This window comes from Petromyzon marinus, chromosome 13 (assembly GCF_048934315.1).
Source record: "Petromyzon marinus isolate PM22_M1 ecotype Great Lakes invasive population chromosome 13, UKy_Petmar_22M1.pri1.0, whole genome shotgun sequence".
NCBI lineage: Eukaryota > Metazoa > Chordata > Hyperoartia > Petromyzontiformes > Petromyzontidae > Petromyzon > Petromyzon marinus.
In genome coordinates this window covers 14,134,786-14,278,964 of record NC_133679.1, presented here as the reverse complement: position 1 = coordinate 14,278,964, position 144,179 = coordinate 14,134,786, and the positions used below count along the sequence as shown (strand labels likewise).

At 52.1% G+C, this 144,179-nt stretch overlaps 1 protein-coding gene across 1 annotated transcript; it reads right to left on the bottom strand.

Moving 5' to 3' along the window:
- Positions 1-65,908: 65,908 nt before the first annotated feature.
- Positions 65,909-129,684, bottom strand: LOC116942076 (uncharacterized). Its single transcript, XM_076066890.1, has 8 exons — positions 129,417-129,684; positions 123,860-123,961; positions 90,031-90,113; positions 89,088-89,228; positions 77,355-87,786; positions 76,528-76,604; positions 75,478-75,618; positions 65,909-74,959 (listed from the first exon to the last, which is right to left on the bottom strand). Exons 1-8 carry the CDS (start codon positions 129,613-129,615, stop codon positions 74,804-74,806), a joined length of 11,331 nt encoding a protein of 3,776 aa, XP_075923005.1. The 5' UTR covers positions 129,616-129,684; the 3' UTR covers positions 65,909-74,803.
- Positions 129,685-144,179: the final 14,495 nt, after the last annotated feature.

Here is a 144,179-nt window from a genome sequence, read left to right as displayed (position 1 = left end):
GCGGGTTGGTACAGGCGGTTCATCAGCAGCAGGTGTAGTACAGGCAGCAGGTGTAGTACAGCAGGTGTAGTACAGCAGGTGTAGTACAGGCAGCAGGTGTAGTACAGCAGGTGTAGTACAGCAGGTGTAGTACAGGCAGCAGGTGTAGTACAGCAGGTGTAGTACAGCAGGTGTAGTACAGCAGGTGTAGTACAGGCAGCAGGTGTAGTACAGGCAGCAGGTGTAGTACAGCAGGTGTAGTACAGGCAGCAGGTGTAGTACAGGCAGCAGGTGTAGTACAGGCAGCAGGTGTAGTACAGCAGGTGTAGTACAGACAGGTGTAGTACAGGCAGCAGGTGTAGTACAGGCAGCAGGTGTAGTACAGCAGGTGTAGTACAGACAACAGGTGTAGTACAGACAGCAGGTGTAGTACAGGCAGCAGGTGTAGTATAGGCAGCAGGTGTAGTACAGGCAGCAGGTATAGTACAGCAGGTGTAGTACAGACAACAGGTGTAGTACAGCAGGTGTAGTACAGGCAGCAGGTGTAGTACAGCAGGTGTAGCACAGGCAGCAGGTGTAGTACAGACAGCAGGTGTAGTACAGGCAGCAGGTGTAGTACAGCAGGTGTAGTACAGACAGCAGGTGTAGTACAGCAGGTGTAGTACAGACAGCAGGTGTAGTACAGGCAGCAGGTGTAGTACAGGCAGCAGGTGTAGTACAGGCAGCAGGTGTAGTACAGACAACAGGTGTAGTACAGACAACAGGTGTAGTACAGCAGGTGTAGTACAGGCAGCAGGTGTAGTACAGCAGGTGTAGTACAGGCAGCAGGTGTAGTACAGGCAGCAGGTGTAGTACAGGCAGCAGGTGTAGTACAGCAGGTGTAGTACAGACAACAGGTGTAGTACAGCAGGTGTAGTACAGGCAGCAGGTGTAGTACAGCAGGTGTAGTACAGGCAGCAGGTGTAGTACAGCAGGTGTAGTACAGCAGGTGTAGTACAGACAGCAGGTGTAGTGCAGAGAGCAGGTGTAGTACAGGCAGCAGGTGTAGTAGAGACAGGTGTAGTATAGGCAGCAGGTGTAGTACAGACAGAAGCTGTAGTACAGCAGGTGTAGTACAGGCAGCAGGTGTAGTACAGACAGCAGGTGTAGTACAGGAGGTGTAGTACAGGCAGCATGTGTAGTACAGGCAGCAGGTGTAGTACAGCAGGTGTAGGACAGGCAGGAGTTGTAGTACAGGCAGCAGGTGTACTACAGATAGCAGGTGTAGTACAGGCAGAAGGTGTGGTACAGGCAGCAGGTGTCGTACAGCAGGTGTAGTACATACAGCAGGTGTAGTACAGGCAGCAGGTGTAGTACAGACAGCAGGTGTAGTACAGCAGGTGTAGTACAGACAGGTGTAGTACAGACAGGTGTAGTACAGACAGCAGGTGTAGTACAGGCAGCAGGTGTAGTACAGCAGGTGTAGTACAGCAGGTGTAGTACAGGCAGCAGGTGTAGTACAGCAGGTGTAGTACAGCAGGTGTAGTACAGGCAGCAGGTGTAGTACAGCAGGTGTAGTACAGCAGGTGTAGTACAGCAGGTGTAGTACAGGCAGCAGGTGTAGTACAGGCAGCAGGTGTAGTACAGGAAGCAGATGTAGTACAGCAGGTGTAGTACAGGCAGCAGGTGTAGTACAGGCAGCAGGTGTAGTACAGCAGGTGTAGTACAGACAGGTGTAGTACAGGCAGCAGGTGTAGTACAGGCAGCAGGTGTAGTACAGCAGGTGTAGTACAGACAACAGGTGTAGTATAGACAGCAGGTGTAGTACAGGCAGCAGGTGTAGTATAGGCAGCAGGTGTAGTACAGGCAGCAGGTATAGTACAGCAGGTGTAGTACAGACAACAGGTGTAGTACAGCAGGTGTAGTACAGGCAGCAGGTGTAGTACAGCAGGTGTAGCACAGGCAGCAGGTGTAGTACAGACAGCAGGTGTAGTACAGGCAGCAGGTGTAGTACAGCAGGTGTAGTACAGACAGCAGGTGTAGTACAGCAGGTGTAGTACAGACAGCAGGTGTAGTACAGGCAGCAGGTGTAGTACAGGCAGCAGGTGTAGTACAGGCAGCAGGTGTAGTACAGACAACAGGTGTAGAACAGACAACAGGTGTAGTACAGCAGGTGTAGTACAGGCAGCAGGTGTAGTACAGCAGGTGTAGTACAGGCAGCAGGTGTAGTACAGGCAGCAGGTGTAGTACAGGCAGCAGGTGTAGTACAGCAGGTGTAGTACAGACAACAGGTGTAGTACAGCAGGTGTAGTACAGGCAGCAGGTGTAGTACAGCAGGTGTAGTACAGGCAGCAGGTGTAGTACAGCAGGTGTAGTACAGCAGGTGTAGTACAGACAGCAGGTGTAGTGCAGAGAGCAGGTGTAGTACAGGCAGCAGGTGTAGTAGAGACAGGTGTAGTATAGGCAGCAGGTGTAGTACAGACAGAAGCTGTAGTACAGCAGGTGTAGTACAGGCAGCAGGTGTAGTACAGACAGCAGGTGTAGTACAGGAGGTGTAGTACAGGCAGCATGTGTAGTACAGGCAGCAGGTGTAGTACAGCAGGTGTAGGACAGGCAGGAGTTGTAGTACAGGCAGCAGGTGTACTACAGATAGCAGGTGTAGTACAGGCAGAAGGTGTGGTACAGGCAGCAGGTGTCGTACAGCAGGTGTAGTACATACAGCAGGTGTAGTACAGGCAGCAGGTGTAGTACAGACAGCAGGTGTAGTACAGCAGGTGTAGTACAGACAGGTGTAGTACAGACAGGTGTAGTACAGACAGCAGGTGTAGTACAGGCAGCAGGTGTAGTACAGACAGCAGGTGTAGTACAGCAGGCATAGTGCAGCAGGTTTAGTACAGACAGCAGGTGTAGTACAGGCAGCAGGTGTAGTACAGGCAGCAGGTGTAGTACAGCAGGTGTAGTACAGCAGATGTAGTACAGACAGCAGGTGTAGTACATGCAGCAGGTGAAGTACAGCAGGTGTAGTCCAGACAGCAGGTGTAGTACAGACAGCAGGTGTAGTACAGCAGGTGTAGTACAGATAGCAGTTGTAGTGCAGGCAGCAGGTGTAGTACGGTAGGTGTAGTACAGCAGGTGTAGTACAGGTAGTAGGTGTAGTACAGCAGGTGTAGTACAGGCAGCAGGTGTAGTACAGGCAGCAGGTGTAGTACAGACAGCAGGTGTAGTACAGGCAGCAGGTGTAGTACAACAGGTGTAGTACAGACAGCAGGTGTAGTACAGGGAGCAGGTGTAGTACAGACAGCAGGTGTAGTACAGGCAGCAGGTGTAGTACAGGCAGCAGGTGGAGTACAGGCAGCAGGTGTAGTACAGGCAGCAGGTGTTGTAGAGGCAGCAGATGTAGTCCAGACAGCAGGTGTAGTACAGCAGGTGTAGTACAGGCAGCAGGTGTAGTACAGGCAGCAGGTGTAGTACAGCAGGTGTAGTACAGACAGCAGGTGTAGTATAGGCAGCAGGTGGAGTATAGCAGGTGTAGTACAGGCAGCAGGTGTAGTACAGACAGCAGGTCTAGTACAGGCAGCAGGTGTAGTACGGAAGGTGTAGTACAGACAGCAGGTGTAGTACAGGCAGCAGGTGTACAGACAGCAGGTGTAGTACAGGCAGCAGGTGTAGTATAGAAGGTACAGTACAGGCAGCAGGTGTAGTACAGACAGTAGGTGCAGTACAGGCAGCAGGTGTAGTACAGCAGGTGTAGTACAGGCAGCAGGTGTAGTACAGCAGGTGTAGTACAGACAGCAGGTGTAGTACAGGCAGCAGGTGTTGTGCAGCAGGTGTAGTACAGGCAGCAGGTGTAGTAGAGGCAGCAGGTGTAGTACAGGCAGCAGGTGTAGTACAGCAGGGATAGTACAGACAGCAGGTGTAGTACAGCAGGTGCAGTACAGGCAGCAGGTGTAGTGCAGACAGCAGGTGTAGTACAGCAGGTGTAGTACAGACAGGTGTAGTACAGACAGCAGGTGTAGTACAGGCAGTAGGTGTAGTACAGCAGGTGTAGTACAGGCAGCAGGTGTAGTACAGGCAGCAGGTGTAGTACAGCAGGTGTATTACAGCAGGTGTAGTACAGACAGCGGGTGTAGTAAAGACAGCAGGTGTATAGACAGCAGGTGTAGTACAGCAGGTTTAGTACAGGCAGCAGGTGTAGTACAGGCAGCAGGTGTAGTACCGGCAGCAGGTGCAGTACAGATAGCAGGTGTAGTACAGACAGCAGGTGTAGTACAGCAGGTGTAGTACAGGCAGCAGGTGTAGTACAGACAGCAGGTGTAGTGCAGACAGCAGGTGTAGTACAGGCAGCAGGTGTAGTAGAGACAGGTGTAGTATAGGCAGCAGGTGTAGTACAGACAGCAGCTGTAGTACAGCAGGTGTAGTACAGGCAGCAGGTGTAGTACAGACAGCAGCTGTAGTACAGCAGGTGTAGTACAGACAGCAGGTGTAGTATAGGCAGCAGGTGGAGTATAGCAGGTGTAGTACAGGCAGCAGGTGTAGTACAGACAGCAGGTGTAGTACAGGCAGCAGGTGTAGTACGGAAGGTGTAGTACAGACAGCAGGTGTAGTACAGGCAGCAGGTGTACAGATAGCAGGTGTAGTACAGGCAGCAGGTGTAGTACAGAAGGTACAGTACAGGCAGCAGGTGTAGTACAGACAGTAGGTGCAGTACAGGCAGCAGGTGTAGTACAGCAGGTGTAGTACAGGCAGCAGGTGTAGTACAGCAGGTGTAGTACAGACAGCAGGTGTAGTACAGGCAGCAGGTGTTGTGCAGCAGGTGTAGTACAGGCAGCAGGTGTAGTAGAGGCAGCAGGTGTAGTACAGGCAGCAGGTGTAGTACAGCAGGGATAGTACAGACAGCAGGTGTAGTACAGCAGGTGCAGTACAGGCAGCAGGTGTAGTGCAGACAGCAGGTGTAGTACAGCAGGTGTAGTACAGACAGGTGTAGTACAGACAGCAGGTGTAGTACAGGCAGCAGGTGTAGTACAGCAGGTGTAGTACAGGCAGCAGGTGTAGTACAGGCAGCAGGTGTAGTACAGCAGGTGTATTACAGCAGGTGTAGTACAGACAGCAGGTGTAGTAAAGACAGCAGGTGTATAGACAGCAGGTGTAGTACAGCAGGTTTAGTACAGGCAGCAGGTGTAGTACAGGCAGCAGGTGTAGTACAACAGGTGTAGTACAGACAGCAGGTGTAGTACAGGGAGCAGGTGTAGTACAGACAGCAGGTGTAGTACAGGCAGCAGGTGTAGTACAGGCAGCAGGTGGAGTACAGGCAGCAGGTGTAGTACAGGCAGCAGGTGTTGTAGAGGCAGCAGATGTAGTCCAGACAGCAGGTGTAGTACAGCAGGTGTAGTACAGGCAGCAGGTGTAGTACAGGCAGCAGGTGTAGTACAGCAGGTGTAGTACAGACAGCAGGTGTAGTATAGGCAGCAGGTGGAGTATAGCAGGTGTAGTACAGGCAGCAGGTGTAGTACAGACAGCAGGTCTAGTACAGGCAGCAGGTGTAGTACGGAAGGTGTAGTACAGACAGCAGGTGTAGTACAGGCAGCAGGTGTACAGACAGCAGGTGTAGTACAGGCAGCAGGTGTAGTATAGAAGGTACAGTACAGGAAGCAGGTGTAGTACAGACAGTAGGTGCAGTACAGGCAGCAGGTGTAGTACAGCAGGTGTAGTACAGGCAGCAGGTGTAGTACAGCAGGTGTAGTACAGACAGCAGGTGTAGTACAGGCAGCAGGTGTTGTGCAGCAGGTGTAGTACAGGCAGCAGGTGTAGTAGAGGCAGCAGGTGTAGTACAGGCAGCAGGTGTAGTACAGCAGGGATAGTACAGACAGCAGGTGTAGTACAGCAGGTGCAGTACAGGCAGCAGGTGTAGTGCAGACAGCAGGTGTAGTACAGCAGGTGTAGTACAGACAGGTGTAGTACAGACAGCAGGTGTAGTACAGGCAGTAGGTGTAGTACAGCAGGTGTAGTACAGGCAGCAGGTGTAGTACAGGCAGCAGGTGTAGTACAGCAGGTGTATTACAGCAGGTGTAGTACAGACAGCAGGTGTAGTAAAGACAGCAGGTGTATAGACAGCAGGTGTAGTACAGCAGGTTTAGTACAGGCAGCAGGTGTAGTACAGGCAGCAGGTGTAGTACCGGCAGCAGGTGCAGTACAGATAGCAGGTGTAGTACAGACAGCAGGTGTAGTACAGCAGGTGTAGTACAGGCAGCAGGTGTAGTACAGACAGCAGGTGTAGTGCAGACAGCAGGTGTAGTACAGGCAGCAGGTGTAGTAGAGACAGGTGTAGTATAGGCAGCAGGTGTAGTACAGACAGCAGCTGTAGTACAGCAGGTGTAGTACAGGCAGCAGGTGTAGTACAGACAGCAGCTGTAGTACAGCAGGTGTAGTACAGACAGCAGGTGTAGTATAGGCAGCAGGTGGAGTATAGCAGGTGTAGTACAGGCAGCAGGTGTAGTACAGACAGCAGGTGTAGTACAGGCAGCAGGTGTAGTACGGAAGGTGTAGTACAGACAGCAGGTGTAGTACAGGCAGCAGGTGTACAGATAGCAGGTGTAGTACAGGCAGCAGGTGTAGTACAGAAGGTACAGTACAGGCAGCAGGTGTAGTACAGACAGTAGGTGCAGTACAGGCAGCAGGTGTAGTACAGCAGGTGTAGTACAGGCAGCAGGTGTAGTACAGCAGGTGTAGTACAGACAGCAGGTGTAGTACAGGCAGCAGGTGTTGTGCAGCAGGTGTAGTACAGGCAGCAGGTGTAGTAGAGGCAGCAGGTTTAGTACAGGCAGCAGGTGTAGTACAGCAGGGATAGTACAGACAGCAGGTGTAGTACAGCAGGTGCAGTACAGGCAGCAGGTGTAGTGCAGACAGCAGGTGTAGTACAGCAGGTGTAGTACAGACAGGTGTAGTACAGACAGCAGGTGTAGTACAGGCAGCAGGTGTAGTACAGCAGGTGTAGTACAGGCAGCAGGTGTAGTACAGGCAGCAGGTGTAGTACAGCAGGTGTATTACAGCAGGTGTAGTACAGACAGCAGGTGTAGTAAAGACAGCAGGTGTATAGACAGCAGGTGTAGTACAGCAGGTTTAGTACAGGCAGCAGGTGTAGTACAGGCAGCAGGTGTAGTACCGGCAGCAGGTGCAGTACAGATAGCAGGTGTAGTACAGACAGCAGGTGTAGTACAGCAGGTGTAGTACAGGCAGCAGGTATAGTACAGACAGCAGGTGTAGTGCAGACAGCAGGTGTAGTACAGGCAGCAGGTGTAGTAGAGACAGGTGTAGTATAGGCAGCAGGTGTAGTACAGACAGCAGCTGTAGTACAGCAGGTGTAGTACAGGCAGCAGGTGTAGTACAGACAGCAGCTGTAGTACAGGAGGTGTAGTACAGGCAGCATGTGTAGTACAGGCAGCAGGTGTAGTACAGCAGGTGTAGGACAGGCAGGAGGTGTAGTACAGGCAGCAGGTGTAGTACAGACAGCAGGTGTAGTACAGGCAGAAGGTGTGGTACAGGCAGCAGGTGTAGTACAGCAGGTGTAGTACAGACAGCAGGTGTAGTATAGGCAGCAGGTGGAGTATAGCAGGTGTAGTACAGGCAGCAGGTGTATAGACAGCAGGTGTAGTACAGCAGGTGTAGTACAGTCAGCAGGTGTAGTACAGGCAGAAGGTGTGGTACAGGTAGCAGGTGTCGTACAGCAGGTGTAGTACATACAGCAGGTGTCGTACAGGCAGCAGGTGTAGTACAGACAGCAGGTGTAGTACAGCAGGTGTAGTACATACAGGTGTAGTACAGACAGGTGTAGTACAGACAGCAGGTGTAGTACAGGCAGCAGGTGTAGTACAGACAGCAGGTGTAGTACAGCAGGCATAGTGCAGCAGGTGTAGTACAGACAGCAGGTGTAGTACAGGCAGCAGGTGTAGTACAGGCAGCAGGTGTAGTACAGCAGGTGTAGTGCAGCAGATGTAGTACAGACAGCAGGTGTAGTACATGCAGCAGGTGAAGTACAACAGGTGTAGTCCAGACAGCAGGTGTAGTACAGACAACAGGTGTAGTACAGCAGGTGTAGTACAGACAGCAGTTGTAGTGCAGGCAGCAGGTGTAGTACGGTAGGTGTAGTACAGCAGGTGTAGTACAGGTAGTAGGTGTAGTACAGCAGGTGTAGTACAGGCAGCAGGTGTAGTATCGGCAGCAGATGCAGTACAGATAGCAGGTGCAGTACAGACAGCAGGTGTAGTACAGCAGGTGTAGTACAGGCAGCAGGTGTAGTACAGACAGCAGGTGTAGTGCAGACAGCAGGTGTAGTACAGGCAGCAGGTGTAGTAGAGACAGGTGTAGTACAGGCAGCAGGTGTAGTACAGCAGGTGTAGTACAGCAGGTGTAGTACAGGCAGCATGTGTAGTACAGGCAGCAGGTGTAGTACAGCAGGTGTAGGACAGGCAGGAGGTGTAGCACAGGCAGCAGTTGTAGTACAGACAGCAGGTGTAGTACAGGCAGCAGGTGTAGTACAGGCAGCAGGTGTAGAACAGCAGGTGTAGTACAGACAGGTGTAGTACAGACAGGTGTAGTACAGACAGCAGGTGTAGTACAGGCAGCAGGTGTAGTACAAACAGCAGGTGTAGTACAGCAGGCATAGTGCAGCAGTAGTACAGACAGCATGTGTAGTACAGGCAGCAGGTGTAGTACAGGCAGAAGGTGTAGTACAGCAGGTGTAGTACAGGCAGCAGGTGTAGTACCGGCAGCAGGTGCAGTACAGATAGCAGGTGTAGTACAGACAGCAGGTGTAGTACAGCAGGTGCAGTACAGGCAGCAGGTGTAGTACAGACAGCACGTGTAGTGCAGACAGCAGGTGTAGTACAGGCAGCAGGTGAAGTACAGCAGGTGTAGTACAGACAGCAGGTGTAGTACAGCAGGTGTAGTACAGACAGCAGGTGTAGTGCAGGCAGCAGGTGTAGTACAGTAGGTGTAGTACAGCAGGTGTAGTACAGGCAGTAGGTGTAGCACAGCAGGTGTAGTACAGGCAGCAGGTGTAGTACAGCAGGTGTAGTACAGCAGGTGTAGTAAAGACAGCAGGTGTAGTACAGCAGGTGCAGTACAGCAGGTGTAGTACAGACAGCAGGTGTAGTACAGACAGCAGGTGTAGTACAGGCTGCACGTGTAGTACAGGCAGCACGTGTAGTACAGGCAGCACGTGTAGTACAGGCAGCACGTGTAGTACAGACAGCAGGTGTAGTACAGCAGGTGTAGTAAAGACAGCAGGTGTAGTACAGGCAGCAGGTGTAATACAGCAGGTGTAGTACAGGCAGCAGGCGTAGTGCAGGCAGCAGTTGTAGTACAGGCAGCAGGTGTAGTACAGACAGCAGGTGTAGAACAGGCAGCAGGTGTAGTGCAGCAGGTGTAGTACAGGCAGCAGGTGTAGTACAGACAGCAGGTGTAGAACAGGCAGCAGGTGTAGTGCAGCAGGTGTAGTACAGGCAGCAGGTGTAGTACAGGCAGCAGGTGTAGTACCGGCAGCAGGTGTAGTACAGCAGGGATAGTACAGACAGCAGGTGTAGTACAGCAGGTGTAGTACAGGCAGCAGGTGTAGTACAGACAGCAGGTGTAGTACAGCAGGTGTAGTACAGACAGGTGTAGTACAGACAGCAGGTGTAGAACAGGCAGCAGGTGTTGTACAGCAGGTGTAGTACCGGCAGCAGGTGTAGTACAGGCAGCAGGTGTAGTACATCAGGTGTAGTACAGCAGGTGTAGTACAGACAGCAGGTGTAGTACAGCAGGTGTAGTACAGGCAGCAGGTGTAGTACAGACAGCAGGTGTAGTGCAGACAGCAGGTGTAGTACAGGCAGCAGGTGTAGTAGAGACAGGTGTAGTATAGGCAGCAGGTGTAGTACAGACAGCAGCTGTAGTACAGCAGGTGTAGTACAGGCAGCATGTGTAGTACAGGCAGCAGGTGTAGTACAGCAGGTGTAGGACAGGCAGGAGGTGTAGTACAGGCAGCAGGTGTAGTAAAGACAGCAGGTGTAGTACAGGCAGAAGGTGTGGTACAGGCAGCAGGTGTAGTACAGCAGGTGTAGTACATACAGCAGGTGTAGTACATACAGCAGGTGTAGTACAGGCAGCAGGTGTAGTACAGACAGCAGGTGTAGTACAGCAGGTGTAGTACAGACAGGTGTAGTACAGACAGGTGTAGTACAGACAGCAGGTGTAGTACAGGCAGCAGGTGTAGTACAGACAGCAGGTGTAGTACAGCAGGCATAGTGCAGCAGGTGTAGTACAGACAGCAGGTGTAGTACAGGCAGCAGGTGTAGTACAGGCAGCAGGTGTAGTACAGCAGGTGTAGTGCAGACAGCAGGTGTAGTACAGACAGCAGGTGTAGTACATGCAGCAGGTGAAGTACAGCAGGTGTAGTCCAGACAGCAGGTGTAGTACAGACAGCAGGTGTAGTACAGCAGGTGTAGTACAGACAGCAGGTGTAGTGCAGGCAGCAGGTGTAGTACGGTAGGTGTAGTACAGCAGGTGTAGCACAGGTAGTAGGTGTAGTACAGCAGGTGTAGTACAGGCAGCAGGTGTAGTACCGGCAGCAGGTGCAGTACAGATAGCAGGTGTAGTACAGACAGCAGGTGTAGTACAGCAGGTGTAGTACAGGCAGCAGGTGTAGTACAGACAGCAGGTGTAGTGCAGACAGCAGGTGTAGTACAGGCAGCAGGTGTAGTAGAGACAGGTGTAGTATAGGCAGCAGGTGTAGTACAGACAGCAGCTGTAGTACAGCAGGTGTAGTACAGGCAGCAGGTGTAGTACAGACAGCAGGTGTAGTACAGCAGGTGTAGTACAGGCAGCATGTGTAGTACAGGCAGCAGGTGTAGTACAGCAGGTGTAGGACAGGCAGGAGGTGTAGTACAGGCAGCAGGTGTAGTACAGACAGCAGGTGTAGTACAGGCAGCAGGTGTAGTACAGCAGGTGTAGTACATACAGCAGGTGTAGTACAGGCAGCAGGTGTAGTACAGACAGCAGGTGTAGAACAGCAGGTGTAGTACAGACAGGTGTAGTACAGACAGGTTTAGTACAGACAGCAGGTGTAGTACAGGCAGCAGGTGTAGTACAAACAGCAGGTGTAGTACAGCAGGCATAGTGCAGAAGGAGTAGTACAGACAGCAGGTGTAGTACAGGCCGGTGTAATACAGGCAGGTGTAGTACAGCAGGTGTAGTACAGACAGGTGTAGTACAGACAGCAGGTGTAGTACTGGCAGCAGGTGTAGTACAGCAGGTGTAGTACAGGCAGCAGGTGTAGTACAGGCAGCAGGTGTAGTACAGCAGGTGTAGTACAGGCAGCAGGTGTAGTACAGGCAGAAGGTGTAGTACAGCAGGTGTAGTACAGACAGGTGTAGTACAGACAGCAGGTGTAGTACAGGCAGCAGGTGTAGTACAGCAGGTGTAGTACAGGCAGCAGGTGTAGTACAGGCAGCAGGTGTAGTACAGCAGGTGTAGTACAGACAGCAGGTGTAGTAAAGACAGCAGGTGTATAGACAGCAGGAGTAGTACAGCAGGTTTAGTACAGGCAGCAGGTGTAGTACAGGCAGCAAGTGTAGTACCGGCAGGAGGTGCAGTACAGATAGCAGGTGTAGTACAGACAGCAGGTGTAGTACAGCAGGTGCAGTACAGGCAGCAAGTGTAGTACAGACAGCAGGTGTAGTGCAGACAGCATGTGTAGTACAGGCAGCAGGTGTAGTAGAGACAAGTGTAGTATAGGCAGCAGGTGTAGTACAGACAGCAGCTGTAGTACAGCAGGTGTAGTACAGGCAGCATGTGTAGTACAGGCAGCAGGTGTAGTACAGCAGGTGTAGGACAGGCAGGATGTGTAGTACAGGCAGCAGGTGTAGTACAGACAGCAGGTGTAGTACAGGCAGAAGGTGTGGTACAGGCAGCAGGTGTCGTACAGCAGGTGTAGTACATACAGCAGGTGTAGTACAGGCAGCAGGTGTAGTACAGACAGCAGGTGTAGTACAGCAGGTGTAGTACAGACAGCAGGTGTAGTACAGGCAGGAGGTGTAGTACAGACAGCAGGTGTAGTACAGCAGGCATAGTGCAGCAGGTGTAGTACAGACAGCAGGTGTAGTACAGTCAGCAGGTGTAGTACAGGCAGCAGGTGTAGTACAGCAGGTGTAGTGCAGCAGATGTAGTACAGACAGCAGGTGAAGTACAGCAGGTGTAGTCCAGACAGCAGGTGTAGTCCAGACAGCAGATGTAGTACAGCAGGTGTAGTACAGACAGCAGGTGTAGTGCAGGCAGCAGATGTAGTACGGACAGCAGGTGTAGTACAGGCAGCAGGTGTAGTACAGACAGCAGGTGTAGTACAGCAGGTGTAGAAAAGAGAGCAGGTGTAGTACAGGCAGCAGGTGTAGTACAGCAGATGTAGTGCAGACAGGAGATGTAGTACAGCAGGTGTATTACAGACAGCAGTTGAAGTACAGGCAGCAGGTGTAGGACAGGCAGCAGGTGTAGTACAGCAGGTGTAGTACAGGTGTAGTACAGGGAGCAGGTATAGTATAGGCAGCAGGTATAGTACAGCAGGTGTAGTACAGGCAGCAGGTGTAGTACAGGCAGCAGGTGTAGTACAGCAGGTGTAGTACAGGCAGCAGGTGTAGTACAGCAGGTATTGTACAGCAGGTGTAGTACAGACAGCAGGTGTAGTATAGGCAGCAGGTGTGGTATAGACAGCATGTGTAGTAAAAGCAGGTTTAGTACAGGCAGCAGGTGTAGTAGAGGCAGTAGGTGTAGTAGCGGCAGCAGGTGTAGTACAGACAGCAGGTGTAGTACAGCAGGTGTAGTATATACAGCAGGTGTAGTACAGGCAGCAGGTGTAGTACAGGCAGCAGGTGTAGTACAGCAGATGTAGTACATACAGCAGGTGTAGTACAGGAAGCAGGTGTAGTACAGCACGTGTAGTACAGGCAGCAGGTGTTGTAGAGGCAGCAGATGTAGTCCAGACAGCAGGTGTAGTACAGCAGGTGTAGTACAGGCAGCAGGTGTAGTACAGGCAGCAGGTGTAGTACAGCAGGTGTAGTACAGACAGCAGGTGTAGTATAGGCAGCAGGTGGAGTATAGCAGGTGTAGTACAGGCAGCAGGTGTAGTACAGACAGCAGGTCTAGTACAGGCAGCAGGTGTAGTACGGAAGGTGTAGTACAGACAGCAGGTGTAGTACAGGCAGCAGGTGTACAGACAGCAGGTGTAGTACAGGCAGCAGGTGTAGTATAGAAGGTACAGTACAGGCAGCAGGTGTAGTACAGACAGTAGGTGCAGTACAGGCAGCAGGTGTAGTACAGCAGGTGTAGTACAGGCAGCAGGTGTAGTACAGCATGTGTAGTACAGACAGCAGGTGTAGTACAGGCAGCAGGTGTTGTGCAGCAGGTGTAGTACAGGCAGCAGGTGTAGTAGAGGCAGCAGGTGTAGTACAGGCAGCAGGTGTAGTACAGCAGGGATAGTACAGACAGCAGGTGTAGTACAGCAGGTGCAGTACAGGCAGCAGGTGTAGTGCAGACAGCAGGTGTAGTACAGCAGGTGTAGTACAGACAGGTGTAGTACAGACAGCAGGTGTAGTACAGGCAGTAGGTGTAGTACAGCAGGTGTAGTACAGGCAGCAGGTGTAGTACAGGCAGCAGGTGTAGTACAGCAGGTGTATTACAGCAGGTGTAGTACAGACAGCAGGTGTAGTAAAGATAGCAGGTGTATAGACAGCAGGTGTAGTACAGCAGGTTTAGTACAGGCAGCAGGTGTAGTACAGGCAGCAGGTGTAGTACCGGCAGCAGGTGCAGTACAGATAGCAGGTGTAGTACAGACAGCAGGTGTAGTACAGCAGGTGTAGTACAGGCAGCAGGTGTAGTACAGACAGCAGGTGTAGTGCAGACAGCAGGTGTAGTACAGGCAGCAGGTGTAGTAGAGACAGGTGTAGTATAGGCAGCAGGTGTAGTACAGACAGCAGCTGTAGTACAGCAGGTGTAGTACAGGCAGCAGGTGTAGTACAGACAGCAGCTGTAGTACAGCAGGTGTAGTACAGACAGCAGGTGTAGTATAGGCAGCAGGTGGAGTATAGCAGGTGTAGTACAGGCAGCAGGTGTAGTACAGACAGTAGGTGTAGTACAGGCAGCAGGTGTAGTACGGAAGGTGTAGTACAGACAGCAGGTGTAGTACAGGCAGCAGGTGTACAGATAGCAGGTGTAGTACAGGCAGCAGGTGTAGTACAGAAGGTACAGTACAGGCAGCAGGTGTAGTACAGACAGTAGGTGCAGTACAGGCAGCAGGTGTAGTACAGCAGGTGTAGTACAGGCAGCAGGTGTAGTACAGCAGGTGTAGTACAGACAGCAGGTGTAGTACAGGCAGCAGGTGTTGTGCAGCAGGTGTAGTACAGGCAGCAGGTGTAGTAGAGGCAGCAGGTTTAGTACAGGCAGCAGGTGTAGTACAGCAGGGATAGTACAGACAGCAGGTGTAGTACAGCAGGTGCAGTACAGGCAGCAGGTGTAGTGCAGACAGCAGGTGTAGTACAGCAGGTGTAGTACAGCAGGTGTAGTACAGACAGGTGTAGTACAGACAGCAGGTGTAGTACAGGCAGCAGGTGTAGTACAGCAGGTGTAGTACAGGCAGCAGGTGTAGTACAGGCAGCAGGTGTAGTACAGCAGGTGTATTACAGCAGGTGTAGTACAGACAGCAGGTGTAGTAAAGACAGCAGGTGTATAGACAGCAGGTGTAGTACAGCAGGTTTAGTACAGGCAGCAGGTGTAGTACAGGCAGCAGGTGTAGTACCGGCAGCAGGTGCAGTACAGATAGCAGGTGTAGTACAGACAGCAGGTGTAGTACAGCAGGTGTAGTACAGGCAGCAGGTGTAGTACAGACAGCAGGTGTAGTGCAGACAGCAGGTGTAGTACAGGCAGCAGGTGTAGTAGAGACAGGTGTAGTATAGGCAGCAGGTGTAGTACAGACAGCAGCTGTAGTACAGCAGGTGTAGTACAGGCAGCAGGTGTAGTACAGACAGCAGCTGTAGTACAGGAGGTGTAGTACAGGCAGCATGTGTAGTACAGGCAGCAGGTGTAGTACAGCAGGTGTAGGACAGGCAGGAGGTGTAGTACAGGCAGCAGGTGTAGTACAGACAGCAGGTGTAGTACAGGCAGAAGGTGTGGTACAGGCAGCAGGTGTAGTACAGCAGGTGTAGTACAGACAGCAGGTGTAGTATAGGCAGCAGGTGGAGTATAGCAGGTGTAGTACAGGCAGCAGGTGTATAGACAGCAGGTGTAGTACAGCAGGTGTAGTACAGTCAGCAGGTGTAGTACAGGCAGAAGGTGTGGTACAGGTAGCAGGTGTCGTACAGCAGGTGTAGTACATACAGCAGGTGTCGTACAGGCAGCAGGTGTAGTACAGACAGCAGGTGTAGTACAGCAGGTGTAGTACAGACAGGTGTAGTACAGACAGGTGTAGTACAGACAGCAGGTGTAGTACAGGCAGCAGGTGTAGTACAGACAGCAGGTGTAGTACAGCAGGCATAGTGCAGCAGGTGTAGTACAGACAGCAGGTGTAGTACAGGCAGCAGGTGTAGTACAGGCAGCAGGTGTAGTACAGCAGGTGTAGTGCAGCAGATGTAGTACAGACAGCAGGTGTAGTACATGCAGCAGGTGAAGTACAACAGGTGTAGTCCAGACAGCAGGTGTAGTACAGACAACAGGTGTAGTACAGCAGGTGTAGTACAGACAGCAGTTGTAGTGCAGGCAGCAGGTGTAGTACGGTAGGTGTAGTACAGCAGGTGTAGTACAGGTAGTAGGTGTAGTACAGCAGGTGTAGTACAGGCAGCAGGTGTGGTATCGGCAGCAGGTGCAGTACAGATAGCAGGTGCAGTACAGACAGCAGGTGTAGTACAGCAGGTGTAGTACAGGCAGCAGGTGTAGTACAGACAGCAGGTGTAGTGCAGACAGCAGGTGTAGTACAGGCAGCAGGTGTAGTAGAGACAGGTGTAGTACAGGCAGCAGGTGTAGTACAGCAGGTGTAGTACAGCAGGTGTAGTACAGGCAGCATGTGTAGTACAGGCAGCAGGTGTAGTACAGCAGGTGTAGGACAGGCAGGAGGTGTAGCACAGGCAGCAGTTGTAGTACAGACAGCAGGTGTAGTACAGGCAGCAGGTGTACTACAGGCAGCAGGTGTAGAACAGCAGGTGTAGTACAGACAGGTGTAGTACAGACAGGTGTAGTACAGACAGCAGGTGTAGTACAGGCAGCAGGTGTAGTACAAACAGCAGGTGTAGTACAGCAGGCATAGTGCAGCAGTAGTACAGACAGCATGTGTAGTACAGGCAGCAGGTGTAGTACAGGCAGAAGGTGTAGTACAGCAGGTGTAGTACAGGCAGCAGGTGTAGTACCGGCAGCAGGTGCAGTACAGATAGCAGGTGTAGTACAGACAGCAGGTGTAGTACAGCAGGTGCAGTACAGGCAGCAGGTGTAGTACAGACAGCACGTGTAGTGCAGACAGCAGGTGTAGTACAGGCAGCAGGTGAAGTACAGCAGGTGTAGTACAGACAGCAGGTGTAGTACAGCAGGTGTAGTACAGACAGCAGGTGTAGTGCAGGCAGCAGGTGTAGTACAGTAGGTGTAGTACAGCAGGTGTAGTACAGGCAGTAGGTGTAGCACAGCAGGTGTAGTACAGGCAGCAGGTGTAGTACAGCAGGTGTAGTACAGCAGGTGTAGTAAAGACAGCACGTGTAGTACAGCAGGTGCAGTACAGCAGGTGTAGTACAGACAGCAGGTGTAGTACAGACAGCAGGTGTAGTACAGGCTGCACGTGTAGTACAGGCAGCACGTGTAGTACAGGCAGCACGTGTAGTACAGGCAGCACGTGTAGTACAGACAGCAGGTGTAGTACAGCAGGTGTAGTAAAGACAGCAGGTGTAGTACAGGCAGCAGGTGTAATACAGCAGGTGTAGTACAGGCAGCAGGCGTAGTGCAGGCAGCAGTTGTAGTACAGGCAGCAGGTGTAGTACTGCAGGGATAGTACAGGCAGCACGTGTCGTACAGGCAGCACGTGTAGTACAGACAGCAGGTGTAGTACAGCAGGTGTAGTAAAGACAGCAGGTGTAGTACAGGCAGCAGGTGTAATACAGCAGGTGTAGTACAGGCAGCAGGCGTAGTGCAGGCAGCAGTTGTAGTACAGGCAGCAGGTGTAGTACAGACAGCAGGTGTAGAACAGGCAGCAGGTGTAGTGCAGCAGGTGTAGTACAGGCAGCAGGTGTAGTACAGACAGCAGGTGTAGAACAGGCAGCAGGTGTAGTGCAGCAGGTGTAGTACAGGCAGCAGGTGTAGTACAGGCAGCAGGTGTAGTACCGGCAGCAGGTGTAGTACAGCAGGGATAGTACAGACAGCAGGTGTAGTACAGCAGGTGTAGTACAGGCAGCAGGTGTAGTACAGACAGCAGGTGTAGTACAGCAGGTGTAGTACAGACAGGTGTAGTACAGACAGCAGGTGTAGTACAGGCAGCAGGTGTTGTACAGCAGGTGTAGTACCGGCAGCAGGTGTAGTACAGGCAGCAGGTGTAGTACATCAGGTGTAGTACAGCAGGTGTAGTACAGACAGCAGGTGTAGTACAGCAGGTGTAGTACAGGCAGCAGGTGTAGTACAGACAGCAGGTGTAGTGCAGACAGCAGGTGTAGTACAGGCAGCAGGTGTAGTAGAGACAGGTGTAGTATAGGCAGCAGGTGTAGTACAGACAGCAGCTGTAGTACAGCAGGTGTAGTACAGGCAGCATGTGTAGTACAGGCAGCAGGTGTAGTACAGCAGGTGTAGGACAGGCAGGAGGTGTAGTACAGGCAGCAGGTGTAGTACAGACAGCAGGTGTAGTACAGGCAGAAGGTGTGGTACAGGCAGCAGGTGTAGTACAGCAGGTGTAGTACATACAGCAGGTGTAGTACATACAGCAGGTGTAGTACAGGCAGCAGGTGTAGTACAGACAGCAGGTGTAGTACAGCAGGTGTAGTACAGACAGGTGTAGTACAGACAGGTGTAGTACAGACAGCAGGTGTAGTACAGGCAGCAGGTGTAGTACAGACAGCAGGTGTAGTACAGCAGGCATAGTGCAGCAGGTGTAGTACAGACAGCAGGTGTAGTACAGGCAGCAGGTGTAGTACAGGCAGCAGGTGTAGTACAGCAGGTGTAGTGCAGACAGCAGGTGTAGTACAGACAGCAGGTGTAGTACATGCAGCAGGTGAAGTACAGCAGGTGTAGTCCAGACAGCAGGTGTAGTACAGACAGCAGGTGTAGTACAGCAGGTGTAGTACAGACAGCAGGTGTAGTGCAGGCAGCAGGTGTAGTACGGTAGGTGTAGTACAGCAGGTGTAGCACAGGTAGTAGGTGTAGTACAGCAGGTGTAGTACAGGCAGCAGGTGTAGTACCGGCAGCAGGTGCAGTACAGATAGCAGGTGTAGTACAGACAGCAGGTGTAGTACAGCAGGTGTAGTACAGGCAGCAGGTGTAGTACAGACAGCAGGTGTAGTGCAGACAGCAGGTGTAGTACAGGCAGCAGGTGTAGTAGAGACAGGTGTAGTATAGGCAGCAGGTGTAGTACAGACAGCAGCTGTAGTACAGCAGGTGTAGTACAGGCAGCAGGTGTAGTACAGACAGCAGGTGTAGTACAGCAGGTGTAGTACAGGCAGCATGTGTAGTACAGGCAGCAGGTGTAGTACAGCAGGTGTAGGACAGGCAGGAGGTGTAGTACAGGCAGCAGGTGTAGTACAGACAGCAGGTGTAGTACAGGCAGCAGGTGTAGTACAGCAGGTGTAGTACATACAGCAGGTGTAGTACAGGCAGCAGGTGTAGTACAGACAGCAGGTGTAGAACAGCAGGTGTAGTACAGACAGGTGTAGTACAGACAGGTTTAGTACAGACAGCAGGTGTAGTACAGGCAGCAGGTGTAGTACAAACAGCAGGTGTAGTACAGCAGGTGTAGTACAGACAGGTGTAGTACAGACAGCAGGTGTAGTACTGGCAGCAGGTGTAGTACAGCAGGTGTAGTACAGGCAGCAGGTGTAGTACAGGCAGCAGGTGTAGTACAGCAGGTGTAGTACAGGCAGCAGGTGTAGTACAGGCAGAAGGTGTAGTACAGCAGGTGTAGTACAGACAGGTGTAGTACAGACAGCAGGTGTAGTACAGGCAGCAGGTGTAGTACAGCAGGTGTAGTACAGGCAGCAGGTGTAGTACAGGCAGCAGGTGTAGTACAGCAGGTGTAGTACAGACAGCAGGTGTAGTAAAGACAGCAGGTGTATAGACAGCAGGAGTAGTACAGCAGGTTTAGTACAGGCAGCAGGTGTAGTACAGGCAGCAAGTGTAGTACCGGCAGGAGGTGCAGTACAGATAGCAGGTGTAGTACAGACAGCAGGTGTAGTACAGCAGGTGCAGTACAGGCAGCAAGTGTAGTACAGACAGCAGGTGTAGTGCAGACAGCATGTGTAGTACAGGCAGCAGGTGTAGTAGAGACAAGTGTAGTATAGGCAGCAGGTGTAGTACAGACAGCAGCTGTAGTACAGCAGGTGTAGTACAGGCAGCATGTGTAGTACAGGCAGCAGGTGTAGTACAGCAGGTGTAGGACAGGCAGGATGTGTAGTACAGGCAGCAGGTGTAGTACAGACAGCAGGTGTAGTACAGGCAGAAGGTGTGGTACAGGCAGCAGGTGTCGTACAGCAGGTGTAGTACATACAGCAGGTGTAGTACAGGCAGCAGGTGTAGTACAGACAGCAGGTGTAGTACAGCAGGTGTAGTACAGACAGCAGGTGTAGTACAGGCAGGAGGTGTAGTACAGACAGCAGGTGTAGTACAGCAGGCATAGTGCAGCAGGTGTAGTACAGACAGCAGGTGTAGTACAGTCAGCAGGTGTAGTACAGGCAGCAGGTGTAGTACAGCAGGTGTAGTGCAGCAGATGTAGTACAGACAGCAGGTGAAGTACAGCAGGTGTAGTCCAGACAGCAGGTGTAGTCCAGACAGCAGGTGTAGTACAGCAGGTGTAGTACAGACAGCAGGTGTAGTGCAGGCAGCAGATGTAGTACGGACAGCAGGTGTAGTACAGGCAGCAGGTGTAGTACAGACAGCAGGTGTAGTACAGCAGGTGTAGAACAGAGAGCAGGTGTAGTACAGGCAGCAGGTGTAGTACAGCAGATGTAGTGCAGACAGGAGATGTAGTACAGCAGGTGTATTACAGACAGCAGTTGAAGTACAGGCAGCAGGTGTAGGACAGGCAGCAGGTGTAGTACAGCAGGTGTAGTACAGGTGTAGTACAGGGAGCAGGTATAGTATAGGCAGCAGGTATAGTACAGCAGGTGTAGTACAGGCAGCAGGTGTAGTACAGGCAGCAGGTGTAGTACAGCAGGTGTAGTACAGGCAGCAGGTGTAGTACAGCAGGTATTGTACAGCAGGTGTAGTACAGACAGCAGGTGTAGTACAGGCAGCAGGTGTGGTATAGACAGCAGGTGTAGTAAAAGCAGGTTTAGTACAGGCAGCAGGTGTAGTAGAGGCAGTAGGTGTAGTAGCGGCAGCAGGTGTAGTACAGACAGCAGGTGTAGTACAGCAGGTGTAGTATATACAGCAGGTGTAGTACAGGCAGCAGGTGTAGTACAGGCAGCAGGTGTAGTACAGCAGATGTAGTACATACAGCAGGTGTAGTACAGGAAGCAGGTGTAGTACAGCACGTGTAGTACAGGCAGCAGGTGTAGTACAGGCAGCAGGTGTAGTACAGCAGGTGTAGTACATACAGCAGGTGTAGTTCAGGCAGCAGGTGTAGTACAGGCAGCAGGTGTAGTACAGACAGCAGGTGTAGTACAGGCAGCAGATGTCGTAGAGACAGGTGTAGTAAAGGCAGCAGGTGTAGTACAGGCAGCAGGTGTAGTAAAGCAGGTGTAGTACAGGCAGCAGGTGTAGTACAGCAGGTGTAGTACAGGCAGCAGGTGTAGTACAGGCAGCAGGTGTAGTACAGCAGGTGTAGTACAGCAGGTGTAGTACAGACAGGTGTACTACAGACAGCAGGTGTAGTACAGGCAGCAGGTGTAGTACAGACAGAAGGTGTAGTACAGCAAGTGTAGTACAGACAGCAGGTGTAGTACAGCAGGTGTAGTACAGCAGGTGTAGTACAGGCAGCAGGTGTACTAGAGCAGGAGTAGAACAGGCAGCAGGTGTAGTACAGCAGATGTAGTACAGGCAGCAGGTGTAGTACAGCAGGTGTAGTACAGACAGCAGGTGTAGTGCAGGCAGCAGTTGTAGTACAGGCAGCAGGTGTAGCACTGCAGGTGTAGTACAGGCAGCAGGTGTAGTACAGGCAGCAGGTGTAGTACAGGCAGCAGGTGTAGTACAGCAGGGATAGTACAGACAGCAGGTGTAGTACAGCAGGTGTAGTACAGGCAGCAGGTGTAGTACAGCAGGTGTAGTACAGGCAGCAGGTGTAGTACAGCAGGTGTAGTACAGACAGCAGGTGTAGTACAAGCAGCAGGTGTAATACAGCAGGTGTAGTACAGGCAGCAGGCGTAGTGCAGGCAGCAGTTGTAGTACAGGCAGCAGGTGTAGTACAGCAGGTGTAGTACAGGCAGCAGGTGTAGTACAGGCAGCAGGTGTAGTACAGACAGCAGGTGTAGTACAGCAGGTATAGTACAGACAGGTGTAGTACAGACAGCAGGTGTAGTACAGGCAGCAAGTGTAGTACAGCAGGTGTAGTACACGCAGCAGGTGTAGTATAGCCAGCAGGTGTAGTACAGCAGGTGTAGTACAGCAGGTGTAGCACAGACAGCAGGTGTAGTACAGACAGCAGGTGTATAGACAGCCGGTGTAGTCCAGCAGGTTTAGTACAGGCAGCAGGGGTAGTACAGGCAGCAGGTGTAGTACAGGCAGCAGGTGTAGTACAGGCAGCAGGTGTAGTACCGGCAGCAGGTGCAGAACAGATAGCAGGTGTAGTACATACAGCAGGTGTAGTACAGCAGGTGTAGTACAGGCAGCAGGTGTAGTACAGACAGCAGGTGTAGTAAAGCAGGTGTAGTACAGGCAGCAGGTGTAGTACAGCAGGTGTAGTACAGGCAGCAGGTGTATTACAGGCAGCAGGTGTAGTACAGCAGGTGTAGTACATTCAGCAGGTGTAGTACAGGCAGCAGGTGTAGTACAGACAGCAGGTGTAGTACAGCAGGTGTAGTACAGACAGATGTACTACAGACAGCAGGTTTAGTACAGGCAGCAGGTGTAGTACAGACAGCAGGTGTAGTACAGCAAGTGTAGTACAGACAGCAGGTGTAGTACAGCAGGTGTAGTACAGCAGATGTAGTACAGGCAGCAGGTGTAGTACAGCAGATGTAGTACAGGCAGCAGGTGTAGTACAGCAGGTGTAGTACAGATAGCAGGTGTATTACAGGCAGCAGGTGTAGTACTGCAGGTGTAGTAAAGGCAGCAGGTGTAGTACAGGCAGCAGGTGTAGTACAGGCAGCAGGTGTAGTACAGCAGGGATAGTACAGCCAGCAGTTGTAGTACAGCAGGTGTAGTACAGGCAGCAGGTGTAGTACAGCAGGTGTAGTACAGGCAGCAGGTGTAGTACAGCAGGTGTAGTACAGACAGCAGGTGTAGTACAGGCAGCAGGTGTAATACAGCAGGTGTAGTACAGACAGCCGGCGTAGTGCAGGCAGCAGTTGTAGTACAGGCAGCAGGTGTAGTACTGCAGGGATAGTACAGACAGCAGGTGTAGTACAGCAGGTGTAGTACAGGCAGCAGGTGTAGTGCAGGCAGCAGGTGTAGTACAGACAGCAGGTGTAGTACAGCAGATGTAGTACAGACAGGTGTAGTACAGACAGCAGGTGAAGTACAGGCAGCAAGTGTAGTACAGCAGGTGTAGTACATGCAGCAGGTGTAGTATAGGCAGCAGGTGTAGTACAGCAGGTGTAGTACAGCAGGTGCAGTACAGACAGCAGGTGTAGTACAGACAGCAGGTGTATAGACAGTCGGTGTAGTCCAGCAGGTTTAGTACAGGCAGCAGGTGTACTACAGGCAACAGGTGTAGTACAGACAGCAGGTGTAGTACAGCAGGTATAGTACAGACAGGTGTAGTACAGACAGCAGGTGTAGTACAGGCAGCAAGTGTAGTACAGCAGGTGTAGTACACGCAGCAGGTGTAGTATAGCCAGCAGGTGTAGTACAGCAGGTGTAGTACAGCAGGTGTAGCACAGACAGCAGGTGTAGTACAGACAGCAGGTGTATAGACAGCCGGTGTAGTCCAGCAGCTTTAGTACAGGCAGCAGGGGTAGTACAGGCAGCAGGTGTAGTACAGGCAGCAGGTGTAGTACAGGCAGCAGGTGTAGTACCGGCAGCAGGTGCAGAACAGATAGCAGGTGTAGTACATACAGCAGGTGTAGTACAGCAGGTGTAGTACAGGCAGCAGGTGTAGTACAGACAGCAGGTGTAGTAAAGCAGGTGTAGTACAGGCAGCAGGTGTAGTACAGCAGGTGTAGTACAGGCAGCAGGTGTATTACAGGCAGCAGGTGTAGTACAGCAGGTGTAGTACATTCAGCAGGTGTAGTACAGGCAGCAGGTGTAGTACAGACAGCAGGTGTAGTACAGCAGGTGTAGTACAGACAGATGTACTACAGACAGCAGGTTTAGTACAGGCAGCAGGTGTAGTACAGACAGCAGGTGTAGTACAGCAAGTGTAGTACAGACAGCAGGTGTAGTACAGCAGGTGTAGTACAGCAGATGTAGTACAGGCAGCAGGTGTAGTACAGCAGATGTAGTACAGGCAGCAGGTGTAGTACAGCAGGTGTAGTACAGATAGCAGGTGTATTACAGGCAGCAGGTGTAGTACTGCAGGTGTAGTACAGGCAGCAGGTGTAGTACAGGCAGCAGGTGTAGTACAGGCAGCAGGTGTAGTACAGCAGGGATAGTACAGCCAGCAGTTGTAGTACAGCAGGTGTAGTACAGGCAGCAGGTGTAGTACAGCAGGTGTAGTACAGGCAGCAGGTGTAGTACAGCAGGTGTAGTACAGACAGCAGGTGTAGTACAGGCAGCAGGTGTAATACAGCAGGTGTAGTACAGACAGCCGGCGTAGTGCAGGCAGCAGTTGTAGTACAGGCAGCAGGTGTAGTACTGCAGGGATAGTACAGACAGCAGGTGTAGTACAGCAGGTGTAGTACAGGCAGCAGGTGTAGTACAGGCAGCAGGTGTAGTACAGACAGCAGGTGTAGTACAGCAGATGTAGTACAGACAGGTGTAGTACAGACAGCAGGTGAAGTACAGGCAGCAAGTGTAGTACAGCAGGTGTTGTACATGCAGCAGGTGTAGTATAGGCAGCAGGTGTAGTACAGCAGGTGTAGTACAGCAGGTGCAGTACAGACAGCAGGTGTAGTACAGACAGCAGGTGTATAGACAGTCGGTGTAGTCCAGCAGGTTTAGTACAGGCAGCAGGTGTACTACAGGCAACAGGTGTAGTACAGGCAGCAGGTGTAGTACCGGCAGCAGGTGCACAAGAGATAGCAGGTGTAGTACATACAGCAGGTGTAGTACAGCAGGTGTAGTACTGGCAGCAGGTGTAGTACAGACAGCAGGTGTAGTACAGACAGCAGGTGTAGTACAGGCAGCAGGTGTAGCAGAGACAGGTGTAATATATGCAGCAGGTGTAGTACAGACAGCAGGTGTAGTACAGCAGGTGTAGTACAGGCAGCAGGTGTAGTCCAGACAGCAGGTGTAGTACAGCAGGTGTAGTACAGGCAGCAGGTGTAGTAAAGGCAGCAGGTTTAGTACTGCAGGTGTAGTACAGACAGCAGGTGTAGGACAGGCAGCAGGTGTAGTACAGGCAGCAGGTGTAGTACAGCAGGTGTAGAACAGACAGGAGGTGTAGTAAAGGCAGCAGGTGTAGTACAGACAGCAGGTCTAGTACAGGCATCAAGTGTAGTACAGGCAGCAGGTGTAGTACAGCAGGTGTAGTACATACAGCAGGTGTAGTACAGGCAGCAGGTGTAGTACAGACAGCAGGTGTAGTACAGCAGGTGTAGTACAGACAGGTGTAGTACCGACACGTGTAGTACAGACAGCAGGTGTAGTACAGGTAGCAGGTGTAGTACAAACAGCAGGTGTAGTACAGCAGGCATTTTACAGCAGGTGTAGTACAGATAGCCGCTGTAGTACAGGCAGCAGGTGTAGTACAGACAGCAGGTGTAGTACATCAGGTGTAGTACAGAGAGCAGGTGTAGTACAGGCAGCAGGTGTAGTACAGCAGATGTAGTGCAGACAGCAGATGTAGTACAGCAGGTGTATTACAGACAGCAGGTGAAGTACAGGCAGCAAGTATAGGACAGGCAGCAGGTGTAGTACAGCAGGTGTAGTACAGGTGTATTACAGGCAGCAGGTATAGTATAGGCAGCAGGTATAGTACAGCAGGTGTAGTACAGGCAGCAGGTGTAGTACAGGCAGCAGGTGTAGTACAGCAGGTGTAGTACAGGCAGCAGGTGTAGTACAGCAGGTATTGTACAGCAGGTGTAGTACAGACAGCAGATGTAGTACAGACAGCAGGTGTAGTATAGACAGCAGGTGTAGTAAAGCAGGTTTAGTACAGGCAGCAGGTGTAGTAGAGGCAGTAGGTGTAGTAGCGGCAGCAGGTGTAGTACAGACAGCAGGTGTAGTACAGACAGCAAGTGTAGTACAGCAGGTGTAGTACAGAAGATGTAGTACAGGCAGCAGGTGTAGTACAGGCAGCAGGTGTAGTACAGCAGGTGTAGTACAGGCAGCAGGTGTAGTACAGACAGCAGTTGTAGTACAGTGGGTGTAGTACAGGCAGCAGTTGTAGTACAGGCTGCAGGTGTAGTACAGCAGGTGTAGCACATACAGCAGGTGTAGTACAGGCAGCAGGTGTAGTACAAACAGCAGGTGTAGTACAGCAGGTGTAGTACAGACAGGTGTAGTACAGACAGGTGTAGTACAGACAGCAGGTGTAGTACAGGCAGCCGGTGTAGTACAGACAGCAGGTGTAGTACAGCAGGCATAGTACAGCAGGTGTACTACAAACAGCAGGTGTAGTACAGGCAGCAGGTGTAGTACAGGCAGAAGGTGTAGGACCGCAGTTGTAGTGCAGCAGGTGTAGTACAGACAGCAGGTGTAGTACATGCAGCATGTGAGGTACAGCAGGTGTAGTCCAGACAGCAGGTGTAGTACAGACAGCAGGTGTAGTACAGCAGGTGTAGTACAGACAGCAGGTGTAGTACAGAAGATGTAGTACAGGCAGCAGGTGTAGTACAGGCAGCAGGTGTAGTAGAGACAGGTGTAGTACAGGCAGCAGGTGTTGTACAGTCAGCAGGTGTAGTACAGCAGGTGAAGTACAGGCAGCAGGTGTAGTACAGACAGCAGGTGTAGTACAAACAGCAGGTGCAGTACAGCAGGTGTAGCACAGACAGCAGTTGTAGTACAGACAGCAGGTGTAGTACAGACAGCAGGTGTAGTACAGAGAGCAGGTGTAGTACAGCAGGTGTAGTACAGACAGCAGGTGTAGGACAGGCAGCAGGTGTAGTACAGGCAGCAGGTGTAGTACAGCAGGTGTAGAACAGGCAGGAGGTGTAGTAGAGGCAGCAGGTGTAGTACAGACAGCAGGTCTAGTACAGGCATCAAGTGTAGTACAGGCAGCAGGTGTATTACAGCAGGTGTAATACATACAGCAGGTGTAGTACAGGCAGCAGGTGTAGTACAGACAGCAGGTGTAGTACAGCAGGTGTAGTACAGACACGTGTAGTACCGACAGGTGTAGTACAGACAGCAGGTGTAGTACAGGCAGCAGGTGTAGTACAAACAGAAGGTGTAGTACAGCAGGCATTTTACAGCAGGTGTAGTACAGATAGCAGGTGTAGTACAGGCAGCAGGTGTAGTACAGACAGCAATTGTAGTACAGCAGGTGTAGTACAGAGAGCAGGTGTAGTACAGGCAGCAGGTGTAGTACAGCAGATGTAGTGCAGACAGCAGATGTAGTACAGCAGGTGTATTACAGACAGCAGGTGAAGTACAGGCAGCAGGTATAGGACAGGCAGCAGGTGTAGTACAGCAGGTGTAGTACAGGTGTAGTACAGGCAGCAGGTATAGTATAGGCAGCAGGTATAGTACAGCAGGTGTAGTACAGGCAGCAGGTGTAGTACAGGCAGCAGGTGTAGTACAGCAGGTGTAGTACAGGCAGCAGGTGTAGTACAGCAGGTATTGTACAGCAGGTGTAGTACAGACAGCAGGTGTAGTACAGACAGCAGGTGTAGTATAGACAGCAGGTGTAGTAAAGCAGGTTTAGTACAGGCAGCAGGTGTAGTAGAGGCAGTAGGTGTAGTAGCGGCAGCAGGTGTAGTACAGACAGCAGGTGTAGTACAGACAGCAGGTGTAGTACAGAAGATGTAGTACAGGCAGCAGGTGTAGTACAGGCAGCAGGTGTAGTAGAGACAGGTGTAGTATAGGCAGCAGGTGTTGTATAGTCAGCAGGTGTAGTACAGCAGGTGTAGTACAGGCAGCAGGTGTAGTACAGACAGCAGTTGTAGTACAGTGGGTGTAGTATAGGCAGCAGGTGTAGTACAGGCAGCAGGTGTAGTACAGCAGGTGTAGCACATACAGCAGGTGTAGTACAGGCAGCAGGTGTAGTACAAACAGCAGGTGTAGTACAGCAGGTGTAGTACAGACAGGTGTAGTACAGACAGGCGTAGTACAGACAGCAGGTGTAGTACAGGCAGCCGGTGTAGTACAGACAGCAGGTGTAGTACAGCAGGCATAGTTCAGCAGGTGTACTACAAACAGCAGATGTAGAAAAGGCAGCAGGTGTAGTACAGGCAGAAGGTTTAGGACAGCAGTTGTAGTGCAGCAGGTGTAGTACAGACAGCAGGTGTAGTACATGCAGCATGTGAGGTACAGCAGGTGTAGTCCAGACAGCAGGTGTAGTACAGACAGCAGGTGTAGTACAGCAGGTGTAGTACAGACAGCAGGTGTAGTACAGAAGATGTAGTACAGGCAGCAGGTGTAGTACAGGCAGCAGGTGTAGTAGAGACAGGTGTAGTACAGGCAGCAGGTGTTGTACAGTCAGCAGGTGTAGTACTGCAGGTGTAGTACAGCAGGTGTAGTAAAGACAGCAGGTGTAGTACAGACAGCAGGTGCAGTACAGCAGGTGTAGCACAGACAGCAGTTGTAGTACAGACAGCAGGTGTAGTACAGAGAACAGGTGTAGTACAGCAGGTGTAGTACAGACAGCAGGTGTAGTACAGAGAGCAGGTGTAGTACAGCAGGTGTAGTACAGACAGCAGGTGTAGTACAGCAGGTGTAGTACAGGCAGCAGGTGTACTACAGCAGGAGTAGTACAGGCAGCAGGTGTAGTACAGGCAGTAGGTGTAGTACAGCAGGTGTAGTACAGGCAGAAGGTGTAGTAAAAGACAGCAGGTGTAGTACAGACAGCAAGTGTAGTACAGCAGGTGTAGTACAGACAGCAGGTGTAGTACAGCAGATGTAGTACAGGCAGCAGGTGTAGTACAGGTAGCAGGTGTAGTACAGGCAGCAGGTGTAGTACAGGCAGCAGGTGTAGTACAGCAGGTGTACAGGCAGTAGGTGTAGTACAGCAGGTGTAGTTCAGACAGCAGGTGTAGTACATGCAGCATGTGTAGTACAGCAGGTGTAGTACAGACAGCAGGTGTAGTACAGCAGGTGTATTACAGACAGCAGGTGAAGACCAGGCAGCAGGTGTAGTACAGACAGCAGGTGTAGTACAGCAGGTGTAGTACAGACAGGTGTAGTACAGACAGGTGTAGTACAGACAGCAGGTGTAGTACAGGCAGCCGGTGTAGTACAGACAGCGGGTGTAGTACAGCAGGCATAGTACAGCAGGTGTACTACAAACAGCAGGTGTAGTACAGGCAGCAGGTGTAGTACAGGCAGAAGGTGTAGGACAGCAGTTGTAGTGCAGCAGGTGTAGTACAGACAGCAGGTGTAGTACATGCAGAATGTGAGGTACAGCAGGTGTAGTCCAGACAGTAGGTGTAGTACAGACAGCAGGTGTAGTACAGCAGGTGTAGTACAGACAGGAGGTGTAGTACAGAAGATGTAGTACAGGCAGCAGGTGTAGTACAGGCAGCAGGTGTAGTAGAGACAGGTGTAGTACAGGCAGCAGGTGTTGTACAGTCAGCAGGTGTAGTACAGCAGGTATAGTACAGCAGGTGTAGTAAAGACAGCAGGTGTAGTACAGACAGCAGGTGCAGTAAAGCAGGTGTAGCACAGACAGCAGTTGTAGTACAGACAGCAGGTGTAGTACAGACAGCAGGTGTAGTACAGAGAGCAGGTGTAGTACAGCAGGTGTAGTACAGACAGCAGGTGTAGTACAGCAGGTGTAGTAAAGGCAGCAGGTGTACTACAGCAGGAGTAGTACAGGCAGCAGGTGTAGTACAGGCAGCAGGTGTAGTACAGCAGGTGTAGTACAGGCAGAAGGTGTAGTAAAAGACAGCAGGTGTAGTACAGACAGCAAGTGTAGTACAGCAGGTGTAGTACAGACAGCAGGTGTAGTACAGCAGATGTAGTACAGGCAGCAAGTGTAGCACAGGTAGCAGGTGTAGTACAGGCAGCAGGTGTAGTACAGGCAGCAGGTGTAGTACAGCAGGTGTACAGGCAGTAGGTGTAGTACAGCAGGTGTAGTTCAGACAGCAGGTGTAGTACAGGCAGCATGTGTAGTACAGCAGGTGTAGTACAGACAGCAGATGTAGTACAGCAGGTGAATTACAGACAAAAGGTGAAGACCAGGCAGCAGGTGTAGTACAGGCAGCAGGTGTAGTACAGCAGATGTAGTACAGGTGTAGTACAGGTAGCAGGTGTAGTATAGGCAGCAGGTGTAGTACAGGCAGCAGGTGTAGTACAGCAGGTGTAGTACATACAGCAGGTGTAGTACAGGCAGCAGGTGTAGTACAGGCAGCAGGTGTAGTGCAGCAGGTGTAGTCCAGACAGCAGGTGTAGTACAGATAGCAGGTGTAGTACAGCAGGTGTAGGAGAGACAGCAGGTGTAGTACAGACAGCAGGTGCAGTACAGCAGGTTTAGCACAGACAGCAGGTGTAGTACAGACAGCAGGTGTAGTACAGACAGCAGGTGTAGTACAGTCAGCAGGTGTAGTACAGCATGTGTAGTACAGTCAGCAGGTGTAGCACAGCAGGTGTAGTACAGGCAGCAGGTGTACTACAGCAGGAGTAGTACAGGCAGCAGGTGTAGTACAGGCAGCAGGTGTAGTACAGCAGGTGTAGTACAGACAGCAGGTGTAGTACAGACATCAGGTATAGTACAGCAGATGTAGTACAGGCAGCAGGTGTGGTACAGGTAGCAGGTGTAGTACAGGCAGCAGGTGTCGTACAGGCAGCAGGTGTAGTGCAGCAGGAGTAGTACAGACAGGTGTAGTACCGACACGTGTAGTACAGACAGCAGGTGTAGTACAGGTAGCAGGTGTAGTACAAACAGCAGGTGTAGTACAGCAGGCATTTTACAGCAGGTGTAGTACAGATAGCCGCTGTAGTACAGGCAGCAGGTGTAGTACAGACAGCAGGTGTAGTACATCAGGTGTAGTACAGAGAGCAGGTGTAGTACAGGCAGCAGGTGTAGTACAGCAGATGTAGTGCAGACAGCAGATGTAGTACAGCAGGTGTATTACAGACAGCAGGTGAAGTACAGGCAGCAAGTATAGGACAGGCAGCAGGTGTAGTACAGCAGGTGTAGTACAGGTGTATTACAGGCAGCAGGTATAGTATAGGCAGCAGGTATAGTACAGCAGGTGTAGTACAGGCAGCAGGTGTAGTACAGGCAGCAGGTGTAGTACAGCAGGTGTAGTACAGGCAGCAGGTGTAGTACAGCAGGTATTGTACAGCAGGTGTAGTACAGACAGCAGATGTAGTACAGACAGCAGGTGTAGTATAGACAGCAGGTGTAGTAAAGCAGGTTTAGTACAGGCAGCAGGTGTAGTAGAGGCAGTAGGTGTAGTAGCGGCAGCAGGTGTAGTACAGACAGCAGGTGTAGTACAGACAGCAAGTGTAGTACAGCAGGTGTAGTACAGAAGATGTAGTACAGGCAGCAGGTGTAGTACAGGCAGCAGGTGTAGTACAGCAGGTGTAGTACAGGCAGCAGGTGTAGTACAGACAGCAGTTGTAGTACAGTGGGTGTAGTACAGGCAGCAGTTGTAGTACAGGCTGCAGGTGTAGTACAGCAGGTGTAGCACATACAGCAGGTGTAGTACAGGCAGCAGGTGTAGTACAAACAGCAGGTGTAGTACAGCAGGTGTAGTACAGACAGGTGTAGTACAGACAGGTGTAGTACAGACAGCAGGTGTAGTACAGGCAGCCGGTGTAGTACAGACAGCAGGTGTAGTACAGCAGGCATAGTACAGCAGGTGTACTACAAACAGCAGGTGTAGTACAGGCAGCAGGTGTAGTACAGGCAGAAGGTGTAGGACCGCAGTTGTAGTGCAGCAGGTGTAGTACAGACAGCAGGTGTAGTACATGCAGCATGTGAGGTACAGCAGGTGTAGTCCAGACAGCAGGTGTAGTACAGACAGCAGGTGTAGTACAGCAGGTGTAGTACAGACAGCAGGTGTAGTACAGAAGATGTAGTACAGGCAGCAGGTGTAGTACAGGCAGCAGGTGTAGTAGAGACAGGTGTAGTACAGGCAGCAGGTGTTGTACAGTCAGCAGGTGTAGTACAGCAGGTGAAGTACAGGCAGCAGGTGTAGTACAGACAGCAGGTGTAGTACAAACAGCAGGTGCAGTACAGCAGGTGTAGCACAGACAGCAGTTGTAGTACAGACAGCAGGTGTAGTACAGACAGCAGGTGTAGTACAGAGAGCAGGTGTAGTACAGCAGGTGTAGTACAGACAGCAGGTGTAGGACAGGCAGCAGGTGTAGTACAGGCAGCAGGTGTAGTACAGCAGGTGTAGAACAGGCAGGAGGTGTAGTAGAGGCAGCAGGTGTAGTACAGACAGCAGGTCTAGTACAGGCATCAAGTGTAGTACAGGCAGCAGGTGTATTACAGCAGGTGTAATACATACAGCAGGTGTAGTACAGGCAGCAGGTGTAGTACAGACAGCAGGTGTAGTACAGCAGGTGTAGTACAGACACGTGTAGTACCGACAGGTGTAGTACAGACAGCAGGTGTAGTACAGGCAGCAGGTGTAGTACAAACAGAAGGTGTAGTACAGCAGGCATTTTACAGCAGGTGTAGTACAGATAGCAGGTGTAGTACAGGCAGCAGGTGTAGTACAGACAGCAATTGTAGTACAGCAGGTGTAGTACAGAGAGCAGGTGTAGTACAGGCAGCAGGTGTAGTACAGCAGATGTAGTGCAGACAGCAGATGTAGTACAGCAGGTGTATTACAGACAGCAGGTGAAGTACAGGCAGCAGGTATAGGACAGGCAGCAGGTGTAGTACAGCAGGTGTAGTACAGGTGTAGTACAGGCAGCAGGTATAGTATAGGCAGCAGGTATAGTACAGCAGGTGTAGTACAGGCAGCAGGTGTAGTACAGGCAGCAGGTGTAGTACAGCAGGTGTAGTACAGGCAGCAGGTGTAGTACAGCAGGTATTGTACAGCAGGTGTAGTACAGACAGCAGGTGTAGTACAGACAGCAGGTGTAGTATAGACAGCAGGTGTAGTAAAGCAGGTTTAGTACAGGCAGCAGGTGTATTAGAGGCAGTAGGTGTAGTAGCGGCAGCAGGTGTAGTACAGACAGCAGGTGTAGTACAGACAGCAGGTGTAGTACAGAAGATGTAGTACAGGCAGCAGGTGTAGTACAGGCAGCAGGTGTAGTAGAGACAGGTGTAGTATAGGCAGCAGGTGTTGTATAGTCAGCAGGTGTAGTACAGCAGGTGTAGTACAGGCAGCAGGTGTAGTACAGACAGCAGTTGTAGTACAGTGGGTGTAGTATAGGCAGCAGGTGTAGTACAGGCAGCAGGTGTAGTACAGCAGGTGTAGCACATACAGCAGGTGTAGTACAGGCAGCAGGTGTAGTACAAACAGCAGGTGTAGTACAGCAGGTGTAGTACAGACAGGTGTAGTACAGACAGGCGTAGTACAGACAGCAGGTGTAGTACAGGCAGCCGGTGTAGTACAGACAGCAGGTGTAGTACAGCAGGCATAGTTCAGCAGGTGTACTACAAACAGCAGATGTAGAAAAGGCAGCAGGTGTAGTACAGGCAGAAGGTTTAGGACAGCAGTTGTAGTGCAGCAGGTGTAGTACAGACAGCAGGTGTAGTACATGCAGCATGTGAGGTACAGCAGGTGTAGTCCAGACAGCAGGTGTAGTACAGACAGCAGGTGTAGTACAGCAGGTGTAGTACAGACAGCAGGTGTAGTACAGAAGATGTAGTACAGGCAGCAGGTGTAGTACAGGCAGCAGGTGTAGTAGAGACAGGTGTAGTACAGGCAGCAGGTGTTGTACAGTCAGCAGGTGTAGTACTGCAGGTGTAGTACAGCAGGTGTAGTAAAGACAGCAGGTGTACTACAGACAGCAGGTGCAGTACAGCAGGTGTAGCACAGACAGCAGTTGTAGTACAGACAGCAGGTGTAGTAAAGAGAACAGGTGTAGTACAGCAGGTGTAGTACAGACAGCAGGTGTAGTACAGAGAGCAGGTGTAGTACAGCAGGTGTAGTACAGACAGCAGGTGTAGTACAGCAGGTGTAGTACAGGCAGCAGGTGTACTACAGCAGGAGTAGTACAGGCAGCAGGTGTAGTACAGGCAGTAGGTGTAGTACAGCAGGTGTAGTACAGGCAGAAGGTGTAGTAAAAGACAGCAGGTGTAGTACAGACAGCAAGTGTAGTACAGCAGGTGTAGTACAGACAGCAGGTGTAGTACAGCAGATGTAGTACAGGCAGCAGGTGTAGTACAGGTAGCAGGTGTAGTACAGGCAGCAGGTGTAGTACAGGCAGCAGGTGTAGTACAGCAGGTGTACAGGCAGTAGGTGTAGTACAGCAGGTGTAGTTCAGACAGCAGGTGTAGTACATGCAGCATGTGTAGTACAGCAGGTGTAGTACAGACAGCAGGTGTAGTACAGCAGGTGTATTACAGACAGCAGGTGAAGACCAGGCAGCAGGTGTAGTACAGACAGCAGGTGTAGTACAGCAGGTGTAGTACAGACAGGTGTAGTACAGACAGGTGTAGTACAGACAGCAGGTGTAGTACAGGCAGCCGGTGTAGTACAGACAGCGGGTGTAGTACAGCAGGCATAGTACAGCAGGTGTACTACAAACAGCAGGTGTAGTACAGGCAGCAGGTGTAGTACAGGCAGAAGGTGTAGGACAGCAGTTGTAGTGCAGCAGGTGTAGTACAGACAGCAGGTGTAGTACATGCAGAATGTGAGGTACAGCAGGTGTAGTCCAGACAGTAGGTGTAGTACAGACAGCAGGTGTAGTACAGCAGGTGTAGTACAGACAGGAGGTGTAGTACAGAAGATGTAGTACAGGCAGCAGGTGTAGTACAGGCAGCAGGTGTAGTAGAGACAGGTGTAGTACAGGCAGCAGGTGTTGTACAGTCAGCAGGTGTAGTACAGCAGGTATAGTACAGCAGGTGTAGTAAAGACAGCAGGTGTAGTACAGACAGCAGGTGCAGTAAAGCAGGTGTAGCACAGACAGCAGTTGTAGTACAGACAGCAGGTGTAGTACAGACAGCAGGTGTAGTACAGAGAGCAGGTGTAGTACAGCAGGTGTAGTACAGACAGCAGGTGTAGTACAGCAGGTGTAGTAAAGGCAGCAGGTGTACTACAGCAGGAGTAGTACAGGCAGCAGGTGTAGTACAGGCAGCAGGTGTAGTACAGCAGGTGTAGTACAGGCAGAAGGTGTAGTAAAAGACAGCAGGTGTAGTACAGACAGCAAGTGTAGTACAGCAGGTGTAGTACAGACAGCAGGTGTAGTACAGCAGATGTAGTACAGGCAGCAAGTGTAGCACAGGTAGCAGGTGTAGTACAGGCAGCAGGTGTAGTACAGGCAGCAGGTGTAGTACAGCAGGTGTACAGGCAGTAGGTGTAGTACAGCAGGTGTAGTTCAGACAGCAGGTGTAGTACAGGCAGCATGTGTAGTATAGCAGGTGTAGTACAGACAGCAGATGTAGTACAGCAGGTGAATTACAGACAAAAGGTGAAGACCAGGCAGCAGGTGTAGTACAGGCAGCAGGTGTAGTACAGCAGATGTAGTACAGGTGTAGTACAGGTAGCAGGTGTAGTATAGGCAGCAGGTGTAGTACAGGCAGCAGGTGTAGTACAGCAGGTGTAGTACATACAGCAGGTGTAGTACAGGCAGCAGGTGTAGTACAGGCAGCAGGTGTAGTGCAGCAGGTGTAGTCCAGACAGCAGGTGTAGTACAGATAGCAGGTGTAGTACAGCAGGTGTAGGAGAGACAGCAGGTGTAGTACAGACAGCAGGTGCAGTACAGCAGGTTTAGTACAGACAGCAGGTGTAGTACAGACAGCAGGTGTAGTACAGACAGCAGGTGTAGTACAGTCAGCAGGTGTAGTACAGCATGTGTAGTACAGTCAGCAGGTGTAGCACAGCAGGTGTAGTACAGGCAGCAGGTGTACTACAGCAGGAGTAGTACAGGCAGCAGGTGTAGTACAGGCAGCAGGTGTAGTACAGCAGGTGTAGTACAGACAGCAGGTGTAGTACAGACATCAGGTATAGTACAGCAGATGTAGTACAGGCAGCAGGTGTGGTACAGGTAGCAGGTGTAGTACAGGCAGCAGGTGTCGTACAGGCAGCAGGTGTAGTGCAGCAGGAGTAGTACAGGCAGCAGGTGTAGTACAGGCAGCAGGTGTAGTACAGCAGGTGTACAGGCAGCAGGTGTAGTACAGCAGGTGTAGTACAGGCAGCAGGTGTAGTACAGCAGGTGTAGTACAGACAGCAGGTGTAGTACAGCAGGTGTATTACAGACAGCAGGTGAAGACCAGGCAGCAGGTGTAGTACAGGCAGCAGGTGTAGTACAGCAGGTGTGGTACAGGTGTAGTACAGGTAGCAGGTATAGTATAGACAGCAGGTATAGTACAGCAGGTGTAGTATAGGCAGCAGGTGTAATACAGGCAGCAGGTGTAGTACAGCAGGTGTAGTACATACAGCAGGTGTAGTACAGGCAGCAGGTGTAGTACAGGCAGCAGGTGTAGTACAGACAGCAGGTGTAGTACAGCAGGTGTACTACAGGCAGCAGGTGTACTACAGCAGGAGTAGTACAGGCAGCAGGTGTAGTACAGGCAGCAGGTGTAGTACAGCAGGTGTAGTACAGGCAGAAGGTGTAGTACAGACAGCAGGTGTAGTACAGACAGCAGGTGTAGTACAGCAGATGTAGTACAGGCAGCAGGTGTAGTACAGGTAGCAGGTGTAGTACAGGCAGCAGGTGTAGTACAGGCAGCAGGTGTAGTACAGCAGGTGTACAGGCAGTAGGTGTAGTACAGCAGGTGTAGTTCAGACAGCAGGTGTAGTACAGGCAGCATGTGTAGTACAGCAGGTGTAGTACATATAGCAGGTGTAGTACAGCAGGTGTATTACAGACAGCAGGTGAAGACCAGGCAGCAGGTGTAGTACAGGCAGCAGGTGTAGTACAGCAGGTGTAGCACATACAGCAGGTGTAGTACAGGCAGCAGGTGTAGTACAGACAGCAGGTGTAGTACAGCAGGTGTAGTACAGACAGGTGTAGTACAGACAGGTGTAGTACAGACAGCAGGTGTAGTACAGGCAGCCGGTGTAGTACAGACAGCGGGTGTAGTACAGCAGGCATAGTACAGCAGGTGTACTACAAACAGCAGGTGTAGTACAGGCAGCAGGTGTAGTACAGGCAGAAGGTGTAGGACAGCAGTTGTAGTGCAGCAGGTGTAGTACAGACAGCAGGTGTAGTACATGCAGAAAGTGAGGTACAGCAGGTGTAGTCCAGACAGCAGGTGTAGTACAGACAGCAGGTGTAGTACAGCAGGTGTAGTACAGACAGGAGGTGTAGTACAGAAGATGTAGTACAGGCAGCAGGTGTAGTACAGGCAGCAGGTGTAGTAGAGACAGGTGTAGTACAGGCAGCAGGTGTTGTACAGTCAGCAGGTGTAGTACAGCAGGTATAGTACAGCAGGTGTAGTAAAGACAGCAGGTGTAGTACAGACAGCAGGTGCAGTAAAGCAGGTGTAGCACAGACAGCAGTTGTAGTACAGACAGCAGGTGTAGTACAGACAGCAGGTGTAGTACAGAGAGCAGGTGTAGTACAGCAGGTGTAGTACAGACAGCAGGTGTAGTACAGCAGGTGTAGTAAAGGCAGCAGGTGTACTACAGCAGGAGTAGTACAGGAAGCAGGTGTAGTACAGGCAGCAGGTGTAGTACAGCAGGTGTAGTACAGGCAGAAGGTGTAGTAAAAGACAGCAGGTGTAGTACAGACAGCAAGTGTAGTACAGCAGGTGTAGTACAGACAGCAGGTGTAGTACAGCAGATGTAGTACAGGCAGCAGGTGTAGCACAGGTAGCAGGTGTAGTACAGGCAGCAGGTGTAGTACAGGCAGCAGGTGTAGTACAGCAGGTGTACAGGCAGTAGGTGTAGTACAGCAGGTGTAGTTCAGACAGCAGGTGTAGTACAGGCAGCATGTGTAGTACAGCAGGTGTAGTACAGACAGCAGGTGTAGTACAGCAGGTGAATTACAGACAATAGGTGAAAACCAGGCAGCAGGTGTAGTACAGGCAGCAGGTGTAGTACAGCAGATGTAGTACAGGTGTAGTACAGGTAGCAGGTGTAGTATAGGCAGCAGGTGTAGTACAGGCAGCAGGTGTAGTACAGCAGGTGTAGTACATACAGCAGGTGTAGTACAGGCAGCAGGTGTAGTACAGGCAGCAGGTGTAGTGCAGCAGGTGTAGTCCAGACAGCAGGTGTAGTACAGATAGCAGGTGTAGTACAGCAGGTGTAGGAGAGACAGCAGGTGTAGTACAGACAGCAGGTGCAGTACAGCAGGTTTAGCACAGACAGCAGGTGTAGTACAGACAGCAGGTGTAGTACATACAGCAGGTGTAGTACAGTCAACAGGTGTAGTACAGCAGGTGTAGTACAGTCAGCAGGTGTAGCACAGCAGGTGTAGTACAGGCAGCAGGTGTACTACAGCAGGAGTAGTACAGGCAGCAGGTGTAGTATAGGCAGCAGGTGTAGTATAGCAGGTGTAGTACAGGCAGAAGGTGTAGTACAGACAGCAGGTGTAGTACAGACATCAGGTATAGTACAGCAGATGTAGTACAGGCAGCAGGTGTGGTACAGGCAGCAGGTGTCGTACAGGCAGCAGGTGTAGTGCAGCAGGAGTAGTACAGGCAGCAGGTGTAGTACAGGCAGCAGGTGTAGTACAGCAGGTGTACAGGCAGCAGGTGTAGTACAGCAGGTGTAGTACAGGCAGCAGGTGTAATACAGCAGGTGTAGTACAGACAGCAGGTGTAGTACAGCAGGTGTATTACAGACAGCAGGTGAAGACCAGGCAGCAGGTGTAGTACAGGCAGCAGGTGTAGTACAGCAGGTGTGGTACAGGTGTAGTACAGGTAGCAGGTATAGTATAGACAGCAGGTATAGTACAGCAGGTGTAGTATAGGCAGCAGGTGTAATACAGGCAGCAGGTGTAGTACAGCAGGTGTAGTACATACAGCAGGTGTAGTACAGGCAGCAGGTGTAGTACAGGCAGCAGGTGTAGTGCAGCAGGTGTAGTCCAGACAGAAGGTGTAGTACAGATAGCAGGTGTAGTACAGCAGGTGTAGGAGAGACAGCAGGTGTAGTACAGACAGCAGGTGCATTACAGCAGGTTTAGCACAGACAGCAGGTGTAGTACAGACAGCAGGTGTAGTACAGACAGCAGGTGTAGTACAGCAGGTGTAGTACAGACAGCAGGTGTAGTACAGCAGGTGTACTACAGGCAGCAGGTGTACTACAGCAGGAGTAGTACAGGCAGCAGGTGTAGTACAGGCAGCAGGTGTAGTACAGCAGGTGTAGTACAGGCAGAAGGTGTAGTACAGACAGCAGGTGTAGTACAGACAGCAGGTGTAGTACAGCAGATGTAGTACAGGCAGCAGGTGTGGTACAGGCAGCAGGTGTCGTACAGGCAGCAGGTGTAGTACAGCAGGTGTACAGGCAGCAGGTGTAGTACAGCAGGTGTAGTACAAACAGCAGGTGTAGTACAGCAGGTGTAGTACAGACAGGTGTAGTACAGACAGGTGTAGTACAGACAGCAGGTGTAGTACAGGCAGCCGGTGTAGTACAGACAGCAGGTATAGTACAGCAGGCATAGTTCAGCAGGTGTACTACAAACAGCAGGTGTAGTACAGGAAGCAGGTGTAGTACAGGCAGAAGGTGTAGGACAGCAGATGTAGTGCAGCAGGTGTAGTACAGACAGCAGGTGTAGTACATGCAGCATGTGAGGTACAGCAGGTGTAGTCCAGACAGCAGGTGTAGTACAGACAGCAGGTGTAGTACAGCAGGTGTAGTACATACAGCAGGTGTAGTACAGAAGATGTAGCAAAGGCAGCAGGTGTAGTACAGGCAGCAGGTTTGGTACTGCAGGTGTAGTACAGCAGGTGTAGTAAAGACAGCAGGTGTAGTACAGACAGCAGGTGCAGTACAGCAGGTGTAGCACAGACAGCAGTTGTAGTACAGACAGCAGGTGTAGTACAGCAGGTGTAGGAGAGACAGCAGGTGTAGTACAGACAGCAGGTGCATTACAGCAGGTTTAGCACAGACAGCAGGTGTAGTACAGACAGCAGGTGTAGTACAGACAGCAGGTGTAGTACAGATAGCAGGTGTAGTACAGCAGGTGTAGTACAGACAGCAGGTGTAGTACAGCAGGTGTACTACAGGCAGCAGGTGTACTACAGCAGGAGTAGTACAGGCAGCAGGTGTAGTACAGGCAGCAGGTGTAGTACAGCAGGTGTAGTACAGGCAGAAGGTGTAGTACAGACAGCAGGTGTAGTACAGACAGCAGGTGTAGTACAGCAGATGTAGTACAGGCAGCAGGTGTGGTACAGGCAGCAGGTGTCGTACAGGCAGCAGGTGTAGTACAGCAGGTGTACAGGCAGCAGGTGTAGTACAGCAGGTGTAGTACAAACAGCAGGTGTAGTACAGCAGGTGTAGTACAGACAGGTGTAGTACAGACAGGTGTAGTACAGACAGCAGGTGTAGTACAGGCAGCCGGTGTAGTACAGACAGCAGGTATAGTACAGCAGGCATAGTTCAGCAGGTGTACTACAAACAGCAGGTGTAGTACAGGCAGCAGGTGTAGTACAGGCAGAAGGTGTAGGACAGCAGTTGTAGTGCAGCAGGTGTAGTACAGACAGCAGGTGTAGTACATGCAGCATGTGAGGTACAGCAGGTGTAGTCCAGACAGCAGGTGTAGTACAGACAGCAGGTGTAGTACAGCAGGTGTAGTACAGACAGCAGGTGTAGTACAGAAGATGTAGTACAGGCAGCAGGTGTAGTACAGGCAGCAGGTTTGGTACTGCAGGTGTAGTACAGCAGGTGTAGTAAAGACAGCAGGTGTAGTACAGACAGCAGGTGCAGTACAGCAGGTGTAGCACAGACAGCAGTTGTAGTACAGACAGCAGGTGTAGTACAGACAGCAGGTGTAGTACAGAGAGCAGGTGTAGTACAGCAGGTGTAGTACAGACAGCAGGTGTAGTACAGCAGGTGTAGTACAGGCAGCAGGTGTACTACAGCAGGAGTAGTACAGGCAGCAGGTGTAGTACAGGCAGCAGGTGTAGTACAGCAGGTGTACAGGCAGTAGGTGTAGTACAGCAGGTGTAGATCAGACAGCAGGTGTAGTACAGCAGGTGTAGTACAGACAGCAGGTGTAGTACAGCAGATGTAGTACAGGCAGCAGGTGTAGTACAGGCAGCAGGTGTAGTACAGGCAGCAGGTGTAGTACAGCAGGTGTACAGTCAGTAGGTGTAGTACAGCAGGTGTAGTTCAGACAGCAGGTGTAGTACAGGCAGCATGTGTAGTACAGCAGGTGTAGTACAGACAGCAGGTGTAGTACAGCAGGTGTATTACAGACAGCAGGTGAAGACCAGGCAGCAGGTGTATTACAGGCAGCAGGTGTAGTACAGCAGGTGTAGCACATACAGCAGGTGTAGTACAGGCAGCAGGTGTAGTACAGACAGCAGGTGTAGTACAGCAGGTGTAGTACAGACAGGTGTAGTACAGACAGGTGTAGTACAGACAGCAGGTGTAGTACAGGCAGCCGGTGTAGTACAGACAGCGGGTGTAGTACAGCAGGCATAGTACAGCAGGTGTACTACAAACAGCAGGTGTAGTACAGGCAGAAGGTGTAGGACAGCAGTTGTAGTGCAGCAGGTGTAGTACAGACAACAGGTGTAGTACATGCTGCATGTGAGGTACAGCAGGTGTAGTCCAGACAGCAGGTGTAGTACAGACAGCAGGTGTAGTACAGCAGGTGTAGTACAGACAGGAGCTGTAGTACAGAAGATGTAGTACAGGCAGCAGGTGTAGTACAGGCAGCAGGTGTAGTAGAGACAGGTGTAGTACAGGCAGCAGGTGTTGTACAGTCAGCAGGTGTAGTACAGCAGGTATAGTACAGCAGGTGTAGTAAAGACAGCAGGTGTAGTACAGACAGCAGGTGCAGTAAAGCAGGTGTAGCACAGACAGCAGTTGTAGTACAAACAGTAGGTGTAGTACAGACAGCAGGTGTAGTACAGAGAGCAGGTGTAGTACAGCAGGTGTAGTACAGACAGCAGGTGTAGTACAGCAGGTGTAGTACAGGCAGCAGGTGTACTACAGCAGGAGTAGTACAGGCAGCAGGTGTAGTACAGGCAGCAGGTGTAGTACAGCAGGTGTAGTACAGGCAGAAGGTGTAGTACAGACAGCAGGTGTAGTACAGACAGCAGGTGTAGTACAGCAGATGTAGTACAGGCAGCAGGTGTGGTACAGGCAGCAGGTGTCGTACAGGCAGCAGGTGTATTACAGCAGGTGTAGTACAGGCAGCAGGTGTAGTACAGGCAGCAGGTGTAGTACAGCAGGTGTACAGGCAGCAGGTGTAGTACAGCAGGTGTAGTACAGGCAGCAGGTGTAGTACAGGCAGCAGGTGTAGTACAGCAGGTGTAGTACAGACAGCAGGTGTAGTACAGCAGGTGTATTACAGACAGCAGGTGAAGACCAGGCAGCAGGTGTAGTACAGGCAGCAGGTGTAGTACAGCAGGTGTAGTACAGGTGTAGTACAGGTAGCAGGTATAGTAAAGACAGCAGGTATAGTACAGCAGGTGTAGTACAGGCAGCAGGTGTAGTACAGGCAGCAGATATAGTACTGCAGGTGTAGTACAGGCAGCAGGTGTAGTACAGGCAGCAGGTGTAGTACAGACAGCAGGTGTAGTACAGCAGGTGTAGTACACACAGCAGGTGTAGTACAGCAGGTGTAGTATAGGCAGCAGGTGTAGTACAGCAGGTGTTGTACAGGCAGCAGGTGTAGTACAGACAGCAGGTATTGTACAGCAGGTGTAGTACATACAGCAGGTGTAGTACAGGCAGCAAATGTAGTACAGCCAGCAGGTGCAGTGCAGCAGGTGTACTACAGACAGCAGGTGTAGTGCAGACAGCAGTTGTAGTACAACAGGTGTAGTACATACAGCAGGTGTAGTACAGGCAGCAGGTGTAGTACAGCAGGTGTAGTACAGCAGGTGTAATACAGGCAGCAGGTGTAGTACAGACAGCAGGTGTAGTACAGCAGGTGTAGTATATACAGCAGGTGTAGTTCAGGCAGCAGGTGTAGTACAGGCAGCAGGTGTAGTACAGCAGGTGTAGTACAGCAGGTGTAGTACAGGCAGCAGGTGTAGTACAGGCAGCAGGTGTAGTACAGCAGGTGTATTACAGGCAGCAGGTGTAGTACAGCAGGTGTAGTACATACAGCAGGTGTAGTACAGGCAGCAGGTGTAGTAGAGACAGGTGTAGTAAAGGCAGCATGTGTAGTACAGCCAGCAGGTGTAGTACAGCAGGTGTAGTACAGGCAGCAGGTGTAGTACAGCAGGTGTAATGCAGGCAGCAGGTGTAGTACAGGAAGCAGGTGTAGTACAGCAGGTGTAGTACATACAGCAGGTGTAGTACAGGCAGCAGGTGTAGTACAGACAGCAGGCGTAGTACAGCAGGTGTAGTATAGACAGGTGTAGTACAGACAGCAGGTGTAGTACAGGCAGCAGGTGTAGTACAGCAGGTGTAGTACAGGTAGCAGGTATAGTAAAGACAGCAGGTATAGTACAGCAGGTGCAGTACAGGCAGCAGGTGTAGTACAGCAGGTGTAGTACAACCAGCAGGTATAGTACAGTAGGTGTAGTACAGACAGCAGGTGTAGTACAGCAGGTGTAGTACAGGCAGCAGGTGTAGTACAGCAGGTTTAGTACAGGCAGCAGGTGTAGTACAGACAGCAGGTGTAGTACAGACAGCAGGTGTAGTACAGCAGGTGTAGAACATCAGGTGTAGTACAGGCAGCAGGTGTAGTACAGCAGGTGTAGTACAGCAGGTGTAGTACAGCAGGTGTAGTACAGGCAGCAGGAGTAGTACAGCAGGTGTAGTACAGGCAGCAGGTGTAGTACAGGCAGCAGGTGTAGTACGGCAGGTGTAGTACAGACACCAGCTGTAGTACAGGCAGCCGGTGTAGTACAGCAGGTGTAGTACAGGCAGCAGGTGTAGTACAGACAGCAGGTGCAGTAAAGCAGGTGTAGCACAGACAGCAGTTGTAGTACAGACAGCAGGTGTAGTACAGACAGCAGGTGTAGTACAGAGAGCAGGTGTAGTACAGCAGGTGTAGTACAGACAGCAGGTGTAGTACAGCAGGTGTAGTACAGGCAGCAGGTGTACTACAGCAGGAGTAGTACAGGCAGCAGGTGTAGTACAGGCAGCAGGTGTAGTACAGCAGGTGTAGTACAGGCAGAAGGTGTAGTACAGACAGCAGGTGTAGTACAGACAGCAGGTGTAGTACAGCAGATGTAGTACAGGCAGCAGGTGTGGTACAGGCAGCAGGTGTCGTACAGGCAGCAGGTGTATTACAGCAGGTGTAGTACAGCAGGTGTACAGGCAGCAGGTGTAGTACAGCAGGTGTAGTACAGGCAGCAGGTGTTGTACAGGCAGCAGGTGTAGTACAGCAGGTGTAGTACAGACAGCAGGTGTAGTACAGGTGTAGTACAGGTAGCAGGTATAGTAAAGACAGCAGGTATAGTACAGCAGGTGTAGTACAGCAGGTGTAGTACAGGTGTAGTACAGGTAGCAGGTATAGTAAAGACAGCAGGTATAGTACAGCAGGTGTAGTACAGGCAGCAGGTGTAGTACAGGCAGCAGATGTAGTACTGCAGGTGTAGTACAGGCAGCAGGTGTAGTACAGGCAGCAGGTGTAGTACAGACAGCAGGTGTAGTACAGCAGGTGTATTACACGCAGCAGGTGTAGTACAGCAGGTGTAGTATAGGCAGCAGGTGTAGTACAGCAGGTGTTGTACAGGCAGCAGGTGTAGTACAGACAGCAGGTGTTGTACAGCAGGTGTAGTACATACAGCAGGTGTAGTACAGGCAGCAGATGTAGTACAGCCAGCAGGTGCAGTACAGCAGGTGTACTACAGACAGCAAGTGTAGTGCAGACAGCAGTTGTAGTACAACAGGTGTAGTACATACAGCAGGTGTAGTACAGGCAGCAGGTGTAGTACAGCAGGTGTAGTACAGGAGGTGTAATACAGGCAGCAGGTGTAGTACAGAAGATGTAGTACAGGCAGCAGGTGTAGTACAGGCAGCAGGTGTAGTAGAGACAGGTGTAGTACAGGCAGCAGGTGTTGTACAGTCAGCAGGTGTAGTACAGCAGGTATAGTACAGCAGGTGTAGTAAAGACAGCAGGTGTAGTACAGACAGCAGGTGCAGTAAAGCAGGTGTAGCACAGACAGCAGTTGTAGTACAAACAGTAGGTGTAGTACAGACAGCAGGTGTAGTACAGAGAGCAGGTGTAGTACAGCAGGTGTAGTACAGACAGCAGGTGTAGTACAGCAGGTGTAGTACAGGCAGCAGGTGTACTACAGCAGGAGTAGTACAGGCAGCAGGTGTAGTACAGGCAGCAGGTGTAGTACAGCAGGTGTAGTACAGGCAGAAGGTGTAGTACAGACAGCAGGTGTAGTACAGACAGCAGGTGTAGTACAGCAGATGTAGTACAGGCAGCAGGTGTGGTACAGGCAGCAGGTGTCGTACAGGCAGCAGGTGTATTACAGCAGGTGTAGTACAGGCAGCAGGTGTAGTACAGGCAGCAGGTGTAGTACAGCAGGTGTACAGGCAGCAGGTGTAGTACAGCAGGTGTAGTACAGGCAGCAGGTGTAGTACAGGCAGCAGGTGTAGTACAGCAGGTGTAGTACAGACAGCAGGTGTAGTACAGCAGGTGTATTACAGACAGCAGGTGAAGACCAGGCAGCAGGTGTAGTACAGGCAGCAGGTGTAGTACAGCAGGTGTAGTACAGGTGTAGTACAGGTAGCAGGTATAGTAAAGACAGCAGGTATAGTACAGCAGGTGTAGTACAGGCAGCAGGTGTAGTACAGGCAGCAGATATAGTACTGCAGGTGTAGTACAGGCAGCAGGTGTAGTACAGGCAGCAGGTGTAGTACAGACAGCAGGTGTAGTACAGCAGGTGTAGTACACACAGCAGGTGTAGTACAGCAGGTGTAGTATAGGCAGCAGGTGTAGTACAGCAGGTGTTGTACAGGCAGCAGGTGTAGTACAGACAGCAGGTATTGTACAGCAGGTGTAGTACATACAGCAGGTGTAGTACAGGCAGCAAATGTAGTACAGCCAGCAGGTGCAGTGCAGCAGGTGTACTACAGACAGCAGGTGTAGTGCAGACAGCAGTTGTAGTACAACAGGTGTAGTACATACAGCAGGTGTAGTACAGGCAGCAGGTGTAGTACAGCAGGTGTAGTACAGCAGGTGTAATACAGGCAGCAGGTGTAGTACAGACAGCAGGTGTAGTACAGCAGGTGTAGTATATACAGCAGGTGTAGTTCAGGCAGCAGGTGTAGTACAGGCAGCAGGTGTAGTACAGCAGGTGTAGTACAGCAGGTGTAGTACAGGCAGCAGGTGTAGTACAGGCAGCAGGTGTAGTACAGCAGGTGTATTACAGGCAGCAGGTGTAGTACAGCAGGTGTAGTACATACAGCAGGTGTAGTACAGGCAGCAGGTGTAGTAGAGACAGGTGTAGTAAAGGCAGCATGTGTAGTACAGCCAGCAGGTGTAGTACAGCAGGTGTAGTACAGGCAGCAGGTGTAGTACAGCAGGTGTAATGCAGGCAGCAGGTGTAGTACAGGAAGCAGGTGTAGTACAGCAGGTGTAGTACATACAGCAGGTGTAGTACAGGCAGCAGGTGTAGTACAGACAGCAGGCGTAGTACAGCAGGTGTAGTATAGACAGGTGTAGTACAGACAGCAGGTGTAGTACAGGCAGCAGGTGTAGTACAGCAGGTGTAGTACAGGTAGCAGGTATAGTAAAGACAGCAGGTATAGTACAGCAGGTGCAGTACAGGCAGCAGGTGTAGTACAGCAGGTGTAGTACAACCAGCAGGTATAGTACAGTAGGTGTAGTACAGACAGCAGGTGTAGTACAGCAGGTGTAGTACAGGCAGCAGGTGTAGTACAGCAGGTTTAGTACAGGCAGCAGGTGTAGTACAGGTAGCAGGTGTAGTACAGACAGCAGGTGTAGTACAGACAGCAGGTGTAGTACAGCAGGTGTAGAACATCAGGTGTAGTACAGGCAGCAGGTGTAGTACAGCAGGTGTAGTACAGCAGGTGTAGTACAGCAGGTGTAGTACAGGCAGCAGGAGTAGTACAGCAGGTGTAGTACAGGCAGCAGGTGTAGTACAGGCAGCAGGTGTAGTACGGCAGGTGTAGTACAGACACCAGCTGTAGTACAGGCAGCCGGTGTAGTACAGCAGGTGTAGTACAGGCAGCAGGTGTAGTACAGACAGCAGGTGCAGTAAAGCAGGTGTAGCACAGACAGCAGTTGTAGTACAGACAGCAGGTGTAGTACAGACAGCAGGTGTAGTACAGAGAGCAGGTGTAGTACAGCAGGTGTAGTACAGACAGCAGTTGTAGTACAGCAGGTGTAGTACAGGCAGCAGGTGTACTACAGCAGGAGTAGTACAGGCAGCAGGTGTAGTACAGGCAGCAGGTGTAGTACAGCAGGTGTAGTACAGGCAGAAGGTGTAGTACAGACAGCAGGTGTAGTACAGACAGCAGGTGTAGTACAGCAGATGTAGTACAGGCAGCAGGTGTGGTACAGGCAGCAGGTGTCGTACAGGCAGCAGGTGTATTACAGCAGGTGTAGTACAGCAGGTGTACAGGCAGCAGGTGTAGTACAGCAGGTGTAGTACAGGCAGCAGGTGTTGTACAGGCAGCAGGTGTAGTACAGCAGGTGTAGTACAGACAGCAGGTGTAGTACAGGTGTAGTACAGGTAGCAGGTATAGTAAAGACAGCAGGTATAGTACAGCAGGTGTAGTACAGCAGGTGTAGTACAGGTGTAGTACAGGTAGCAGGTATAGTAAAGACAGCAGGTATAGTACAGCAGGTGTAGTACAGGCAGCAGGTGTAGTACAGGCAGCAGATGTAGTACTGCAGGTGTAGTACAGGCAGCAGGTGTAGTACAGGCAGCAGGTGTAGTACAGACAGCAGGTGTAGTACAGCAGGTGTAGTACACGCAGCAGGTGTAGTACAGCAGGTGTAGTATAGGCAGCAGGTGTAGTACAGCAGGTGTTGTACAGGCAGCAGGTGTAGTACAGACAGCAGGTGTTGTACAGCAGGTGTAGTACATACAGCAGGTGTAGTACAGGCAGCAGATGTAGTACAGCCAGCAGGTGCAGTACAGCAGGTGTACTACAGACAGCAAGTGTAGTGCAGACAGCAGTTGTAGTACAACAGGTGTAGTACATACAGCAGGTGTAGTACAGGCAGCAGGTGTAGTACAGCAGGTGTAGTACAGGAGGTGTAATACAGGCAGCAGGTGTAGTACAGACAGCAGGTGTAGTACAGCAGGTGTAGTATATACAGCAGGTGTAGTTCAGGCAGCAGGTGTAGTACAGGCAGCAGGTGTAGTACAGCAGGTGTAGTACAGCAGGTGTAGTACAGGCAGCAGGTGTAGTACAGGCAGCAGGTGTAGTACAGCAGGTGTATTACAGGCAGCAGGTGTAGTACAGCAGGTGTAGTACATACAGCAGGTGTAGTACAGGCAGCAGGTGTAGTAGAGACAGGTGTAGTAAAGGCAGCATGTGTAGTACAGCCAGCAGGTGTAGTACAGCAGGTGTAGTACAGGCAGCAGGTGTAGTACAGCAGGTGTAATGCAGGCAGCAGGTGTAGTACAGGAAGCAGGTGTAGTACAGCAGGTGTAGTACATACAGCAGGTGTAGTACAGGCAACAGGTGTAGTACAGACAGCAGGCGTAGTATAGCAGGTGTAGTATAGACAGGTGTAGTACAGACAGCAGGTGTAGTACAGGCAGCAGGTGTAGTACAGCAGGTGTAGTACAGGTAGCAGGTATAGTAAAGACAGCAGGTATAGTACAGCAGGTGCAGTACAGGCAGCAGGTGTAGTACAGCAGGTGTAGTACAACCAGCAGGTATAGTACAGTAGGTGTAGTACAGACAGCAGGTGTAGTACAGCAGGTGTAGTACAGGCAGCAGGTGTAGTACAGCAGGTTTAGTACAGGCAGCAGGTGTAGTACAGGTAGCAGGTGTAGTACAGACAGCAGGTGTAGTACAGACAGCAGGTGTAGTACAGCAGGTGTAGTACAGCAGGTGTAGTACAGGCAGCAGGTGTAGTACAGGCAGCAGGAGTAGTACAGCAGGTGTAGTACAGGCAGCAGGTGTAGTAGAGGCAGCAGGTGTAGTACGGCAGGTGTAGTACAGACACCAGCTGTAGTACAGGCAGCCGGTGTAGTACAGCAGGTGTAGTACAGGCAGCAGGTGTAGTACAGGCAGCAGGTGTATTACAGCAGGTGTAGTACAGGCAGGTGTATTATAGACAGCAGGTATAGTACAGCAGGTGTAGTAGAGACAGCAGGTGTAGTACAGGCAGCAGGTGTAGTACAGACAGCAGGTGCAGTACAGGCAGCAGGTGTAGTGCAGGCAGCACGTATAGTACAGCAGGTGTAGTACTGCCCGCAGGTGTAGTACAGTCAGCAGGTGTAGTACTATCATTGAACAGCAGGCGGCGATGTATCCTCGTGTCTGACTCCCAGCAAGGAGGAAGAGGTAACTAATATTTACTATTCTGTGATATCATTATAATGGTTTATTAAATATGTGGGAATAGTCTTCCTTGTGAACATAAAACAGGCCACTCTTGCGAACGAGACTCATCCTTGCCTCTTAAATGCTCATCTGGTTAAATAAAATGAATGTAAAAAACTTACCAGTTAAATAGCCCAGTTTGGGTCAATTCATATAATTATATAAACTATCAGGTGGATTAATCATCAGTGCCTGCTGCAGTGGCGAGATGTTAACTACCTCGCATGGACTACAGGAAGTCGTGGGTTCGATCCCGATCCCGACCCTGACGCTTGTATATTTGGAATTTGCGGTGTCTCTCTCCTCGTGGTCGCGTGGATTTTTCTCCTGGTCTTCCGGTTTTCCCCTCCACATTTATAATCAACATCACCACGCGTTGAGAATATTCGCCTGCTATGAATGTATCCACGTGATAAGCCACTCCGTTGAGCTGTCATTTGTGATCGCTATTATTGCTCAGTGAGCCTCACCTGGTAATATAAAATAAAAAAAAAATGTGTTAATAATAACATCCAGCATCATCATCTGCAGTATACATTTTCCACGGTATTTCCTGCTGTATCATCCTCTGCACCATCAATGAACAATTTCAGTCATGATCTTCATCTACGATATCACAATCATGATTATGTGCAATCATCAGCGCCCACGTCATCATCATCGTTACCACCACCACCACCGCCGCCTTCTGCGGAAGGGTCCTTGATCATTATCATCATCCCGATGTGGTGGTGGTGGTCGTTAAATCAGGTACCGTCTGGTGTAAAGTGTGTTGCACGTGCTGCATTTTACAACCTACAAGTAGACTGTGTTTCAAACAGAGGGACAGACAGACAGACAGAAGGACGCACGGACAAAGATCCCTCGTGGAGCCTTTAACAGACGGCTATTGCGAGTACTGTTTACAATTACCTATGAAGGCCTGCACGACATATGAGGGGGGTGGGTGGCCAGCACCACGTCCATCCGCCGTTGTCTCCCCAATTCTGATGTACGTATGTTGAACTTCTTTCGCATCGTACGTAGAAAACCGTGCAAGTCCGAGTAGCGGGGGAAGGACAACATACCAAACACGAAGAACAATGTTCACTCATTGCACCAGGTACTCGTTTAAGGCTGAGTCGACCTAACGGAGGTCTAGCACCGGTTCAGATATTCGTCGCCGACGTTGGCCGGGAGAGCGGGAATCGAACTCGGGTTGCCAGGTGCGTGGCGCTGTGCGTTAAAATAATACGCCTGCACAAACAGTGCGCCAAGCACCGCGCCACCGCTCCCCCCCCGGACAGCCACCGGTGGTGGGACAGATGGAGAGTGACAGACGGAGAGACAGACGGAGATGGACAGAGGGACGCGGACAGGCGAGGATGGAGAGACAGGGGCCGAGGTAGACGATGACGCCACCAAGATGTGTGGATGAATCAAGGACGCGGGTGACAGCTCCATTCGCGTGCCGGGATGTTTGAAGACTCCAGAGATTGCGTCCGGTGATGTCTGGCGGAGCGTTAAAAACAACCACCGCCGTTCGCCGCTGATGTGGCGGTGACGGCAGCACGTCGCTTGTGCCAGGCAAGGTGCACTTTGAGGCCAAGTGAAGTCTCCAAGGCTCGCTGCTGACAGGAGGTCACAGGACCCAGGTGTCATGGGTTGACTACTGCCTGAGATGACTGACAGATCTACCAACTTTGCTTCCCCTACTGTGCCAGTAGGGGGTTTTAACCGCCCGGTGCTCCGCTCGTTGTTGTGAGCGTCGCTCCTTCCGTTGTTGTTGTTGTTGGAGGGCGACTGCCTTCAACTGAACAGTGGCGTCCTTCACGAACCTCCTCCAGAGAGGCTGATCTTGACACCGCTGGTACCAGTCTTCGGCAAGTCCAATCGGCTCTACATCCTCCTGTACCGCATCAGCTCCATCTCTTCTCTAGCTCTTGGCAAGTCCGTTTAGCCCCCTCTATCTAGCCAAGAAGCAGCTTGGGCATGCGGTGGCTGAGCATTGGGGCTACATGACCCAGCCTCGCTTGCCAGAGGATCTGACTGATGGAACTGTGTTGCAGATCTTCGGGTAATTTGCGAGCACCTGACACAATCTAGCCTGGTTAAACCCAGGATGGGTCGTAGGCAGGCCAGCCTGAATGTTTCAAACCACCGCTCCCCACAACACAAACACACTCAGAGGCAGGCCAGCCTGAATGTTTCAAACCACCGCTCCCCACAACACATACACACTCAGAGGCCCACAGAGAAATGCTAAGCCAGATACAGAGACTGACTTAACACGCAGTCGGCTTTCGCGACCAGCATTATTCATATTAAAGGGTTTTGGGTTAGATCGCGTCATTTAAAAATGTGTCGCAACTCTCCACCACCCGACACGGACAATCAGTGAACAATGCGTCACGTTAACAAAACGCCAATTCGTCACTTCTTCAGCCCACCGGTGTGTTTGAAGAGTGAATCCACAACATTTACAATTTGAGCAGTACGACGTTTCGCTGGACATTACATCCAGCATCTTCGGGAGATTTGCCGGAATAGTGAAGCCACGCACGTGCTTCCGGTCTGCAATAGTGCAGGATGACGTCATCACTGTTGAACCCCATCAGGTTTCGAGATCAGAGGCGGAGGTGGGAGGGGGTATTGCAATTATGTAACAGATCAGTAAATCAGCCACTTAGCATGTGACTCCTCTATAAGAAATTGTCATATGTGTTGTTGTGTATTAGTTAATAATACGCTTCCAGGCTGCGCTGAGTCTACAGCTATCACAGCCGTTGAAATTATTTTAATTCTTAATTTCTGATCTCGAAACCTGATGCGGTTCAACAATGATGACGTCACCCTGCACTATTTAAGACCGGAAGCACGATGGTGGCTTCACTATTCTGGCAAGGTGCTGGATGTAATTACCAGCGAAACGGTGTACTACTCAAATTCTAAATGTTGGGGATTCACTCTGAAGTAGTAAACTAATTGTCTTTTTTTTATGAGACCTCCTTTGCCAGTAACAAGATATAGGAATAGGTTTTACCCTTTTAACTGGCACAAAAACTGACACCTTTATTCAAGGCATCATGTTTGCAATAACCGCAACACAAGCAGTCAAAATGCAAACAAAAAAGACAACTCTGATAATAATATGCACTGTCCTTGAATTTGATTGGTCCACACCCGAAACGGCTTTTCTTAGAGCCTAGTCTCCTTTGGTGTTGGACCAGAAGACGCCAAAAGGCTCTAAGAAAAGCCGTCTCGGGTGTGGACCAATCAAATTCAAGGACAGTGCCAATATTATTATCAGAGTTGTCTTTTTTGTTTGCATTTTGACTGCTTGTGTTGTGGTTATTGCAAACATGATGCCTTGAATAAAGGTGTCAGTTTTTGTGCCAGTTAAAAGGGTAAAACCTATTCCTAATTGTCTTTTTGTTAACGTGACACATTTGTTACTGATTGGGCCGTGTCGGGTGGTGGAGGGTTGCGACACATTTATAAATAACGCGATCGAACCCAAACACCTTTATGAAAGAGACTGACTTGGCCGTGGGCGGAAATCGAACCCAGGTCGCCGGGTTCGTAGTGCAGAGCGCCGACCATCACGTCACTGTCGCTGTCCCACTCCAAACAATGCAGAGACCAAGATCCCCCTTATAGCCTTTAACATACCATTGGGGCAAGTGCTGTTATTAGCAAGCACCTTTGAACTCCGGCAGGATACACGTGGGGGTGGATGGCCGATACGCACCACGCCTGGCCGCCTTTGTCTCCCAAGTGGCGATGTTTACACACCGCACCAGGTACTCATCTGAGGTTGAGTCGACCTAGGGGAGGACCGGTTCAGGTAATCGTCACTGGCGTTAGCCGTGAGCGGGAATTTAAACCGGGTCGCCGGGTTCATAGCGCACACACAGACGATACACAGACGACACACACAGACCACACACAGATGATACACACACACAGAGGACACACGCACATAGACACACACAGACCACACACAGACGATACACACAGACGACACACGCACATAGACACACACAGACGACACACACAAACGACACCCACAGACGACAGGCACACACAGACGACACACACACAGACGACATATACATAAACACACACAGACGATACACACACAGACGACACACACATACAGATGACACACACACAGACGACACAGGCACACAGACGACACACACACAGACGACACATACATAAACACACACAGACGACACAGGCACACACACACACAGACGACACACACACACGTGAATTCAGCATGGGCACCACCCCAACCCGCCGCTGTCCTCAGCCAACCCCGACCCCCCCCCCCCACATGGCCTAGAGGGGGGAGACGGAGGGAGGGAGAGAAAGGGCAGAGAGAGAGGGGGGAGGTGCAGTCTGTGTGGTGATGGATGAATGAGGAATAGGAAGTGAGCGGAGACACCACGACGTGCCGCGGTTCTCCCCTGGAGACTCTCCCCGCACACCTCACCTCGTCTCCTCGTCTCCCCGTCGCTCTCACGTTCACAATGAGCGATGCAATGTTTAATTGGGCGAGGGTAAGAGTGATCGAATCGTTAATCGTTAATGATTGAAGGAGTAATTGCATTTTAAGGGGTCAGCTCGTTCATTGCGACCGCGGCTTCCGAATCGCGACCTCGAGACGCCGTGGGGATCTCGTGGGGGGCTGGGTGGGGGGCATCTTGGAGGGAGAAGGTCTTAGCCTGACCCTGGACAGGGGTAGCAGGGAGTCGGCAGTACGGGCGGCTGATGAGAAGGGAGTTAACGTTTAAAACATTTTTATTTATTTTACCCAATGCCGGTGACGCCCACTTGAGTTGTGTGTAGCGTCTTTGGTTCTTTCGGTAAGGTCACGTAGAATGAGAATAAAATAATAAAATAACACGATTAAATTCTCACGACGTTTCGGCCACAACGCAAGCGGCCGTCTTCAGGTGAAAGGTACAGACCTGTCGGGACGACAGAGCTTCAATGAACGATGTTAAGATTGTGGCCGAAACGTCGTGAGAATTTTATTGTGTTATTTTATTATTTTATTCTCATTCTACGTGACCTTACCGAAAGAACCAAAGAAGATGAATCCTTGCAGTCACGAAAGCTTTAAATCGAAATTTGTGTGTAGCTCTTTGTCGACGCAGTTGGCCTATGACGTGGCACGTTTTAGAGCAACCCAAGTACTCAGAAGGCGTGATGCCGAGTCTAAAATGTGGAGGGGAAAACCCGGACCGGGAGAACAAAAAAATCCACGCCACCACGGGCATAGAGACACCGGAAACTCCAAATGTTCCAGCAGCCGTTCGGGTCGGGATCGAACCGACGACCCCCTGAATATCAGGCGAGGAGGATGAGAGACCTCGGAGCCCAGGATCACCGCGGGCTTCAGTAAAGAGCCTCGGTTTACTGCAGCGGAGATTGTGAAGTGTGGAGTCGAGGGAGATGACAGGGAGAGGTAGGAGAGTGCTTGGAAGTGAGGGAGATGAGAGGGAGGGGTAGGAGAGTGCGTGGAGGGGAGATGAGAGGGAGGGGTAGGAGAGTGCGTGGAGGGGAGGGAGATGAGAGGGAGAGGTAGGAGAGTGCGTGGAGGGGAGGGAGATGAGAGGGAGAGGTAGGAGAGTGCGTGGAGGGGAGATGAGAGGGAGAGGTAGGAGAGTGCGTGGAGGGGAGGGAGATGAGAGGGAGAGGTAGGAGAGTGCGTGGAGGGGAGGGAGATGAGAGGGAGAGGTAGGAGAGTGCGTGGAGGGGAGGGAGATGAGAGGGAAAGGTAGGAGAGTGCGTGGAGGGGAGGGGAGGGAGGGGTAGGGGTGGGTCTATGCAGGATCTTGAAGGCGGTGAGCAACGCAATGTGGGGACGGATCCGGGATTGGGAGCCACTGGGCGGATTGGAGTTTTAGTGAGACGACTTCAGCAGCGTCCCCATGCCGGCCTGCGACACAAGGTGGTTCACTGCTCGCGGAGGACGATATGACGCGCATAGCTGCACACTTCGATTGCGCACGAACGCAAATATATATAGAGATTAAAAACGTAAACACACCATGAACAAGGCGGCGGAGATCATATAACACAGATGTACAGCAAATTAGCTAATGTAATAATGACGTGCAATGTGTTGATTAGTCGATATATCTATTACGGGTAACACGTGACCCTTGGCAGCCACGAGATTCCGCTTGGAATCACTGGTTGAGAGTGCGTTGGTGTGGCGAGCACCACGGCCGGTCGCCTTTGTCTTCCCGTTACTTTAGGACGCGTGCTCTAATTGTGATCGCGTGTCTGTGCAGTATATATGTAACGACCCGGAGTTGATTGGCATTTCATTTCACCTTCCTATCTGTTCGCATCACCCCAATGATAGCTGCAGCGGGATAGATGTGGGAGGGGAAGGGGCGGTGGCATAGAGTGGGGGATGGGAGGGGGGAAGGCTGCCCCCACTTGAACTCTCTCTGCGTGGCGAGGTGCCTGGAGCCCTGCGTCGGGAGTAGTCGGAGAGAATGATGACATGCCACAGCAGAGAGCGTGCGAGTCGTACCCAGCTCAGCCTCGTACAGTGAGGGGAAAAAAGTATTTGATCCCCTGCTGATTTTGTACGTTTGCCCACTGACAAAGAAATGATCAGTCTTGAATTTTAATGGTAGGTTTATTTGAACAGTGAGAGACAGAATAATAACAAAAAAATCCAGAAATTCGCATGTCAACAATGTTATAAATTCATTTGCATTTTAACGAAGGAAATAAGTATTTGACCCCTCTGCAAAACAAGACTTAGTACTTGGTGGCAAAACCCTTGTTGGCAATCACAGAGGTCAGACGTTTCTTGTAGTTGGCCACCAGGTTTGCACACATCTCAAGAGGGATTTTGTCCCACTCCTCTTTGCAGATCGTCTTCAAGTCATTAAGGTTTGGAGGCTGACGTTTGGCAACTCGAACCTTCAGCTCCCTCCACAGATTTTCTATGGGATTAAGGTCTGGAGACTGGCTAGGCCACTCCAGGACCTTAATGTGCTTCTTTTTGAGCCACTCCTTTGTTGCCTTGGCCGTGTGTTTTGGGTCATTGTCATGCTGGAATACCCATCCACGACCCATTTTCAATGCCCTGGCTGAGGGAAGGAGGTTCTCACCCAAGATTTGACGGTACATGGCCCCGTCCATCGTCCCTTTGATGTGGTGAAGTTGTCCTGTCCCCTTAGCAGAAAAACACCCCCAAAGCATGTTTCCACCTCCATGTTTGACAGTGGGGATGGTGTTCTTGGGGTCATAGGCAGCATTCCTCCTCCAAACACGGCGAGTTGAGTTGATGCCAAAGAGCTACATTTTGGCCTCATCTGACTACAACACTTTCACCCAGTTGTCCTCTGAATCATTCAGATGTTCATTGGCAAACTTCAGACGGGCATGTATATGTGCTTTCTTGAGTAAGGGGACCTTGCGGCCGCTGCAGGATTTCAGTCCTTCACGGCGTAGTGTGTTACCAATTGTTGTCTTGGTGACTATGGTCCCAGCTGCCTTGAGATCATTGACAAGATCCTCCCGTGTAGTTCTGGGCTGATTCCTCACCGTTCTCATGATCATTGCAACTCCACGAGGTGAGATCTTGCATGGAGCCCCAGGCCGAGGGAGATTGACAGTTCTTTTGTGTTTATTCCATTTGCGAATAATCGCACCAACTGTTGTCACCTTCTCACCAAGCTGCTTGGCAATGGTCTTGTAGCCCATTCCAGCCTTGTGTTGGTCTACAATCTTGTCCCTGACATCCTTGGAGAGCTCTTTGGTCTTGGCCATGGTGGAGAGTTTGGAATCTGATTGATTGATTGCTTCTGTGGACAGGTGTCTTTTATACAGGTAACAAGCTGAGATTAGGAGCACTCCCTTTAAGAGTGTGCTCCTAATTACCTGTATAAAAGACACCTGGGAGCCAGAAATCTTTCTGATTGAGAGGGGGGCAAATACTTATTTCCCTCATTAAAATTCAAATAAATTAATAACATTTTTGACATGCGTTTTTCCGGATTTTTTTGTTGTTTTTCTGTCTCTCACTGTTCAAATAAACTTATCATTAAAATTATAGACTGATCATTTCTTTGTCAGTGGGCAAACGTACAAAATCAGCAGGGGATCAAATACTTTTTTCCCTCACTGTATGTGTAACGGCAGAAGAGTCAACCTACGATGTGAGTGGACTCATGGCTACGGGAGGTGATGACAGGGGAGTCAGCGTACGGTGCGAGTGGACTATTGGCCACGGGAGGTAATGACAGGGGAGTCAGCCTACGGTGTGAGTGGACTAGTGGTCACGGGAGGTAATGACAGGGGAGTCAGCCTGCAGTGTGAGTGGACTAGTGGCCACGGGAGGTAATGACAGGGAAGTCAGCCTACGGTGCGAGTGGACTAGTGGCCACGGGAGGTAATGACAGGGAAGTCAGCGTACGGTATGAGTAGACTAGTGGCCATGGGAGGTAACGACAGGGGAGTCAGCCTACGGTGCGAGTGGACTAGTGGCCACGGGAGGTAAGGACAGGGGAGTCAGCTTGCAGTACGAGAGGACTGGTGGCTGCGGGAATGATCGAGAATAGGGGCGTGGCCAGGTGACGGAAGAGGACGGCAGAGTCTGCTGATGGAGCAAGGGGTCTAAAACCAGCGAGAAGGTTCGGGAATGGGGGCGTGGCCTAGATCCGTATATAAGGGAGATGCGTGGAGACTCGGGCCTGTTGCACTGGGGTCTCCGCCTGATTGAGTGTGAGTACGTGGCTCCTTAACAAATGAAACCCTCTCAAGTCAAGTACGTCCAAGTGGTCATTACATATGTGCTGATGTATGTTGAACTTCTTCTGTACCATACGTAGCCAACCGTGCTGATTGGAGGTGCGGGGGAAGGACAATAAACCAAACACTAAAAAGCAGTTGTATAGAAATACATTTTCAATCAAGGTGACGTAAAAGTGCATCGCTCCAGTGGCTTCCTAATATCGGAAGGAAGAACGTTCCAGACGGCCGCAGAAGCGCATCCGAAAGCGCGCGGTGCAGTGACCACCGTCTTTGTTCGATGACGAGCCAAAATCCGCTGCTGCGAGGATCACCAGAGTTCACATGAGGCCCGCGACCCTGTTTTCTAAACTATATATTTTTTATTTTTATCAGGTAAGGCTCCATTGCGTTTTGTATCTCTTTATTCAGATTGACACACGTTTGAAGCCACGTTTACCCATTGTTATGCACACAAATTGAACCCGGTGCTCTCGCATTCAGCAAATTGTATGCCTGAGTGTAAAACGTTTATTTAAACAGTTGAAGGACTTGCGACGTTTTTCAAAAAGTCGACCAAGCGCATCCACCTACTGGACGATGTTGTGAAGCGACGTTCACCAAGAGCAGCGCCCACGAGATGGAGCTCAAATTCTAGACTCGTTCAGACGATCAGCATGTACCAATCTGATCTGCGTGTTGTGATCCGGATTATGAGCGAAAATCCCGATGGTTGGGATAATGACACTCTGATGATGGCCGCCAGATATGATATCTGGCTGTCAAAAGCATCAACCTGCTTCTTCATAATGGCATATGAGGGCATCTTCAATCCAACCGATGCACTCTTTCGTGTGCTGCAGAATAAAGTAATGGACATTGGATTCTGCTGTGCGCGAATCCGCGACACGATGGGCGTTGTGGAACGCCAGAGCCAAGTGTTTGACAGCTTCTATGATCGATTCGAGCAGCCGATCAGAGATGAGAGGAAAAAAAAGTTTCATAACATAATGGACAATATCAGCGTTCAAATGAAAGCTCGGTTTGATCATTTCCGGTGAGCTAACTTTCCTCGGTTCGGGTTGATTGCACGAAATTTTATTAATAAATGTCACAACATTTCGATGACACCAAACTGGAGAGCCTATCAAGATATGCAAGGTACTTTGCCTTTGTTAGACTAAAGGCTGACCTTATCGGATTGTATAGTTCACAAATGGTGAGGAACGAATGCAACTCACCCGGACAGCTCCTCAGCTTTTTGTCCCAGACTGATCTGATGCAGACGGTTCCCGAGGCGACAAAGTTACTCCAGCCGGTGGTGCTTGCTATGCCGGCTACAACAGCGTCCGTTGAAAGGTCGCGCTCTGCTTTGAAACGACTCACAACGTACAGTCGGAATCGGACTGACCAAGGACGACTTTCATCCCTGGCAATCATCTCCACTGAGACGGAGAGACTTTTAAAACTAAAAGAGAATACATAGGACTTCTACAACAAAAGTCACTGACACATTTGTCCAGAAAGGATAGGCGAATGGACTTCATTCGCCTATAAAACGTGAATCGAATACGTGACTTACATGTACGGGTGTGTTGAAAAGAATGCTGATATGAAATATGAAACATACGGCCGCCTAACCAATAGTCATTGTGTAACCTGCCAATTGAATGGTGAATTGAAGCTACCTCTATCGGGTTCAAATGTGTGTAAATCTGGCTCTGTTACTAGCCAGTGCCTCCCCAACCATTGATCTCACCGCACGTCACTGCTATACACTACGTCACTATACTAAATACAAAACTTATTTCTTTTAAGGGGCTGTCCAATAATTATGTCATGCGATTTTGGACGATTTTTGACCCTCCCCCCCTCGTCACACGGCGTCACAAAAAGTCAGACCCCCCCCCCCCCTATAATATGACGTCACAAAGCTCTACCCCCCCCCCAACCATATTTCCATTTGGGAAATAAAACATGCTTCAAATCGCTTTAAACTATTGTCATTGTAGTCGTATTTAATGTGGCGCTGCACTCTGATTTTGTAGGAGAAAACATTTATTTTAAAAATCTATTTAATTAAGTAGAACGTGTTGTTTATATTTATTTAAAGCTGCGCATTTTGATATGACGTCACATTTCTCAACCCCCTCCCCCCCTCGTCACACATGGTCACAAATGTCTGACCCCCCCCCCCCAGGTGCGTGACGTCATTTATGGACGGCCCCTAAGCTGCTTTTTGCGTGTTATTTGTCGTCCTTCCGCCGCACCTCCGATTATCCCGGTTGGCTGCGTACGGTGCGAAAGAAGTTCAGCATGTGTACATATCTTTCGCACCGTACGTAACCACCGGAGGTGCCCGGGCAGGGTAATGAACAAAGCCCACAAAAAGCACTTCTGAAGAAAGGGGTTTTCAAAAACTAATTCGCACAACATAAAATGCATGTTGTGCATCGAACCCGAATGACCTCACTTCCAAAGGCACACGTACAGACAAAGATCCCCCGTGTAATCTTAACAGACTGTTAGGGCAAGTGCTGGTAGAGATAAACCTATGAAGGCCTCCACGGCACACGAGGGGGTGGGTGGCCAGCACCACGCCCGGCCGCCTTTGTCTCCCCAGTGACGATGTTTACACACCGTACCAGGTTCTCATTTGAGGTTAAATCGACCTAGGGGAGGCCCAGGACCGGTTCAAATAATCGTCACAGGTGGTGGCCGTGATCAGGAATCGATCTCGGGTCGCCAGGTTCATAACGCAGCGTAGCGCTAACTGCTACACCACCGCTCCACAGTAACAGCCGCCCACCGCCACTAAGGGGCGGTGACGTCACCACGGCGCCTGTGCCAGTCCAGGTGCACCTTGAGGCCACGTGAAGTGTCGAAGGCTCGTTGACAGGAGGTCACGGGGCAGACCCAGCAGGTGCCATGGGTTGACTGAGATGACTGGCAGATGCACCAGCTGTGCCCCCTACTGTGTCAACTTATTGCATTTTAATCGCCCTGCGCTCCGCTCGTTGTTGTGAGTGTCGCTACTCTGTTGGGCGACTACCTCCAACTGGCCAGTAGCGTCCTTCACGAGCATTCCTCCATTCAGGCTGATCTTGATACTACTGGTACCAGTCTTCGGCAAGATTATTCAGCTCCACATTCTCCCGCACCGCATCAGTCCATCTCTTGTCCAGCTTGTGTCGTGCCCGTTGAGCCCCCTCTATCCGGTAAAATAGAAGCTGTTTGGGCATGCGGTGGCTGGGCATGCGGGCTTTATGACGCAGCCAACGCTGCCTTGCCTGCCAGATGAGCTCACAGATGGGAATGTGTCCAGATCTTTCAAGGATTTGTGAGCTTCTCACACAATACAGCCTGGTTAAAACCCAGGATGGATCGTAGGCAGGCCAGCTTGAATGTTTCTAACGGCTGCAGATGTTCCATTTGAGGGGTCCACATTTCACCAGCATAGAGAAGGGAGGGCATGACTGTGACCGAGCAGACGCGATGCTTCGTGTGAGGCGACAGACCACATAGCTTCCAAACAGCATTACGCAGCCAATTAAAATATTCCGCCCGACTGATTCGGAGTGAGACCTCTGCTATAAAACTGGAGCTGGTCATAAGCACACTGTCCAGGTATGTAAAACTTTTCGCCACAACTGCTCCATCACCAATGAGGAGTTGAAGGAGTGGAGCGTTTGATTGCACAAAATACCCAGGAAGGTGCTTAGTTTTGGTGGGGCTGATGGTAAGACCCCACCTCTTCGCAGTACAATCCAGGTTGAGCAGCAGCGCCTCCAATTCATCCTCTGAGTAAACATCTGTCACCAAATCATCACCACACATATACATCGTTGATCAATAGGGAGCCATCCCTCGACCTGGTCTCGATCAGCCTCCCATTATATCCGTACAAGATGGAAATTCCTCCTGTACAGCTATGGAAAGCTTCTCGAACTACGTGGTCAAAGATGAAATTAAATAATGTGGGAGACAGAAAACATCCCTGTCGTACTTAACACAAAACAAAGACAAATATCCCACATTTAGCCTTTACAGACTGTTGGGGCAAGTGCTGTTGGCGAGCACCTATAAAGGCCGAAACGGCACACGAGGGGGTGGGTGGCCAACACCACGCCCGGCCCGCTTTGTCTCCCCAGTGGTGATGTTTACTACCCACCGCACCAGGTACTCATTTGAGGCTGATTCTACCTAGGGGAGGCCCTTGACCGGTTCAGATAATCGTCACTGGTGTTGGCCGTGACCGGGAATGTAACTCAGGTCGCTGGGTTTGTAGCGCAGCGAAGCGCTAACTGCTGCACCACCGCTCCCCACCCCAGACACAGCCACAAACTGACAACAGCCGCCGTTCGTCACTAAGTGGCTGTGACGTCACCACGGCGCTCGTGCCAGGCTGGGTGCACCTCGAGCCCGTCACGTGAAGTGTGGAAGGCCCACTGCCGCTGGCAGGTCACAGGTCAGACCCACGTGGCATGGGTTGACTGATGTGCCAGGCTATGTGCAGGATGAAGTTACATGTGCCATGGGTTGACTGGTGTTCCGAGGCTAGGGGCAGGAAGAGGTTACGGGACAGACCCAGTTGGCATGGGTTGATTGATGTGCCAGGCTAGGTGCAGGAAGAGATTACATGTGCCATGGGTTGACTCGTGTGCCAGGCTAGGTGCAGGAAGAGGTTACGGGACAGACCCAGTTGGCATGGGTTGATTGATGTGCCAGGCTAGGTGCAGGAAGAGACAACATGTGCCATGGGTTGACTCGTGTGCCAGGCTAGGTGCAGGAAGAGGTTTCGGGACAGACCAAGTTGGCATGGGTTGACTGACCGAGATGACCGGCAGACGCACACGGAGACATTGACGCGCCCGTAGACACAGACCCACACCCTCAAATCCCCCCGTGGCCGTCTGGCTGTGCCCGGGTCTCTTGGCGCCGTTCGCGGACCCCACACGGAGCCTGGCGAGCAGCAGCAGTGGCAGCCAAGAGGCAACACAACGGCGCCGAGAGAAACAAAATAAATCTCCCAGAATTCCCCCTGCGACAGAATGCACCCTGCTAGAGAGGGCATTCTTTTATTCTTCTGCGAAGGGGTGGGGGGGGGGCTGTCGTGGACCCTCAAGGAGGAGAGGCTGAGTCACTCCGTTGCCATGGCGACCGAGGCCGTTACCCTTGGTCACCGTGACGCGACTGGGCCAAGCAATGTCCGACTTAAAAGTGTCGAATAAATATAAAGGATGATGAAATATAAAATGAAATAATGGCCACCAGAGTTGTTCAGTGCGTAGTGTGTCTGCCTCCCGATGCGAGGGGAACAGTAATAGACCCTGGACTAGTGTGGTCAGGGTTTGGTTGACTAATGTGGATAGTGTAGGGTTTGATTGTCTTACTCTTTGTTTTTTTTCGGTAAAGTCACGTAGGTAAAAAAATCAATAAAATAAAATAAATGAAAACAACTAAATTAAATCACGACGTTTCGGGCGCAAGACAAGCGTCCGTCATCAGGTTGCTGATCTCAGTTGCTGAGATCAGTTGCTGATCTCAGCAACTGATCTCAGTTGCTGAGATCAGCAACTGAGTTGCTGAGATCAGCAACTGAGATCAGCAACTGAGATCAGCAACTGTCTTCGCTGTGTTTGTTCCCACCTGATGACGGACGCTTGTGTTGCGCCCGAAACGTCGTGATTTAATTTAGTTGTTTTCATTTATTTTATTTTATTGATTTTTTTACCTACGTGACTTTACCGAAAAAAAAACAAAGAGAATGAATCCTTGCAGTCACGAAAGCTTCACATCTAGAATTTGATTGTCTTGTGTGGTTGGGATTAGGCTCTGGTTGTTGAATGTGATTAGGGTTAGGCTCTGGATGGCTGGTGTGGTTATGGTTAGTGTCTCATTGTCTCTGGTGGTTAGAGTTAGGCTCTGGTTGGTCTAGTGTGATTTAGAGTAGGCTCTGGTTGGTCTAGTGTGGTTAGGGTTATGGTCTGGTTGGCTCGTGTGGTTAGGCTATGATCTGGTTGGATAGTGTGGTTAGGCTAGGATCTGGTTGGATAGTGTGGTTAGGGCTATGGTCTGGTTGGATAGTGTGGTTAGGGCTATGGTCTGGTTGCTCTAGTGTTGTTAGGGTAGGGTCTGGTTGTCTATTGTGGTTAGGGCTAGGTTTTGGTTGGATAGTGTGGTTATGGTTAGGCTCTGGGTGGCTAGTGTGGTTAGGGATCCGATATGATTGGCGAGTGTGGTAGGGGTTAGGCTCTGGTTGGTTAGTGTGGTTAGGGTCTGGTTGGCTAGCGTTGTTAGGGTAGTGTCTGATTGTCTAGTGTGGTTAGGGCTCGGGTCAGGTTGGATTGTGTGGTTATGATTCGGCTCTGGGTGGCTAGTGTGGATAGTGTTGGGTCTTATTGTCTCGTGTGGTTGGGATTAGGCTCTGGTTGTTTAATTTGATTAGGGTTAGGCTCTGGATGGCTGGTGTGGTTATGGTTAGTCTCTGATTGTCTAGGGTGGTTAGAGTTAGGCTCTGATTAGCTAGTGTGATTTGGAGTAGGCTCTGGTTAGCTTCTGTGTTTATGGTTATGGTCTGGTTGGTTCGTGTGGTCATGGTTAGTATTTGTTTGGCTAGTGTGGTTCGAGCTAGGGTCTGGTTGGTTAGTGTGATGATGGTTAGAGTCTGGTTGTCTCGTGTGTCTAGGCTAGGATCTGGTTGGATAGTGTGGTTAGGGATACGGTTTGGTTGGCTAGTGTAATTAAGGTTAGACTCTGGTTGAATCGTGTGGTTAGCGTCTCGTTGGCTAGTGTGATTGAGGCTAGGGTCTGGTTATATTTTAGTGTGGTTATAATTAAAGTGGCTAGTGTGGTTCAGGTTCGTATGTGTTTGGATCGTATGGGTATGGTTAGCCTCTGCTTGGCTAGTGTGCATATGGCTAAAGTTTGGGTGGCTTGTCTGGTTAGTGCTAAGGTTATGGTTGGCTGGTGTGGTTACGGCTAGGGTCTAATTAGCTAGTGTGGAAAATGAGAGGGCCCGATTGGAAAATGTGGTTAGGGTCTGGTTGGTTAGTGTGGTTAGGTTTAGGCTCTGATTGTCTTGTGTGGTTACAGTTAGGCTCTGGTTGGCTAGTGTGTTTAGGGTTAGGCTCGGCTTGGTCTAGTGTGGTTAGAGTTAGAGTCTGGTTGTCTAGTGTTGTTATGTTTCGTGTCTGGCTGACTAGTGTGGTTAGGGTTAGGTTCTGGGTGGCTAGAGTGGTTAGGGTCTGGTTAGGTAGTGTGGTTAGGGCTAGGATATAGTGTGGTTAAGGCTATGGCCTGATTGGCTAGTGCGGTTAGGGTAGGGTCTGATTGTCTAGTATGGTAGGGGTTAGGCTCTGGTTGGTTAGTGTGGTTAGCATTATCTTCTGGTTGGCTGGTGTCGTTGTCTCGTGTGATTAAGATTAAGGTCTGGTTGGCGAGAGTGGTTAGGGTTTGGTTGGATAGTGTGGTTAGGGTCTTGTGAGCTAGTGTGTTTAGGCTTAGGGTCTCGTTGGGAAGTATGGTTGAGGCTAGGGTCTGGTTATTAGTGTGGTTAAGGCTAAAGTGGCTAGTGTGATTAGGGTTAGTGTCTGGCTGGCTAGTGTGGTTAGGGTTTGGTAAGCTATTGTGGTTAGGGTAGGATCTGATTGTCGAGTTTGGTTAGAGTTAGGCTCTGCTTGGCTCGTGTGATTAAGGGTAGGCTTTGGTTGGCTATTGTGTTTAGGCTTAGGCTTTGGCTGGTCTAGTGTGGTTAGGGTTAGGCTCTGGTTGTCCTGTGTGCTCTTCCCCAAAAATGACCGAAATGCAGCGACATCTCCTCTTGTCTGCCTTTCACCTTTCGTGTTTCCACAACGACAGGGAGGAAGACGGGAACAACGACAACAGAAAACGAGCCTCTCCCTCTCTCGTCTCAATGCATGTACATTTATTCTTTACCTACGTATTTGTTCGCTTGTTATGGCATTGTACTGCACCTACAAGTTCCCGTAAAGCGCGGCGGAAACACGGACGGAGTTAACGCTTTGAACCACACAAATCACGCGTTTCGTTAAGAATGCGGCACACACACGCAGTTGGGGTTAAATCAGAGCGGCTGCTGCAGTGCGCTATCCGTCATCCACAACCACACCACCAGACCGGCAACCGCTCAGTCGGGAGCTCTTCCCACATCCTAAACCTCCCAACCACCGCCCAGTCCAGGGTCTCTCCCCAAACTCGAGTCCGATTGGTGTACCACTACACCACGACTCCCCGATTGGTGGCCGTTGAAAAATGCAAATTAGGTCAATGCGCACAGTACGAGCCCGATGCTCGCTAAACGCCTCCCACGTGACACACACTTGCAATGATATCATGCAGCGGTCCCATCATGGTGTCTGTGGTGTACTGTACAGCACAGTTTGCAGATGTTATCACTCGCATGTATGTATGTATGTTGACCTTATTACGCACCGTACGTAGCCGAATGTTCTGCTGTGAAGGGCTGTTGCTTGAAACGTCGTTTATTACATATATTATACATGTATATGTCATACCTGTCACCCTCTTTTGAGTACTTACCTTATTACAGACCAATTCAGACATTATTGGTCATTTCGTGCCCTTATAAATATCAACGGTCATCCTACAAAGTTCCACCACACGGGAGAAACACAAACGAATCGACCCATTCTTTCTCTACTCAATTTCCCTGTACAATAACACGGGTACACCGTATGGGTTGACAGGTATCATATATTGTTCTTCAGGATTGTTGTTCCTGAAAGATGTGTGGAGTTTATCTTAAATTTGAATTGACGTAATCGACCGTCGTAGTGGACGATACAAGTAACGCAGGTAAGCAGACAGCATGCATGTCTCCTTCCATACAGATACTCGAAGGACACATCGTCTTCTCATCAGCGAATTTGATGAGCTATGAAGAAGGGCCACCGCGCAGAAACTTCACGTGTCTATATATTACTTTAAGGCCTCAGTTATTGACGAATGTGTTGAGTTGTTATTGTCAATTGTGCTTGTACACCACTTCCAATGGGGCTGCTGCAGCATCACCATCACATCATTTGGTGTCATAATGCTGATTTGAAAATCGACGCCCTCTCTGTCGTAACGTGGGGGAACGCGGACCGTTTGAAATGACCGTGCAACCACGCACATATGGGCTGGTTAGCAATCATCGGGCTCGTGAAGTGTGTAACGGCTTCATTTTATTTGTTTTAGTTTTTACTGGAGACAAATCTGTTAACTCGAACAGGTAGGGTGGGTGGACTGGAAGTTGGGGATATCTGCCCAAACCCTAACAACCCCTAACAGCACTTGACAAAGACGCCGCTCCCAGTAGCAGCAGCAGTAGCAGCAGCAGGAACAGTTGCATCAGCCTGCGAACGCATGCAAGTCGAGCGCTTAAGTCACGATTATGCTGCAGGCATGTAGAGGCAGAATGAGAGGAGATCAACGGGGGGTGGGGGGTCATAGAGGATACAGGGGGCGGGGTAAGGCCCCCCCCCCACTTCCCATTAAATTGGAGGGTCGGGGTTGCACATATTCATAGCTTGCAAGGCTACATGGCACTACCGTCGGATTTTAAAGTGGGCAAGTTTACTGCACACCCCCCGCCCCTCTTTGCACACCCCCCCTCCCCCCAAATAAATAAACACCCCCACCTCCTCTCTGATTTCCCATAATTCCGCCACAACTGGCTACAGGACATGTTAATAATGATTCACTTCACAAGGCAATTGATTGGTTAATTAATCGAGTGGTGACGTCATCACTCGGGGAGGGGGGCAAAGGGTACGCGGCAGCATTGTCTGGTGGCGGCGGCGTCATCTTTATGCTGATGATCTCCAGAGAAGGCGAAGAATTCTGTGTTAATGAACGTGTCGCGTGCATCGGCAGCGGAACTATGGAGCGCTGATGAGCCCCAAGTCAAGGCGAAATCGGTGGTAGCTCAGTTGTTCACAGAGTAGCAGGGCTACGCTGGACCGATCACTCCCAAATAAGGTGAAACCGATATTGACGCAATTGTCGTATATAGGCTCGCAGTGCTACACCCCACTGACGATTCCTATTCAAGGCAAAACCGAGTTTTTGACATCGGCGTTTTAACGCGTGGTCATTTCACAAGGTAGCAATGCTATACTGGATTGATGATGAATCATAATCAGCTCGAAGCCAATGCATAGTGGCCATGTTCCATGCTTTTAGCCTTTTTTATGAACAGTGGTTCAATACTTCCTGTTATTCCTTGTGTCCTAAACACACCCGATATCATCGCGCAATTCATTGCAAGTCATCGGCTTCATCATCATCAGTAAAGCTACTATATATTTTTTGGGAGGCTCAATCAGGTCACATGGTCATCTGGCAGTCCCTACCTTCATCAGCCACATCCACTCTTACATAACCATGCCTACTAGCTCACTATCACCACGCACGCAGGAAGCAGCATCTCACTCGCTCTTTATGAGATAGGCCCGCACACTGCTCAGGTATACCCGTCCGCTACTCGCGCAGCCCAGCTCATACTCATATGAGGAGTTGAGCATGAGGCCAGAAACATTTTGAACCGGGGGACAAAATCCCCGATTTTCACGAAACCTTCACGGGTGACATGGGTCGACTTTCTGACACTTCCGGGGCCCACTCCCGCCCCTATCAGGACATTTGGTAGATTTCATCATCATCATCATCAGTAGTAGTAGCAGCATCAGCATGGGCAAGCACTTCATCATCACAGAAGACACAAGGGCCATGCGAGCAGTTCGGTCAGGCGAAAAGTTTCTGGCGGATAGCCGAGGCACGAGGCGGAGTTCCACGCGAGCATGATCATCAGGCTCGGCATCAACATGGGGCTTGCCAATACTGTTTGTAACAGCTACTGTCCCGTCATGCCTCAATTATCCGCATAATTGTTACTGTTAATATTGTGTATATTTTATTCTTACACACATGTAACCATCCACTGAACCCACGATTCGTTTTAATCGTAACTCATCGGGGTAGGCGATGTGTTTGCCTAGTTTTGATCCGTTCATCGCATTGTTCCATTCCTCGTTTTGTTCTGTTTCGTGCATAGAGCCACTGTTGTCGTTCGCACCGAGAGCAGAACTCGAACAGCCCGGTAAACACGAAACGTTGGGCCAACGTTGTGCCAGCGTTGGCTCAACACGTGACGTTGGCCCCAAACGTCGCCACGTTTACTGGGTTCACGGCCTATTCGTCTGTGCAGGTCGTACTCAATTCTCACGCACACGACTCGAAACTTGTAGCGTGATCACGAGGATCAACATTGATTGGTCGATGTATCGATGTCCGCGCGGCATTAGTGGATGACGGGCACTAATAATGCCTCGCGAGACCATGCGAAACACGTGGATTAAAGGCAGAGGTGCCGCCATCTTGGGCGTCCACGTCAAGCACTGACACAACAAAATGACGGCACGGCGCGTGAGTCACGTGACACCAGTTGCCCCAATGTAACCCCCCCTTCCCTCCACCACGCCCCTCTGGGGGGTTGAGGGGATGAAGCCCCCTCCTAACCTCGGTCATTAAGCGTTCGCCTAGTAAAGAGACTAAATTCATTGAAAGCCTTTAATTAACTGCAGTTACTTGAACGTAAAACTAGATAACATTGACAATCGAAGTTTAAATCTCAGCCTATGTGGGGGCGAGGGGGGAGGGTTCTTTTGCCGCACAAAGGAGGACACAGTGTGGGTCTCTATCCAGCGGCAAGTAAACGGGAGAACCGGGAGGGGGGGAGAGACTCAAACTCGATTCTCCGCACCTGACGTGGCTAATCATCGAATTCGTCCTGAAAGTTCAAGACGAATCGGCGAGGCTGAAAATAAGGCGAGAAGCTCACGCGTCCCAATCGCCAACTCCACTGCACTCGCCCACACACAGCCGTTCAACTGAACCCCACCAGGTGGGCCACTTCCGTTTGACCGCTACCCGGAGCGTAATGAACGGGACAGAGCAGCGGCATTTGGTTAAGCGGCGGCCACAACCTCACAGTCTGTATTTTTGCAGGGCACAAGGCAAGAGAGACGCAGAGACACGCGTTTGTGCTAATAATATCTCAGGCAAATTGGACTCCTCGACGACACGGAGCATCATGATGATCGAGAGCCCTGCCACACGTCGCCGCGTGAGCCTCAATGACTGAATCAATAGAACAACTCCAGTTCTCGGCCCATCGACAAAGTCGGACCACTAACCTCGACGTCTCCCCACGACCCTTTAAGTCGCGGCTCCTGATTTGCTCCACGTTGAGGAGAACCAGATCCCCATCTCGGGTTTTTTGTTCCAGTCTCGCGGGTGATAACGCGAGCAGGTGGATGGAACCATTGTGATGGCAAGCGGCTTCGCCATCTTGATCAGCAAGTGCGAGAGACCAATTGGCTAACACAGAGACCCATAATCTCACATAAAGAGCCATAACATAAATGGGTTACGGATAGCAGCTACAAATATTGTCAATTTAACACGTATAATTAGAGAAAAGAAAAGTTGAATTCCTTTGACTTGTGGCGAGAGCACAAAAGACTAAATTCATATTCTTTGGGTCTTTCGGTAAAGTCACGTAGAACCAAAAAGAATAACAAAGAATATGAATTTCTGCAGTCACAAAAACTTTAAGTCAAGATTTAAGAGACTGAATATGAATGCGGTTTTGACCGGGGATATTAGAGGCGCCACACGAAGCCCGAGAAGACAGCAAATTAAATTGCACAGCCAGTGCGGAGAGTGAAGTGCAGCTGGGAGTCGGTCGGGTCGTATCCCATTGCAAATTTATTGAGTGGATATCGCGGCCAGAGCTGAATGGAGGGGAAAGCCACGATCGCCGACGTCTTTGAGTAAGGACGTGGGGCACACGGAGCGATACTACAACTTAGAACTGGGCTACTGTGGCAGCGGCTGTCATCGGAGCTGTCTCCAGCAGAGAACCGGTCTGGTGAATCCCAGCACTGGTTCAGCATCATCGCCGGCACGTCAACGCACGTTGTCTCTGTGTTTGTTCCAATTATTCATTCGCGAGTCCACCTGCATGGGCCATGCGTGACCGTGAGACTGACAAAACCCGGGGTGGAGCTTTGTAAGGCTCCTCAACGTTGGGAGTCATGACGTCTCAACAGCGCTCAAAGCAACGGAAGCATGAACAGACTCACCTACGGTGGCGTCATGATTATCAGCAACAGGAGCAGCAACATCAAGGTTGGCTGTGCTCTATCATCATCATCATCGGTTAATTTATCATCATCCTAATCTACTGCTGTTGCGTCATTAACTGCACCCTGGACATCACATCACTATCATCGGCATCGGCTACTACATAAACAGCAGCCTCATCGGCATCAGCTGCTATATAATCAGCAGCCTCATCGGCATCATCATCGTATGCATCATTCTCACCTTCATCTATAACATAACCATCATCTGTGCTATACCATTATCATAATCAACATCACCATCATCATCTGCTGCTGCATTATCACCTGCGGTATAATAGCTATCATTTACATCGTCACCGTCACCATCAGCATTTGCAGCGTCTCCATAATCATCATTTGCATCACTCACAATCATCTACTTAATCACCATCTTCATAATCATCATCATCATGCGTGCTTATACCATAATCGTCATCATCAAATCATTAAATCATGATTATTAGCAGCAGCAGCAATCACCCTGCGCATCATCAGCAAGCAGGATCGGAATGAATCAATGAATTCCAACACACGTAACCGATTAGGCGAATGCGCAGTTCCCGTAAGTGTGCAACACTTCACGGATTACAATGAACCCGAGGCGCACACGAGCCTCTCTCGGCCTGCACCCGACGCCAATCATACACGCGTCACTCCGCACGAGGTGCTCCGAGGTTTCGTGTCGTGTCGTCCTTCCCCCGCACCTCCGATTCACCACGGGTTTGGCTACGTACGGTGCGAAAGAAGCCCAACACGCTACACGTACATAAAGTGCAATCTCCTTTCATACCCGACGCGAGAAGCCTGCCGCTTGCCGTACCCTCCGATTGAGTCGGTACGTTAAATAAGTAATCGCAGAGTAATCGACGTGAGTCGTCATTGCTAGCTTTGCATTCCAGGCATGTGCAGCATGCTGACACTGAGAGAGACACAAAGACAAAGATCCCCCGGGTGGCATTCACAAACTGTTGAGACAAGTTTTTGTTGTTTTACCCACTTGCCCCGGAACGCCACTCCAGGCGGGAAGTGGTGGGCTTTGGTGGCCAAATAAACTCCACACGCCTGCCTGGCCGCCTTTGTCTCCCCAGCGCTCATGTTTACTCCACAACAGCACCGGGCACTCGGTGTTACGGCTGAATCGACCGAGAAGGGGATGCCCGGTAGGACAGGTTCAGATATTCGCCACCGCTGTTATTATCGACCGTGAGCGGGAAATCCAACTCGGGGAATACGCTGGGTTCGCAACGCAAGTGCGCTAACCACTTTGCCACCGCTCCCCGCAACACTGACAAAAGATCTCCCTCGTGGCCTTAACAGACCGAACAGACTTTTGGGGCAAGTGCTGTTAGCGAGCACCTAATGAAGGTCGGCACTGTGGCACACGATGGCCAGTGGCGACGTTGACTGCACGGCATGCCATGGTTGAGTCGACCTAGGGCAGACCCAGGACCAGTTCAGATCACCGTCACTGGCGTGGCCGCGTAGCGCGACTCGCTAACCGCTACGCCAGCGCTCCCCCCCCCCCCCCCCATACACTCGTGTGCACACACTGACACAAGCGCTCTAGCAGGCAGGCAGGCAAGGTATACGTTGCGCAGGCGTTCGCGTGTGGATCGTAAGCGACAGGTAAACATAAAGAGATGAGCCGTGGATTCTCACGCGCCCCCACCACCCACCCCGAGCAGCTTCATTGGCTCATCCAGAAGACCAAGTGCATGGACAGCAAATCGTACATTCACGCCTCGCCTCCACACGGTCGAAGACTAATAAGGCAATCACCGTAACCATCGTCGCCATCATCACCGTCGTCGTCATCACTAATCAGTGAAACCGCTGACGCCGATTGGGCGTGCAGCGATGGGCTCGCAATGGGCCCAACTCTCGCCGTGTTTATTCGCTGGGAAGGAAGGGAGGGGGTAGGTTGAATGCACACAGTACATTCATAGCGCCAGGGTTCGGGTCGGGTCAGATTGGGTCAGGTCAGGTCATGTCAGTTCAGGTCACGTCCGGTCGGTCATGTAAAAGTTATGTCAGATCGGGTCGGGTCAGATCGGGACATGTTAGGTCGGGTGGGGTCATGTCAGGTCAGATCGGGTCATGTTAGGTCGGGTGGGGTCAGGTCGGGTCATGTTATGTCGCGTGGGGTTATGTCAGGTCAGGTCGGGTCATGTTAGGTAGGGTGGGGTCATGTCAGGTCGGGTCATGTTAGGTCGGGTGGGGTCAGGTCAGGTCGGGTCATGTTAGATCGGGTGGGGTCAGGTCAAATCGGCTATGGGTCCAGGTAGGGTCAGACTCCAGTCCATGCTCAGCGACTCTCTTCCCGTCTCTCACCTCCTTCACGTTCACCGATCTAACGCGTTCAAATACACGCGAGGTCGTTACACGCCGCACGCGCCTGATGCTGCGCATACTACAACCATTACAAATATCCCCCGTTTGGCCTTGAACGGACTGTTGGGGCAAGTGCTGTTAGCGAGCACCTATTAATGGGCCATAAACGGACTGTTGGGGCAAGTGCTGTTAGCGAGCACCTATTAATGGGCCATAAACACCATTCGAGGGGGAGGGGGGGGGTGTGGCCAGTGCCACGCCCGACCGCCTTCGTCTCCCCAGTGGCCATGTTTATTGATCGTACCAGGTACTCATTTGAGGCTGAGTCGACCTAGGTGAGACCCAGGACCGGTTCAGATAATCGTCACTCGTATCGGCCGTGAGCGGGAATCAAACTTGGGTCGCCGGATTCGTAGTGCGGTGCTTGAACCACACACGTACACACACACATGTACTGTTTCAATATTCACTTTTGAATCTGCATTCTCTACGTCGTCACACTGAACTTACTCTTCGGTTCTACCTACCACGTGACTTTACCGAAAGAACCAAAGAGTATGGATTCCTGCAGTCACGAAAGCTTCAAATCAAGATTCACACTGAACGTGTTCACTCATCATCAGGCGCGTGAAAGTCGTAACGACTTGGCTTGACCGGGGCCGGCAGGCCTGGGGAGTCATATTTGGGTCGCCTGGCACACCGCCTCCAGTATACACCCGGTCTGGCTGTGGACCGCGGCAAAACTGACTAGTCGCTAACTTGCTGCACGAAATACTCGGCGAGATTCATTGCCCTGCTCGTATTCCGATTTAAAATGTTAAACAATGGTCAATCCCCTTTGCGATGGACGGAGCTTCTCATCAGCAAGGATGTCCGGTATTGGTACAAAGTGCTCTGGTGAACCGGCGAGTACACGGCTTGGTGGTGGTGGTGGTGGCGGTGGTGGCGGTGGTGGTGGCAGTGGTGGTGGTGTTGGTGATGTGTTCGCTGTAGCAGTATCCGTTGGTCGCGGAAGTGGAGGTGGCCATGGTGGCGGTGGCGGTGGTTGCAGTGTTGGCGGCTGTAGTGGTTGACGGCGCATGGCCGTGGCGATATCCATTGTCTGCGGTCGCGGTGGTGGTGGCGGCGGTGGTGGCGGCGGTGGTGGCAGTGTTGGTGGTTGTCGTGGTGACGGCGGTGGCTGTAACTGTGGCGGGTTGCGGTGTCGTCGTCGTGGTCGTGGTGGTGGTCGCGAGGCGTGGAGCGGCGTGCCGCGCGCGCTCAGAACTCGATCTTGCACGCGGGGAACGACTCGTTCTGCATCACCACCGTGCTGCTGCTCGCCAGCACCAGCACGTTGAGCTCCTGCTGGCGCTGGTGCGAGTCGTGGTACCACTCGCGCACCACCTCCGTGTCGTGCGTCGGGATCACCGTCACCTGCGCGTGGGGGGGGAGGGGGGGAGGGGGGCGGGGGTGAAGGGGGCGAGGGGGGCCGATGCGGGACCGCTTTGACGGATTGAGTGATGATGGCGCTATCGAGCGACGTGGATGGTGAGTGATGTTCTCAGCGGTGGAGTGATGTTAGCATCATCTTGCGAGCTCACCGGGTGAGGGTGAGAGCTCACCGGGCGTGGGTGAGCGTGCGAGCTCACCGGGCGAGGGTGAGCGTGCGAGCTCACCGGGTGAGGGTGAGAGCTCACCGGGTGAGGGTGAGAGCTCACCGGGCGTGGGTGAGCGTGCGAGCTCACCGGGTGAGGGTGAGAGCTCACCGGGTGAGCGCACGAGCTCACCGGGCGAGGGTGAGCGTGCGAGCTCACCGGGTGAGGGTGAGAGCTCACCGGGCGAGGGTGAGCGTGCGAGCTCACCGGGTGAGCGTGCGAGCTCACCGGGTGAGCGTGCGAGCTCACCGGGCGTGGGTGAGCGTGCGAGCTCACCGGGTGAGGGTGAGAGCTCACCTGCATGTTGTTGCCGCCCCACTGCGCCTTGGCGTCGAGCATGGCGTCGAGCACGGCGCGGCTGGGCTCACCACTCGCCGCGTCGTTGCCGCTCACCACATAGTACGAGGAGCGCACGCGGCGGAAGAAATCCGCGTCCACCTGGGGCGCGCGGGGAGAGACGGGGAGACGCGGGGACGCACGGGGAGATGAGGGGCACATGGAGACACGCGGAGAGACGTAGGAAGACACAGGGACAATGAGACACCGGACATAGACACATGGGACACTCGTTTTATCGAGGCTTGAGACTCGGCGTCTGCAATAGGAATGTGGAATTTCCCATCACTGGCTGCGCAGGGGCTGTATGCACGACTTGATCCCTGGATGCTCATGGGAGCAGGAGTGGAATGTTTTGCTCAGAGGAGCCCTGGGCGGCTTCTTCACGCGGGTACAGCAACAGCAGTAACAGCAACAGTAGCAGCAGTAGCGAACTGCAGCAGGAAGAGCAAAGGCAGTAGCAGCCAGTAGCAACAGCAGTGGGACACAGCAGCAGTCGCCAGAAGCAGGCGCTCTGTGTCTGCACGAGAGAATGCCTGTCCGACGTTCCGAGGCCGTGCGGGCAGAAGGAAGGGCGTGTGTCCCCGTGTGGCTCCGTGTGTCCCTGTGTTACCCCGTGTGTCCCCCCCTGTCTCCCTGTGTCACCCCGTGTGTCCCCGTGTATCTCCCAGCGTCACCCCATGTGTCACCCCACGTGTCTCCCCGCGTGTACCCCCGTGTCACCCGTGTGTCCCCCCTGTCCCCCCGTGTCACCCCGTGTGTCCCCGTGTATCTCCCAGCGTCACCCCGTGTGTCACCCCACGTGTCTCCCCGCGTGTCCCCCCGTGTCACCCGTGTGTCCCCCCTGTCCCCCCGTGTCACCCCGTGTGTCCCCGTGTATCTCCCCGTGTCACCCCGTGTGTCCCCCCGCGTGTCTCCCCGTGTCACCCCCTGTCTCCCCGTGTCACCCCGTGTGTCACCCCGCGTGTGTTCCCGCGTGTCTCCCCGTGTCAGCCCGTGCGTCCCACGTACGGTCTTGGCGCTGCAGTGGTTGGGGATGTAGGCCAGGTCCACGTATATGGGCGGGCCTGGTGGAACCGCAGCTGTGGCTGGTGGGAGGGAGGGAGTGGGGGGTACAGTTGTTGAGGTTGCAGTGGGGACAAGTTGGGGGGCACCAGATTTTGAAAACAAATTTGGGCTCTATCATGGGACGTCTTTTGGCAATATAAAAGTATGAAAAGTAAGAATAGGTTGTACCCTTTCGCAAGGAATCGAGTCTGCATTAAGGGCACGTGCTTGTGGTGAAAATGCAAACACACATGCTATGATTCGATATGCATTGTCTTTGAAACTTTGTTGAACTTTCATTTGTGACCAGGTTGCTTCTGAAAAATAAATGAATAGCTCAGCGGGCTTTACCTGGTTATATATATAAAAAAAAACTTTTATCTGCGTATTTTTTTAAAGTGAATTGTTTACCTTTCCTATCCTTTGCACTCCTGTCATGTTGCTGTTGTAACGTTCTGACCCCGTGCTCCTACTGGACATTTCTGAAAAATAGCTTTATAGCTCATCGGATTCCTCGAGTAATAAATAAAGATTGTGACATTGGATCGCAGGTCACGCCCCCCTGACACTCACCGCTGCCAGCGAGATTTTACCAGACATGCAGCGCTAAAATCTAAAATCATCATCGTCATCAGCCGTGGTCAATCCACTGCTGGATAAAGGTTTCTCCCAAGCCCTCGCTACCAGCATTAATCTACCCAGCGCCTGCTCCCCGACACTACGAGCTCACTTCACCATCGCTCCATCTGAACACGAGTGCCGGGAAAGTTTATCGCGAGCTGGTGACTTACGGGACTTGGCGCGGTTGGCGCCGAGCTTGGCCGAGTTGGTGGCATTCTTCAGCTCCTTGTCCTTCCCCTCGGCCCTGGCGAGCTTCTCCGCCTCCTTCTCCTTGCTCTTCGCTACCGACGTCTTCACCGCCCCCGCCGCCTTCTTCCTTGCCGGGGACTTAGTCGACTTCCTGCTCTTTGTCTTTTCCTTGAGCTCCTTCTTCGTGGCGAGCTTCCCGCCGTCCTTCTCGGCCGGCCAGGCAGCCGAGTCCATCATGTGGACGTCCGGGTCGGTCGGAGGAGGCCGCGGGTCTGGTAAGTCCTTGGTCGCGAACGGCTGCAGGGGTCGATCCCGCACCGAGGATGACGACAAGGAGGAGGCAGAGGCGAGGGGCAACGCCCGCGCCGGTCGAGCGATGGCAACGTCCGCTTGGATCGTCTCGGACTCGTCCTCTGAGTCGTCGAGCGTGGCGTCCCCGGCGATCGAGTGGAATTCCTCGGTCTCCAGCGGAAGGTCGGAGTCGGTGGGCGTGGGCAGCGAGTCGCTGACGGACGAAGGGGGGCTCTCCTCGGCGGGGCTCACATGCACCCTGGCGCCGCCTTTGCACGGCGACGCGAGCGAGATGCCTTCCAGCGTGAGCGGCACTCGGCTGCACTCGCGGTGATGTCGCTTCTCGGTGCTGCTGCTGCTGCTGCCGGTGGCAGTGGCGGATGTCTGCTCCGTCAGGGCCACCACCGTAGGTGAGGTGCCCTCACTCAGGAACCTGTGCGTCACTACGGAGGATGCGAAGATGGTCGTGCTGCCGTGAGGAGACGGTGGGCTGCCGTGAGGAGACGGTGGATTGTCGCTGGCCCACACCGGATGCGCAGGCGGCCTGGTCGGTGTCTGCTCCCCGCGGGTCGAAGGCTGTCCACCGAACTCCGGAGATCGATCTTTGGCTGGAGAAATCTCCCCCGCCGGAGACTTATCGCCAGCCAGCGTGTCAGGCGAGACTGGCGACTTCGTGATGGGTGATAGCTTCGCGGACAATGTTGCCGCTTCCGGGGAGCGCCTGTCGCCTTGTGGTTCATCGTCACCGTCCCTCGCCGGCGGCTTTCCCGCGGGCTTCACGTCCAAGGTAGTCACGGTCTGACCTCCGGGTTTTGTGTCCAGACCCGAGCAGAAGTCCGTCTTCGGCCCCTCCTTGTCGAGTGGCGCTCGGGGGAGCTGTGCCTCCAGCGAGAATGCGCTCAGGGACCCACCAAAGCGCGGGCCCTCACTGTACTCGACGCTGGGCGAGCCGGGGGAGGTGGAGGAGAGCGTGCTCGCCGACTCGTCCTGTCGGCCGGAAGAAAGAGGCTCCTTGTCGGCGCGCGATGACTCGAGCGCCGGCGAGTGCAGCGGGGAGCCAGAGGACCGCGAAGGCTCCGTGACGGACGACGTATCGGGGGACACGGGCGAGTAGGTGGCCCCCTGTGCCAGCGCCTTCTCGTGGGGCCCGCACCGGGAGGCCTCGGCATAGACTGTTTCTGGCACACGGCATGCTTCCGTGGTGCGGGAGACGTGGGAGACATTCATCTCCCAGGGTTCCTGCGGCTTGCGTCCCTCTCTCTCTGTTGCCGGCATGGAGAAGCTTTGTTCCTTCGGGACTTGTTTTTCCATCGTTTGGATGGGCGGCGTGGGCGACGCAGTCAAAGCGGGTGACCCCGGCTCATAGTGTTTCACTTCAGCGGGAGGCGGCAGCTCGGACCTCTCTTTGACTGACGCAGATTCGGTCGCCGGTGCCGATGCCGATGACAATAATGGCGATGGCGGTGACGATGGTGATGCCGCTCCTCCCCACTCCACCTCGTCATGCGTCGCGTTCTCTGTCACGCCTGATGGTCTTGCCGTCTGACTCCATCCGCCGGGGAGTGGCGCTGGCTCCATTGCGGGGCGCGGTGGAGGCGAGGGCGGTTTCTGCGGGCTGCACCAAGGAGATGCCTGGGGAGAAACCTCAGCCAGCATGAGCATCGGCTCGGGTTGAACAATCACACGTGTCGCCTCTTCTGCATCCGTCGCCTGCTCATTGAGGGTGAAAGAAGAACCGCCCGTCGGTGACTTCTCGGGCAGCACGGCTCCGCTCTTGGGGACCGACTTGGACTCTTCAGAGTTGGGTGAATCCTTCATGGGCGCTGCTGCGGGTGCGGGCAGGGATGCGTGCGGCATCGTTTGCTTCTCGCAAGGTGGAGAGCCCCTATCCAGCTCCACGTCACGCTCTCTCTCGGGAGCTTCGCTCATCGCGGGGGCCATCTCACCCGCCGATCGTGACGGCGGCTGGGGTTTCATCTCCCCGTGCTCCGATGGGTCGGTTTCGCCATCGCGATGCGGCGATTCGAGCAACGAGTCCGGCGAATACGCCTCCTCGAACATCAGCATCGTCTCCAAGATCTCAGCCCCATGCGCATCGGAGAGCTTGACAGGTGACCCGGCCGACCCCTTGTCTCCCCTGGCAGGGCGCGGCGCATCTCCCGGCACCTCGTCCTTTGAGGGTGGTGCAGCGTCGGCCGCTCTTGCCTCGCGAGGTTCCCATTTTTCTGGCGCATCCCGCCGGCTCTCGGCGGCATGCGAGCCCGGCTCATCATGCCGCGGTGGGGTCAGTGGGGCGGTGTCCGCCTCAAAGCCATCGGAGCCCCGCGACACGCCACCAGGCGATGCCGACGAGTCGCTGAGCGGTGACGGCGACAGAGGGGAGAACGCTGGGTCGACGTCGGTGGACCGTAGCCGCAGGGTGTGGCGTAGCCGCTCCTCCTCCTCCTCCACACCGCGCTCCCTATCGGCCTTCCTTGGGGGCATCCCTTTGCCCCCTGCCTCGCTTGCATCCACATTGGGGATCTCTCCTGCAGTGAACGCTGAGTAGAAGTACTTGTAATCCTGTCCCGGGAACGTCCCCATCATGGAGTAGGAGGCGCTTGCCATGCGATCGATCTGCACGTACGGCGGGAGGTTGTTGTTCCACTCTGCACCCTCCGGAATTCCTGAGTCGAGCTGGGGTTTCTCAGCCGGGGCAACGTCCTTCTCCCCATCCTGCTCTCGCTGCTCGAGCCCTGGTGATGGAAATTCCTCCGCAGGCTCAGCGCCAGCAAGCGGCGGTGTTTTCGGAAGGCTCGACGGCGAAGGGGATTTCCCTTTGCCATAGATGTCGGCGTAGAAATCGTGCAGTGGGGAAAGCCTGGATGCCAGGGGCTGGATGAGGCTGTACTCGGGCGGTGGGGACAGTGGCGATTCCTCATCGTCTGTCGACTCAAATGGACTCCTGTACTTCCCGCTGGGATGTTTGCCCTCCTTGTCCTTCTGTTCCGCCAACTTCTTCTCAGTGTCCGCCGCGGGCCGTGCAGGGGCCACGGTGTCCGTTGGCGATCCGGCTGGCTTCCTGGGAACGTCCGCGTCTTCCGGGGTTTTAAGCGAATCTTCTGAGATGGGCGATTTGGAGGTCGGACTCTCACTAGCCGGCTTGCTGGGTGGTGCTACCTCAGGGGCCGCTTTGCCAGGACGCCCGGCACCATTCCCGTGCATCCCCTCCTCCTCTCCCTCATCATCATCTCGAGCTGTGACATCATCGCCGGCCGAGAGTTTCAGGTCGAACGTGTCTGGAGTTTTGGTGTCGCTGTCGTCGGGCGATAGTGAGTCTTTGGACGTTGGCGAGGAATCTTTGGATGACTCGGCTGGCCTGGCACTTGCTGGGGACTTTGGCGGGCTCCTTTCAACTTCACCCGGCCTGCTGGCCTCGTTGACGGTGGTCGTTTGTGAGGGAGGTCCAGCGAGCAGCGGCCCGCGCTGGGAAATGTTGAGCTCGTCCGGCCTATTCACCCCTTTACCAGCCGCGTCGCACACGGCCCCGATGGGATACAGCGTCATCTTCGCCTCGACCTTGAAAAACTCGGGCTGCCCCCCAAACGCCGCTCGTCCAGGTGACACTGGGGACCTCGTTCGGGTCGCGTCGATGCTCCCACAGTGCTCCCCTGGGCCCCGCGACGGTATCTCTGCGGGTGACGTTGGACAATCTGTGAGGCCGCCTTCGTCCAACTGTGCCTTGCTCGCGGACGATACCAGGGCCTCCGCCGCTGCCTTAGAGGCTGCAATTAAGCTATCAAGCGACGGTGCCATTGCGGGGGCGGTGACGGCCACGGGAGACTTGGAGGAGCAGAGCTTCTTGGTGACAGGCGACTCCTGTGGGGAGACAGGAGAACGAGCGGTGTCCTTGCTCGGGTGTTTTCCACTGGGCGGAGGAGCCTCCTTGGGGGACGCGGGCGAGGAGAGTGGTGAGGGTGAGGCCGAAGGTTGCGGAGAAGATGGGATTTGGGTCAACGCAAGGAAGGCTTCTCCGCCAGCCAGCAAGGAGGCTTCAACCAACATGGCCGCCGCCGCCTCTTTGCCGGCATCATCGGCCAGTGTGGTGATCTCAGCTCTAATCTCCTGCATCAGGTTGAGTATTTTTTCATCCGCATTTTCCCCACAAGAGGATTTCCCGGTGGGAGAAGCATCGTGCCCATGATCTGCCACCGCCGCCAGGTCATCTTTTGCTTCGGCATCAGAAGTTGGCTTTTCAGGAACCTTGGTTGGCAACTTGTCAGACGCCCCTTTCACTAGACTGTCATCATCTCCGCCGAAGTCAGGAAGACTTGCAGCCGCAGTGGCTGTTTTGTCTGTGGACAATGCCTCATTGAGGAAACTCACGTTGCCTGGAGATTCCAGTGCGGCCGACATAAGAGTGGGACTGTGCAGTGGTAATGCTTCTGTGCTTTGAGCCGTCGCTTCAATTCGGGGAGACCTCTGCAGTTCCTTGGAATCCCGATCGTCGAAAGCGCGTGGCTCCACAACTTCTCCAATGTTTGTTTCGGATGATGCAAACGTGTGCGGCGAGGCAGGAGCGGTCGGCGCCAACACCTCTTGCTCCGTTGATCTGTCCGCCTGTGTGTGGATTTCCTCTCGGCCCTCGCCTCCGACCTCACTCGCCGCTTGCTGTCCCATGCCTGGTGCTCTGCTGGGGTCGGATTCGGCCGCCGGGCTGGACGCAAACGAGCCGCCGGTGCATGGGCCATCGGTCACGGAGCCCAGGGATGAGCTGGAGCCGCTAAGCGGAGACCTCTCAAGCGAACGCTCCACAGGAGCAGCACATGGTGACAGGGGCTCCGCCGCAGTCGCAAGAGATGACCCGCGAGTCTCCTCCGTGGTGGACAGGGGCCATGGCTCAGCGCCAAACAAGTCGGAGGGAGGCCGTTGTCGCTGTTGCTCCGTCGGTATATCTGCCGGCATTATATCCTCGGCTTCTTGTAGACGCTCATTCGCCGTTCCAGCGGCGTGGATCTCCTCGGCCAGGCTAGGGCGCTTCTCGGCTGCGTGAGCCACCGTTGTTTTTTCCGGCGAAATTGTCGCGGGAGAAACCGCGTCCTCGTCTTTTGACGGCTTGACATCTGTGGCGCCTGCGTCTCCCAATGCTGGCATATCTCCCGTCCCACTGGACGCTGCTGCTAATGCCTCTCCGCATGCTGACGACCATCCCTCATTGAGGTCGCCCCGCACAGTCATGTCGCCCAGCATCTCAGACGGAACTAGAGTGTGAGAGGCCTCAGAGACAGAGGAGTCCTGCGACGTCCCGAGCGAGTCCCTCTTAGGCTCTGGCCTTTTGAGCGACAAAGCCAGGCCCTCGGTGGAGTCGGTGCTCGGCCGAACGTTGACCGGTGGAGCCTGCCCCTGCTCGCTCTCCATCCTGCCAGACTCGGAGGCGATGCTGAGGCTGTAGGACGTCTCGCTGAGAGGTGACTCGGCGGACGACTCTTTTTGCGCCGTCGGGGCCCTCTTGAGGCAGCCAGCTAGCGTGACGGAGGGGGTCGCCCGGGCTGCGGCAGCGTAGTCGCCTCCCCCGGTGGCGAGCGCGTGCTCTCTGACCGACCTGGCAGTGCTCGTGGACTCCGACTCGGACGAGAGGCACGGGGTGAACTCACCGTCCCGCCTCAAGGAGGAGGATTTCTGAAAGGCCAAGATCGGCAACTCGGGCAGATCACCCTGGCGTGCTTTGTCATCCAGCTCGGGGGATTTCGGCAAGTGAGTGGTGGCTGCAGAAGAGGGCGATGGGGGAAGGGTGAATTCTTCCAAGGTGGGACGGCCATGCAGGAGGAACGCGCTGTACTCCTCGTCAAAGTCGCCCTGGTCTCTCGCCGCAGAACTCTTCACCACGCTGTCATACTCGAGGTTGCACGGCTCGGACATCGACTCTTCGGACGGCTCGCACTCAAGGCCCATGTGCGGATCTTCCAGTGGAGTGATGGACTTGTCGGAGAACGTCAGCTCCGACAAGGTCTTCCCCTCCTCCTTGCCGGAGCCCCTGCCGCTGGCCTCGGATGGGGGCAATGGCTTAGAGTCATCGAAGGGGCTGATGGAGGGCGCCGTGGTCGTGCTGGCATCCAACGAATCCGGCACCTGCTCGGGATGCGCCGGTGAGTCTTCGAATTTGACCTTCTTGTACTGCGGAGTTTCGTCGGGAGATGCGGCAACCAGTTTGTCACTGTCAGAGTCGCGCTCAGAAGGGGACTTTTTGGGAACTTCGTTGCCATCGCTGCCATCATCGCCATGCATATCTTTGTCTGAAGGTGGGACACTGGGGGCTTCTCCAAATGGAGACTCGCGTCGCTGCAGCTCCGGCACTGCAGGCGATGGCGGAAACGCAGGCAACACCATGGGCGACGCCACGGGCAATACCATGGATGACGACGCAGTCTTCTCCGTGGGCGATAACGTTGTAGCCTCATTGCCCAGGGTGGCTCCTCGCCCAGGCTCGGAATCATCCTGGTGGGATGCGGCGGTCTCTGCTCCACGCTCATTCACGTCGGGGCTGAGTTCGTCCATGGGGAAGTGGATTTTATCGTCGGCTGGGGAGTAGGAGGAGGGAGTGAACGCCACGCCGAGTTGCGGCGAGCCAGGCAGCGAGTCCATCTGCAGCGTTTTCTCCTCGGGGCTGCTGGCGCATTTCTCTGGCGTGTCAGCAGCTGTCGCCACTGGCAGCATCTTATCCAAAGCAGGGGTCTTCTCAATGTTGGTCGGTGTCAGATCTGACGCAGGGTCTGGGGTCTTGTCGACCATGGGGGAGGGCGACGTGCCAATCGCCGCCTGATTGCCCTGCTCTTCGAGCTTCACATGCAGCTCCTGAGCTTCCCTCTTTGGCGACTCCGTGGCTTTGCCTTCGTCGCTGGGATATTTGAAGAAACGGTCATCCTCCAGTGAGGAGGTGGGTGATATCGTCGAGGCGCTGGCGATGTAGTCCTTCCCGGGCGTGGCCTCGGTCTTCGAGTACACCAAGCTGCTGGAGCTGTCGAGAGCCAGGGGGGAGAAGGTGGCGGCGGTCGTCCTGTCTGCCTCCGCAGGCTCTGTCTCGGCGTGCTGGATCACGGCCGTCGTAGCCTCGCCGCCCGATGACTCATCGTCATCTTTGTCACTCATGATCTCCTTCGGGGTCGGCATCTCGGATATGGGCGTTGGTTCGCCTGAGATCTCCAGCGATGCGAAAGTGAAGCCGGATGTGGGGGTGGCCTCCTCACGGAGGTCTTCGTCTGATGCCATCTGCTCGGTGTCCGATGGGCCCGGCGACGGCACTGATGCCCCCACCGTTGCCTCCGCCGCCGCGTCGTGCTGCCCCCGGGAGGCCTCCATTGGAGGGGACTCCGGTGTGATGCAGGGGCTCGTCGGGAGCTGCTTGCCGGTCTCTCCGGCCCCCTCCTTCTGCTCCTCCTCCTCGTGCTTCTCCCTGATGTCGCTCAGCTCCTCATCTTCCTCCGAGGAGTCAACACTCAGCATCTCGGGTTTATTGTTTTGGTCCGGATTGGTGTCTGGCTGTACATCGCGCTCAGCACCGCCGCGGGCCTCCGCGTCGTCCTCCCGTGTCGCGTTCTTGTTGCTATCTTCTAGGTGTTGGCAGCTCGTGAATTTATCGGCAGCTTCACACTCCTCCTTCTCCTCTTTCTCCTTCTCTTTCTCCAGTTCAAATTCCACCTGTTTTTCACTCTCACTTTCCTTCTCCTTCTCTTCGTCATGTTCGTCCTCCTCCTCCTCTTCAAGCCTGTTGTCATCAATCTTCTCTTTATCTTCCTTCTCTGCACCATCGATTCCTTTTTTGTAGGGCTCCGCGACACTGCTGGGCTCCACCTCGGCCTGCTCTGCTGGCTCAGGTTCCTCCTCAATAGCTGTGAGTTGCGTGTCATCTGAAAACGATCGACGGGGAGACCGCTCGTCCCTCTCCTCTTCGTCAGCTTCAACTTGCGTCAGCGTCTTCACCTCCTCCTCGTGGGCTTGTTCAACTTCCTGCAGATCTTCCTGCTGCTGCTGCTGCACCACTACTGTCACCACTTCCTCCTCTTCCACCACCTCCTCCTTCTCTGGGCGACTTGGCGCAGTGTCAGCAGCATCGGCAACCGGACTTGGCGACCCTCCTGCTTCCAAGGCCTCTTCTGCCACCTCCACCTCGACGAGCTTCTCGTCTTCCACCAAGTCCTTAAACTCCCGAGACAGGTCCTCCGGCGTTGTCATCCGGGATCTCTCTGCCTCGGGCTCAGTGGTGGTGGTGGCAGCAGCAGCGACGGCGACCGCGGCCTGCGAGGCATCTTCGGCTTTCTTCGCAGGCTTTGCCTCCTCCTTCTTCTTCTTCTCCGCCTTGCCGCGAGGCTTGAGCTTCGGCGATGGCGTCCTCTCCTTGCGCAGGAGCTTCGGCTCAGCGTCTTTCTTCAGAACCTTGGCTTTCTCGGCCGCTTTCTTTGTCGCCGTGGGAGAGGTGAGAGGCCTCACTTCGTGTCTGGAAGGTTTCTTCACTTCCTTGTCATCTTTGCCCCCATTCTTCTTCTCTGTCTTTTTAACATCCTTCTTGTGGTCGGTCCTCTTGAGCTCCTTCTCGGCATCATGAGCTGCGTCTTTCCCGGCGTCCACTTTCTTCTCCTGCTCCTTGGCCTTATTTTCGTTCAAGGCCACCAACTTGTCCTTCGAGCTCCTCTTCATTGTTTTCGGTTTCGAAGCATCCAGTTTGCCCTTCTCCCTTTTGATCCCCGCTGCTTTTTTCACTTCTGGCTTTTCCAGCTTGGCGTCGGTTCGCTCCGCCTTTATGTCACCCGCCCATTCAGCCTCCTTCTCGCTGGCACTCGCCGGTGGCCGGCACTTCTCATCGCCAGGCGTCGTTTCCACGGCTCTCACCATCGCCACGACAACCGATTCTTTGCCTTCCTTTGGTGGCGGAGGGGGCTGCTTGACTGCCTGGATTTTTGGCGATGACCTGAGGCTCTCCTTGCTGTCCGTCTTCTGCTTCAGCTTGGACTGCTTTGGCAAGAGCCCGGCGCCCAGATCCTTTTGCGTGGCCACGGGGTGCTTGAGGAACTCCAGGTGCTTCAGCTTGTCTAGCCCTTCCAGGATCTTACCCTGCGGCGCGTTGCCGGGAAACAGCACGCGTACGATTTTGTCGGCCGGGTTGGCCGGGTGCCACACGACGAGCGCCGTGATGGACGTGAGGTAGGGCACGGCGATCTCGCCCTCCTTGCCGCCGGCCATTATGACGCCCGTCTTGGCCTTGCTGTTGCCCGCCCACTTCTGCATGAGGAACTGCATCTCCTTGCTGTCCCGAACCGGGTTGAGCACGTACATGTCGAGCCGTCCCACGCCTAGCTTCTGGAAGAGCACGATGGGCTCGATGGCGGCGGCGCCAGCCGCCCGCGACAAGGGCTCGGGCACGATGCCCAGCCCGTCGAGCAAGTGCAGGGTCTGGCGCGCCTCTTCGAAGCTCTTCCTCACCTTGCGCCCCGCAGGCTCGGTTGCGGCGGCGCGCAGCTTGTCGGGCACGTTGAAGAAGACGACGCCGATCTCGGGCGAGATGAGGTTGCGCAGCCACTCGCCGTAGGCCGCCGAGCCCTGCGACTCCTCGTCCTCCACCTCGGCCAGCTTGCGGCGCAGCAGGCCATTGACGCCGGGCAGGTTGTCAGCGCCGATGTGCGTCACGAGTACCGAGTCGACGCGGTCCACGTGCCGCACCAGCTTCCAGAAGCACGAGCGGCGCTCCGAGCCGCCGTCCACCAGCATGTTGAAGCCGTTGACAGCGAAGAGCGCCGAGTCGCCGCGCCCGCCGGGGAAGACGTAGCAGCATGGGCGCGACAGCTTGAGGAAGCCGCCCGACGTCGGCGGCTCCAGGAGCTCGAACGGCGAGGGCAGCTCCACGGACTCGGCCAGGTACTCGGTGAACTCGGAGAGGCCGTCCATAGCTGCGTCGCCGCCGGCGGCGCTGCCGTTGTTGTTGGCGCTGGCGGGGGCGGGGGCAGGGGGGTTGACGCTCACTCGGACGAACGCGTCGCCCGGCGCGAGGGCGAGCGCCTCGAGGGCGCCGCCGCGCCAGTCGCCGTCGTCGGGGCAGGCGACGGTGAGGTGGGCGCGCGCGTCTGAGGGTGAGGAGCAGAGCTGCGCGCTGAGCTGTGGGTGGGGAGATGGTGGGGAGAGGGGAGAGAGGGAGGAGACGTCAGCTACGTGGCCAGTTCAGATGGATGAGTTTGCTGATGCTGATATTGCGACAACTAAACTAAACTATTTTTTTTTATTTTACGAGGTAAGGCCCACTGAGATACGTAGCTCTTTTTTCAGAAGCGACCTGGCCACAAATGACAGCTCAACGAAGTAGCTCATCACGTGGAAATGCATAGCAGCCAATTACTCTAAACGTGTAATGTGAATTACAAATGCGGAGGGAAAAACCGGAGGACCTGGAGACAAATCCACCCACACGCACCATGTGAGTCTATAGGTATCTATGTGAGTCGATTGTTCTCTACGTGAATCTATTGGTCTCAGTGTGAATCTATAGATCTTTGTGTGAGTCTATGGGTCTCGATGAATTGGCTCAGACTCAAGTTGAACACTCGTTACGTCAGCACCGGCCCGCTGGCTCAGTTTACACGGCCATTGTGAACCCCACCCCTGCCGCCCCGCCCCCCCCTGGCGAACCAACCCCCCCATTCTCGGAAGTCATCTCCGAGGGACGACGCGGGCCGATGAATGATTCATGAGGGTGCCGATCGTTACCACCGCGTTCTGTTCTGCCCTGCTCAGCAATTTGGCCACGCCAGGGTGGCACATTTGAGGAAGTGGCGCGGTGGTGGTGGGGGTGTGTGGGGGGGGGGTGCACGGTGGGGGGGGGGTGTGGGGGAGTATGGTGGGGGTGGGGGGGGGGTGCAGCAACGTTTAATCGATAGGGACAAGGTTGCTCTGCCACTGCGGCGCGATCGTTGAGATCCCCCAACCCAATCCGGCGTCTCTGGTTACGGGCGCAAATAAAGTCCGGCGGTGTCAGCAGAAGGGGAGGAGGCGGTGGGTAGCGGCGGTGGTGGTGGAGGAAGTGGAGGAGGAGGTGGCTGGAGGTGGCTGGAGGGTTGTGCCCAGTGGCGTAGTAGCGACATCAGCTCAGGGAGTGCAGCGATTGGTCAGGTGGGGCCCCAATATTTGATTCGTCTCGCATGGTCGCACCATGGCTATTATATAAATCGCGGGCTCCTCGTGCCTAATCAGATCGTCGTTACGCTCACGGTATCGAACATTTAACGCTGCCGGGGCGCTCCGTCTTCGCAACATGCGGCCACTTACAGCTCCCTAGTACCTTTTTGAAAAACAAGTTTTTGGGGGGGGGGGGGGGGGGTGTAGAGGCAAGGCACTCCCTGCCGGCCCCACGCTCGTTACGCTACCGGTTGTGCCCCCCATCCGGTACGGAGCGGTGAGCTCACCTCTGGCTCGGTGAGGATGCTGGCGAGGCCCTGGCACGACACGTAGCCCTGCTGCAGGGCGATGTCGCCCGTGGGCTCCAGGCTCTGGCCGGACACCACGAGCAGCTTGTGGCGCGCCGGACCCCGGAGGAGAGTGCGCACCTGGGGGGGGGGGGGGTGCATGGAGGGCAGTGTTGGGGAGGGGACGGGGGGGATGTGGGGTGGGGTGCATGGAAGGCAAGGGGCAGGAGGACACAGACCAACACCACCGTGTTCACTACCCACACTGCACATGCACCTTACAAAGACAAAGATCACCCGTATAGCTGCTACGGAGTCGCATCACCTATGAAGGCCGACCCGGCACCGAGTGGGGTGGGCGGCCAGCACCACGCCCGGCTGCCTTTGTTGGCAATGTTTTAACGCATTGTACCAGGTATTCATTTGAGTCGACCTAGGGCAGACCCAGCACCGGTTCAGAGAATCGTCACTGGTGGAGGCCTTGAAGCGGGACTTCGAACTCGGGTACACTAACCACTGTGCGACCGCTCCCCACACACAACTCACAAACCCCCCCAGAATACTCACCTATGCTCCTTGATGATGGAGACCCGTGAACAGTTTATCCAGAAGAGCCACTTTTTTCAGGAGGGTCCTGCTGCCGCTACGTTGAGATTTTTACCTTTAGGAAACTGGAGCAGCTGCTGAAAACCCACGCATTGCGCGAGGGGACAACGCTCTATCCCCGTGCGGATGGAATAGACAGATGCTGTACTGGCGTCTGCTGTCGAGCCAGGGTATGGAGGTGCCATACTCTGGCCCGCCAGGAGGGTTGGTAGGTCACCACACAGATGGTGTGTGGTCATCCACCAAACTCCTCGCCACTGCCTCCACAGCAGTGCTGTGTTCTAGACAGCCACGTGAGTCGCCACCCCTCCTCGTCTATCTCCACTCTCCTCCTCACCTCGGTTCCGACCGCCTCTTCCGAGGGGTTAATCAGCACCACGGTGTCCAACTCATCGCTGCTGTGCTGCAGGGTCTTCTGCCCTGCGCCACCCAACGAAAACCACGCACACAAAGACAAAGCACCCATATAATAGGTGACGTTTCGAGCAATGGCCCTCCTTCAGATCACGTAGTACAAAGCGCCATTGCCCCTAACGTCACCAATTGCATACAATAAATATATTTCGCTGTCTGAGCGTGTTCACCGCTACCAATGCAGCAGCAGCAGCAGCACAACAACAACCACAAACACAACAATAACAGCCACAACAGCAAGGGTCTTGTTCTGAATCAGTCGGGTTAACAGCATCCATCAGCAGTCCTACTCCTCCTTCCAACATCCGCTCGTCCGCCCAAATCACTCAATATAACTATATTCTATGGTACTTTCGGTAAAGTCACGTAGAAAAAAAATGAAAAGTGAATACAAAATGTAAAAATACATTTCTTTTTAAATTCACTTTATTAAGGTGAATAAAAAAATAATAACAAATATTATTTCTTATTCACTTTATTTTAATTTTTATTATTTTATTGTTCTTTTTTTTCTCTATAAACAATAAAAAATATTATTATTTTTATTCACTTTAATTTAATTTTTATTATTTTATTGTTATTATTTTTTCTATCTACGTGACTTTACCGAAAGAACCATGGAACATGAATTCCTGCAGTCACCAAAGTTTAAGTCAAAACTCAATTTGTACCCCAATTTATCAGCCACCTGGCAGTGAAGGTGGTGAGTGGGTTGTGTAGTGAGGCCGAGTGGTTGTGTTGTATTGAGTGGGTGAGTGTTGTGCTGAATGAGTGGGTGAGCGGTTGTGTGGTCAGAGTAGAGGTTGTGTGATGAGGGTGAGTGGCTGTGTGGTGAGTGGGTGACCGTGGTGATGAATGAGTGGGTGAGTTGTTGCATGGTGAGGGTGAGTTGGGTGAGTGGCTGTGTGGTGAGGGTCAGTGGCTGAGTGAGCGGTTGAGCGGTGAGTGGAGGTGGTTGGAGGAGCCTCTGCCCGGATCAGCAGGTTCCAGCCTGGATAACAACGCTCGGGATCGGGCGACCACCACCTCCATGCATCACCAGGTGCTATGGTACTCTCTGCCACAGTCGACAGAGTAAAATAAATACATTAATACCGCATCTTCATGACCAGATGGTGCTGCTCATGATGATGTTGGCCACGTGATGTGACAGACCACGACGACGACGATGAGGACGACGCTGCTTTTGGTGATGACCAGGGTGGTGGAGGTTGTAATGATGATGATGATGCTGAAAATAATGATGATACTAACTCCTATGACGAGCGGAGCTGGATTGCGGTGTCCCGCCGAGTTAACCGCTTACTGGCCACCTCCGTCCACACGGACACAAAGACAAAGATCCCCCGTGTAGCCTGAACAGACTATTGGGCCAAGTGTTGCTAGCGTGCAGCACCAATGAAGGCCGGCACGGCGCACGAGGGGGTGGGTCGCCAACACCACGCCCGGCCGCCTTTGTCTCCCGAGTGGCGATGTTTTAATGCACCGCACCAGGTACTCGTTTGAGGCTGAGTCCACCTAGGGGAGGCCCAGGACCGGTTCAGATAATCGTTACCGGTGTTGGCCGTGAGCGGGAATCGAACTCGGTTCGCCGGGTTCATAGCGCAGCGTAGCGCTAACCACTGCACTACCGCTCCCCACTGATACACCGACACACAGTCACATGGACATACAGACACAGGGATACACAAACACACAGTCACATGGACATACAGACACAGGGATACACAGACACACAGTCACATGGACATACAGACACAGGGATACACAGACACACAGTCACATGGACATACAGACACAGGGATACACAGACACACAGTCACATGGACATACGGACACACATACACATAAACACACGGACACACATTAGGATGGTCTTCATCCAACAGTGGATTGATGATGGCTGCAACTGATGATGATGCCGACTCTCAGTATAGTCATGTACTAGCATGATGGTGGCGATGAAGGTGGTGGTGATGATAACGATGGTGGTAGTGATGATGAGAGTGTTGATGAGGGTGGTGGTGATGAAGATGATGATGATGAGGTTGGTAGTGATGATGATGTGAGTGGTGATGATTTTGATGATAATGATGAGGGTGGTAGTGATGGTGATGATGTTGATGACCATCTGCATCGCGCGCTGTGCAAGGACGCGAGCTGCATTACTCAGAACGTCTCCTCCAGAGCACTCGACCCAAAAACACCTCATCCTCATCACCACCACCACCACCTCACCTCATCCTCACCTCATCCTCGCCACCACCTCCTCACCGCTTCACCTCCAGAACCCCCTTGTCCTCACCCTTTCCTAGCCTCTCCTCCACCTCCTCCTCGTATATTCCTTCTCACCTCATCATCACGTCGTCCCCACCTCCATCTTTTCCTCATCTCGTCATATTCAAATCTTTTCTCTACATTCCTCCTCAAACTGGCACGGTCTCATTCTCACGTCCTCCAACCACAGGCTGGGGAGGCATCAGCACCCTCAGTGCTGCGGACATCAACGATGGCCCTCGTGTACCCTGTAGCCGAGTGCTGTGTAGCAGTGTGGACCGGAAGTGGTCACCACTCCACTTGTTGATGTCAAACTGAACACTGCAATGTGGTGGATCACTGGAACTCTCAAAATAGAGCAAGTCAAGATCTATAAGTATCTTGGGGTCATCCTGGATTCAAAACTGAATTTTGAAGATCACATTGATTATATTGGTAAAAAGACAAAAATAAAAATTGGTTTTCTGTATCGACACAAGCACTGCTTCCCCCCAATGTTCCGTTTGGAATTCATAAAAGCTACCATACTGCCTCTACTTGATGACTGTGACATCGTATATAAATCAGCCCCAAGTACTGTACTGAAGAAGCTTGATTCCATCTATCACTCGGCCTTAAGATTTGCATTGAACTGCCCATATAGGACTCACCACTGTAATCTCTACATTGGGTCAAACTTAACATATCTGAATGTTCGACGGTTTGTGCACCAGATCTTATTTATTCACGATGTACTTACAAAAAAATCCGCAGACTACCTGCTGGATCTCCTCTCTGTTTCAAAGAACAAATTTGACCTCAGGTCTTCGCTCATTTACCAGCTTTACATTCCCTATTGCTGTACACAAACTGGAGGAAGGGCCTTTGCTATTGATGCCCCCAGAGTCTGGAATGCTATTGCCAATAAACTGCAACTTGAATCACTACCTATGAGATCTTCACTCAAAACTGCTCTTGAGGAGTTGTACACCCCTAGCTGCCACTGCTATTCAGTGGCCTAAAATAAAATAAAATGTTTCGCTCCAGATGACCACTGCTAAGCATTATCTGTATTTTGATTTAGTGTGCTGATCTTAAAGGTGCATTGAAAAATTTGATACTCCGACTGATGTTCCTGTTGTTGTGGAGTGAATCATGCAGCCAGCTATGGCTCTAGGGTTTGGTGTTACATGTTATTTACGTCGTTTATTGTGAAAATTCGGTCCTAGTTCCTATGATCACTGTTACATTGCTTTTATGGCTTTATTTTGGTGATGTCGAAAACCTTTTTTGGTTTGGCCATGTTTGCTTGTTGTAGTACGGAGTTTGACTGATGACCTTAATCTAAGTTGTCTTGTGGCTGTTGTTGTTGTTGTTTGACTTGCATCTCACTTGGATTTTTGCACACAGCGTTGGTTTCGGTGCTTTTTCAGGAATATTTTGCTCTTTTTTCCTGGATTTTCTGTTTGCACAGTCACACATCGTCACTTTCAGATGTTTTCTTGTTCATGTTTTTGTTTTTTGTTTGTTGCGGTTGCACCCGATTCAAGAGCCGAATGGCTCACAGGGCTATACCAAATAAATGGAACTGAAAACTTTTGCCAGTATCAAAGTATGACAAAAACAAGAATAGGTTGTACCCTTTCTGGCAATAGAACAGGAGGTGTTAAGATGTTCAAACACCAAATAGTTGGAACATCTTGACACCTCCTGTTCTATTGCCAGAAAGGGTACAACCTATTCTTGTGTTTTTCATACTGGAGCCCTCGAGTGGACCCCAACACCGTGGCTGCCCGTGCTGTCACCAAATCTCTCTCCCACCCATCCGCCGTAACGCTGCGACCCTCCGGGAGGGCCTGAAAATTGAGGAAAGCAGCCGCCTTCCCATTCACGAGGACCTCGATAACGTCCCTGGGTATCGCTTGAAGTCACGCCAAGCCCTTATAGACCCACGTGCTTAACCTTCATCAATGTGAGTTCAACCCGGATGAAGCTTGGAGAGCTGAATGGAGCTCAAAAGGACTCACAAACACCACCTTGTGAAAGACACAACGCAGAAGATCCCTGGGTTCGATCTTCCACGAAGTTCGTGGTCCACCATAAACCACATCCACTTCACAAACCATGGCAGTAGATGTGGATATCTGATGCACAAATATAAAATTAAAACGCTGCAGTGTGCGACTGTGGTCATCCAGAACAGACCGTAGCACAACGTATAACGACACAATGGCAGATCCACAAATACGAAGGAGACTGCACAGCTGCGCCTGACTGCGGTTGTGTGACTTGATAACCACCTGAACGTGAAACTGTAGTTGTTGCTCTGCATCTGCATCAGCCACACGACGGAAGGAGACGACTCTCCCTCCTCCCTCTCTTCCTCCTCCTCCACACCTCTGACCAACACTCCTCCCCTCTGTCGGCTATGTTTCCTCCCCTAGAACCCTAGCCTAACGAGGTGAGATTACATTTACGCCATTGATTCCTAGTCAAATATGTCCCATACAGCAGTCATATATGCTGTTCGGATATCCCATTAAATATCGTGCCAAATATCGCATTGAAATAGCCCATCGATATAGCCCATTGAAATGTCTCATTAAATATCACAATAAAATAAATGTCTCATTGACATATTCCATTAAATACCCTCGTAAATATCCTTTTAAATATCCAAATATCCAATTGCAATATCTATGAAATATTCCGTAGATGTTTTTCATTGAAATATCCCATTAAATATGCCAATACTTATCCCATGAAATATCCCATAGACATATATAATACAAATTATCCCATTGAACTTTCTAATTAAATATCCCTTATTCAACCAATTTGAATATTCCATCTATTTTTTTTCATATTCCACACAAACATCACACTGATATGCCTCTTAGAAATATCCCGTAGAAATACAATACTAAAATATTCAATTGAAACATCCAAAAACATCCCATCGAAATATACCATTAAATATCCTATTAGATATATACCAACTAAATATCCTATTGAAGCATCCGATCACATATCCCAATTAAATATTCCATAAATATGCAGTATCCCATTGAAACATCCCATTGAAGATGTGTTTCGTTGAAGTATTCAATCGAACTTCTCCAACTCTCACGGATACACGAACACGTGGATAAGAAAAATACAGACACACGGTTACACGGATACACAGACATGTATTACTGTGGCCTTCATCCAGCAGTGGATTGATGATGGCTATTGCTGATGATGCTGACACTGATGGTATAGTCATGCACCAAGAATTGTGGTGATGGTGGTGATTATGATGGTGGTATTGACTCTTCTGAGCAGCAGACGCAAGTAACAACTATCATCATCACGAATCCACCATCACCACTATCATCTCCACCAATCCACCATCACCACTATCATCACCACCAATCCACCATCATTACCACCATCACCACCATCATCATCAATATCTTCACCACCACCGTAACCACCAATCCACCATCACCACGATCATCACCACTGTCATCGCCACAAATCCGACACCATCACCACTATCATCACCACCGATCCACATTCACAATCACCACCGTGATCACAATCATATCACCACTAATCCAATTTTATCACGACCAATCCACCACTATTACGATCATCACCGTCACCACAAATAATCCACCATCACCAACATCACCACTATCATCACAGCCGATCTACCATCACCACCATCACCACCATCGCCACTATATCACCTCAAATCCACCACCATCACCACCAACAACATCACCACCACCACCATCACCACCATCACCACCATCACCACCATCAACACCTTCACCACCAACACCATCACCACCACCATCACCAGCATCACCACCACCACCATCACCACCACCAACACCATCACCACCACCACCACCACCGCCAACACCATCACCACCACCATCACCACCATCACCACCATCAACACCTTCACCACCAACACCATCACCACCACCACCATCACCAGCATCACCACCACCACCACCATCACCACCACCAACACCATCTCCACCACCACAATCATCACCATCACCACCACCACAATCATCACCACCATCACCACCATCACCACCATCACCACCACCACCATCACGACCATCACCACCACCATCAACACCATCACCACCAACACCATCACCACCACCACCAACACCATCACCACCACCATCACCACCATCACGACCAACACCATCACCACCACCAACACCATCACCACCACCACCAACATCACCACCATCACCATCACCACCATCACCACCACCACCATCACCACCATCGCCACGATATCACCACAAATCCACCACCACCACCACCACCACAATCATCACCATCACCACCACCACCACCACCACCACAATCATCACCACCATCACCACCATCACCACCATCACCACCAACACCATCACCACCACCAACACCATCACCACCACCAGCATCACCACCACCATCACCACCATCACCACCATCAACACCATCACCACCACCACCAACATCATCACCACCACCATCACTACCATCACCACCAACACCATCACCACCACCAACACCATCACCACCACCACCACCAACATCACCACCACCATCACCATCACCACCACCACCACCAGCATCACCACCACCACCATCACCACCACCAACACCATCACCACCACCACCACAATCATCACCATCACCACCACCACAATCATCACCACCATCACCATGACCACCATCACCACCATCACCACCAACACCATCACCACCACCACCATCACCACCACCACCACCACCATCACCACCATCACCACCACCATCAACACCATCACCACCAACACCATCAACACCACCAACACAATCACCACCACCATCACCACCATCACCACCACCACCACCACCACCACGATATCACCACAAATCCACCACCATCACCACCAACACCATCACCACCACCACCACCATCACCACCACCAACACCATCACCACCACCACAATCATCACCATCACCACCACCACAATCATCACCACCACCACCATCACCACCATCACCACCATCAACACCATCACCACCAACACCATCACCACCAACACCATCACCACCACCACCATCACCACCATCACCACCAACACCATCACGACCACCAACACCATCACCACCACCACCACCAACATCACCACCACCATCATCACCATCACCACCATCACCACCATCAACACCATCACCACCACCATCACCACCATCACCACCATCAACACCATCACCACCAACACCATCACCACCAACACCATCACCACCACCATCACCACCATCACCACCATCACCATCACCACCACGAACACAATCACCACCACCACCACCAACATCACCACCATCACCATCACCACCATCACCACCAGCACCATCGCCACAATATCACCACAAATCCACCACCATCACCACCAACACCATCACCACCACCACCATCACCACCACCAACACCATCATCACCACCATCACCACCATCAACACCATCACCACCATCACTACCAGCATCACCACCATCACCACCATCAACACCATCACCACCAACACCATCACCACCACCACCAACACCATCACCACCACCATCACCACCAACACCATCACCACCACCAACACCATCACCATCACCACCACCAACATCACCACCATCACCATCACCACCACCACCACCACCACCACAAGCATCACCACCACCATCACCACCATCACCACCATCAACACCATCATCACCACCAACACCATCACCACCACCACCAACACCATCACCACCACCATCACCACCATCACCACCACCAACACCATCACCACCAACATCACCACCACCATCACCACCACCATCACCACCATCACCACCATCAACACCATCACCACCATCACCACCACCATCACCACCATCACCACCATCACCACCATCAATACCATCACCACCAACACCATCACCACCACCACCAACACCAACACCATCACCACCACCATCACCACCACCAACACCATCACCACCACCAACACCATCACCACCACCACAATCATCACCACCGCTCCCCCGCGCGAGGGAGTTGGCGCAGTGGCGCCGCGCAGAGGTCACCACGACCTCTGCGCGGCGCCGTCTACGGAGAGGTCATCGCCAACTCACTCACAGACTCCTTACTCACTCGCTCATAGACTGACTCCTCACTCACTCGCTCACAGACTGACTCCTCACTCACTCACTCACAGACTGAGTCCTCACTCACTCAGAGACTGACTCCTCACTCACTCACTCACAGACTGACTCCTCACTCACTCACAGACTGATTCCTCACTCACTCACTCAGACTCCTTACTCACTCACTCACAGACTGACTCCTCACTCACTCACTCACAGACTGACTCCTCACTCACTCACTCACAGACTCCTCACTCAATCACTCACAGACTGACTCCTCACTCACTCACTCACAAACTGACTCCTCGCTCACTCACTCACAGACTGACTCCTCAATTACTCACTCACAGACTGACTCCTCACTCACTCACTCACAGACTGACTATTCACTCATTCACCCACAGACTGACTCCTCACTCACTCACAGACTGACTCCTCACTCACTCACTCACAGACTGACTATTCACTCATTCACCCACAGACTGACTCCTCACTCACTCACAGACTGACTCCTCACTCACTCACTCACAGACTGACTCCTCACTCACTCAGAGACTGACTCCTCAATTACTCACTCACAGACTGACTCCTCACTCACTCACTCACAGACTGACTCCTCACTCACTCACAGACTGACTCCTCACTCACTCATTCAGACTCCTCACTCACTCACAGACTGACTCCTCACGCACTCACTCACTCACAGACTGACTCCTCACTCACTCACTCACAGACTCCTCACTCAATCACTCACAGACTGACTCCTCACTCACTCACTCACAGACTCCTCACTCACTCACAGACTCCTCACTCACTCACTCACAGACTGACTCCTCACTCACTCACAGACTGACTCCTCACTCACTCACAGACTGACTCCTCACTCACTCACTCGCAGACTGACTCCTCACTCACTCACTCACAGACTGACTCCTCACTCACTCACTGACTGACTCCTCACTCACTCACTCACAGACTGACTCCTCAATCACTCACTCACAGACTGCCTCCTCACTCACTCACAGACTGACTCCTGACTCACTCACAGACTGACTCCTCACTCACTCACAGACTGACTCCTCACTCACTCACCAACTGACTTCTCACTCCCTCACAGACTGACTCCACACTCACTCACAGACTGACTCCTCACTCACTCACAGACTGACTCCTCACTCACTCACTCAAAGACTGACTCCTCACTCACTCACTCACAGACTCCTCACTCACTCACAGACTGACTCCTCACTCATTCACTCACAGACTGACTCCTCACCCACTCACTCACTCACTGACTCTTCACTCACTCACAGACTGACCACTCACTCACTCACAGCCTGACTTCTCGTTCACTCACTCACAGACTGACTGCTCACTCACTCACTCACAGACTGACTGCTCACTCACTCACTCACAGACTGACTTCTCACTCACTCACTCACAGACTGACTCCTCACTCACTCACTCAAGGACTGACTCCTCACTCACTCAATCACAGACTGACTCCTCACTCACTCACAGACTGACTTCTCACTCACTCACTCACAGACTGACTCCTCACTCACTCACTCAAGGACTGATGCCTCACTCACTCAATCACAGACTGACTCTTCACTCACTCACAGACTACTCACTCACTCACTCACATACTCCTCAATCACTCACTCACAGACTGACTCCTCACTCACTCACAGACTGACTCCTCACTCACTCACTCAGACTCCTCACTCACTCACTCACAGACTGACTCCTCACGCACTCACTCACTCACAGACTGACTCCTCACTCACTCACTCACAGACTCCTAACTCAATCACTCACAGACTGACTCCTCACTCACTCACTCACAGACTCCTCACTCACTCAATCACAGACTGACTCCTCACTCATTCCCAAACTCCTCACTCACTCACTCACAGACTCCTCACTCACTCACAGACTGACTCCTCACTCACTCACAGACTGACTCCTCACTCACTCAATCACAGACTGACTCCTCACTCATTCCCAAACTCCTCACTCACTCACTCACAGACTCCTCACTCACTCACAGACTCCTCACTCACTCACTCACAAACTGACTCCTCACTCACTCACAGACTGACTCCTCACTCACTCACAGACTGACTCCTCACTCACTCACAGACTGACTCCTCACTCACTCACAGACTGACTCCTCACTCACTCACTCACAGACTGACTCCTCACTCACTCACTCACAGACTGACTCCTCACTCACTCACTCACAGACTCCTCACTCACTCACTCACAGACTGACACTTCACTCACTCACTCACAGACTGACTCCTCACTCATTCACTCACAGACTGACTCCTCAATCACTCACTCACAGACTGACTCCTCACTCACTCACTCACAGACTGACTCCTCACTCACTCACTCACTCACAGACTGACTCCTCAATCACTCACTCAAAGACTGCCTCCTCACTCACTCACAGACTGACTCCTGACTCACTCACAGACTGACTCCTCACTCACTCACTCACAGACTGACTCCTCACTCACTCACCAACTGACTTCTCACTCCCTCACAGACTGACTCCACACTCACTCACAGACTGACTCCTCACTCACTCACAGACTGACTCCTCACTCACTCACTCAAAGACTGACTCCTCACTCACTCACTCACAGACTCTTCACTCACTCACAGACTGACTCCTCACTCACTCACTCACAGCCTGACTTCTCGTTCACTCACTCACAGACTGACTGCTCACTCACTCACTCACAGACTGACTGCTCACTCACTCACTCACAGACTGACTTCTCACTCACTCACTCACAGACTGACTCCTCACTCACTCACTCAAGGACTGACTCCTCACTCACTCAATCACAGACTGACTCCTCACTCACTCAAATACTGACTTCTCACTCACTCACTCACAGACTGACTCCTCACTCACTCACTCAAGGACTGACGCCTCACTCACTCAATCACAGACTGACTCTTCACTCACTCACAAACTACTCACTCACTCACTCACATACTCCTCAATAACTCACTCACAGACTGACTCCTCACTCACTCACAGACTGACTCCTCACTCACTCACAGACTGACTCCTCACTCACTCACTCACAGATTGACTCCTCACTCACTCACAGACTGAATTCTCACTCACTCACTCACAGACTGACTCCTCCCTCACAGACTGACTCCTCACTCACCAACTGAATTCTCACTCCCTCACAGACTGACTCCACACTCACTCACAGATTGACTCCTCACTCACTCAAAGACTGACTCCTCACTCACTCACTCACAGACTGACTCCTCACTCACTCACTCACATAGTGCTCACTCACTCACAGACTGACTCCTCACTCATTCACTCACAGACTGACTCCTCACCCACTCACTCACTCACTGACTCTTCACTCACTCACAGACTGACTCATCACTCACAGACTGACTTCTCGTTCACTCACTCACAGACTGACTGCTCACTCACTCACTCACAGACTGACTGCTTACTCACTCACTCACAGACTGGCTTCTCACTCACTCACTCACAGACTGACTCCTCACTCACTCACTCAAGGACTGACTCCTCACTCACTCAATCACAGACTGACTGCTCACTCACTCACAGACTCCTCACTCACTCACAGACTGACTCCTCACTCACTCACTCAAGGACTGACTCCTCACTCACTCAATCACAGACTGATTCTTCACTCACTCACAGACTCCTCACTCACTCACTCACAGACTCCTCAATCACTCACAGACTGACTCCTCACTCACTCACTCACAGACTGACTCCTCAATCACTCACTCACAGACTGACTCCTCACTCACTCACTCACAGACTGACTCCTCACTCACTCACTCACAGACTGACTCCTCAATCACTCACTCACAGACTGACTCCTTACTCACTCACTCACAGACTGCCTCCTCACTCACTCATTCACAGACTCCTCACTCACTCACTCACAGACTGACGCCTCACTCACTCACAGACTGACTCCTGACTCACTCACAGACTGACTCCTCACTCACTCACTCACAGACTGACTCATCACTCACTCACCAACTGACTTCTCACTCCCTCACAGATTGACTCCACACTCACTCACAGACTGACTCCTCACTCACTCACAGACTGACTCCTCACTCACTCACTCACAGACTGACTCCTCACTCACTCACTCACAGACTCCTCACTCACTCACAGACTGACTCCTCACTCACTCACTCACAGACTGACTCCTCACTCATTCACTCACAGACTGACTCCTCACCCACTCACTCACTCACTGACTCTTCACTCACTCACAGACTGACTCCTCACTCAGTCACTCACAGACTGACTTCTCGTTCACTCACTCACAGAGTGACTGCTCACTCACTCACTCACAGACTGACTGCTCACTCACTCACACACAGACTGACTCCTCACTCACTCACTCAAGGACTGACTCCTCACTCACTCAATCACAGACTGACTCCTCACTCACTCACAGACTCCTCACTCACTCACAGACTGACTTCTCACTCACTCACTCACAGACTGACTCCTCATTCACTCACTCAAGGACTGACTCCTCACTCACTCAATCACAGACTGACTCTTCAATCACACACAGACTCCTCACTCACTCACTCACAGACTCCTCAATCACTCACTCACAGACTGACTCCTCACTCACTCACAGACTGACTCCTGACTCACTCACAGACTGACTCCTCACTCATTCACTAACAGACCGACTCCTCACTCACTCACTCACAGACTCCTCACACACTCACTCACAGACTGACTCCTCACTCACTCGCAGATTGACTCCTCACTCACTCACTCATAGACTGACTCCTCACTAACTCACTCACAGACTGACTCCTCACTCACTCACTCACAGACTGACTCCTCACTCACTCACTCACAGACTGACTCCTCACTCACTCACCAACTGACTTCTCACTCACTCACAGAATGACTCCACACTCACTCACTCACAGACTGACTCCTCACTCACTCACACACTGACTCCTCACTCACTCACTCACAGACTCCTCACTCACTCACAGACTGACTCCTCACTCACTCACTCACAGACTGACTCCTCACCCACTCACTCACTCACTGACTCTTCACTCACTCATAGACTGACTCCTCACTCACTCACTCACTGACTCCTCACTCACAGACTGACTCCTCACTCACTCACTCACAGACTGACCCCTCACTCACTCACTCAAGGACTGACTCCTCACTCACTCACTCACAGACTGACTGCTCACTCACTCACTCACAGACTGACTGCTCACTCACTCACTCACAGACTGACTTCTCACTCACTCACTCACAGACTGACTCCTCACTCACTCACTCAAGGACTGACTCCTCACTCACTCAATCACAGACTGACTCCTCACTCACTCAAATACTGACTTCTCACTCACTCACTCACAGACTGACTCCTCACTCACTCACTCAAGGACTGACGCCTCACTCACTCAATCACAGACTGACTCTTCACTCACTCACAAACTACTCACTCACTCACTCACATACTCCTCAATAACTCACTCACAGACTGACTCCTCACTCACTCACAGACTGACTCCTCACTCACTCACAGACTGACTCCTCACTCACTCACTCACAGATTGACTCCTCACTCACTCACAGACTGAATTCTCACTCACTCCCTCACAGACTGACTCCTCACTCACTCACCAACTGAATTCTCACTCCCTCACAGACTGACTCCACACTCACTCACAGATTGACTCCTCACTCACTCAAAGACTGACTCCTCACTCACTCACAGACTGACTCCTCACTCACTCACTCACAGACTGACTCCTCACTCACTCACTCACATAGTCCTCACTCACTCACAGACTGACTCCTCACTCATTCACTCACAGACTGACTCCTCACCCACTCACTCACTCACTGACTCTTCACTCACTCACAGACTGACTCATCACTCACAGACTGACTTCTCGTTCACTCACTCACAGACTGACTGCTCACTCACTCACTCACAGACTGACTGCTTACTCACTCACTCACAGACTGGCTTCTCACTCACTCACTCACAGACTGACTCCTCACTCACTCACTCAAGGACTGACTCCTCACTCACTCAATCACAGACTGACTGCTCACTCACTCACAGACTCCTCACTCACTCACAGACTGACTCCTCACTCACTCACTCAAGGACTGACTCCTCACTCACTCAATCACAGACTGATTCTTCACTCACTCACAGACTCCTCACTCACTCACTCACAGACTCCTCAATCACTCACAGACTGACTCCTCACTCACTCACTCACAGACTGACTCCTCAATCACTCACTCACAGACTGACTCCTCACTCACTCACTCACAGACTGACTCCTCACTCACTCACTCACAGACTGACTCCTCAATCACTCACTCACAGACTGACTCCTTACTCACTCACTCACAGACTGCCTCCTCACTCACTCATTCACAGACTCCTCACTCACTCACTCACAGACTGACGCCTCACTCACTCACAGACTGACTCCTGACTCACTCACAGACTGACTCCTCACTCACTCACTCACAGACTGACTCATCACTCACTCACCAACTGACTTCTCACTCCCTCACAGATTGACTCCACACTCACTCACAGACTGACTCCTCACTCACTCACAGACTGACTCCTCACTCACTCACTCACAGACTGACTCCTCACTCACTCACTCACAGACTCCTCGCTCACTCACAGACTGACTCCTCACTCATTCACTCACAGACTGACTCCTCACCCACTCACTCACTCACTGACTCTTCACTCACTCACAGACTGACTCCTCACTCAGTCACTCACAGACTGACTTCTCGTTCACTCACTCACAGACTGACTGCTCACTCACTCACTCACAGACTGACTGCTCACTCACTCACACACAGACTGACTCCTCACTCACTCACTCAAGGACTGACTCCTCACTCACTCAATCACAGACTGACTCCTCACTCACTCACAGACTCCTCACTCACTCACAGACTGACTTCTCACTCACTCACTCACAGACTGACTCCTCATTCACTCACTCAAGGACTGACTCCTCACTCACTCAATCACAGACTGACTCTTCACTCACACACAGACTCCTCACTCACTCACTCACTCACAGACTCCTCACTCACTCACTCACAGACTGACTCCTCACTCACTCAATCACAGACTGACTCCTGACTCACTCACTCACAGACTCACTCCTCGTTCACTCACTCAAGGACTGACTCCTCACACACTCACTCAAGGATTGACTCCTCACTCACTCAATCACAGACTGATTCCTCACTCACTCACTCACAGACTGACTCCTTACTCACTCACTCACAGACTGACTCCTCACTCACTCACTCACAGATTGACTCCTCACTCACTCACAGACTGAATTCTCACTCACTCACTCACAGACTGACTCCTCACTCACAGACTGACTCCTCACTCATTCACTAACAGACCGACTCCTCACTCACTCACTCACAGACTCCTCATACACTCACTCACAGACTGACTCCTCACTCACTCACTCACAGACTGACTCTTCACTCACTCACTCACAGACTGATTCCTCTCTCACTCACTCACAGACTGACTCCTCACTCACTTACTCACAGACTGACTCCGCACTCAACCACTAACTCATAAACTGACTCCTCGCTCACTCACTCACTCACAGACTGACTCCTCAATCACTCACTCACAGACTGACTCCTCACTCACTCACTCACAGACTCCTCACTCACTCACTCACAGACTGACTCCTCGCTCACTCACTCAATCACAGACTGACACCTCGCTCACTCACTCACAGACTGACTCCTCACTCACTCACTCACAGACTGACTCCTCAATCACTCACTCACAGACTGACTCCTCACTCACTCACTCACAGACTCCTCACTCACTCACTTACAGACTGACTCCTCACTCACTCACTCACAGACTCCTCACTCACTCACTCACAGACTGACTCCTCACTCACTCAATCAGAGACTGACTCCTCACTCACTCACTCACAGACTCACTCCTCGTTCACTCACTCAAGGACTGACTCCTCACACACTCACTCAAGGATTGACTCCTCACTCACTCAATCACAGACTGACTCCTCACTCACTCACTCACAGACTGACTCCTTACTCACTCACTCACAGACTGACTCCTCACTCACTCACAGACTGACTCCACACTCACTCACTCACAGACTGACTCCTCACTCACTCACAGACTGACTCCTCACTCACTCACTCACAGACTCCTCACTCACTCACTCACAGACTCCTCACTCACTCACTCACAGACTGACTCCTCACTCACTCACAGACTGACTCCTCACTCACTCACTCAAAGACTGACTCCTCACTCACTCACTCACAGACTGACTCCTCGTTCACTCACTCGCTCACAGACTGACTCCTCAATCAATCACTCAAAGAATGACTCCTCACTCACTCACTCACAGACTGACTCCTCACTCACTCACTCACAGACTGACTCCTCACTCATTCACTCACAGACTGACTCCTCACTCATTCACTCACAGAATGACTCCTCACTCACTCACTCACAGACTGACTCCTCACTCACTCACTCACAGAATGACTCCTCACTCACTCACTCACAGACTGACTCCTCACTCACTCACTCACAGAATGACTCCTCACTCACTCACAGACTGACTCCTCACTCAATCACTCACGGACTGACTCCTCACTCACTCACTCATAGACTGACTCCTCACTCACTATATAGACTTCTCACTCACTCACTCGCAGACTGACTCCTCACTCACTCACTCACAGACTGACTCCTCACTCACTCACAGACTGAATCCTCGTTCACTCACTCACTCACAGACTGACTCCTCACTCACTCACTCACAGACTGACTCCTCACTCAATCACTCACAGAGTGACTCCTCACTCACTCACTCACAGACTGACTCCTCACTCAATCACTCACAGACTGACTCCTCACTCACTCACTCACAGACTGACTCCTTACTCACTCACTCACAGAGTGACTCCTCACTCATTCATTCACAGACTCCTCACTCACTCACTCACAGACTGACACCTCACTCACTCACTCAGAGACTGACTCCTCACTCACTCACAGACTGACTCCTCACTCACTCACAGACTAACTCCTCACTCACTCACTCACAGACTGACTCCTCACTCACTATACAGACTCCTCACTCACTCACTCACAGACTGACTCCTCACTCACTCACTCACAGACTGACTCCTTACTCACTCACTCACAGACTGACTCCTCACTCACTCACTCACAGACTGACTCCTCACTCACTCACTTACAGACTGACTCCTCACTCACTCACTCACAGACTCCTCACTCACTCACTCACAGACTGACTCCTCACTCACTCAATCAGAGACTGACTCCTCACTCACTCACTCACAGACTCACTCCTCGTTCACTCACTCAAGGACTGACTCCTCACACACTCACTCAAGGATTGACTCCTCACTCACTCAATCACAGACTGACTCCTCACTCACTCACTCACAGACTCCTCACTCACTCACTTACAGACTGACTCCTCACTCACTCACTCACAGACTCCTCACACACTCACTCAAGGATTGACTCCTCACTCACTCAATCACAGACTGACTCCTCACTCACTCACTCACAGACTGACTCCTTACTCACTCACTCACAGACTGACTCCTCACTCACTCACAGACTGACTCCACACTCACTCACTCACAGACTCCTCACTCACTCACAGACTGACTCCTCACTCACTCACTCAAGGACTGACTCCTCACTCACTCAATCACAGACTGATTCTTCACTCACTCACAGACTCCTCACTCACTCACTCACAGACTGACTCCTCACTCACTCACTCACAGACTGACTCCTCACTCATTCACTCACAGACTGACTCCTCACTCATTCACTCACAGAATGACTCCTCACTCACTCACTCACAGACTGACTCCTCACTCACTCACTCACAGAATGACTCCTCACTCACTCACTCACAGACTGACTCCTCACTCACTCACTCACAGAATGACTCCTCACTCACTCACTCACAGACTGACTCCTCACTCACTCACTCACAGAATGACTCCTCACTCACTCACAGACTGACTCCTCACTCAATCACTCACGGACTGACTCCTCACTCACTCACTCATAGACTGACTCCTCACTCACTATATAGACTTCTCACTCACTCACTCGCAGACTGACTCCTCACTCACTCACTCACAGACTGACTCCTCACTCACTCACAGACTGAATCCTCGTTCACTCACTCACTCACAGACTGACTCCTCACTCACTCACTCACAGACTGACTCCTCACTCAATCACTCACAGAGTGACTCCTCACTCACTCACTCACAGACTGACTCCTCACTCAATCACTCACAGACTGACTCCTCACTCACTCACTCACAGACTGACTCCTTACTCACTCACTCACAGAGTGACTCCTCACTCATTCATTCACAGACTCCTCACTCACTCACTCACAGACTGACACCTCACTCACTCACTCAGAGACTGACTCCTCACTCACTCACAGACTGACTCCTCACTCACTCACAGACTAACTCCTCACTCACTCACTCACAGACTGACTCCTCACTCACTATACAGACTCCTCACTCACTCACTCACAGACTGACTCCTCACTCACTCACTCACAGACTGACTCCTTACTCACTCACTCACAGACTGACTCCTCACTCACTCACTCACAGACTGACTCCTCACTCATTCACTTACAGACTGACTCCTCACTCACTCACTCACAGAGTGACTCCTCACTCACTCACTCACAGAATGACTCCTCACTCACTCACTCACAGAATGACTCCTCACTCACTCACAGACTGACTCCTCACTCACTCACTCACCCAGACACCTCACTCACTCACTCACAGACTGACTCCTCAATCACTCACTCACAGACTGACTCCTCACTCACTCACTCACAGACTCCTCACTCACTCACTCACAGACTGACTCCTCGCTCACTCACTCAATCACAGACTGACACCTCGCTCACTCACTCACAGACTGACTCCTCACTCACTCACTCACAGACTGACTCCTCAATCACTCACTCACAGACTGACTCCTCACTCACTCACTCACAGACTCCTCACTCACTCACTTACAGACTGACTCCTCACTCACTCACTCACAGACTCCTCACTCACTCACTCACAGACTGACTCCTCACTCACTCAATCAGAGACTGACTCCTCACTCACTCACTCACAGACTCACTCCTCGTTCACTCACTCAAGGACTGACTCCTCACACACTCACTCAAGGATTGACTCCTCACTCACTCAATCACAGACTGACTCCTCACTCACTCACTCACAGACTCCTCACTCACTCACTTACAGACTGACTCCTCACTCACTCACTCACAGACTCCTCACACACTCACTCAAGGATTGACTCCTCACTCACTCAATCACAGACTGACTCCTCACTCACTCACTCACAGACTGACTCCTTACTCACTCACTCACAGACTGACTCCTCACTCACTCACAGACTGACTCCACACTCACTCACTCACAGACTCCTCACTCACTCACAGACTGACTCCTCACTCACTCACTCACAGACTCCTCACTCACTCACTCACAGACTCCTCACTCACTTACAGACTGACTCCTCACTCACTCACAGACTGACTCCTCACTCACTCACTCAAAGACTGACTCCTCACTCACTCACTCACAGACTGACTCCTCGTTCACTCACTCGCTCACAGACTGACTCCTCAATCAATCACTCAAAGAATGACTCCTCACTCACTCACTCACAGACTGACTCCTCACTCACTCACTCACAGACTGACTCCTCACTCATTCACTCACAGACTGACTCCTCACTCATTCACTCACAGAATGACTCCTCACTCACTCACTCACAGACTGACTCCTCACTCACTCACTCACAGAATGACTCCTCACTCACTCACTCACAGACTGACTCCTCACTCACTCACTCACAGAATGACTCCTCACTCACTCACAGACTGACTCCTCACTCAATCACTCACGGACTGACTCCTCACTCACTCACTCATAGACTGACTCCTCACTCACTATATAGACTTCTCACTCACTCACTCGCAGACTGACTCCTCACTCACTCACTCACAGACTGACTCCTCACTCACTCACAGACTGAATCCTCGTTCACTCACTCACTCACAGACTGACTCCTCACTCACTCACTCACAGACTGACTCCTCACTCAATCACTCACAGAGTGACTGCTCACTCACTCACTCACAGACTGACTCCTCACTCAATCACTCACAGACTGACTCCTCACTCACTCACTCACAGACTGACTCCTTACTCACTCACTCACAGAGTGACTCCTCACTCATTCATTCACAGACTCCTCACTCACTCACTCACAGACTGACACCTCACTCACTCACTCAGAGACTGACTCCTCACTCACTCACAGACTGACTCCTCACTCACTCACAGACTAACTCCTCACTCACTCACTCACAGACTGACTACTCACTCACTCACTCACAGACTGACTGGATCGCTGACTGACTGATGCACCGGCAGGCAGTACGGGCAGTGAGATAGACAGGTAGATCAACAGGCAGTCAGACTGACAATCCGGCATTGCAGACAGGAAGACAGGCAGACAGATAGCTCGGTTGGCAGACAGTGAGACTAGACGGAGGGGCAAACATACAGACAAACCAGAAATGCAGACAGGAGCGAAGGCAGACAGGCCGACAGACTTAGAGGCAGGCAGATGAGGAGGCAGACAGACTGACAGGGAGACGAAGAGCCATGCTAATAGACATAGAGACAGACAGAGAAGCACACAGAGAGACGAGAAATCAGACAGAAAGCCAGATAGGCTGGCAAGACAGAGGCAGACAGGATGGGCTGATGAGGATGACTTACGTGGGCTCTGTGTCCCACGTGATGATCACAACCACTCTCCTCTTTATCACCATCATCAATCGCCATCATCATCACCACCACCATCATCATTAACGCAATAATCATCAGCACCATTAACGTCAGTCAAAATCATAATTATCATCACCAGAACCATCACAATCTGCCTCTCATCATCATCAAAAACAACTGCCGCCATTCGCTACTTCGTAGCAGTGACAGCACCACGGTACTCGTGCCAGGCTAGGTGCACCATCACCAGCTGCACCGTTTAACCAATCGGGGCCATCACCTGACAATGGGCTCGACAGCTGAAGCGTGCTATGACTCAGCCACGCCAACGCGAATTGTGATTATTAACACACGTGCCATTAGCCCTGCAATGAGTGATCTGGAAGGAGGATTAATATTGATAATTCCTCATCATCGTTACCATCATCCTTACTCAGCCACTCGCCAACGTGGTGTGTACACGCGTGTCTGCCTTCGCACATCCACAACAACGAGCATGAGCGCGGGGCAGATAAAACGCGGCCAGGTGGTGGTGCATCTGCCAGTCATCTCGGTCAGTCTATCCATGGCACCTGTCCCGTGACCTCCTGCACCTAGCCTGGCACACCAGTCTACCCATGACACCTGGGTCTGTCCCGTGACCTCCTGCACCTAGCCTGGCACAGCAGTCTACCCATGACACCTGGGTCTGTCCCGTGACCTCCTGCACCTAGCTTGGCACAGCAATCTACCCATGACACCTGGGTCTGTCCCGTGACCGCCTGCACCTAGCCTGGCACACCAGTCGACCCATGCACCTGGGTCTGTCCCGTGACCTCCTGCACCTAGCCTGGTACACCAGTCTACCCACGGCACCTGGGTCTGTCCCGTGACCTCCTGCACCTAGCCTGGCACACCAGTCTATCCATGGCACCTGGGTCTGTCCCGTGACCTCCTGCACCTAGCCTGGCACACCAGTCTACCCATGGCACCTGGGTCTGTCCCGTGACCTCCTGCACCTAGCCTGGCACACCAGTCTACCCACGGCACCTGGGTCTGTCCCGTGACCTCCTGCACCTAGCCTGGTACCCCAGTCTAATCATAGCACCAGGGTCTGTCCTGTGACCACTTGCACCTAGCCTGGCACAGCAGTCTACCCATGACACCTGGGTCTGTCCCGTGACCTCCTGCACCTAGCCTGGCACACCAGTCTACCCACGGCACCTGGGTCTGTCCCGTGACCTCCTGCACCTAGCCTGGCACACCAGTCTACTCATGGCACCTGGGTCTGTCCCGTGACCCCCTGCACCTAGCCTGGTACACCAGTCTACCCATGGCACCTGGGTCTGTCCCGTGACCTCCTGCACCTAGCCTGGCACAGCAGTCTACCCATGACACCTGGGTCTGTCCCGTGACCTCCTGCACCTAGCCTGGCACACCAGTCGACCCATGACACCTGGGTCTGTCCCGTGACCGCCTGCACCTAGCCTGGCACACCAGTCTACCCATGGCGCCTGGATCTGTCCCGTGACCGCCTGCACCTAGCCTGGCACACCAGTCTACCCACGGCACCTGCTGGGTCTGTCCCGTGACCGACTGCACCTAGCCTGGCACACCAGTCTACCCATGGCACCTGGGTCTGTCCCGTGACCTCCTGCACCTAGCCTGGCACACCAGTCTACCCATGGCGCCTGGGTCTGTCTCGTGACCTCCTGCACCTAGTCTGGCACACCAGTCTACTCATGGCACCTGGGTCTGTCCCGTGACCGCCTGCACCTAGCCTGGCACACCAGTATACCCATGGCACCTGGGTCTGTCCCGTGACCTCCTGCACCTAGCCTGGTAGACCAGTCTATCCATGGCACCTGGGTCTGTCCTGTGACCTCCTGCACCTAGCCTGGCACACCAGTCTACCCATGGCACCTGGGTCTGTCCTGTGACCTCCTGCACCTAGCCTGGCACACCAGTCTATCCATGGCACCTGGGTCTGTCCCGTGACCTCCTGCACCTAGCCTGGCACACCAGTCTACCCATGACACCTGGGTCTGTCCCGTGACCTCCTGCACCTAGCCTGGCACACCAGTCTACCCATGGCACCTGGGTCTGTCCTGTGACCTCCTGCACCTAGCCTGGCACACCAGTCTACCCATGGCACCTGGGTCTGTCCTGTGACCTCCTGCACCTAGCCTGGCACACCAGTCTACCCATGGCACCTGGGTCTGTCCCGTGACCTCCTGCTAGCAGCGAACCTTCCACGATTGCCGTGAAGGATGTCCTCAAAGTGCACCTAGCCTGGCACAAGCACCGTGGTAACGTTACCACCAATTAGGGGCATTTGTAAATGTCCATGTCCAGCACTTGGAAGGCTATCCACTGCTGGATGAGGGTCTCCCCACGCCGTGCAGATCGTTATTTGACCATACTTCACCTCGCTGGTCAGTTGCATAGAATGCGGGGAGCATAGATGTACAGTGAACCAGATATGTTGCTGTACTGCCCCGCTGACCACAGCGCTGACCACAGTGTATACCGTGACATGGTATAAAGTAACAGAGACAAAGATTCCCTGTGTAGCCTTGGGCAAGTGATGCAAGCGAGCAGTACCTATGCAGGCCGGCACGGCACACGAGGGGGTGGGTGGTCAGCACCAGGCCCGCCCGCCCGCCTTTGTCTCCCCGGTGCTGATGTTGACACACCGCACCAGGTACTCTTTTAAGGCTCAGCGGACCTAGGCGAGATGCTGCACCGGTTCTGCTCATCGTCACCGGTGTTGGCTATGAGCGGAGAATCGATCTCGGGTCGCCGATTTGGTAGCGCAGTGCGGTAACCACTGCGCCACCCCTCCCCGACACTGACGCAAAGGTCCCCCGTATAGCCTGTAACAGACTGTTGAGGCAAGTGCTGTTAGCGAGCACCTATGAAGGCCGGCAAGGCACACGAAAGGGGTGGGTGGCCAACACCACGCCCGGCCGCCTTTGTCTCCCCAGCGGCGATGTTTAAGCACCGCACCAGGTACTCATTTGAGGCTGAGTCGACGCAGGGGGCAGACCCATGACCGCTTCAGATAATCGTCACCGGCGTTGGCCGTGAGCGGGAATCGAACTTACACCCACCGACAACACATACATCGGATTGTGTACAAACGTCAGTCGACGCAAACGTGATCACGGAGCTGTTGCCCCTGCACGCGGCTTTATACGCGAATGTCCGAGTAGCATGAGGACGTTCAGTTCCAACATCATGCCGTGAGGGATCGTGATGGGGTGGGAACTGGGTTGACCATACTTCACCACCCTGGTAAAGTGCTGGTTGGTGAAGAGGTGTTTCCCCCGGAACGATTCAAGACAACCCATGTTTTAGCGTCAAAACCGTGACCAGCAATGGAACTCTGGCCGCCAGTCGCACAGGCGCAGTGTGCAAATCACAGCGCCACCGCTCTTCCCCCGCGGACGGCGGGTGCAGTAATTGAATGAATAACAAGAACGCACGCCAATCAGTACACCAGCCGACACATTAAGATTGCAATTAATAATAATGGTATCATTGCGGCGCAATATCACGCGTGATTATTAACGAGTGTAATTATTGTTACGCGGTCATACCAACATCCCTCACCTCCCCTACAAAACCCTACCACCCTCCGCTCCACTCCGACCTCGCATACCGGTTACCTGGCAGTAGATAGAGCCTGACGCTCCGGTCCCTGTTTGTTTGGGATCAGAATAAAGGAACAGGATGCGGATGGGATAGGAGACAATCTGAGAAAATTTGGGAGGATCGGGGAAAATATGAGAGGAGTATGGGGGGGGGGGAGGATCGGGTAGGAGGATCGGGAAGGAGGATCGAAGAGGAAGATCGGGTGGCAGGGAGCGGTGATGCGGCAAGTCGGGTCCTTGCGCAGCGCGATCTTTACAAAAACGGACGCAGGGATGAGCTAAGGACCGTACCACCCCGCAGTGCCAAGGAGGGGGGGGGGGAGGTGGTGGTGGTGGTGGCTGTGCGGGTGTTTAGACGAAGCCAAGTGAGATTTATTTTGGGGAGGGTGCAGGGGGCCCGGATGAGACGATGCGAATGTTGGGTGATTCGATTATGGAATCCGCAGACGGTCAAATATCTCAGCGAGCGGGCATTGCCACTTCCTTCGATGCCACATCTGTCCCTTACACGTAATAAATAATCAGAATCGTTTGCACATTCCATCAGCCTGACGGCCCTTCCTTCCGGGAGGGCACGATTTCAGCGGCACTGGTTCAACACAAGCAACAGCCTGGACCGGCTTCGACATTTAGTGTCTCATCAGCAGAGACGGGCTAGCTTGAATCACCGAACCTCCTCTCCGATCCTGGTGAACCTGCCAGTTGTTAACAGGCAAGGTTCCACTCTCTCCAGCGACACGCAACACAGATCCATCAGGGGCATGACCAGAGGGGAGGTGAGGAAGGAGGACTGCGATGTTACGCGACTCCATCATCATCATCAGCAGCAGCAGCCATGGTTAATCCACTGCTGGATGAACACCTCCCGGATCTGCCAACACTTTCACGGACCGTGCCATGTTGGGATTCACCGAGCGCCTGCACGCGAGCGATGCTAATCGCTCCGTCTCGAACTCCGCGTTTAGATTCCTTGGCTGCCACTCCGTTATTAGTCTCGACCATTGGACATCATCAAACTGAAGCCATAAGCTAAACATGTTTTTTTGGTGTTATTTTACCAGGTAAGGCCCGCTGAGGTGCGTAGCTCTTTCTCAGAAACGACCTGGTTGCAAATGATAGCCCAACGACGTGGCTGATCACGTGGACATTTACAGCAGACAAATACGATGACGTCTAAACGCGTGGCGATGTTGATTCTAAATGTCGAGTGGAAAAACGGAGAGACCCGGAGAAAAATCCACGCGACCACGGGAAGAGAGAGAGAGATAGAGAGACACCGCGAACTCCAAATATACAGCAGCAGGCGTCAGGGTCGGGATCGAAGCCACGACCTCCTGTAGAGCAGGCGAGGTAGTTAACATCCCGTCAGCACGGCGCCCCATCATCATCATCATCGTCGTCCCTTCCAAGCCCCGCTCACTTTTCTGAGCAGTTTGAGCGATGCGGCCAACTCGTGTACGCTCTCTAAAACTATCCGAGACAGAAGTTACAATTAACCAGAATTTTGTGGCGGTGGAAATTCCATATTCCTATGACGGGGGACGGGGGGCAGATTAGAGAGCTATAGGATGTTTAATTACTGGTGACTGTCTGCAAAGTGGTAGTCGTTTTATCGGCAGGCTAGTGTGATGGGCTGAGTCGACCACGTTTACGTGACCAATGCGCCTGTAATCATGTGCTTTGAAGTTGGGGCATTGTCCGAAACGTCGCCTATGATATATTTCCCATTTTAAAGCCACGCACGGTGTTGTTACCGAGCGAATGTGTAGAGTTGTTATGATTAACTGTGCTTGTGTACCACCGCTCAACGCAGCAGCAGCGGTAGCATCACCACCAACAAATCATTGGGCAGTGATTAATTATAGACACCATTAAGTGTGCCCCCTTCACCAATCCGTACCGACCAGTATGGTGAAGTATGGTCAAACAACCCCCCCACATGACCGCTATGGCGTGAGGGAGGCCTTCATCCAGCAGTGGATTGAGAACGCGGGCTGCGTGAGTGCGCTCCTATGTATATATGTGTGTGTTGTGTGTATGTGTGTTGTGTGTATGTGTGTTGTGTGTGTGTGTTGTGTGTATGTGTGTTGTGTGTGTATGTATGTTGTGTATGTATGTGTGTTCCTATGTATGTGTGTATGTATGTGTGTTGTGTGTATGTGTGTATGTATGTGTGTTCCTATGTATGTGTGTATGTATGTGTGTTGTGTGTATGTGTGTTGTGTGTATGTGTGTTGTGTGTGTGTTCCTATGTATGTGTGTTGTGTGTATGTTAAACTTCTTTCGCGCTGTACGTAGCCAACCGCGCTCATCGGAGGCGTGGAGTGATACAAGTGGCCGAATTAGGAGAGGGGTGGGGGTATGCGGGGGACGTAGAGGGGATGTGGGGGGGGTAGATGGGAGGTGGGGGGGGTAGGGGGGAGGTGGGGGGGTAGAGGGGAGGTGGGGGGGTAGAGGGGAGGTGGGGGGGGTAGAGGGGAGGTGGGGGGAGGAGGTGGGGAAGAAGGGGGGGGAGCGGGGGATGTGGGGGAGGGGGTCACTCTTGCTGCAGTGGCGTGGGGCTGAGTCGCCCCCACGTGGGCAAATATTGCAAATGCGGATGGCTCTCAAATCACCACCGCCACCACCGCCGCCAACCACCACGAGCCCAACAAGCAGCAGCAGCACGTAGCACAAGGGAGCTCTCGCATCACCGCCTACACCAGCACCGTCATCACAGCCGACGCCAACATAAAAAAAACAAGCGCAATACACAACACAGCATCATCATGGACATGACGGGGGGTATGGCGAGGAGGCGATGGTGAAGGGCCTGTTTACATCAGCCATGGTTAATCCACTGCTGGATGAAGGCCTCCATGAATCCACCATCGTGGTTACTGCATCGCGCTCTTATACGCGCTTCTGCGGCCGTCTGGAACTCTGTTCTACGATATTAGGAAGCCACTGAAACTATGCACTTTAAATCATGTAGCTAAAAAAAACACATATTTCTGTACAACTTTTTTTTTAATCTTCAGTGTATTGCCCTTCCCCCGCACATACAATTATCACGGTTGACTACGTACGGTGCGAAAGAAGTTCAACATACGTACAACGCCCACGATCATCATCAATCATCACCACCACCACTGCTACTGCAATGGTTGTCACACACCTTAATAACCATCCCAACCACCACCACCACCAACGCGAATGTTAACAACGTAGCCACCACCACCACGATCACTATTACCACTACCGCTTCCACACCCACGACTACCACCGGCACCACAAACAGTCAGATATTTAAAGGCGGGGTCCTGTATTAGACATGTGATCGCATTTAGACACTGCAGACATGAATCCACATTGTGTTGTGTTGACTCACACAGAGATCCATAGACTCGCGTAGAGACCGGGCAGACTCACACAGAGGTTCATCGACTAACATAGAGACCGGCAGACTCACACAGAGATCTATAGACTTACGTAGAGACCATCAGACTCACACAGAGATCCATAGACTCACGTAGAGACCAGCAGACTCACACAGAGATCCATAGACTCACATAGAGACCAGCAGACTCACACGGAGATCCATGGACTCACAAAGAGACCAGCAGACTCACACAGAGATCCATAGACTAACATAGAGACCAGCAGACTCACACAGAGATCCATAGACTCACAAAGAGACCAGCAGACTCACACAGAGGTTAATCGACTCACATAGAGACCAGCAGACACACAGAGATCTATAGACTTACGTAGAGACCAGCAGACTCACACAGACAGTCATAGACTCACACAGAGAGTCATAGACTCACGTAGAGACCAGCAGACTCACACAGAGATCCATCGACTCACAAAGAGACCAGCAGACTCACACAGAGATCCAAAGACTCACAAAGAGACCAGCAGACTCACACAGAGATCCATAGACTCACGTAGAGACCAGCAGACTCACACAGAGATTAATCGACTCACATAGAGACCAGCAGACTCACGCAGAGATCCATCGACTCATAAAGAGACCAGCAGACTCACACAGAGGGCCATAGACTCACAAAGAGACCAGCAGACTCACACAGAGATCCATAGACTCACATAGAGAGTAGCTGACCCACACATAGATCCATAGACTCACAAAGAGACCAGCAGACTCACACAAAGGGCCATAGACTCACAAAGAGACCAGCAGACTCACACAGATCCATCGACTCACAGAGAGACCAGCAGACTCACACAGATATCCATAGACTCACATAGAGACCAGCAGACTCACACAGAGATCAATCGACTTACGTAGAGACCAGCAGACTCACACAGAGATCCATAGACTCACAAAAAGACCAGCTGATTCACACAGCGAGCCATAGACTCACACAGAGACCAGCAGACCCACACAGAGATCCATAGACTCACATAGAGAACAGCAGCTTCACACAGAGCTCCATATGCTCACATAGAAAACAGCAGGCTCACACAGAGAGCCATAGACTCACAGTGACCAGCAAATTCACACAGAAATCCATAGTCTGACATTGCTATTCATGGATATTTGACTGCGTTGATAAAAAAAAATATTCCAAATATTGAGTAAATAACAGAATAATAACCCACAGAGTTTCAAACAACAGCAACAATAACAACACAGACGTGTATACAAATCACGCAGCCTCTGTGCATTATGCAAAATAAGTAATATTTTAAAATACATTTTTTTAAAACACGCTTTAATGAAATGTACCGTACGAGTAATGGAAGAACTCCACGACTCCAGGAAGTGGCCCCGAAGCTTGGCCACAATGTAAGGGCACCGTGGTGATTTACAGCCAACGTGAGTTGAGCGTGGACAATTAGAGCCAAGCCGAAACATACGATATAAAAAATAATGTAAAAAAATACGTAACTTTTTACTTTTTAATGATAGAATATAGTATTGTCATCAGTATGGCATAAGTATACCAAGTTTGCAGTCGATACCACATTGGGAAGTGGGTTAAAATGTAGTTACAAGATTTGAGGATACAACAACAGACAGAGTGAGTTAATAAAAAGCGTGTAATAATAATAAAACCATCAGCAGTTCCCGAGGAACTGCAATGTGGTTCATCTTGTCTGTGGTCGCCATAAACATAGAAGCGAGTAAATGTGACTTACTCTTTGGTTCTATTCGGTAAAGTCACGTAGGTAAAAATAAAATAACAAAAATCACGACGTTTCGGCCACAACACAAGTGGCTTTCATCAGGTGAAGGGACCGGCCTGTCCAGAGGACAGCGTTGTTTTATTTTTTACCTACGTGACTTTACCGAATAGAACCAAAGAGTATGGATCCTTGCAGTCACGAAAGCTTCAAATCTAAATGTGACTTGCCGGCAGCAGCGGTGATTGACGAACTGTGGACCGTGGTTTCGTTACGATCAGGACTCATCAGTTTGGTGTTCGTCACAGTGTCGTCACCGCTGCGCAGTCTGCCTCTGGGAGCCATAGGAAGCGTTAGCCACGTGGGGTCGCCATATCAACACATGGGGCTCAGTGTACGTGTGTATGTTGAACTGATGATGATGATAATTGGGTATGTTGATCTTCTTTCGCACCGTACGTAGCCAACCGCGCTAATCGAAGGTGCGGCGGAAGGACAACAAACTAAACACACAAAAATCAGTTCTGAAGAAATTCGTCTTTAATTCATCTGATGCCGGCGATAATCACGTCTGTAAATAACCGATAAAGTAAGGACGATCGTAATGTTGAGTTTGCAAGTAATCGCGCGCGGCGTTGCAGCTGCATCTCGCAACGCTGCTCGTGGGAGCAAACCGCAGGAAGCGCATAAACCCCACGCACGCGAGCGAGGGGGCAACGCTCGATCCCATCGTACAGAAGCGACGGGTTGAGATTGGTCCGCACTTGGCTGTACCGCCTTCTGCTGGCACAGCCAGAGTGCGGGCTCTTCCCCGACGCGACAGCCAAAGCGAGAGGGGAGTTTCGCAAGATATGTTGCGGTGATCCGTCAACCCTCGCTGCTGACTACTCCACACACGACGTAAGATCGTAGGCCACGTGCAGCGTAGCCACCGCCGCCACTTAACGAAAAAAAAAATCCCTTCCATTGTTTCTCTACAGCGTGCTCAGACGAGCTCACTATTACTCTTTGTTTTTTTTCGGTAAAGTCACGTAGGTAAAATAAAAAGAAAATAATATAATAATAAAATAAAACAACTCAATTAAATCACGACGTTTCGGAGGCAACACAAGCTTCCGTCTTCAGGTGGAATAGTCACAGCAAGATAGCTGCATCAAGTGAGGGGCTCTGAGACACCCGAGCTTATATATAAGCTTATATATTTTGCTGTGACTATTCCACCTGAAGACGAAAGCTTGTGTTGCCTCCGAAACGTCGTGATTTAATTTAGTCGTTTTATTTCATTATTATATTACTTTATTTTTATTTTACCTACGTGACTTTACCGAAAAAACCCAAGAGAATGAATCCTTTGCAGTCACAAAAGCCTCAAATCTAGAGCTCACTTTTGTTGGACGCTACGGTGCAATGCGAGGTTGGTTCGTCCAATACCCAATACCCACGGTAAACACGGGCGAGTCGGTCGACTGCACCGTCCGCTGGCACCGGCGTTCGTTAGGCATCATTCCGCCGGGGGATGCACTCTGATGAAATCAATGTTTGATGCGGAGCGAGGGGGCAATGCCAGCGAAACGCCGCGGAACATTTGCCCGCGTGAATAATTGAGATGGCATGCGGCTCAGGGCCCGGAGTCGCTTCTGCGTAAAAAAAGGAGTTGGGGGGAGGGATGCTGGAGGCGGGGTTGGGGGGCTGAGAGCGCATTCGTGAAGCTCAATTTGTCGGAAAAACGAACACGCTGTTCGGTACAGATACGCGATATACAACACCAAGAGGGAGAGAGGCGGTGGGAGGGAGAGAGAGAGAGAGTCGATCCATCGACTCGCTGCATCGGATCGCAGACTTTGCGAGCTCAGCTGGCGAGGCGCTCCCGTCGAGCTGAGCGCGGCTCTTTGACACCGCGGTTCACGTGACTCGCCGCGTCACTCACGCGTCACTCACGCGGCGAGTGGCCGGGAGCGGGAATCAAACCGATGGGGCGTCGGGGTTCGTAGCGCAGTGCGCTAACCACTGCGCCAGCGCTCCCCACACTCACCCTGGACAAAGATCCCCCGTATAGCCTCAACATAATTTGGGGGAAAGTGCTGTTACCGAGCACAAATGAAGGCCTGCACGGTGCACGAGGGGGGGGGGGTGGCCAACCCCACGCCCGGCCGCCTTTGTCTCCCCAGGGGCGATGTTTACACGCTGAACCAGGTACTCATTTGAGGCCGAGTCGGCCTAGGTGAGGCCCGGGACCGGTTCAGCTAATCATCACCGGTGTTGTTGGCCGTGAGCGGGAATCGAACTCGGGTCGCCGGGTTATGAGCGCAACGCGCTAACCACTGCGCCACCGCTCCCCACAATGGGTGGATGCATGGCAGTGCGCCATAGCGGCCTTGGCAGGCGCCAATCGCTCACAGCACTTGACCCGAGAGTGTGTTGAGGCTATACGGGGGATCTTTGTCTGAGTCACTCATCCCAGGGCTATCGAGGCTCAGGCCCTGCTTGGGTTGAGGTTGGGGGGTAACCCCGGGTGGTTTATTCGGCCAGAGGGCGTCGATACTTTTGCTGCACGTCGGCTGTAAATAGTTGATGATGTTGTTGTTCGTCCCGCAGAAGGGCAGGGGCTGGGGGGAAGAGGGTTGGTGGGCTGGGTTGGAGGAGGCTCGTGAAGGACGCCGCCACTGGGCAGTTGGAGGCAGTCGCCCTCCAACAACAACGGAGGGCGGACGCTGACAACAACGAGCGGAGGCACCGGGCGGATAAAATACGGCAAGTTGGCACAGTTGGGGGCACAGGTCGTGCATCGGCCAGTCATCTCAGTCAGTCAACCCATGGCATCTGGGTCTGTCCCGCGACCTCCTGCCAGCGGGCGTTCGACACTTCACGTGGCCTTAAAGTGCACATGGCCTGGCACAAGTGCCGTGGTAACGTCACCGCCACTTAGTGGCGAATCGGGGGTATTGTGGGCACGTGAGTGGTGACTCCGGTGGCAGGGAGAATGTGATCAGCAGTGCCGTCAATATCACGGCGCAGTGGTGGCGGTGGTGGCTGTGCTGCTGCACGTGGCGGCCCCTCTGATCCGGCACTGTTGTGGAGGCAGCAGCGAGAGTTGGTGGACCACACAGAGATGGGCTGTGAAACTCCTTTCCCACTTTGGTGGGCGTCGAGGAGGAGCCGTACCCCCTGGCTCTGCCAGGAGGTGGAACAGCAGAGTGTGTGGACAAATCTCCATCTGTTCCACACTCCCTTCCCGTGGGTGGGCATCCAAGAGGAGCCCGTGGCGTGGCTCTGCCAGGATAAGATGGTGCAGCACCTCCGATTGGCACGGTTGGCAAGGTGCGGTACGAAAGAAGTCCAGCATACACACGGCAAAAATGTGGACTCCACCTGCTGTCCGTATGGGATCGAGTGCTTTCCCCTCGCACGCACGCACGCACTCGCGGGTTTTCTGCGGGTACTCCGTTTTGTCCCCACGTCTAAGCGCTCATGAATTTGTCGATTCATGAGTGTGACTGGGCGCTCTTGTTTTTGGGGGTCCGGGGGGGGGCGGGGAAGGGGGAGGGGGTCACTGACCTTTGACATCGGAGGAGAACCGGGCCGAGTGTCGCGACACGAAGAGCTGCAGCTGCTGGTCGAGATGGCACGACGTGGAGTCGACGTCCCAGGCACGCACACCTGGGCACCACACCGTCAACATCATCATCATCATCACTCTCCACATCACCACTACACCCTCAACATCATCACCCTCAGCATCACCACACCAGCACCATCAACATTATCGCCATCACCATTATCACTCTCAACATCACCCTCGACATCACTCCCAACATCATCCTCAACATTATCACCCTTAACATCATCAACACGGTCAACACCGATACCATCACCATTAACAACATCATCATCACCAACACCATAACCAACATCATCACCAACATCATCGTCATAACCAACATCGTTGTTGTCACTCTGGTTAGGAATAGTGTCCATATCGACATTAGCGGAATCACCATTACCAACGCCAACATCATCACCAACATCATCGATTTCTCGGCATCGTCAAAACTGCAATCATCACCCTTGGCATGATCATCATCATTGCAACCTTCATTACCACTATTGGCATCATAGCATCACTATCATCACCATCATCACCAAAATCATCATAGCCAGCATCAACATCACCACCATCCCCCACCCGTGCCATGCCCCCCAGCCCGTGCCATGCCAAGCACCGCTTCATTTCCCATTCCTCCCCTCACGCTCCCCCCCCCCCCCCACAACGCGAGGCAGCGACACCACCCTCACTGCGGAGACCGAGCAAAGGGGGTGGGGGAGAGGAGGCGAGAGAGAGAAATGGAGAGAGAAAATAGAGGGAGGAGGTGAATAGAAATGAGCGAGCAGAGAGGGAGGGAGGAAGGGGAGAGATAAAGGCGAGGGGATATAGATGAGATAGTAGGAGAGAGCGGGAAGAGATAAGCGAGAGGGAACAGACAAAGGAGAAGCAAAGGAGATGGAGAAGAGACGAGATGAGATGTGAGAGAGACGACATGTAAGAGGAAGAGTAAGGCACTACGAGGAAGGAATCGGAGAGGAAAGAGCGGAGAGAGAGAGAAGATGAAGATAGTGAACAGACAAAGAAACGAGAGAGAGAAAAAAATGAAACATGAGAGTGACCATAGGGTAGAGAGAGGGGGGAGAGAGAGAGAAAAGGAAAGAAAGAGATGACGAGATATACAACGCGCGAGAGAATAAGAGACGGCAGAGCAACAGAGCAACAGAAATAGAGCAGAGAAAGAGAGAGAGGGGAGAGGGAAAGTGAAAGATAGGAAAAGTGAATATCATGCAGTGATGATCCTCAATGCGTCACACGGCGGCGAGAGGCAACTCCTCTCTTTCCATGCAGTCCCCTCTCCTTCCCCTTCTCCCTCCTTCTCTCTCTCCCCTCCTTTTCTCGCACTCTCCCTCCCATCTCTCTCCTCTCTCTCTCTCATTCTCTCCCGCCTCTATCAGCAGCAGAGTCAGGCGTTTGCTCGAACCGATGCTGATCAACTGCCAGACGTAAAATCGCGCAGAGTGAACGTTGTTACACCAATACCGCCGCTACGATGTCATTCCCAGGAGGTTCTTCGAGGCTGATGGGATGCGTCAAATACAACACGTTTATTTCTTTTTTTGCATGTTCATGGAAGGAGAACAGATGAGTGGAGGGAGGAGCGTCGCCCGTGTGTTGAGTTGGCAGCCACGAGCGACGAGTCAGCAAATCCATTGCGATTCAACTCGGGCCTTCACAGGCAGGACACGTGGCATCATCCTGCAGAGAGCACGTGTTGGGCACTGATCGGCGACGTGACCTACGGACTCACATCGACACCCGCAGCATCACGGAGAGATCCATAGACTCTCATACAGGCCAACGATAAAGATCCCCCGTATAGCCTTAATAGACTGTAGGGGCAAGTGCTGTTAGCGAGCGGCTATGAAGGCCGCCACAGTACACGAGGGGGTAGGTGGCCAATACCACGCCCGGCCGCCTTTGTCTCCCCAGTGGCGATATTAACACACCGCACCAGGTTCTCATTTGATGCTGAGCCGACCTAGGGGAGGCCCAGGAGCGGTTCATCGTGACTGGTGTTGGTCGTAAGCGGAAATCGAACTCGGGTCGCCGGGTTCATAGCACAACGCGCTAACCGCTACACTACCGCTACACCCATAGAGACCACACACACTCACACAGAGATCAACATACTCACACAAAGACCCGCAGACTCACGTAGAAATCCATAGACTCTCATAGAGACCCTGGACGACTCACGTACAGACCCATAGGCTGACATAGAGACTCACAGAGCTACGTAGACTCACACAGAGACACATAGACTCGCATAGAGAGATCGATGCACTGATGGATGATTCGATCCGGCTGATGACGATGATGAACGGACGTCACGGAAACGTTGGACGAAGGCCAAACGAAAAATGCAGCACGTTGGATGATGCGGCGCCTCGTGACACGAACGCTGTCATTATTCGCTCGCAGGAATCTCCATGGCGCTGTGCGAGAGCGCATCCTGCCTGTGCAGGAAAGGGCGTAGCCGTTGTCCGTGGTCCCGAATCGATCATTCGTCCGCCAGCGCCTCCCCCCCCCAGCAGCAGCGAGTCGAACGCAGCGGTCGCTGATGCAGATTGGGGTCTCGGTATCTTATCGAGACCCCATCTCTCCCCTCTTCTCTCCTCCCTTCCACTGGCACCTCTTCCACGTCCCTTTCCCTCACTTCCCTCTTTTCTCCACCCCCACATCTCACCTCCATCATCACCTCGTCTCTCACTCGCTTTAACATAAACGTGCGTTTCTCACCTCCAATCTCATCATCTCCCTCTTCTACTCTCCCCCTCGTCTCCCCTCCACCCCCTTCTCTCTCTCTCTCTCCATCCCGTGGTTCGCCTTGACATAAGACACGCGAACCGCATGGCGCTGCGCTAAGAGCGCCTCCTGCCCGTGCAGCAAAGGGCGTAGCCGCTGTCCCTGGTGCTGAATCGTCCCGCCCGCCCCGCCAGCAGCGGCGAGGCTAACCGCAGCGGTCGCTGGTGGAGATTAGGACCTCGATTGCCTCATTTCTTCAGCCACGCGAGGGCTCAATCGTCGATGGAAAACGAAGCGCGGCGGAACCCAGAGAAACGTCGGCCGATGCCAACTGATGGCACGACTGTGTGAGTTGTGCCGTGGGGTCCCCCAGAGTAGCAGGCTGGCTCCACGTTGTTCCCTGCGCCGTTGGCTTCACGTGGGCCACGGCACGAGCTTCGCGTCTCCTTCGGCGACTCTCCCGGTGGACAAAAAATGAAACACTCAACACAATCGTCAATAGCACTGTTGGGTTAAAAACGAAATCAATACATATTATAGGCGACGTTTGGGCCATTGCCCGAAACGTCGCCTATAATATGCAGATAATATAGAGAGGCCAGAAGAGAGACAGAGTGGACAATAAGAGGTGCGCTTGTTTTACGTCACGGATGGACCTGGGAGAATAGCATTCTTAAAAAAATTCTGATGACCAGTTTTGTAAATTGCCACATGAATAGTTCCACTAACAACAGCTATCGCGTGCCAAACAAAACCCCTTCAATGATAAATACGTACTCTTTGGTGCTTTCAGTAAAGTCACATAGGTATAAAATAACATAAATCACGACGTTTCTGGCGCAACACAAGCGTCCGTCATCAGGTGATTAATACGACTAAACTATCATTAAAAAAAATAACTAATTAACAATCAAAATTAAATTCTGCAACGTTGTTGTCTTGTGTAAAGGCCATGGCTAAGATGATGATGGCGATGGCGCGGTGAGACCAAGGCGGGGCGGGTGGTGCGACACACAGTGCTGAAGCTTTCTCATTTGTAATCCGGCCACTAAGAGGATTTTGCGGGATGAAAATAACCTGCAGACAGACACGTGGGTCGAGCGGTTTGTGTACGTGCGTCTCTTTGTGTGTGTGTATGAACCCGGCGACCCCTAGGTCGATTCCCACTCACGTCCAACACCGATGGCGATTATCTGAACCGGTCCTGGGCCTTCTCTAGGTCGACTCAGCCTCAAGTGAGTACCTGGTGTGTTGTGTAAACATCGCCACTAGGGAGACAAAGGCGGACGGGCGTGGTTATGCCCCCCCGCTCCCCTCCTCTTGTTCCGTGCTACCTTTCATAGGTGCTCGCTAACAGCACTTACTCCAACAGTCTGTTAAGGTTATACGCGGATCTTTGTCTTTGTATGTGCGTATGGGGAGCGGTGGCGCAATGGTTAGCCTACTGCGCTACGAACCCGGCGACCCGACTTCGATTCCCGCTCACGGCCACCAACAGCAGCAACGATTATCTGAATCGGGTCTGAGCCTCCTCTTGGTCGACTCAGCCTCAAATGACGACTTGGTGCGGTGTGTAAAACATCAACACTCAGCAGACAAAAGCTGCAGGGTGTGGTGGTTGGTCACACACCCCTCCCCTCGAGTGCCGTGAACGGCCTTCATAGATGCTCGCTAACATCACACTTGCCCCAACAATCTGTTTAGGGCTATACGGTGCATCTTTGCCTTTGCTCTCGCTACTATATGAGCCAATATACAGTCAATCTTCTCCTTTGGGGACAGTTAACACAGCCGATGTAGTATGTATGTATGTTCAACTTCTTTCGCACGGTACGTAGCCAACCATCACTGGCATTGCCCAACGTTCCCTCGGTCCGGTGTGCCTGAGTTTCATATCACGATTGAGCCATCACGTGGCTGAAGATACGAGACGTCGAGACCCCAATCCGCGTCGGCGACCGCTGCGTTAGCCTCGTTGTCGCTGGGGGGGGAGGCGGACGAACGATCGATTCAGCACCACGGACAGCGGCTACGCCCTTTCCTCTACGGGACAGGATGCGCTCACGCGCAGCGCCATGGGATACGCGTGTTTTATTTCAAGGCGATGCCCCGTGGAACCACGCGATGGAGAGAGAGAAGGGGTGGGGGGGGGGGGGGAAACGAGGGGGAGAGTAGAATGGGAAGATGAGATCAGAGGTGGAAGATGCAGTTCTGTATTAAAGCGAATGAGAGTGAGAGACGAGGTGATGATGGAAGAGGAATCGAGGGGAGAGAGCGGCCAAGGAGTCAGAGAAGAGGAGAAACGACAGGAAGAGTGGGGAGAGGGGAGGGGAAGAGACGCGGAAGAGGTGCGAGTGTAAGGGGCGGGTATAGAAGAGGGGAGATGAGGCAAGACGAGAGGAGAGAGTGGAACGGATTTGAGGTGCGAAGGGAGCGCATGGCATATGGGAGAAAAGTGGGGGTAGCGTGGAGGGGAACAGAGAGAGAGGTCACGATGAGAATTAAAGTTGACCAGGGAAGAGAGAGAGAGGCAGAGGTGTGATTGCGAGACACCAGCAGGCAGAGACCGGCCGCCACACAAAGCAGCGGCCAAGGAAGGCGGCGAACACGGGAGCGAGATAGCGAGAGAGAGTAAAGAACTCAGCAGAAGACGAGGGGGGAGAAGAGGAGTATCTTGGCAGCCCCGAAGAGCAGTGGGCAGCGGTGCGGGGGTGGACACGGCAGAAGCGGCCACCACTCGCGAACAGCCCTCCCCACTCTCACCTCTCTCCACGTCCGCCACCGCGGCCCGCACTTGATTCTCGCTGGCGAGTTCGCCCAGCACCACGAGCAGGGCGTGACGCGCCGAGTCGGACGGGGACGAAGCATCGCGGGGTGAGAGGCCCAGCGGTGAGGGGCGGGCGACTGCCTCGGGGCCCGGAGGGCACCAGGGCGCTTCCAGAGCGCTCCCTGCCACGTCCATGCCGGCGAGTGGCCGCCTGACGGTGATGAATATTTTTTGGGGGGATGCGCGGTGGGAGCGCCGCTCTTTATGCGCGGCGCTGCCGCACTCCCACGGCCAATCGCGCGGGGCGCGGGGGGCGGAGCGCGAGACGAGAGAGGGGGGGGGGAGATTGAGAGAGAGAGGGGGGGAATTTTTTTTATATTGGAATTGCTCTTCCTGGGTTATTGAAATAAAATAGTAATGTGTGTAATGTGTCTGTGTGTACCAGTGTATAGGCGAGTGTGCGTGTCTGTGTGCTGGAGTGTAGGTGTGTGGCTATAGGTGTGTGTCTGTGTGTGATTGAGGATCCGTCAGTCTATCCGCAGTGAGTCAACCCAGAACACCTGGGCCTGTCCCGTGACCTCTTCCTGCCAGCAGACAAAAAAAGTCTTCCACACTTCACGTGACGGGTGGCCTCAACGTGCACCTAGCTTGGCACATCAATTAAACCATAACACCTGGGGTCCGTCTCGTGACCTCCTGCGAGCGGCGAGCCTTCCGCGTGGACGAAACGTGCACCTAGCCTGGCACAAAGAGTTGTGGTGACGTCACTGTCGAACGGCGGCTGTCGTGATTGAGTATAGGTTGTTTGTGAGTGTGCGTTAAGTGAATAGAGCGTTGACTCTCTGGCATAGTCCGAAACGTCACCTATTATATACTCCTTTTAAAGGTCACTGTGTTGTTATTGACGAATGTGTTGAGTTGTTGTCGTTGTTGTTGATTGTTTGTGCGCCACTACTGCCAACGCAGCAGCAACACCAAATGTCTTTCAAAATGAGACTCCATCCTGGCCTGCTGAGTTCACATCTGGTTCTACAAACAGTCCGCTCGATTCTCTACTCCAGGCCAGCACGCGCCCATGCAAACAGCCAGCCGAGTAACGTCCACAAAAAAATATCCATGTCATAAATGAGGCCCTGGGTTGTGAGCGAGAATTAAACGTGAATTTGAAGAGGTCCCGGGCCTCCCCTCGGTCGACTCAGCCTCAAATGTGTACCCCCCCCCCCCCAAAGACGGCCGGGCTTGGTGTTGCTCGCTAACAGAACTTGCCACCAGGAGTCACTTGAAGGCTATACGGGGGATCTTTGCCTTTGTAAGCGGGGACACATGAACAAAGACAAAGATCTCTCCTATAGCCTACACAAGCCGTTGGGGCAAGTGCTGTTAGCGAGCACATGCGGACGCCAACACGGTCGCACAAAAAACTTGTGGGTGGCCAGCGCCACGCCGGGCCGCCTTTGTCTCCCCAGTAGTCAAATTTACACACCGCACCGGGCACTCATTTGCTGCTGAGTAGACTTAGCCGAGGCCCAAGACCGGTTCGGATAATCGTCACTACCGGGGTTCGTAGTGCCAGCGCACTAACCGCTCCACCACCGCTCCCCACCACTGATTTAGTACCCACCCAATCACTCACCGCTGCTACAACAGGACGTACACTCATGCACCGCGAATGAGACGAGACTATTTGAGTATGCCAACAGCTGCCAGACGTTCCTGTCGAGTCGTCACTGACCGCCTCGTTTTAAATCAAGGCGCTGCATGTGCAGCAAATGCGTTGCTGTGAACAAATCCGCCAGCCCATACGACAGCTGGACGGTGCTGGTGGTGACGGTGGTGGCGGTGGTGGTGAAGGTGGTGGTGGTGACGGTGGTGGTGGGTGTGGTGGTTGCAGTGGTGGTGGAGGTGGCGGTTGGTGGTGGCGGTGGTGGTGGCGGTTGGTGGTGGTGCTAACAACACTTGTCCCAACAGTCTGTTCAGGCTATACGGCGGATCTTTGTTTGTTGGTGGTGACGGTGGTGGTGGCGGTGGTTGTGGCGGCGATGGCTCAACGCTGTTGCGCGTGGTTGTCTGTAATTCAGCGCCGTGGAAGCGCCAGCGAGGGTTGGTGGATCACCGCGCGATTGTTGTGAAACTCCCTGCCAGTGTGCGTCGATGAAGAGCCGTGCCGCGTCTCGGCCGCGAGAAGGCGGTACAGCAGAAATGTGTGGGCCAATCTCCATCTGTTCCATTATTCCCTGCTCGTGAGTGAGAGTCGAGGAGGAGCCTTGCCCCGGTTGGCCAGACGAATGCTCTTCCATCTGTATGACGGGATCGAGTGTTGCCCCCTCGCACGCGTGGGTTTTCTCCCGGTGCTCCAATTTCCTCAGACATGTGTAGTGACGTAGAATCGGTCACATAGCAGCATAGCGCTGAGTGCTGCCAGGGAAGGGGATCTGCAGCTACAGCAGCCCTGACTGACAGCAGGCCACGTGATAGACCAGAGAGGGATCTAGGCGAAAGGTTACGGAAGGGGCACATCGAGAACCCGCTGGTAGGTTCCAGAAGGGGGGCGTGGCCGGGGGCGGAGCCAGGCCACGCTGACAGTATAAGAGGGGCCCCGGGAGGGGACCTCGTGGCTGTCGTGTGGAGTGGGGGGGTCCCCGTCGTGCCGCTGCCGGAGCCTTCACCGTCGTCTCCGTCTTCACGGTCTCGGCGTCGCCAGCCAGGCAGTCTACCAGCTGTCCTGACTGGGATCCGTAGTTACCCAGTGGAACTGTCAAGGCCGTGTCAATAAACAGAGTGCCTCCTACTCTTAGTGTATCTGAGTCAGCCACTACACATGTATAAACACGCATTAATTGGCAAATAACACCTTCATTTGTAGAGGATCGCAGAGCTTGGGCAATTAATCCTCATGGCGGTACCCCGGGGTACCAAAAAATCCAAAATGGTCGAGGCAATTAAATATTTTATTTCTGGGACACTATTTTTGTCCAGGGGTGTACTTAACTCCGCGACTGGGGTACCAATAAACCCGAAATCAGTGCCACACTCCGCGATGTCGAAACGCAGCGAGGACGATTGTGCTGAAACCCTGAACGCTCGTATGCACCGCAGTGCATCGTGTGTAAAGCTCGTCGAGATGAGTCGATTGCCGCATCGCCCACCACCGACAGACTAAAAATGACTGCATCACGGACATTGTGCGTTACCCTGGGGTACGATGGTACCTCAGGTAACGATGGTACCCCAGGGTAACGCCATGAGGTTCAAGTGTCGGTAGTGCCGGCTCCTCACCACCGCCTATCTGCTGCAGCCTTTCCAGTCGTCTGCGGTTCCTTCCCCTGGCGCCTCCGAGTCGTCCTCTCTCTATCCCCCCACTCTCTCTCTGTCTCTCTCCAGGTCACAACAACAACAACATTCCCCCTGTAGCCTTTAACAGACTATTGGGGCAAGTGCTGTTAGCAATCGCCTATTAAAGCCGGAGCGGCAAACCAGGAGGTGGTGTGGATGTAAACACGCCCTACTGCCTTTATCTCTCCCAATGCTGATGTTTACACACCGCACCAGGGGTACTCATTTGAGGCTAAGTCGACCTAGGGGAGGCCCAGGACTGGTTTATATATTGGCCACCAATGCTGTCTGTGAGTGGGAATCGAACTCGGGTGGCCGGTTTCGTAGTGCAGTGAGCTAATCACTGCGCCACCGCTCCTTACCACTGCGACAACATAGCCATTTAGATTCACGCGTAGGCTTTCGCGACCAATATTATTATTATTCATACATTATTATTCATAAATTATTATTATGCTTAAATTATTATTCACACATTCTTATTATTCATAATTTTTTATTCACAAATTATTATTAATCATAAATTAATATTATTCACAAATAATTATTTGTATTCATAAATTATTATTCCTATTATTCATACTAATAAGTAATATTTTAAAACGCTTTTTTTTAAACACGCTTTAATGAAATGTACCCAACTAGTAATGGCAGAACTCCACGACTCCAGGAAGTGGCCCCGAAGCTTCCACAACGTAAGGGACCGTGGTGATTTACAGCCAACGTGAGTTGAGCGTGGACAATTAGAGCCAAGCCGAAACTTAAGATATATAAAAGAATGTTTAAAAATATATGTTTAATTTTTTATTATAGAATATAGTATTGTCATCAGTATGACATAAGTATACCAAGTTTATAGTCGATACCACATTGGGAAGTGGGTAAAAATTGAGTTACAGGATTTGAGGATACAACAACAACAGACAGTGAGTTAATAAAAAGCGTGTAATAATAAAGGTTTTTGGGTTAGATAAATGTCGGAACCCACCACCATCGCCCAATGATGCTGGATGTAATTACCAGCGATATGTAGTTTTTATCAATTTGTAAATGTTTTGGATGTACTCTCCAACAAACCAGTGGGCTGAAGTAGTAACTAATTGGCGCGTTGTTTACGTGACAAACCTTTCTGGCTGTGTCGGGTGGTGGAGGGTTACGACATATTTCCACTTACGCGATCTAACCCAAAAACTTTATTATGAAGTCATTCATCCACTCACCCACTCACATACTCACTACTCACCTACCCACCTACTAACTACACTGCAGGTCATCTCACCTCATCCCTCGCACGGCTCCACTCTGGAATTGCCAGCATCCATCACCATCATCACCGCCATCACCATCATCACCGCCATCACCATCATCACCACCATCATCACCACCACCACCATCATAATCACCATCATCACCACCATCATCACCACCATCACCATTATCACCACCATTATCACCACCATCATCACCACCACCATCATAATCACCATCATCATCACCACCACCATCATCACCACCATCACCATTATCACCACCATTATCACCACCACCATCATAATCACCATCATCACCACCATCATCACCACCATCATAATCACCACCACCATCATCACCACCATCACCACCACCATCATCACCACCACCATCATAATCACCACGATCATCATAATCACCACCATCATCACCACCATCATCATTACCATCATCATAATCACCACCATCATCACCACCATCACCACCATCATAATCACCATCACCACCATCATCATCATAATCACCACCATCATCACCATCACCATTATCACCACCATTATCACCACCATCATCACCACCACCATCATAATCACCATCATCACCACCATCATCACCACCATCATCACCACTATCACCACCATCATAATCACCACCACCATCATCACCACCATCATCATAATCACCACCATCACCACCACCATCATCACCACCACCATCATCATAATCACCACCATCATCACCACTATCATCACCACCATCATCATTACCATCATCATAATCACCACCATCATCACCACCATCATCACCACCATCACCACCATCATAATCACCACCACCATCATCACCACCATCATCATAATCACCACCATCACCACCATCATCACCACCACCATCATCATAATCACCACGATCATCATAATCACCATCATCACCGCCATCACCATCATCACCACCATCATCACCACCATCACCATTATTATCACCACCATCATCACCACCACCATCACCACCACGATCATAATCATCATCATCACCACCATCATCACCACCATCACCATTATCACCACCATTATCACCACCATCATTACCACCACCATCATAATCACCATCATCACCACCATCATCACCACCACCATCACCACCATCATAATCACCACCACCATCATCACCACCATCATCATAATCACCATCATCATCACCACCTTTTTTTGGGGGGGGGGAGGGGGGGATTTTTGGCCAGCATCTGTGTTGTTGTTGTTGTTGTTTTAAGTTGTTGTTGTTGTGTAATTCCGGCCTTAGCACCGGCGAATTGGCAGCGGCTGACAAAGCTGAGCTGGCAGTGGCGGGGTGGGAGAGGAGTGGGGGGCAGTGGTGGAGGGTAACCAGGGCGGGGGCGGCAGGAAGTGGGGGCTGGGGGTGGGAGGAGGGGGCGAGCGATGGGGGGGGGCAGGCGAATGAGTTTCGTGAATCCGATTTGCCTGATGGGTTGGAAATCACAGAGGTCTACTTTACCGTGAAGACGCAGACGCGACGATATCCCGCGTGAAACACACACATCAGCTAACGTCCATTAATCTATGTGACCAGACGTACATTACACAAGGCGCTCCGTCTCTTTGATCCATTGCAAACGGCGTTCGTTTAAGCAGGAAGCCCTGAACCGGTTTCGACTTTCAGTGTCTCATCAGCAGAGACGGGCTTAGTTGAATCAATCGATGCTGGTGAACCGCCGATCGTACAGGCAAATGACATTGAGGGACCTTGCCAGTAACATCGGCAGTTCAGCATTGACTCATGCGAAGCTGACTCTGCTGATGAGACGCTGCATGTCGAAGCCAGTCCTTGCCAGGGACATCGGCAGTTCAGCATTCACTCAAGCGAAGCTTACTCTGCTGGCGAGTCGCTGAATGTCGAAATCATTTCGCTTGCCTTAAAATCAATGCTGCTCAAATGAAGCACTCACAGAATCTGGACCGTGGCGGCTGATCTGATGGGATGGGCGTAGCAAAAATACTTTCCATATTTGTCGTTAACGTGTTGCGTCGGACACGTGAAGGAGTACGCGGATCGTGTCCCTTTTTAGCGATCGATATGCATGCACGTTGAACTGTGGCCAACCGCGTTACCATCGCTGGTTTCGCGGGAAGGACAGAAAACTGAACACAAAAATAGAAAAAAAAATGCTGTTCTAAAGAAGTGAGTCTGGTCAATTTCGACGATCTTTAAGCGCACGGCTCCTTCAGTGGCGTCCTAACGACGGAATGGAGGAGCGTGTCCAACCAGTAGCATCAGCAGCGAGGAGTCTCTGAATGCTGCGACCTTCGATTCTCCACCGACGGGGTTGGCCAAGGCTCGCGTTGAGCGCTCTCGAACGGAGCCACATCCACGGCGAGGGATGGGCAACACTGCCCCACCACGGGGACGCGAGTGCGTGGAGAGTCAGACACGGGCCAGGGTTAGCGATGGTCCCTTGAAGGCGGACCGTTGCCCGAAACGTCGCCGCCCTGATAGGATGGGGATGTTTTCGTTAACGTTTGCATGCGTTTGGGTGATTTGTTTACGTCTTCTTGTACCGCGCACTACTGCCATGTTTTACTTTGTATCGTGCTTGTTGTTGTAACGTTCTTGCCCGCCCCTTACTGGACATCTGTGAAAAAGAGCTTTATAGCTCATCGGATTCCTCAGGATCGTGAGAGGCGGCTTACGGCTTGGGGAGGTCTTCATCCAGCGGCGGATTGACCATGGCTGAAAATACGTACATTCCCGGGTGTGTGTCCCTATGCCATCACTAAATACAAAGACAAAACTCCCCCGTATAGTCTTCAACAGACTATTGGGGCAAGTGCTCTTCGCGAGTAGCACATATAAAGGCCCGTTCGGCGCATAAGGTGGCATGGCCAACACGACGCACGGCCGCCTTTGTATCCCCACTGCTAATATTTTTTTCACACCACACCGGGTACTTGTTTTAAGGCTGAGTCGACCTAACGGGAGGCCAGGAGACCGGCCCAGATAGCCGCTGCCACCGATGTTATTGGCCGTGAGCGGGTAATCAAACTCGGGGTCCTCCAGGCGTCGTGCTGTCGAGCAGCGCCGCTAACCGCCGCGCCACCACTCCCTCCACTGTAAACACAACTCCCGAGACAGCGACACGCGCAGAGGGCGAAAAGGAGTTAAACGTGGGGGGTGGTGGTGGGTGGGTGGTGGTGGGTGGGTGGAGGGGGGCAGTGGAAATTCTAGGGGGGCGTGGTTGGAGTCGGGGCGGAGAGATCTGAATACCCCACGGATGAATTGCCCCTCCTACCCCGTCGATCCCCTCGCTTACACACCTCCCCCCCCACCGCTTTCCTCCCGCTCCAAGCCACGGGGGTGGCCCCATCAGCCGCGTGAGCCACGGCGGAGTCACGGAGCAGGTTGCTCCGAGTCATGGGTCCCAGAGGGTCCCGGGGCGGGTCGACCAGCGGGGCAAAGCCCGTTTGGGGTGGCGGCTTGAACGGCCATGGCGGGTGGTGACCCTCATCGCTCATCGCATTCCTCCAGGATGAATACGGAGTCCGAGATTTGTTTATTTTTGTATCTTAAGGCCACACACAGACGCACGGCGTTGGTATTCACGAGTATGCGTGGAGTTGCTGTTGGTTGTTGTTGTTGGTTGCTGTGGTTGTTTGTGCACCACTGCCAACGCAGCAGCAGCAGCGACATCACCAAAGTGTGATTTAAAATCTTGACTTAGAGCTTTCGTGACGGCTGGAATTCATTTTCTTTGGGTCTTTCGGTAAAAGTCACGTAGATAGGTTGAAAGAAATTTATAAGGTTTCAGTTTTGTGTTTTAGCATTTAAACACCTGTTTTGTTGCCAGAACAGCACAAACAATGACGCTCGCTTGTGTTGTGACCGAAACGTCGAAGTTTTTTCGTTCAACCTATCGACGAGTGCAGCTACATCATGTGACCTCCTTTGCCAGTACCTAAATATGAGAATAGGTGTTTCCCCTTTGTGTTTCTGGCAACAAAACAGCTGTGTTAAGATGTTAAAACACCAAACTGAAACCTTTTACAAGGAATCATGTCTGCATTAACCACAATACTTGTGGTCAGAATGCAAACAAAAACATACTCTGATAATATATGCAGTCTTTGAAACTGGTCCACACCAGAGACAGCTTTCTTTCGAGCCCCTGGTCTAATGCAGACATTATTCCTCATAAAAAAAAGTTTCAGTTTGGTGTTTTAACATCTTAACACTTGTTTTGTTGCCAGAAAAAAGGGGAAAAACCTGTTATCATATTTTGGTACTGGCTAAGGAGGTCACATGATGTAGATGCTCACCCCGAGCTCTCATTACTCTGATAGTGGCATTGTCTTTGGGATGTACGCCTTTTGGCGTCCTCTGGTCGAACACCGTTTTGAGACGAGGCTCAAAAGAAAGCTGGTTTAGCTGATGATGATGAAGATGTTGAAGATGATAATGATGACGATGTTGAAGATGATAATGATGATGATCCATAATAGAGGTGTTTTGGGTTAGATCACGTAAATATATTAATGTGTCGTTAGAACCCGCCACCACCCGACACAGCCAACTAGTAAGGGTTGTCACGTAAACAGAACGTGGCCAATTCGTCACTAGTACAGCACTACACCGGTTGTGTGTTGGAGAGCCAAGCCACAACATTTACAATCTGAGTACGACGTTTCGCCAGTAATTACAACTAGCTTCATCAGGCGACAGCCAGATTTGTGAAGAAGTCTCACTATTTAGCTCCTTATATAGAGGCGTAGATGTGGTGACCACGCTTCTGCACTCTTGCGCCACGTGGGGGGGGGTGATGGGGTTACGGAGGCAACGCATATGATGCATTATGCGAGCCCTTTGAACTTGTCCTTCCTGTCTATTGTGTGTATTAAAATAGCCGTACCAACGGTAATCACTATTGAGGTACGCTGCCCTTTTTAGGCATACATTTAAATAATGTATTATTTGATGATTCGCTTCCACACAGCACTAAGGCGGTAGCTATCCGAACGGTTAAAGTGACTTTTATTTCTTTCAATTTCGATAGATTATCTAATTAGTCTTGGCCAGTAGTAGCTAGTTTTGCACAGACCTTCAACATTATCAAAATCAATTGAGTGTCCTTGTTGGCACGGGTGTTCTGCTACTGCTGACAGTTGTATTTGGGAGAATTTAATCTTTCTCTGATGTTCTTTTAGTCTCGTGCTGATCATTCGTCCTGTTTGCCCAACATAACATTTACCACACGTGCAGTTAATCCTGTACACACCTTCTGTTGATGGCTTCGGTAATACATATTTTGTACCAGATATTAATTTCTGTATTTTATGTACCGTGCCAAATCTGACTCGGATGTTTTATTTTTATAAACATCTGGCTAGTTTATCAGTTACTCCCGCAATGTGCGGTATTTTGATCGTTTTAATTACTTGGGCAGTTTCAATGCTCGTGTTATTTGATTTGGTTTTGGCATTCAATGCCCTCTTGATTTGTGCATCATTGTAACCGTTCATTTGCAGCGCTTCTTTCACATGTTGAATTTCACTTCTCAGACTGTCACCATCTGACACTTACTTAGCTCGATGAATGAGCGTCTGGATAAGAGCATATTTCTGTGCGGGGTGATGGTGTGACTGCATTTAGATAGTCGTCAGTATGCGTTTTATTTCGGTAAACACTGCGTGTTATTTTACCAATTCGACCCCGTCCGAGCAGAATATCCAGAAATTTTAGAGTTCTGTCAGCTTCCACTTCCATGGTGAACTGGATGGATGGGTTTTGCGAGTTGAGATCATTTAGAAATGCGATCAGTGTATCTTTACCGTGTGGCCAGACCGCCAATGTGTCATCCACATATCTAAACCAAGCAGATGGTTTTAGTGTGCTTGAAGCCTTTACTTTTGTTTCAAAACCTTCCATGTACAAATTCGCTATCACAGGAGACAAAGGATATCCCATTGCTGCTCCTTCCTTTTGTTTATAGAAGTCACCTTGCCACAACAAGTAAGTGTTCTTTAGACAGTGTTCAGCTCGTCTTGGGGTATCTTTGGCTAAACCATTGTTCGTTACCAGAGTGTCGAGCAATTTAATTGACCCGTTGACTGGAACCCTTCCTAGTTGGAGATGATGATGAAGATGATGATGATCAAGATGATAACAATGATGACGATGCCCCTCGTGTTACGAACCCCTTAGAAGAACCCTTGCCAACCCGAGAATCTTCCCTTTGGCCGGGGTCCTCCTTTACAACATTCACCTGGCAGCTGACATTGCCACAGCAGCTGATTCTACTGCTGCTGCTGATGTCGATGTTGCGAATGACGTTTGTGTTGCTACACAGCTGGTGGTGGTGGTGATAACGCTATTGCTACTGCCACCGTTGCCACTGCCGCTGCTGATGATGATGCTGATGATGATGCTGCTGATTATGCTGCTGCTGATGATGCTGCTGCTGCTTCTGCTGATGACGCTACTGCTGACGATGATGATGTTGCTGCTGCTGATGATGATGCTGCTGATGATGATGCTTGACTCAAAGCCGCCGCCGCCGCCCCGCGCATAGAGAGGCCACTGCTGCATTGCGTCTGTGAATGCGGCTGTGTGGGGGCGGGTGGGTGGGGGGGGGGGATGAGGGGCGGGGCATTGCCCAGCCCAACTCTGTACAGTCCACTATAACAATCAAAAGCCCATGCAGCAACAACAACACGGGGGGCGACCACACCGACAGTCGAGCGCATCACAGTCGAGCGCAACATTTTCCCGGCACACCACGCCCATGGGTGGCGGCGCGTGTCTCGTGACCCCGTGACCTCCCCCCCAACCCCCCCCCTCCGAGTCCTCCCTCACCCCGCCCCCCAGCTGAGTGATCCGTATTGAGCGCAGAGTCATCCCCCCCCCCCCCCACAGTGCCCCACAAAGACAAAGCTCCCCCCCCCTCTCGTATAGCCTGTAACAGACTGTTGGGGCAAGTGCTGTTAGGGAGCAGCACCTATGAAGGCAACACGAGGCGGGGGGGGGGGTGTCCAGCACCACGCCCGGCCGCCTTTGTCTCCCCAGCGGCGATGTTGACACAGCGCACCGGGTACTAATTTGAGGCTGAGTCGACCTAGGGGAGAGGCACAGGAGCGGTGTTGGTCGAACTCGGGTCGCCGGGTTCATAGCGCAGCGTTAATCACTACCCCCCCCCCTACACACACACACATCATAGAATGGGGGTGATGTTGGCCAGCACCTTGCCAGGACCGCCTTTGTCTTTCCAGCTGTTGATGTTCACGCGCGCCTCGTTAAAGGCTGAGTCGACCTAGCGGAGGCCCAGGACCGGTTCAGATAATCGTCACTTGTGTCAACCGTGTTCGGGAATCGAACCCGGGTCGCCGGATTCGTAGAACAGCACGCGACCGCTACACTATCATTATCACCAACATCATCATCATCACCACCATAATTATTACCACCACCAACATTACCAAGATCATTATTACCACCGCCATCATCATCACCCACCACCATCACCACCATCATCACCATCATCATCATCACCACCATCATCACGATCATCATCACCACCATCATCATCACCACCATGATGACCACCATCATCATCACCACCAACATTTCCAACACCATCATTATTACCACCGCCATCATCATCATCATCACCCACCACCATCACCACCATCATCACCATCATCATCACCACCAACATCATCATCATCACCACCATGATGACCACCATCATCATCACCACCACCAACATTACCTACACTATCATTATTACCACCGCCATCATCATCATCCACCACCACCATCATCATCACCAGCATCATCATCATGATGACCATCATCATCATCACTACTAACATCACCACCAACATCATCACCATCATCATCACCCACCACCATCATCACCACTATCATCATCATCACCACCACCATCATCATTACCACCATCACCATCACGATCATCATCATCACCACCACCATCATCACCACCACCATCACCACCACCACTACTAACATGACCATCATCAACATCATCATCACCATCATCATCACCCACCACCATCATCACCATTACCAACCACCACCATCATCAACACCATCATCACCACCACCATCATCACCACCACTACCACCATCACCACCACCATCACCACCACCACCATCATCACCACCATCACCACCATCATCACCACCATCACCACCATCACCACCACCATCACCACCACCATCACCACCATCACCACCACCATCACCACCATTACCACCACCATCACCACCATCACCACCATCACCACCACCATCACCACCATCATCACCACCATCACCACCATCATCACCACCATCACCACCATCACCACCACCATCACCACCACCATCACCACCATTACCACCATCACCATCACCACCATCACCACCACCATCACCACCATCACCACCACCATCACCACCATCACCACCACCATCACCACCATCACCACCACCATCACCATCATCATCACCACCATCACCACCACCATCACCACCATCATCACCATCACCACCACCATTACCACCACCATCACCACCATCATCACCATCACCACCATCACCACCACCATCACCATCACCACCAACACCATTACCACCATCACCACCACCATCACCACCACCATCACCACCACCATCATCACCACCACCACTACCACCACTACCACCACCACCACCATCACCACTACCACCACCACCATCACCACTACCACCACCACCATCACCACCACCATCACGACCACCACCGTGGGGGTTGAGCTCGTTGTTTGCCACTCGCGCTGACGCTCGGGCCGCAGCCCGGGGGAGCTGCGCGAAGTTTTCTAAATCTGCGGATGACCTCCCCCGTTGCCCTGGCAACGACATCGAGTCCACCTTCAACGACATCGAGTCCACCTTCAACGACATCGAGTCCACCTTCAACGACATCGAGTCCACCTTCAACGACATCGAGTCCACCTTCAACGTCGGGGTGGCGTCGCGGTAGCTATGAGATGTTAACTACCTCGCCTTGTGTGCAGGAGGTCGTGGGTTCTATCCCTCTCTCATCATCATCACGGTGGCTAGGGAGATGTTAATTACCTCGCCTGGTGTGCAGGAGGTCGTGGGTTCTATCCCTCTCTCATCATCATCACGGTGGCTAGGGAGATGTTAACTACCTCGCCTGGTGTGCAGGAGGTCGTGGGTTCTATCTCTCTCTCATCATCATCACGGTGGCTAGGGAGATGTTAACTACCTCGCCTGGTGTGCAGGAGGTCGTGGGTTCTATCCCTCTCTCATCATCATCACGGTGGCTAGGGAGATGTTAACTACCTCGCCAGGTGTACAGGAGGTCGTGGGTTCTATCCCTCTCTCATCATCATCACGGTGGCTAGGGAGATGTTAACTTCCTCGCCTGGTGTGCAGGAGGTCGTGGGTTCTATCCCTCTCTCATCATCATCACGGTGGCTAGGGAGATGTTAATTACCTCGCAAGGTGTACAGGAGGTCGTGGGTTCTATCCCTCTCTCATCATCATCACGGTGGCTAGGGAGATGTTAACTACCTCGCCTGGTGTGCAGGAGGTCGTGGGTTCTATCCCTCTCTCATCATCATCACGGTGGCTAGGGAGATGTTAACTACCTCGCCTGGTGTACAGGAGGTCGTGGGTTCTATCCCTCTCTCATCATCATCACGGTAGCTAGGAGATGTTAACTACCTCGCCTAGTGTACAGGAGGTTGTGGGTTCTATCCCTCTCTCATCATCATCACGGTGGATAGGGAGATGTTAACTACCTCGCCTGGTGTACAGGAGGTCGTGGGTTCTATCCCTCTCTCATCATCATCACGGTGGCTAGGGGGATGTTAACTACCTCGCCTGGTGTACAGGAGGTCGTGGGTTCTATCCCTCTCTCATCATCATCACGGTAGCTAGGAGATGTTAACTACCTCGCCTGGTGTACAGGAGGTCGTGGGTTCTATCCCTTTCTCATCATCATCACGGTGGCTAGGGAGATGTTAACTACCTCGCCTGGTGTACAGGAGGTCGTGGGTTCTATCCCTCTCTCATCATCATCACGGTGGCTAGGGAGATGTTAACTACCTCGCCTGGTGTGCAGGAGGTCGTGGGTTCTATCCCTCTCTCATCATCACGGT

Bases quoted from the DNA above. Each gene is read 5' to 3' on its own strand.
- LOC116942076 (XM_076066890.1), bottom strand. From the start codon at position 129,615: ATGGACGTGGCAGGGAGCGCTCTGGAAGCGCCCTGGTGCCCTCCGGGC. The intron at 89,229-90,030 runs GTGAGGAGGAGA...CCCCCCCCCCAG, and splicing joins AAGAGGCGGTCGGAACCGAG to GTGCGCACTCTCCTCCGGGG. The intron at 75,619-76,527 runs GTACGTGGGACG...CGCGCGCCCCAG, and splicing joins ACCACTGCAGCGCCAAGACC to GTGGACGCGGATTTCTTCCG.